The sequence below is a fragment of the Castor canadensis genome, chromosome 7 (assembly GCF_047511655.1).
Source record: "Castor canadensis chromosome 7, mCasCan1.hap1v2, whole genome shotgun sequence".
Lineage (NCBI taxonomy): Eukaryota > Metazoa > Chordata > Mammalia > Rodentia > Castoridae > Castor > Castor canadensis.
Window position 1 is genome coordinate 114,009,534 of NC_133392.1, and position 144,179 is coordinate 114,153,712.

Consider the following 144,179-nt stretch of genomic DNA (forward strand, 5'->3'; position numbering starts at 1 on the left):
GTTCCACTGGTCTTCATGTCTGATTTTGTGCCAGTACCATGCTGTTTTTATTGCTACTGCTTTGTAATATAGCAAACAAATGATCTGGAAGGACATCGTCCTTCTTTCCTGACTCATCCTACCTTCCTCATCCAAGTATGTTCACTACCACTCATGCACACACACACACACACACGTGCACACAAAAGATATATATTCTTGCCAGGATCTGCAATATGGTTTATAGCTTATAACATTAATGGGCCATTCTTTCTATGACAAATATATTCTGTTTCTTTGGGCTTCAGTTTTCTACTCTGTAAAGAAAAAAATTTTAGACAAGGTCTTGCTAAGTTGTTCAGGCTAGCCTCAAACTCTGCACCCTCCTTGCTCACCTTCCTGATCTGTAGAAGAGAGTTTGTGAAACACTGTAAAATTCTCTTTAGCTCTGATGATTCTTCCCCATCCACTCTCTGGTGGTACTTCCGTTGTTTTAATTACATTTGTTAGAGACTAAATTATGTCCTTAAAAATTTATATGTTGAAGGCCTAACCCCAAATACTTTAAAATCTGAGTATATTTGGAGTCAGAACTTAAAAAAAATGATTAAGTTAGCATAAAGACATATGGTAGTCTGTGATCCAATATAACAGGTATTCTTTTAAGAAGAGGGCATTTGAACACAGAGAGACAGCAGGGATGTGAGCCACAGAGAAAAGAGGCAAGGACACAGTGAGAAGGTGATCACTTGCAGGGGAGGACTGAGGAGAAACCAAACAGGCTGACGCCTTGATCTTGGTCTTCTAGCTTCCAGAATTGTGAGGAAAGAAATTTTTGTTGTTTAAGGCACATGTTGTGTCATACATCAATATGACAACCTTCGGAAAATAATATGGTATTTGAAGCAAAGAAGTCAAATACATAAAGTATGTACCTTGTAGCAAGCAATTAGTGTCTTATGACTCCCCAGTCTTAAGGTGCTGCACCTGAAGATGATTGACAAATAAAAGCTCCTCTGCAAACTGTCTATATGCATGCATGAACAACACACTTCTATTTAGATACAATACATACATATATTCATATTTACCTGTGGAAGTATGTGTGTTGTATAGATGTATACAGAGGGGGGGAGAGAGAGAGAGAGAGAGATTTGAGAGTGAGGCAAAGTAGGCTCTTACTAGAGAAAAGGTTAGATCAAAAAGAATTAACCCAGAAGGTAACACCCACGCACAGGAAATCAATGTGAGTCAATGCCCTGTATAGCTATCCTTATCTCAACCAGCAAAAACCCTTGTTCCTTCCTATTATTGCTTATACTCTCTCTACAAAAAAATTAGAAATAAGGGCAAAATAGTTTCTGCTGGGTACTGAGGGGGGGGGAGAGGGAGGGGGCAGAGTGGGTGGTAAGGGAGGGGGTGGGGACAGGGGGGAGAAATGAACCAAGCCTTGTATGCACATATGAATAATAAAAGAAAAATGAAAAAAAAATCTAGACCTTATCACTTATTAGCCAGGTGTTAGAGGCAAAGTAATTCTCTAAGACTCTATGACTTCATTTTATAATAACAAAATAGGAAAATAACTGAATGTGATGGTATAATGAAGTAATACATAAAGTATTAAAGTGGTAATCTTTTTGTCTTTAATCCATACTTATTCCTCAGATGATGGAAGGAATAATTTTCACCACTTTCTACCCATTACATAGACTGCCCCAGGGGAAAAAATGTTAACCAGGAAACCCGGCATTGCTCAGACCATGTTTTGATTAGGAGGAGAATGGTGTAACAATAAGGAAACAACTCTTTCTACATTACGTTCTGTAGTTGCTCTGTGTGTGAGCCAACAAGCCCCGGCTGGGTACACATTTTAATGTCTGCTCTGCACACTTAACCATCTTCCCAGATAACACCTAATCTCAGTTTGAGGGAGGCAGGAAAGATCCCAAATCTATTTTTGTTAGAGTCCTAATCTTTAATATCTGCTGGGCTATGAATAAAGATGACATTTGGACTCCTGATTTGACTCCTTCTGCCAAAATCTCTACCAGTTGAAATCCAATGGGGATTTTAGTCTGCTGATAGCAGGGACCAATTGAGGAGCAAGAACCAGCCTCTCCAGAGAGTACTGAAATGACCTTGACAGAGACTTATTATCCTGAGAACCACACTGGGTTGTGAAGTGGAGCTCATTTTTGGGAGATCCTAAGAGCACTAAGCAAAGGAAGAAGAGAAAACCCCAGTGACAAGTGCTGAACAAAGATGAGGAAAATCCCATTCTGCAGAGGCTGCATGGTCCCCATAGAAACACTGGCTCCCAGGCAGCATAGCAATGTAGAGTCCCATTAGATAAATGATTGTCTCCAGAAACAGCAGCATCCTCAGAGTGAGTATTTGAGATGGGGATGTATCTTGATTACCACAACCAATGAAGCACACTCTTGTAATCTATTTCCCAAGGACAAGAGCTGGTAAGTGTTCTAGAATGTTCTGGACAGTCTGGCACAGTGAAGAATGCCCTGCCCAGAATGTCATACAAATGTCTTGACAATTGAGACAATTATTCATTTCATCCTTCAATCAAGGATTTTCTGAGCTCTTTCATGACAGGACCTGAGTTAGAATTGAAGGGTCTTATATTAAAAATATTTCCCCATAAAAATTTCAAAGCATCCCAATGGGTATTTCATGCATCTCACCAACACATCAGTGCTGTCCTTTTGTGGATTTTACTTTTCCTTCTGCAACTATTGAGGAAGCCACTCCAGGGAAGCATTGTCTTGCCACCGTCTCAAATAAGCGCATTCAGGAAGACGTTGGTTACCAGCCAAGGATACCATGGTCCAAAGTGCTCAGAACATCAAACACTCAAGAGACTGACACAGATCTTTATTCCTTATGATCCTCACAATGATGAGGTCACACCGGGCCATATGCTGAAGTTGAAGGAAATACCCCACTTTCCCTTTATTTGTTTATCTATTTATTTTGCAGTACTGGGGCTTGAAATCAGGACCTACACCACGAGCCACTCCAGCAGCCCTTTTTGCGTTAGTTATTTTCGAGATAGGGCCTCATGAACTATTTGCCCAGGCTGACTTCGATCCTTGATCCTCTTGATCTCTTGATCCTCTTGATCCTCTTGATCCTCTTGATCTCTGCCTCCTAGGATTGCAGGTGTGAGCCACTGGCACCTGGCTCCCACATTCCCTTTAGACTAATATTGCTCACCTACTCACTGACACGTACTGCACATGCTCTAGCGTCTGAGAGTCTCCCCACACTACCTCCTTCTAGCTATGCATAGATGGGGTACATGGGCATGATTCCTAAATTTCATATAAACACTGTAATTTTCACCTTACTTCAGAATCATCCCAAATACCAACACAAAATCACTTTATTCTTCTCCTTCAGCAACGCTTCTCCATCCCTGGGGTGGGGGTGGGGGTGGGAACTCGTGAATCCTCTCCCACCAGTTAATTCATCTGATACATCTAAATACCAGTTTATATTCAAACTGGAACATTCTCTTCCACTATATATGAACTGAACCAACAACACTTTCCATTACATGTTGATAATTGACATAGAAAGTAGATAGATTGGTAGATAGATAGATGATGGATAGATAGATAAAGGAAGAAACAAAGAGGGAGAAGAGAGAAGGAATAGAAAAAAGAGAGAATGTGAGAAAGCAAGAGAACAAGCAAGCAGGAAAGTCACATGTAAAATTGAGTCATAGGATCTCAATTAATTTTAGCTAATACATTTTGCAATGTCTCCATTCTTACTGATATCATTTTAAAATGAAGAAACCAAGGCACAAAGACACAGGGCAGTATAGACCATAGAGTTAGAATCCAACTTCATCTTTTCCTAACTCTAGAATTCAGGTACTTTTGATTAATGCATACTTGTTCTGTAGTCCACTCTGTGGAAAAATAATATATTTTGAGGTAATACCACAATATATCAGACATAGGAGATATATACACATATCAGATATATGTGTATATTCATGTGTGTGCACATTGTGTACATTTGCTTCAGCCTCTAAGCATGGGTTCCTCTCTCATCATGTGTGACAATGAAGCTAGCTGATCACAGTTCAGGCTGCAGCTTGCAGCTGAAGCCAAATGAGATGTCAGCTGTTTGTGGGTAAAGCCTACATCACATGCAATGCACATCAATTTCTGCTGCTCTAGAGATAATTAGAGGCAGATTACAGAAATAAGTAGGTATCTTTCTTTCATTATGTGCTGTGAGTGGATAAACCATAAACAACATTTCCTTCATTTGAAAGTGATAAATGCAACATATGGGAAAGTTCCTGCTAAGAGCATATTAGAGATCTTACATATCTATATTTTGTTTGTAAATATGAACTTACTCTGAATCATAGTGAATTTTCTGCAAGTGTGGGTGTGGATCCTGAGGGCTCATCCTTATCTAGTCCTTTTTTTTTATTCCAGCCACAGGGAACCTAACTTCCAACACCCTTTATTGTTAGGGAATGCTGACCCACTCATTCTGGCCAGCAGACTATAAGCAGACATGTTTTCTATGACAAAGCATTTCCTTCCAGATGGGTAGCATCCTAGAACTTTTTCCTCTTGCCAATATACATCACAGAAACACAAGAAAAGGTGTGGTACAGTCCACATAAGCCAGATCATTGATCTAACACATGGAGAATAATTGCCCAGCAGAATTGCCCAAATCCACAGCAGAATATTGTGTGGATGAAAACCAAGCTTTTGTTTTCTTAAGCCACCGAGATTTAAGCGTTGTCTGCTAGCATAGCATAATTTAGCCTTTCCTACCATTGTGGGGAGGTAAATTCCTTCATACTATAAAATATACAATCAAAAGTAACACATGCTTTTTAATCTGATACAATCTGGCCCAAACTTTCCTTTTCAATTTTGTGTTCTGTCATTCTCCACATGAAACTAGAACCTGTTCCTTGAACAGTTTATCTAGTCATTTCCTGCTATTTTCTGTCTCTACTTGCACAATTTCTTCTGCCTTCATCTCTACCCTTTTCACATCTCAATTATTACCATTTAAAGGTGAACTCACATGCTAACTCCTCAATAAACTCTTCCCTAATCTCACTATTCTGAAATAACTTCTTTTATTTTCAAATTTTTATATGCATTTCTTGTTATCCCTTCTTGCTTTATGTACTATATATCATTTATTTGTGCATATGCTTTAACATTCTTATTGGTTATTTGATAAGGGCACTTAAATCTGTTTCATTATTGTATCCTCAGTAACTCACTATAGTGCCTTAAAATTATATTTAATAAATATTCAATATTGATCTACCAGTGACACAAATATAGTAAGTTTTATCATAAAAATCAATGTAGGCCACTTTTGAAGGTGTTATCAAGAAGCATTCCTTCTCTGGGCCACTTTTTTACTATCTGCTCCAAATAAGGTTATATTTATTAATGGATGGAGTCATTAGGTACTGAAAAGTCCTGTATATACACAAGGTCCCTCAGGCAAGCACTATTGGGATATAGAGCAGGCTTCCTTCTCAGTTCCCTCTACTAAAAACAATGATAAATATGGTGATGAATATCACACACTCAGAAGAGTGTCTGCACTGGTAAGTACATAAAAATACTGTTCTTTAAATAAAAAGAATAGCATAGTTATTGTTCTTACCCTCTCACAGATTAAGGCACTAAAGCAGAAATGCTAAGCCTGCTGCCAAAGGACATGAAGGTAATAAGTGGCAGAGTCAAAATTTGGTTCCTTAATTCTTCCACCTTACAGCTTCTTTGAGGCCTTTAGAGCAATGGGTTCTGTTCCAAAGAATAACCATGATCCACCTGGCTTGTGAAGGAATGGTCAGATCAGATAATTTGTAAGGTTACTGTCAACCTTGATATTCAATGAGTATTCTCCATTCAGGTTGCTGTAACAAAAATCACATAGTCTGGGTGACTTAGAAACAAGAGAAATTTATTTCTCATCATTCTAGAGGCTGGGAAGTCCAAGATCAAAATTCTAGCATAGTCAGAATCCGAGGGCTTGTTTCCTGACATATAGATGATTGGTTTCTTGTGTTCTCACATGGTAGAAAGGGTGAGAGGATGCTCTGAAAACTCTTGTAGAAGGGTATTAATCCCATTCAGGAGAACAGAGTGTTCATGATTTAATCTCCCCCTAAATCCTTCACTTCCTAACCCCAGGACCCCGAGAAATCAGGATTTTGACATATGAACTGGACAGGGAAGGATATATTCCGTCTATAGCTCTGTGATTCTATTTATATATGATAAAAATTAACAAATAATGTTCCTAATAATCCAGCACATAGTAATCTAATGGCAGAGGTGGATGGTGGTCTTAGTGAGGTTTACAACTTCTGCTATGAAGTCATTCTTTGGGACTTTTTTCTTTTTTTATTCATATGTGCATACAAGGCTTGGGTCATTTCACCCCCCTGCCCCCACCCCCTCCCATACCACCCACTCCGTCCCCTCCCTCTCCTCCCCACCCCCTCAATACCCAGCAGAAACTATTTTGCCCTTATCTCTAATTTTGTTAAAGAGAGAGTATAGGCAATAATAGGAAGGAACAGTGTTCCTGGTTGAGATAAGGATAGCTATACAGGGAGTTGACTCACATTAATTTCCTGTGCGTGTGTTACCTTCTAGGTTAATTCTTTTTGATCTAACCTTTTCTCTAGTTCCTGTTCCCCTTTTCCTATTGGCCTCAGTAGCTTTAAGGTATCTGCTTTAGTTTCTCTGCATTAAGGGCAACAAATGCTAGCTAACTTTTTAGGTTTCTTACCTATCCTCACCCCTCCCTTGTGTGCTCTCACTTTTATCATGTGCTCAAAGTCCAATCCCCTTGTTGTGTTTGCCCTTGATCTAATGTCCACATATGAGGGAGAACATATGATTTTTGGTCTTTTGGGCCAGGCTAACCTCACTCAGAATGATGTTCTCCAATTCCATCCATTTACGAGTGAATGATAACATTTCATTCTTCTTCATGGCTGCATAAAATTCCATTGTGTATAGATACCACATTTTCTTAATCCATTCGTCAGTGGTGGGGCATCTTGGCTGTTTCCATAACTTGGCTATTGTGAATAGTGCCGCAATAAACATGGGTGTGCAGGTGCCTCTGGAATAACCTGTGTCACAGTCTTTTGGGTATATCCCCAAGAGTGGTATTGCTGGATCATATGGTAGATCAATGTCTAGCTTTTTAAGTAGCCTCCAAATTTTTTTCCAGAGTGATTGTACTAGTTCACATTCCCACCAACAGTGTAAGAGGGTTCCTTTTTCCCCGCATCCTCACCAACACCTGTTGTTGGTGGTGTTGCTGATGATGGCTATTCTAACAGGGGTGAGGTGGAATCTTAGTGTGGTTTTAATTTGCATTTCCTTTATTGCTAGAGATGGTGAGCATTTTTTCATGTGTTTTCTGGCCATTTGAATTTCTTCTTTTGAGAAAGTTCTGTTTAGTTCACTTGCCCATTTCTTTATTGGCTCATTAGTTTTGGGAGAATTTAGTTTTTTAAGTTCCCTATATATTCTGGTTATCAGTCCTTTGTCTGATGTATAGCTGGCAAATATTTCTCCCACTCTGTGGGTGTTCTCTTCAGTTTAGAGACCATTTCTTTTGATGAATAGAAGCTTTTTAGCTTTATGAGGTCCCATTTATCTATGCTATCTCTTAGTTGCTGTGCTGCTGGGGTTTCGTTGAGAAAGGTCTTACCTATATCTACTAACTCCACAGTATTTCCTACTCTTTCCTGTATCAACTTTAGAGTTTGTGGTCTGATATTAAGATCCTTGATCCATTTTGAGTTAATATTGGTATAGGATGATATAAATGGATCTAGTTTCAGTTTTTTGCAGACTGCTAATCAGTTTTACCAGCAGTATTTGTTGAAGAGGCTGCTATTTTTCCATTGTATATTTTTAGCTCCTTTGTAAAGACAAGTTGGTTATAGTTGTGTGGCTTCATATCTGGGTCCTCTATTCTGTTCCACTGGTCTTCATGTCTGTTTTTGTGCCAGTACCATGCTGTTTTTACTGTTATTGCTTTGTAACATAGTTTGAAGTCAGGTATTGTGATACCTCCTGCATTGTTCTTTTGACTGAGTATTGCCTTGGCTATTCGTGGCCTCTTGTGTTTCCATACAAATTTAATGGTAGATTTTTCAATCTCTTTAATGAATGCCATTGGAATTTTGATGGGAATTGCATTAAACATGTAGATTACTTTGGGGAGTATCGACATTTTTACTATTTTGATTCTACCAATCCATGAGCATGGGTGATCTCTCCACTTTCTATAGTCTTCCTCAATCTCTTTCTTCAGAAGTGTATAGTTTTCCTTGTAGAGGTCGTTCACATCTTTTGTTAGGTTTACATCTAGGTATTTGATTTTTTTTGAGGCTATTGTAAATGGAATTGTTTTCATGCATTCTTTTTAAGTTTGGTCATTGTTAGTGTATAGAAATGCTACTAATTTTTCTAAGTTGATTTTATATCCTGCTACCTTGCTATAGCTATTGATGATGTCTAGAAGCTTCTGAGTAGAGTTTTTTGGGTCTTTAAGGTATAGGATCATGTCATCTGAAAATAGGGATATTTTGACAGTTTCTTTACCTATCCGTATTCCTTTTATTCCTTCTTCTTGCTTAAGTGCTCTGACTAGGAATTCCAGTACTATGTTGAATAGGAGTGGAGATAGTGGGCATCCTTGTCTGGTTCCTGATTTTAGAGGGAATGGTTTCAGTTTTTCTCTGTTAAGTATAATGCTGGCTGTAGGTTTGTCATATATAGCTTTTATAATGTTGAAATAGTTTCCTTCTATTCCTAGTTTTCTTAGAGCTTTTATCATGAAATGATGTTGAATCTTATCAAAGGCTTTTTCTGCATCTATTGAGATGATCAAGTGGTTTTTGTCTGTTCTTCTGTTAATGTGGTTTATTACGTTCATTGATTTTCGAATGTTGAACCACCCCTGCATCCCTGGGATGAAGCCTACTTGGTCGTGGTGAATAATCTTTTAAATGTGTTGTTGAATTTGGTTTGCCATTATTTTGTTGAGGAATTTTGCATCAATGTTCATTAAGGAGATTGGCCTATAGTTCTCCTTTTGGAGGTGTCTTTGCCTGGTTTTGGGATAAGTGTAATACTGGCTTCATAAAATGTGTTTGGCAGTTTTCCTTCCCTTTCTATTTCATGGAACAGTTTAAGGAGAGTTGGTATCAGTTCTTCTTTAAAGCTCTGATAGAATTCAGATGATAATCCATCAGGTCATGGACTATTCTTTTTGGGGAGACTCTTGATTGCTGCTTCAATTTCATTTTGTGTTATAGGTCTATTCAGGTGATTAATTTCCTCTTGGTTCAGTTTTGGATGATCATAAGTATCTAGAAATCTGTCCATTTCTTTAAGATTTTCAAATTTATTTGAATATAGGTTCTCAAAGTAGTCTCTGATGATTTCCTGGACTTCCATGGTGTTTGTTGTTATCTCCCCTTTTGCATTCCTGATTCTACTACTTTGGGTTTTTTCTCTCCTCATTTTAGTCAGGTTTGCCAGTGGTCTGTTGATCTTGTTTATTTTTTCAAAGAACCAACTTTTTGTTTCATTAATTCTTTGTATGGTGTTTTTGGTTTCTATTTCATTGATTTCAGCTCTTATTTTTATTATTTCTCTCCTTCTATTTGTTTTGGGATTTGCTTGTTCTTGTTTTTCTAGGAGTTTGATATGTATCATTAGGTCATTGATTTGGGATCTTTCAGTCTTTTTAATATATGCACTCATGGCTATAAACTTTCCTCTCAGGACTGCCTTAGCTGTGTCCCATAGGTTCTGGTAGGTTGTGTTTTCATTTTCATTTACTTCCATGAACTTTTTAATTTCCTCTTTTATTTCATTGATGATCCATTGTTCATTAAGTAATGAGTTATTTAGTTTCCAGCTGTTTGCATGTTTTTTGTCTTTACTTTTGTTGTTGAGTTCTACTTTTACTGTATTGTGATCAGATAGTATGCATGGTATAATTTGTATTTTCTTATATTTGTTGAGACTTGCTTTGTGCCCTAGGATATGATCTATTTTGGAGAAGGTTCCATGGGCTGCTGAGAAGAATGTACATTTTCTAGAGGTTGGATGAACTGTTCTGTAGACATCAAGTAGGTCCATTTGATCTATTGCATATTTTAGGTATTGGATTTCTTTATTGATTTTTTTGTTTGGATGACCTATCTATTGATGATAATGGGGTGTTAAAGTCTCCCACAACCACTGTGTTGGCATTTATATATGCTTTTAGGTCTTTCAGGGTATTTTTGATGAAATTGGATGCGTTGACATTGGGTGCATACAGGTTCATAGTTATTATTTCCTTTTGGTCTATTTCCCCTTTTGTTAGTATGGAATGTCCTTCTTTATCTCATTTGATCAATGTAGGTTTGAAGTCTACTTTGTCAAGATAAGTATTGCTACTCCTGCCTGTTTTGGGGGGCCATAGGCTTGGTAAATCTTCTTCCAGCCTTTCATCCTAAGCCTATGCTTATTTCTGTCGGTGAGATGGGTCTCCTGTAAGCAACCAATTGTTGGATCTTCCTTTTTAATCCATTTCATCAAGCGGTGCCTTTTGATGGGTGAATTAAGTCCATTAACATTAAGCGTTAGTACTGATAGGTATGTGGTGATTCCTGTCATTTAGTTGTCTTAGTTGTTTGAAGGTTTGATTGTGTGTACCTAAGTTGAGGTTACTCTCTACTGTCTTGCTTTTCCATTTCCTGTGGTTTGGTGCTGCCTGTCTTTTCATGGTTAAGTTGGGTTTCACTTTCCGAGTGCAGAATCCCTTGCAGAATCTTTTGTAGTGGTGGCTTTGTGGTCACATATTGTTTTAGTTTCTGCTTATCATGGAAGACTTTTATTGCTTCATCTATTTTGAATGATCGTTTTGCTGGGTAGAGTATCCTGGGGTTGAAGTTATTTTCATTCAGTGCCCGGAAGATCTCACCCCATGTTCTTCTTGCTTTTAATGTTTCTGTTGAGAAGTCTGCTGTGATTTTGATGGGTTTACCTTTGTATGTTACTTGTTTTTTCTCTCTTACAGCCTTCAATATTCTTTCCTTAGTTTCTGAACTTGTTTTAATGATGATATCCGTGGGGTCGTTCTATTTTGATCTGGTCTGTTTGGTGTCCTGGAGGCCTCTTGCATCCGTATGGGAATATCTTTCTCAGATTTGGGAAATTTTCCGTTATTATTTTGTTGAATATATTGCGCATTCCCTTCACTTGCACCTCTTCTCCTTCTTCAATGCCCATGATTCTCAAGTTTGGTCTTTTGATGGAGTTGGTGAGTTCTTGCATTTTCTTTTCACAGGTCTTGAGTTGTTTAATTAATAGTTCTTCAGTTTTTCCTTTCATTACCATTTCATCTTCAAGTTCTGAGATTCTGTCTTCTGTTTGTTCTATTCTGCTGGATTGGCCTTCTGTTTTGTTTTGCAGTTTTGTTTCATTCCTTTTTCTGAGGTTTTCCATATCCTGGTGGTTTCCTCTTTAATGTTGTCTATTTTTGTCCTGAGGTCATTTATCCATTTATTCATCATGTTCTCTGTTTCACTTTGGTGTTTATAGAGTGCTTCTATGGTTTCCTTTATTTCTTCTTTTGCTTTTTCAAATTCTCTATTTTTGTTGTCTTGGAATTTCTTGAGTGTCCCCCGTACATTTTGGTTGACCCTATCCAGTATTATCTCTATAAAATTCTCACTGAGTACTTGTAGTATATCTTCTTTTAAATTATTCTTGTGGGCTTCATTGGGTCATTTGGCATAGTTTATCTTCATTTTGTTGGAGTCTTGATCTGAGTACCTGTTTTCTTCATTCCCCTCTGGTTTTTGTACTAATTCTTTGCTGTGGGGAAACTGGTTTCCCTGTTTTTTCTGTCTTCCTGTCATTGTCTTTGGTGTTGTTACTGTCCCTGTACTGTGTGCAATTAAGTATTTTCTAGCTTGTAATAACAACAATGGTAATATTTAGAATGGAAGGGTGAGCTGAGATGGAAAGCAAGAAGTTAAAGAAAAGGGGAAAACAGATACACAGACAAGAGGGAGAAAACAGAACAAGGTTTCTGACAAGAAAGTTTCAAAGGTATAAACAGGGAATGTTAGTGTACTAATTGACAGTAAGCTGAACAGACATTAGAGAGACAGAGAGAGGATTGAAAATAAAAAATAAAAAAAAAAGATAAGGATAAAAATAAAAAATAAGTTAATGAAAGAAATATCTATATATAAAAATGATTAAAATGAAATGGAAAATAGAAAGTTTAAAAAAAAAACCAAAAAACCAAAAAAACCTCCAAGTTTAAATGCAATGAAGTTTCAGTCTTAATAATTTGGGTGTCCATCTCAGTCTCCAATCCAGGAGATGGTGCAGCAGATGTTGTTCTGTAGTTGTCTCATCAAAGGGGATGCATAAAGTAGAACAAATCTACACACACACACACACACACACACACACACACACAAAGAACCCCACCATCTGTCCCAAGTTCAAATGCAGTACCGTTTCAGTAAGATTTTCAGCATGAAAGTGTAATTCGGTTGTTCTCTCATCAAAGGTAGGGAGAAAAAGAAAAAAAAGAGTCTGGAGAAAGTTCTGAGAAGGGTATCTGCAGCTGTGGCTTGCCTGCCCCCTGCTGTCAGCCTGCTGTTGCTGGAGGCATTATTTATGCAGATCTCTGGGGTGAGCTTAGCACTCACCTGGTCCCACAGGCTTTGTTTGTTCAGAGTTCTCCTGTGCGGGAGCCTCTGCTACAAGCTTTCCCCTTTCCAAGCTCACTGGGAAAGGTGACACTGCACCTGCATTGTCAGGCCTGCGTGTTTATTTACAGTTCATGTGGGAGGTGGGTCTTCCCCCCTCTCCTGTGCAGCTTTCCTCCCACCACCACTTTCACATGCTTTCCTGCTCCTGATTACTGGGTGGTGCTGCTGCTTGTGCCAGCCGCGATGTTTGTTTACAGTTCACGTGGGAAGTGGGTCTTCCCTCCTCTCCTGTGGAGTTTTCCTCCTTCCGCCACTCTCACAAGTTTTCCCACTCCTGGTTGCTGGGTGCACGCCCCCGCTCCCACCAGAGCCTCTCCGGCCAGGCCCGGCTTATTTATTTACAGTCCCGGGAAGGATTCCCTTCCCCCAATCTTCAGCCCTCAGGGTGCCCCACCCTCTTTCTCATGTGTCTTTATTGTTCTTATTGCTTATTACTCAGTTTCTCTTTTTTCCCCGGCTGGAGGTCAGACTGTCCAGGGGGCTATGCTGCTCTGGCCCAGGCTTGTCTGTGGGAGTACCGCGGTACCACGAAGCTCACCTGGTCCGCGTCTTCCCAAGCCGTCTGGGAGCCAGCAACTGGCAGCCCGGGGGCCCTCCTGGTTTCTCCGTTTAATGTGAAGTGGAGATTCTCTGCGCCGGCTGGAGGTGTGGAGGGGTCAAAGTTATGCCTCTTCTCAGTGATTATGCCTGCAAGGTGTGTCTCCAGTGTCTCTCCAAGATTTCACTATAGGAGGCTCACTTTCTGCTTCCTCCCTCTAGCCGCCATCTTGGAATCCTCTTTGGGACTTTTTATCACGTTTTAGCAGGCCTCTTTTATTATATTATACAGTTTAAAAAGATAATGTGGCAAAGAGGAAATATAATGCTTTACAGTCCAATAAATGTGAATTTGAATCATTACTCCACTATTTATTTTCTGCAACACCTTGGGCAAGTTATTCAACCTCCTACCAAGTTAACCTCTCAGATTTCTATACCTTTTAATCCTTTGGCTAAGGGCACTGGCCAACAATTTTTTCCATGGTTCTGCCAATATCTTTCTTTCTTTCTTTTTTGCTATCTTTCTTCCTTCAATGCAAAAATTACTTGGTTCAGATGCTTCCTGACCTAAACTGAGCACCATAATTTCTTCCCTAACAAATGAAACTAGCAAATTCTAAGTTTTCCTGGTCCCTTGGATGGAAATGATACAAGCTTATGAACTGTGACTGGTGATTTTCTTTTCCATTGTCTGAGGTTCAAAATACACCAATGCTTATCAGAGTGAAAACCTGAGACTGATGCACTGAGAACAGAAACAAGAGTCCAAAAAGAATATTCTTCTTATGATCCCTGTTTCTTCCTGAGACCTGAATTCATTTCTGCACTTATGTTCCATAAGAAGCTCCCTTTACATTAGAGTTGGGTCTCATTAGAGGCATTGTGAAGTAGACAGCTTCACACAGTCAATACAATCTGAGCTCATCTTACAAGTCATAATTAGAACCAGTAGGAATCTTTGTTGTTTTTCAGGCAAAACAGAAAAAAGACTCTGCAAAGGCATGTAGGGGTAAAACCCTGTGGAAGGTTGAGGAACACAGTTGCAGTTAATTAATTAAATAAGAAGAGAAGAAGTGGGAATGACATAGGAAAGTGTACATGCGTCAAACCAAAAGGCCACAATAAAGAATGCTCAGAAGGTGTTCTTATGCTAATAGTAGCAAACTCTTGCATGTACCAAACACCTTTCTGAACATCTGTTAACCCATTTCATTGTGCCATTAAGGTGTGAATTGGTATAATCCAGAAAGAAATGAAATCACGTAAAGGCAAAGTAGCTTGCATAAAGTAACACCATATTAAATGCAAGCTAGGCTTCTGAACCTATTAAAGGTTGAATTGTGGCCAGGTGAGGTGATAATGCCTGCAATCCCAACTACTCAGGAAGTAGAAGTAGGAGGATCACAAGTTGAAGACCAGGTAGAACAAAGTTAGCAAGAACCTACCTCAGAAACAAAATATAAACAGAAGTACTACAGTCATGGTTCAAGTGGTAGAGATCTTGCTCTTAAATCCTCAATAACACACACAGACACACACAGACACACACACACACACACACACACACACACACAAATGGTTGAACTGGGTGCCCCTGAAATTCATATATTGAAGTTCTAATGCTAACCCTCAGTATCTCACAAAGTGAATCTATGTAGAAATAAAATAGAATGATTACAGAGGTAACTAATTAAGATTAGTTCATACTGAAGTAGGTTGGGAAACTAATCCAAAATTACTTATGTCCTTGCATAAAGAAAAAATTGGGGGCTGGGCTGGTTCAAGTGGTAGAGTTCCAGCGTAGCAACTGCAAGGCTCTGAGTTCAAACACTAATACCACCAAAAAACCCAAACAAACAAAAAAGGAAATTTGGACACAGACATATAGAGGAAGAATACCATGTGTACATGAAGTCTATCCAAACCAAGTAATGTCAAATGTGGTCAAAAAACCACCAGAAGCTAGAGAGAGGCATGAAACAGATTCTCCTTCATCACTCCCTGAAGTCACCAACCCTACCAACACCTTGATCTCAGATATCTAGCCCCAGAACTGGGAAAGAATACATTTCTGTTACTAAATCTACCCAATTTATAGCACTTTGTTGCATCAGCCCTTGAAAAATCTTCTTTAGAGTCCAAAGTCAGTCCATCTAATCAGTATACTGCAGTCTTATTTTATTAGAACCATAAGAGCATTTTTAAGGAGGAAAGGAACTTGATCACATTGCATTCTATTTCAGAACCAGCCTGTCCTTGCTTGTCTTTTCACCTGAAGTCCCCCATTAGTCACCAAGATCATTAGCTTGGGATCTGTATGTTTCTTAGAGAAAAATAAAAACCACGTACTGCCCATATTCTTTGCAATTCAGCTCATTTTAATGTCAGTATTGGTCTGTCTCTGTTTGGGCAGAAACTTCACTGCAAAGTGTCTCATTTTTATAGATCTATGATTAAACTATTCAACGGTACAGTTCTTTACTGCCTCCTGTTTACAGACTTGCTCTATTTTTACTTATATGGGCAAAAGCAAAACATCAGAGAACATTTTTTCTCTTCCTTACTATATTTGATGTCAAATGTAAAGTCACGATGTTTTAAGAGGGGGCATTCTTTGGTTCCCTTATTACAGCTATTCATCTTTCTTTGGGGGAAAAGAGAGAGCACTGATTCTATTGAATGGAGATATTTTTGTGGAATCTTTCTCTGGTGACTCGTAATCTAAAGCTGTTGAATCCAAGGAAGGCAGTTTTAACCACAGTATTTAATCTTATGGAGACATTTATTGCATAGATTTTTGTTTTGCCTTGTTTAATATAAACCACCAGAGAGATGTTTCTTGGTTTTGTCATTTCATAAAAGAGTGTGAAATGAAAATCCCAGATAAGAAAAGGCCACTCCTTCTTCAGAATTGTCACAGACTCTGCATTCAGGAAGGGATCCTGGACCTTAAAACACACCAATAAAAATACTAACATTAATAATAATTACAGTAACAATGGTTAACCAATATCCACAGAGGAGCTCTGGAGTAGCGATTATAATGACTACTTCTGGAATTAGACACACCTGGTTTTATTACAGTTCTTACTCTTCCTAGCTGCATTCCCTTGAGTTATCTTCTCTAAGCTCAGGTTCCTCATCTCTAAAATAGAGGATATTAATAGTCCTTATTTCACAAAGTTGCTATGAATTTTACATGGAATACTGAATGAAAAGCTCTTAACACAGTATCTGGCATGCAGTAAAAAGTCACTAAGCTCTAGTTACTATTGTTATAAATAAGAATATAGTTTATTATAAGCTTATTACTTGCCAGGGGTCTCCAAATACATGATCTTTATTTCTGATAACAATTTATGGAGCAATTAATACTTGTTTCCACCATACAGATAAATGAATTACATTACATGTCATTTGGCTAGGAAGTTGTAAAGCAGTGGTTCTCTTAGGTCTAAAAAATATGCCAGATTTTATTTGAATATAATCAAACTGATAGAAGGGCACAAAAGATCCCTCCAATGTCATTGTTTCAAGTTAGTATTTGTAAGAACTATAAAGTCAAGATAAAGTTAAGGATAGTCTTTACTAAAATAACCAATTTAATAAAAATCAATTTACTACTCCCTTCAAGCTTCACACCAGAGTTTTCAGTGAAACTCAAATGCCATCCAATTAACTAACTGTCTATCATATGTAGACTTAAACAACCTGAAGTTTAAGAGTCTCTGTTTTAGTCAGGACTGTTTGGGTAAAGATTAATGAAGCACATCTCAAAATGTCTCAAGCAAAATGAAAATGTATTGCTCTGGTGTCTGAGAATTCTAGAATCCAATTTCAGGTAGAACTGGATCCAGTCTCTTCTCTTTCTTCTTCCTCCAGATAGTTCCATTTTCAGCTCTGTTTCTCTCTATGAGTTGGCTTTCTCCTTTTCTCTGAAAACAGGCAGAATGTGTTGACACAGATATTTGTCAAAAACCTCAATACTTGGTTACCCAACAGGTGGAAGACCTCCTTTTCTTCCAATATCTGCTTTTTGGTCATCAGTAAGTACTATGATTAGCCCACAGAGTATAGTCAGTTCTATGAAGAAGTGGGCTAGAAGGAACATTTGATTGACAGCCCCACAAAGACTTCTTGGAATGGGAAAACAAATCCCCAAAGAAAGAGTTCTATTCACAGAAAGACAAGATTAAAAGTGTACTAAAGTAGATCAAGTTCCAATGAGTGCAATATTCACTAGATTTTTTTAAAGGAAGAACTTGGAAGGTTTAACTTTTGTCTATTTTCATTTACTTATTTAGTCAAATAATTGTAGAGCATCTAAATGTTCTAGATATTTAAGAAACATAGAGAAGAGAAAGAGAGAGAGAAAGAGGGGGTGCACTTGTATAGCATTGCATTAATTTTTTCCTATGGCTGCTATAACAAATTAGCACACACTTTATGGTTTAACAAACCAGATATACACAACCAGTCTCACTGGGATACAATCAAGGGGTCAGCAGGTCTGGTTCCTTCTGGAGACTCTTGAGGGATGTCAGTTTCCTTGCTCGTCTGGCTTCTGGATTTCCTTGGCTCTTGACACCTCCTCAAAACACTAATGTCCCCATCTCAAGACTCTTAATCATATTTGCAAATTTCCTCTTGCTAAAGAAGGTAATATTTACAGGTCCCAGAGATTAGGATGCAGGTATCTTGGGAGATCATTATTCAGACTTCCACATGCATAATCCAGGAAGGTATGACAACCAAAGCAAGTAGGCTTACTGTCAGACAAAGAAAGACATAAGAGATAAACCACAGATTATACATAGGCTAAAGAAGTCACTTTCAGCTTCTAGGATCCAGTTTGTGTCTTGGCAGATAATGATAACAGCAAATATTTATATTCCTTGTGTGTTAGACATTGTTCTCAGTGCTTTGCTTATGTAACTCCATCTTCATAATAAACTATTTTCATTGTATAGAAGAGGAATTTAAGATACAAAGATATGTTAAATGACTTGTCCAATATCACATTGAACTAGCAGAGCTAAGATTTGAACCTAAGGGTCTGAATGCTTTTGATCATTTGAGATGGAATTTAAAGACTGGATAAGCAGGCTGACACAATGAAGAAATAGAAGGCCACTGCAAACAGGGGGAACAGAGAACAAAGGTGCAGAGGCAGGGAAATGAAGTAGAGATTCAGTTGGTGAGTAGGTCAGGTTAAGTGGAGCTTAGCAAGCTTAGAAGCAGTAAGAGATGAAGCTAGAGATTTAGCTTGAAGACAAAGTGTGGAAACTACGGGCATCTTCCAGGGCTCCTGGACTGCAGGAGAGAGGTGGGAGCCTAAATCACAGCATAGCATAGAATGTGCCAGTGTTTTTGGCTCTCTAGAGAGTGGGAAGTTGAGTGGGGACAAGAGAGAGGGGGCATGGATGTTGGCGCTGATACAAACAATAATACTATTTTGAGTCAATTTAAAGCATCTTTATCCACATTGACCAAAGTATTTTAACATGATAAAAAATACCCAGATTTGGAATATGCAGATCTATATCGAAATCTTGGCTTTGTCACTTGCCTCTGTGGGTCTTGGTATTTCTCAACACCCCAACCTTCATTTTCTTGTCCTTTAAAATAGAAATAAAAGTATTTTATTGGTAATTGTTAGCTTATAAGGTAATAGTTATCAAGATCAAATAAGGTTTCAGCAATGTTACTGTGCATTATTATTAAGGTTATATTCTTATTTAATATCACCTTTAGGTCCATGTTGTTATTTTTGCCTCACTTTATAGATGAGGAAACTGAATAGATAGGAATTAGCCAAAGTCATAGAGTAGATTAGAATCTCAAGGGTAAGAATCCCAACTATGGGCAAACTTCAGCAAGCGAAATGAAGGGAATTTAAGGGAACAGGCAGGGCATGTGTTATTCCACAGATGAGCTAGAAGGGCATCTAGAAACATTTCTCGCATTTCTTAAGGATGCACGAAAAGCACAGACTTGAGAACACCCAGCTTTTCATCAGTCCACAGCAGTTCCCCGGGCACCTTGGCAGAGAAGCACTAGCAGTCTGGGAAAGGTGGAGGGAAACCTGGTCCCCGCCTAGCAACACCCTCTGCGCACATAGCGACCAGGGTGGGAGCAGCTGCTACCCTAGAGCCAGGCCCTGTGATTAGCCAGATTCCCGGGCTCCACCCCAACCTGGTCCCCCTGGTCTCAGTGGGTTGGTTTCCTCTGAAGAAGCAGAGATCCTGCACGTCTTCAGTCACCTCAGCGTTAGGGCTGCCTTTCTGTTCTCTCAAACTCCCAGGGAGGTGTCAGTGTTGACACGCCACTGCTGGGTAGACAGGGAATTTAACAATCACAAATTCTGAGTCTTCAAGAGAAGTTTCCAGACAGCTTCAAAGAGGTTGAACCCTTCACAGGCTTTAGCACTGTCCAGACACTAAGTAAAACTGGGGTCTTGGGAAGAACCCTGCTCAACCTATGTGTAAAGATCTCTGCCCCTCACTCTGTGTGACCTTGGTGAGGTAAAACACCCTCTCAATCTGTAAAGTGAGCCTTTGGATTAGAATGATCCCTAAAGCCCTCTCAGATTCTAAAAGACTCTGAAAGGAGCGGTCAGCTGGTGGCCAGTTTTGCAGAACTTCTGTTTTCCTTGACATGACACCTGTTTAAACATCCAGTGTTTATTCTATGCAAGATCTCAATCTCAGATTTATCGGATTGTTGCCGAATCAGATCCCTTTTTCCCATGTGCAGTGCTCCTTCACACCTGTCTCCTTGCTTTCACCCTAAGTGCCTGAGAGCAGAAGTGGAATTATCCTCATTTCGCAAATGGGGAGATGGAGTATCAAAGCTGAATATGGAGTTTTTTCATGTGTCTTACTAAACCCTTGGTTTCCCGTCTGATGTCTTACCTAATGACTTAGTAGATCTGCCTTGCAAACCTCTTAGGTAAGATCTCCAGCTCTGCTAATTGCTGCACAGGTGATACAGAGTAAGTTACATAGTTACATATACCTGCTTCCTCAACTGCAAAGCAAGAATGATAAAAGTCTAAAGAGTACCTTTTGCCTTTATTTGGAGTTTTAAATGAGATAGTATAGGTGTATGGGGTGGCAAAATTTCACCTCCATCCTCTTAAGATCCTAGCTATGCTCTAAAATTAAATTAAGAGTAGAAAAAGTATATACGTTTCTTTAAAACATGTTTCAAATGGGACAGGAAATAAATTGCTACAAAAGCAGTTAGAACCAGTTACTTATATTGCAAACTAAACAAAGACTGGTAAATTGTGATTAAACCATTAAATTAATTAGAGGAGGCTTAAAGGATAAGAGTTACATTAACATATTCCTTCAGTCTCAACTACTCATCCTTGAGGAGAGGATGTAGCATCTTTCACGTAGGAATTTCATCTTCTGCTGTGATCTTTCTATATCTCCTATTTTTCAAGTGCCGTGAACTTCGTCAAAATGCCAGAGTTGTTTATTGGAATTCTTTCATAGGTTAAGCAGTAGGTGCTTGTACTATTATTGTTGTTGTTATCAATGAGGACACTGCAAGTGCCTAATGACAAATCAAGAGGAATGATTTTTTCTTTTTTTAGGTTTTTCTACTCATAAAGATTTGAAGCAATTTTGAGAAGAATCATGTCTTCAGGTTGGAAGATTCCCCACAAGTCAAATGCAGTGCCTGAGATCGCAGAGAAAATCGTTGGAAGTAAACACTTTCGATACCTTGTGGAAGAGCCAAAGATGTAGGTTTCCTATGTGAAAAATATCTGTGTTTCTTGGATGATAATCAAATTGGTTTTTTAAACCCAGAAATTTACATTTTAAAAATGCCATCCGTGGAAAATTAAGTCATTAAGATGTAACAGAAGAAGTAAAACAGCATTGACAACTTCCATGCACACTGTTTTCCTGATATTTTTCATCTTTATAATTCCCCATACTCCTTAATTACTTGGGCTGATTTTCCAGATAAATGGGAAATAGGAGCATTGTGACATTTATAAATATTAATGGAGTACTGCTGCTTCTTTTCATCAGGTTTACAATCTACCACACATAATAATTTGTGGGGGAGCAGGAAAAGGGGGCTGTTAGTCAATTTGTTGTGAATTAAAGGAGTAGGATTAATAATGAATCATACGTTGTAAAGTTTTTCACATATTCTAATTTGTATTTGATACTCCTCTAAGCAGGGGCTTCCTAGAGCTTCCTAGAGCATAGCCAATAAGTCTTTCTTTCTGTCCAAACTCATCACAGCCACAGTCGAGAAAGGACACTCAAATGTCTCTAAAATTCACTGACTACCACAGAGCATATGAATAGCTCTTCCTTTCAGAGTTTTGGTAGTTTACAAAAGAAATGAAAATACCATACCTGCCTTCTTTTAGTATGCATTCTATAAACAGTAGCTAGTAAGTTGCCTTCCCTTCCTTAGATTATTTCCTTAGCTCTCTTCCTCTATTTCAGAAACCCACAGAATGAATAATTAGACAAAAAAGATATGGAATCATTAAACACAGGTGCAGAAAACAGTGGTTCCTAAACCTATCATCAAAATCACCTGAAAAGTCTTCAAAAATAAATATATATGGTCTAATACAAGACCAACTAAACCAGAACCTCTGAATGCAGGTCACCAGGAACACTGTTAAAAAGTGCAATCTTCAGCTGGGTGCCAGTGGCTCACACCTGTAATCCTAGCTACTCAGGAAACAGAAATCAGGAAGATTAGGGTTCAAAGCCAGCCCAGGCAAAAAGTTCCTGAGACCCTATTTTGAAAAAATCCTTCACAAAAAATAGGGCTGGTGGAGTGGCTCAAGGTGTAGGCCCTGAGTTTAAGCCCTAGTACCACAGGAAAAAAAAGTATGGGCTTCAAAAAGGCTTTAGGAACACCCATGGGTTTTACTTCTCTACTATCAGTATTGTCATCCCAGAGAGATTCCAAAGCGAGTGCCATCATCATGACACATGCCATGGCCAAGGAAGTGAGCTTGAGAGCCCACAATTCATGCAGCTGAGATCCCTGCAGAGCTAAGTCATGTAAGTTTAAGTCCTAGTTTTGTTCGTTCTTGGTGTTTTGACATTAGGAAAGTGAGTTACCATCTCTGGCCTTTGATTCTTTGTCTATAAAGGGTGGTTGTGAATATTAAATGATATTAAATGAGAAAAAGTACACAAAGTACCTTCCCAGTGCCTGTGATATCCAATGTGCTTAATATATGGCTCTGCTACTATTATTGAAGCATCATCTTCTATAGTTATAAAATATATAATGAAAAACCAAGTGCTTGCCATTGCTTTTGCCTCAGAAACAGGGTATCTCTGTTTTGTAGATGAGGAAATTAAGACACTATGGTGTGGTGAGTGATCCTTTCAAGATCTCTCACCAATTCCCTGCCACTGTCAAGAAAAGTAAACAGGATTAGTTTAGACTTGGCCTTTTCTCTGTCTACCTGGAAGCGTACATTACTACTCTACTAATTCCTCTCCTTACAAAGGTTGTTTGTTTAGCCTCATTCTATTCAAAACCCCTTCCTTTTCTGGGGTACCAAATGTAATGTTTCTAAAAGGAAAGTAGGGGTCCTTGTCTTTTTAAAATAATGGAAAATTCAAGGTTTAAAAGATAAAAGTCACTTTAACAAGGTCAGCACCTTATTTTTTAAACTACAGGGACTAGGAAATAAAAGAATACATCAAATCACCTAAGTTAATTGTGAAATAAAAGCCACAGTTCCATCCCTCCTACAACACTGTAAAAATGGTATTGTTTTTATATTAAGACAGGTGTTTTTGTTTATGTTTTCTATGAATTTGGTGCTGCTGCTTCTGGGATAACACAGGGCAATTAACATTATTTGCTAAAATAATCTTGTATAGTTCAAAAATAAATGTCAAAAGACTTCTTGTTCCTAAGGTAAGAAACTCACCACTGTTAGCTCATGCATGTCCCCCAGAATGTCCCTTTCAAAGTGAAGTGTTTATATACTTAAACCAGGGCTTGAAAAGGGTGCTGTCTTTGGGCTGAAACAGTAGGAATAATTAGTAAATATCTATATAAGAAGCACAAATTAATACCAAAGGAAGGCAATGCCAATGTCTCCATTATTTAAAGAAAATCACAAATCAATGATGGGTAGAAAAGGGAAAATCTTCCAGTGTAACCACATTTAGCTTAGATTTCCTGTAGGACAAGTGTTGAAGATACAATATTATATCAGACCTGAAGATACAGACCAGTATATTAGCTTTCTAGGGCTACTATAACAAAGTGCCATAGACCAGGTGGCTTAGAACTACAGAAATTATTATCTCACACTTCTGGAACTAGAGGCCCAATGTCAAAGTATGAACAGAACTGTGCTTCCTCTGGGGGTGCCAGGGGAGGATCTTTGTCTCAGTGCTCTCTTCTTCCTTTTTCTGGTAGTTCCTTAGCTTGTAGCCTCATAAATCTAAGCTTAACAATGCTTTCTCCCTGAGTGTGCATCTATGTCTAAATTTTTTCCTTTTTATAAAGACACAGTGAATTGGATCAAGTTCACCCTCACCCACCTCTTCAGTATGATTTCATCTTAACTCATTACATCTGCAATAACCATATTTCCAAATAAGGTCATATTCTGAGATAGAGGTATTAGGACCTCAACATAGAAAACTTGGAGTTGGAGGAGAGACACAATTTGTCCCCTAACAACTGACCTTCCATGTCATAGATGAGATGAATTTTGTGGGCTTTAAGGCAAGTTGCTGAAGTTCCAGGCCAGTTTTTAAGAACTAAGATAGGACTAGAGCTTTCCCTCCCTCTTTCCTAAATTTAAGTAGTATAATTATTGTCAGATAAAAGGAAAATACACCTATTTAGCATATCTACTTTTCACAAAGGAGATCAATTTGTAGGTTTCAAAGAATAAAACAAGTATCCTGTAGATTGTGCAACTATCATTTTCCTACTAGATCAATATAATAGGCTTCCAAACCAGCAACTTGCTCCAATTTTGTTGTTCTTTAATGAACAACAAATGTCTCAAACCTCAATGTATAGTTTATGAACCACCAGCAACAACCTCACCTGTTAGAAGCCCAGCCTCAGTGCCCTCTCCAGATGTAGTGAGCCAGAATTTTCCTTTTAGCTGAATTCCCAGGTTGACCTCTATACACGTTTCCATTTCCAAATCCCTATTCTCAAGTTTGGTCAGCACAATCTTTGTCTAATACAAATCTGATCATGTGCCCCCACCAGCAGCCACAGACTTTCCTTCTACACCTGGGAGCTCCCTTAACATCCTTAGGGATATTTTACTTCATGACAACTTCCTATGCATTTCTCGCTCCCCCATTTAACTGTAAATTCTATGTGAAAAACTATATTCTTAATATAAAGTGCAAAGTCTTGTACAAGTTGAAGCCTATTAAATTAATTAGAGCAAAGTGATTGTCAAAAAAAGTAAAGCTCTAAAAAGACAGTACTTGGTTACTTTAATTAAATCTAAGTGTAAAGTCCCATTCTGTGAAAATACCATGCAGTTGTTACTCTGGAGCACTGATGAGTCATCTTTGATAGTTTGTGAAAAGAAAGATAAACCATGTGACAGGAAACAAATTTTTCCTTTTCCAAAAAGGAGGTAAGAGTGTAGAATGAAACCACAGAACCAGAGGCTTACGGATATTCTCTGGCAAAATTACAGTCAAAGAATTAAACATTGTTATTGTGAAATGAAACATGAAAATGGTGATCACCAAGGCTTAGTATGCATTGAAAAACAGATTATACCAAAATGTCCCATTCCCTTTATTGATGAGATTCCTACAGTCCAAATGAGGGGAATGAAAAGATGTACTTTGATTCCAATGAGTCATTAACACATCTTTTTCACAAAGACCTGAAATGAGGCAGAGAATTATGACTAAGTACTATTAAGGCAGGTAATATCCTTTTTTGGTTCATTATCTTTTAATAATAACACAATTCCACAGACTCGATACATTATAAAGGAAACAGATTTATTTTGGATCGTGGTTCTGAAGTCCAAAGTTGAAAAGACACATCTATTGATGGCCTTCTTGCTGGCAGAGTCCAAAGGTAGCTCAAGGCCCACAGCCTACTTGCTGGCAGGGTAAAGTCAGGGAGTGTGTATATCTCTTCTTGTTTCTCTTCCTCCTTGTTGAAAACTGCCAGGATTCAATGATGGGGCCCCTACTCACCTCCAAAGGCCCCACCCCTAAATATTATAGTCTAGGCAGACTATGTTTTCACCATTTTAACACCTCACAATGAGGATTCAATTCCAACATGAGTTTTACGGGGAGGACAAACTATATCAAAATTATAGTATATCCCAATGTGATGGTGATTGAACAATTGGTATGAATACAACTTACCTGCAGGAAATGGGAAGGTTTTTTTGTGTGGCTCTGTTCTTATTCAGTACTTTTTAATCCACAGTCAAAGGAAGACAGACAAATTATCATGGTAAACATGTAGGTAGAAGGGTGCTGAAAGCCTTCTCAAGAAAATAGGCTAAAACCAACGAGATGAAATCAACAGAGATACATACAAAGTCTGTCTTTCAATAAGTATGTTCATGCTATATGGAATACTTAGGTTTTGCGTGTGTTTGAGCTGACCACATAGTGACAGTATCTAGAGAAAGCAGTGTGGAGATCCTCTATCCTCAGTGGAAGACCGTGCTTCATTCAGATGCCACATCTTATGAGGGACCCTGTCACACTGAAGGTATGGGCATCCGAGAGCATTTGGAAGATCCATTAATTATGGTAGATACATAATAGGTGAAATGTATCCCAGTGGAATATTTAGAACATCTAGGGATTGACTTGTTAAACAAAAAAGGAATGGGTCCATTTCAAGAAACCTCTGTGAGAGGCTGCTAGTGAATAAAGTTGACTTTTATTGTTCTTTTCAATGACAGGAGTCAGTGACCAACACACTTCCTTCATTCCATAAATACATCACTGTGAGTATCATTGTGAGCAGCACATTAGAAACTGGCTGCTAGTTTTATGGGGAAGGATAGTAAATACTTATAATAATTCAAGTAATTAGTATTTATAGTCCAGAAATGCAAAGTCTGACATGACTCTCCTAACATCATATTCATTCCTTTATTAATCCCCCAAAATGACTCATAATAGTAAATTATTTGTGACTTGCTCTTAAATTTTTTAAGTGTTAATGTTAACAGTTTCAGGAATAACTGCATACGTGAGATTCAACATCCTTCCTACAATAATGAGCACTTACTGAGTTCCAAGCCTTGGGGATTTAGCATTATACCTAAAGTTCAAATGTCAGAAGACATACAGCAAACAGATAAACAATGACTATTCAAATGAGGAAAGTGCGTTGAGAAAGAAAAGGATCATAAGTGTAGATTGAGTCACAAAGGGTGTTCTCAGTGACCTCTATGAGTAGGTAACTTTTGAACTGAGGCTATATGGAGACAGTCGTAATTATTCATGAAAATTATCCCAGATTAGCTAGCAGTGAGCTCAATAAAGCTGGCCTAGCCATCATTCCAGTGGACATGGCTGTACTAGCTTCTGACATTCATAAAACTAGTAGTTTCTTCTTTCTTCCTGTTTCAAAGAGGCTGACATTTTCCACAGGCCATTTTCCACAGTTCTTTACATATTATACATCTGGCTTTCCCAGCAACTGCTATAAACAAATAGCACCTAAATTGAGGTCATGAATCCCAAGGAAAATTTTAATATATATGCACAATATTACCTTATGCTTGCTTCATAAAAATGTATGCAATTAGAGATACCAGAAAGGCTCAGATTAGGAGTTATGTTTGTCATGGTAGAAACATTGCATTTTGTTCTATGTAAGATGGGAAACCATTAGAAAATTGACAGCACTAGAAAACATACCATATTTGTACTTTCTAAAGGATGGTTCTAGCTACTGAGTGATGGATGAGCTGGGAGTGACAGAAGTAAAACAGGAAAGAGATTATTTAGAGTGCTGTTAGGGAAATTCAGACAAGATATGGTAACAGTGACCATCTCATATTACTTTGTGACCGACCTTAAATTGTATGAACTTTGTGACTTTAAAATTTAAGCTCAATGCATACTGTATGCATGTTTTGAAATATCACACTATACTCCATTAAAATGTATATTATTACATATTAATTAATAAATAAACTCAAAATCAATCAATAAATAAAAACTGAAGCACCCTACTTATTCATTTTAAAAAAACAACTGAACAAAATATCATCTTTCTTTATTGCTTTTCTCACTGCATCATGTGCATACCTTAATATTCATGAACTCAATATCTCCTTAAAACAATATCAGATATTATTTCCATTGTCACAAGTTCAAAATGATGCCATAGTGTACTAAAATCATACCTTTCGCTGCATTAAATAGCTTCTTTATTAATCTTCTACAGTGTATTTTGTTTGTTTTGTGCTTATTCTTTGCACCACAAGAAGTGCAAAGAAGCACAGATACTGTTGTTCTGGACAAATGCTTATAGCAGAAAACAAAAGCATAAATCTTTAAGAATACATGGTATTATGTGAGTGAAGGCCAAGAATGTTTTAGAAAATAGATCCCTATTGATCCCAAATACTGAGATTGTAAGGTAAAATTTGTCAAAATATAAAATAAAAAATATGAGCTGTCTAATTTGAAAAATTGGCAATAGACCTAACAGGCAATTCACAGAATAAGAAAAAACGAATTATAGCTATGTGGGGAGAATTCAACCTGCATTATTACCAAAGGAATTTATACAGCAATGAAATATTTTTCACAAATCAAATTAGAAATACTTTATTTATTTATTTATTTTGTGGGACTGGAGTTTGAACTCAGGGCTTCACACTTGCAAAGCAGGGTTCTATTGCTTGATCCACGCCTCCAGTCAAATTAGAAATATTTTTAACTGGGAATACTGAGAGTTGGCAAGGCCTTAGAGAAAGAGTACTGTCATGCTATTGGTCTTTAAAAAGTATATTTATCAAAAGCCTTGAAAGCTTATGTGCTTCAGCATGTGCAAGGTCCTGGGTTCAATCCCCAAACTGCAGAAACAAGAAACTGCATACTTTTCACATAAAGTATATATTTATGAATCAATTTTGTAAATTTTGGCCACCTTGTTACTTACTAATCACACTAAAGAGAAATCATCTCCTTGAAAACACAAAGATTAATTAGTATTAAAATCAGCTCTTATGAAGCGCTATATCATGATAACTATTATTTTTCTCATCTCACAGATGAGAACCTGAAAATCAGATGTGAAGTTATTGCCAAAAGTTCCACAACTTAATTATGTCTGGAGGTGGGATTCAAAACCAAGTCTTTTGTACATAAAGTCCCTAATTTTAATCATTATATGTTATCCGGCCTGAAGGTATGCGTAAATTTAGCAAAATCTTGGAAAAGACCCTTCTTTTCCGTTTTCTATGCTGTTTTTTTTTCTCAAAAAGCAAATACAAATTTTCAAAATACAAATTTTCTTGTTCTATTTCAGGAATTCCAGTATGGTAGGTTCAGAGTGATGCACGTAACTATTTTATCATCCAGCACCCTGCATGATTACATCAGGCAGTCTGAGTTTTAAAAGATGGGAGTCACTGCCATTTTCTCCAACAGCATGTCTATCATCTGATCTTGAATATTTTTCCTCCTATTTTCTCTTTCAACTGCTATGTTATATGTCAATTCTTTCCTAGAGTCATTTCTGTCTTCCTTAAACAGATTTGTTTTGAACTTTCCCTATGACTCTATATTTCTCTTCATATAAATTCTATTTTTAAATTATCACACTATAATTTTCTGTTTAAATGTCTGCTTCCCCTCCTAACTATGAGATCTTTATAAACAATACAATCTTAATGCATTGGGTAGACTGGATGCACACCATAGCCTCATTCAAGAAAGTAGCAATAAGCCAGGTGCTGGTGGCTCATATTTGTAATCCTAGCTACTAGGGGGTTAAAATCAGGAGGATCTTTGTTTGAGGCCAGCCGGTCAAATAGTTCCAGAGACTCCCATATCCAAAACAACCAGAGTAAAATGGAACAGAGGCATGGCTCAAGTGGTAGGGTGCTTGCTTTGCAAGCTCAAAGCCCTGAGTTCAAATCCCAATGTCCATAAAAAAGGTAGCAATATATGGATGAAAGATAGACTTATGAAAATGTCTGTTGTATGAACCTATCCATTGCTATAAAATTGCATGTAAATGAAGAAAGAATGCAGGACAGCAGATACATTGAGATATCATTTTTGTAAGTTAAAAGTAACTTATACAGATAGCAATTGCTGACCGAATAATTGCTGAGTGGTTACTAATTTTGTGGCAAAAATCATTAACTTGAGAAACCAGTATTATTCTGTAAAATACTGTAGTACAAATACCATGAAAAGTAAACTTAGATTATTTTCTTAACATCAGAATTTGGCTCAGTGTTATGAAGAAAGAAATGAGTATAACTCATTTGGGAATAATTTTGAGAATGTAATGAATTTCCTATCTCTGGGGAAGTACAAACCAAGACTGAATGGCCACTGAGGTATTCTGGAGAGATGAGGTTAAAAGATGAACTAGAAGCCTTTATAAATTATTTTTCATGAAAATTTGCTTAACATTTTAAAAAAGAAAGCAAATAAAAACTACAATATCTTTTTAATGCTATATGATTTGTAAATTATTGGCGTGAACTTGAAGAGCAAAGTCTTTGGAGCCAAGCAGACCTGGGTACAAGTCCTAGATTTCTACCTATACTAGTAGGGTAGGCAATTTAACCATCCTCTTTGATCATCCATTTTTCTCATCGGTACAATGGTGATAATAATACCTAATGTGTAGATTATAAAGATGACATGAAAGAACTTCTGTGTGGTGATTGACACATATAATCATTTATAATATATTACCTCCTATAATTGTAATGATGAATAAATTAATTATTTGGGCATAAGTTTGAGAACTAAATTTACATATTTTTAAGATCTTTCTGAAAATCAAATATATATTGTAATACACCATATGACTCCATTGCATTAAAAAAAAAAAACCTCACACTTTGTTCCAATAACATTTGATACATATGTTAACACAGACTTCACATTTCAGCTCCCCTGTGGTAAGGTTTTCAGTATATTCTCTTCCTGTTTCCTACTATATTTTCTTGTTTTTTTCTTTTTTAGAACAAAAAGTCTGGCTGTGTTGATGATCTCTTTGACTTCCAGATAAGACATGCTTTCATTTACTATCTGGCACATTCTAGGAATTTATTCCAGAGGGCTTAGGGCCTGTTAGTTGGCATACAGTTGGAAATTGGTGACATTGAGTGGCTGCCAAGGTTGGCAGACCTTTAGGATGGCATCTGTTGACCTTTTGCTGAGCCCTGTGGCTCCTCTATTTGAGATTTCATGTTCTCAGCAGGGGTATAATCTAAATCAAATGTGAGATCTGGTGAGGTGTAGTAACATGGGAGGTCGGGCCAATGGGGATCCCTACATTGCCTTGGGCAGATGATGCTATTACACACCCTTGCAATGCTTCTTTCTAATGTGGTAGAGAGTGGCACTAAAGGGCTGGTTTGTAGCAACAGCCTGGTGTGAGAGGGAACAATTGGACAGTTCCCCTCATTTATTTATCATTCAGGCACACTGTAATCCTCCCCAATTGCTCTCAGTTCCTGGATGACAGGAACCTCTTCCTGGCATCCCTGGGAGCCGCAGCTGAGGTCAGAAGTACATGTGAGGGAGCTAACTGTGTCTTGCTTCCAAGACACTATTGATGGCGTATTTTCCCTTTCTTTTGAAATGGCAAATTTCTATTTTCAGTAATGTAGGTAGCTAGCACACAAGCCTAGAAGAACTGTGAGTTTGTAACAACATAACAACAAATGTGTGTTGACAAATTGTTTGTGAGAACCACAGACACACGCTGTTTCTCAGCTGGAGAGTCATTTTCATGTTAATTTTTATCTTGCTATGTATTTTTTAAAAAACAGCTTTTACTTGAAACAGACTTAACAGGTTATTTTTGTGGCTGTTTTAAAAGACAGGCAGATAACTACGAATTTCTCAGGCAATTCTGTGCTGAGACTGCCCAGAACACTTAACTCTGACCCAGGACCATTTTTGCCTTCAAATCCCACATTTCCTGTTTTGGTTGCCCACTCTACTTTCTGCTCCTCACATAATCCTGAACTTCCATGAACTCTTGCCTGACTATACTGCCAATAAGATCTGAAGATGGGCAATGCACCAGGCCTAGATGAACCACACTGTCGGCCTTCTCTGTGTTCCAGGACCACCACTGGGCACAAAGAGTATCCACCTTCCCAAGTCAAGTCCACAAAAACCTGTGGTCACCAACATAACTAGCCAGCCACTTGTCTTATTTTTCTGACCAGCTCTCTCTTCCACTCTTCTTTTCAACTATTTCAAACCATCTGTTCTTAATTCAGACTTCATACCTCACCACTTTCCCCATGAGACCTAATATGTCACTTTACCTCATTATCAGAGAAAAAGTCCAAGCTGTCAGCAATTTGATTAACTTCTTGCCACTAAACACACAAATTTGCCTACAAACTCACCTAGCTCTCTACTGCCTTTCTTGGAGGTTTCTACCCTGCATCTGCCCTCCTTATGATGACATCACATTTCTCTTTGTCAGGGTTCATTACATTTCAGCAATGACATCTCCCTCTTATCTCCAGCTTTACTGGCTCTTCACCATTGGCATTTTACTGTGTTTGAGTCCCTACAATCTTCAAACATAATAAATAATAATAAAATAATAATAATAAAAGCCCTGTCTGGAACCTAACATTCCATGCCTGTTACCAGTTTCTCTCTCTCACCTCTTCCAGTCAAACTCCTCCACGGAGTTATGTTCCCTGTCTACAGTTTCTTGTCCCCTTCTTTCCTCTGCCCATTTCAGTCTAGTATTCACCTCTGTTATCTCATTGAAACTCCCTTCACTAAGATTCCTGTCAACATCCTTACAACTGAACCAAAAGATAAGTTTTCAGAACTTACCTTTCTCAGCAGAATTTGAAATTGTTTGTTCCCTCTTCCTGGAAATGTTTGTTTTTCTCCTAAGACCCTACTCTCCTAGTTTCTCTCTTTCTTACTAAGAATTTGTTTTTAATCATCTTTTAGGGCTCTTATTCCTTATGTAAATGTAGATTTCCATCAGTGTTCTTTCTTCTTTCTTCTTTTCTTCTCATGCTACCACTACCAATTGGATAACTATGACAGATGCACATATATTCCATGCATAGCCTATAGTTTGGCCTTATTCAGATCAAAAAGCATTAGAGCAACTATTTATGCTCAGATAATTGCCATGTTTTCTGCCGTATCAGTAATAACAGTAAAAACTTACAGAATACCTTTGAAATTAATTCTTTCTAATATAAAATAATATTTTCTCATACAGAAAATTTAGAATAATAATAGGATATAATAGGATATTACATATACCCCAATTTCTACTACTCAGAGGTACTTATTGTTGGCTTCTGCCTTAGTTTTTCTATGCTTCATATGGCCACACATTATATGCATGCATTTTACACAATTGAATGAACCATACTTTCACTTATTTTCATAATCAGACATTTATTTTGTCGTTAAGATTATTCACAACTATTTTAATGGCTCCACACATTCTATGATATGAATATAGAGGAACTATTCAGCACATTGACCCACTATTAAATACTTAAGAGTTTTACAATTTTATCTACTTTTTAAAAAAACAGATAAAATTACCTAACTCCTAAGATGTTTCATAAGGTCAACCACTTTAAAAATTATGTCTGTTTTTTAAGCATTCTCTTTGTGCATTTGAGTTTCTGATTTTCAAATTTTTCTATGCACAAAATGATGCCATGTTATTTGATGTATAAATCTAAAGTTACTAAACAAGGCTTACTTTTTGTTAATTTTTAAATTATTTATATTTTTTAGGTAATTCCTACAGACCTCTAACTTTTCTCTGTTTAATAGTAAACCTAAATGGAAGTTCACTAAGAGAATAAGAAGTCTGTATGTGCAGCAACTGAATAGAGACAGAGTGGAGTTGAACCTGACGAACTGTTTCAACTTTTTTCCCTTTCTAGTTACAAATGCTGAAAATGCCTGTTACACTTATAAGTAAGGAATGTAATAACCTTTAGGGTTCATTTATCACACTGTTGCATACTTATAATAAGTAAGGGTTTTGAACAGATGGATAGATTATCTTTATGAGTATGTAGAAGAGGGCAGAGGAAAGACAAAGCCCGAGAAGATAATGGCATGGGTTCTCTATGGTAAATGATCCAGAGACAAATAACCAATGTTTACTTCTACATTCCATGGTGCTGAGTTACCACTGTTCATGCTACTAGGGTAACACCTTGTGTTTCTCATGCCAAGCTAGTGCATGAAGAGTCTGCCCTGTGAGTAACAAAACACAAAATTGTTTCTTCCCAGCAAGCAAAATGAGAACCTGAAGGCAGAAACTCAAGCAGCACTCCAGAAACCCATGCATGATAATATAAAGCAGATGAACAAGGAGGGACCCACCAGTTCCCGCTGACCCCCCTTGACCAGCAAGCCATTGATAACCCAGATGACATGGAAGAGGGAAACCAGAAACCAGAAAGCCACCAGAAACACCTAACAGGAACATGCAGTTGCAGATCCCTGGATAACAAAGTGAGTAACAGAAACACCCAATATTCTTTTGGTAATTTACTAGGAAAATATTGATAAAAACACAAGTTTGTGCAAACACATACTTGCACAAATGGAACTTAATTTATTTTACATGAAGTAGAAGTTAGAAACAGTTCTTTTTTTTTCAGCATTTTAGTGGATTTTTTTTTCTTTTATTATTTATATGTGCATACAAGGCTTGGGTCATTTCTCCCCCCTACCCACAACCCCTCCCTTACCACCCACTCCGTCCCCTTCCTATTCCCCCCACCCCGTCCCCTCCCTATTCCCCCCACCCCCTCAATACCCAGCAGAAACTATTTTGCCCTTATTTCTAATTTTGTTGTAGAGAGAGTATAAGCAATAATAGGAAGGAACAAGGGTTTTTGCTGGTTGAGATAAGGATAGCTATACAGGGAGTTGACTCACATTAATTTCCTGTGTGTGTGTGTTACCTTCTAGGTTAATAAAGAAATGGGCAAGTGAACTAAACAGAACTTTCTCAAAAGAAGAAATTCAAGTGGCCAAAAAACACATGAAAAAATGCTCACCATCTCTAGCAATAAAGGAAATGCAAATTAAAACCACATTAAGATTCCACCTCACCCCTGTTAGAATAGCCATCATCAGCAACACCACCAACAACAGGTGTTGGCGAGGATGTGGGGAAAAAGGAACCCTCTTACACTGTTGGTGGGAATGTAAACTAGTACAACCACTCTGGAAAAAAATTTGGAGGCTACTTAAAAAGGCAGACATTGATCTACCATTTGATCCAGCAATACCACTCTTGGGGATATACCCAAATGACTGTGACACAGGTTACTCCAGAGGCACCTGCACACCCATGTTTATTTCGGCACTAGTCACTATAGCCAAAATATGGAAACAGCCAAGATGCCCCACCACTGACGAATGGATTAAGAAAATGTGGTATCTATACACAATGGAATTCTATGCAGCCATGAAGAAGAACGAAATGTTATCATTCGCTGATAAATGGATGGAATTTAGAACATCATTCTGAGTGAGGTTAGCTTGGCCCAAAAGACCAAAAACCATATGTTCTCCCTCATGTGTGGACAATAGATCAAGGGCAAACACAACAATGGGATTGGACTTTGAGCACATGATAAAAGCGAGAGCACACAAGGGAGGGGTGAGGATAGGTAAGAAACCTAAAAAATTAGCTAGCATTTGTTGCCCTTAATGAAGAGAAACTAAAGCAGATACCTTAAAAGCAACTGAGGCCAATAGGAAAAGGGGACCAGGAACTAGAGAAACAGTTCTTTTTTTATCTGAAATGAATTTCAAGATCATTTTATACATTTCATCTTTGATGATCACCCCTTAAGTTGGTAATCTTACACTGCCTATGGCTGATTCTGTGATACTCAGTAGTAAATACAGTGATTAATTGTCATTATCCATGCAAAGGTCCAGCTGTTGGAGGATGGTCTGCTTTCATATTATAGAAAGAAATAATTTATTTTCAAAGTCAATGTAATCATGTCTAAATATCAAAAAATTACAGACCTCAAACTGTCTTAATAGAAATATATATCACTATCCTCTGTTAACAATCAAACAAACAATCCATAACAAACTGGCTTGATAATGATGAATCTAAGTGATTAGTAATTTGTAATTAAAAAGCAAGTGTAGCAGCAATTGGAAACTGGATCTGAATCAAGACAAAACTAATGATTCATTGATAACAAAGTACCATTTCCAAAAATTGCTGAAATTGCAATTAAACAGATACATAGAGTAGGAGTTTTGCAATGCTGCCAAGCATTAAGTGACAGCCAGATATTTTAGTAGAATACTGATTAAAGTCTGCAGCAAACTCAAACATAACTATTTTTAGTTTTTAGTTTTAATAGCCCTTTTTAAATCACTGAGATGCTAGCCAGTCTTCAGTGATAGAGAAAATGAATGCTTATGGATTTGTGATCTTTTGTTCATAAGAACCACATAAAGAATTACAAATTTGGAGTGATTGACAGTCCACCAATGGCCTTCAGACTATACTCTGTAAGGTCTAGTTGAACAATGAAGTCCATTTATAAAAGTGACTTGGCTAGTATTCGTTGCATACCCTAGACTGGAATATAGGTACCCTACTCTCTATTTATTATGTCATTTGGCTTTAAATAGATTAGTTCTTGAATTTGGTGCCTGTTTAGAGCAGAAGAGAATGAATTTTCAGAAGTGAAATATTCTATTATGCACTTATAAAGACCTCTGAGTTTCACCCTAATTTCTTGTTAATTTTGTCACTCCCTAAGGATGACTTTGGTAATATTACAGTTAAAAATCACTTTATTACTGAGTTGTAGATTTCAGGTAAATTTTATTATTTGCTCTTTGAAATTAGTACTGTGAGGTAGGTGCCACTGTTACTTGTGTTACCAGGTATAGATGATAAACCTGAAGCTCAGAAATGTTAAAATGATTCTTAAGTGTGCACATAAGATGATGTTTACCTAGAATTTATTTCTTATTATTATCCCTTACTTACATTTTAAATGTATATTTCTAATTATAAAATTATAAGAAAATAAAACTCAACCAAAGAAAACTAATGGTCTTCTTTTTTCCTTCTTTCCTCCATGAATAGATATAGAATGAGAATCGTTACGTATGCATTCTTGTTATCCTATTTGATTCACTTTATGTCAAGAATTCTCCCTTGGACATGAAAAAACTTCATCTTTTGCACATCTTTAATGGCTCTATGAAGAGTCATATTCAGAGATAACAGTTAGCATTTACCATGTGCCAAGCACTAGTCTAAGTTCCTGATATACATTAACTAATTTACTATTCCCAAGCACCTAAAGAGGTAGGAACTTTTTCAGTTCATGGATAGGAATACTGAGAAACAAAGAGATCAGTTGTTTTGCCAAGGTCATAAGGCTGAAAAGTGGCAAAGCCACAACTGAAGCCCAAGTTCTATGTCCTAAATCACAGATCTGCATCTGTTCCTTTGTATTGGATATAACATGGCTCATTTGACAAAATCTTCATAGGCATTTGAGACAATTCTAGTTTTCCTCTTATAAATGGAAATCTGCTTCTTGACACTCCTCTTAATACATCCAGCTGCCCATCCTGCTATAGACTCATCATTAGCATGAGTAGGATACTCACTGAGTGAGCAGTCTTTGGGCTTCCTTAATCTGGGAATCTTTGCTGTTTCTATGATACTAGAGAAAACTGACTTGTTCCTCCTCCCCCAGAACTCAGGGGTTTGTGGGAAGCTCAGCAGGGCTGACACCCAGCCACCAAACACAGGAAGGCCTCGTGGGAGGTGTGGGGACTGACTAATTGGTTTTGTCTGCCAGGCAGGCTTGTAATGCTGGCCTGCCAGATGGCAGCCACAGTTGCCTGGTACAGAGACCCTCATTACCACCTTGACTAAGTGGTAAATGGAATCCTGCTGCAGTTATAGAAGCAAACCAATCAGAACTCCTTCTAGATCTTTATCATTCACACATAGATGAAAATAAGCTTTCCTGCCTGGGACATAACAGGCAATCTGGACAGGCTGAATTTGCTCCAAAAGAGAAGTTGCTGATGAAGATTGAGCTAACATGAGTGAGGAAGGGCAAGTGTGAAATAATAGATTAAGTTCAGAGAATATCATTGGTAAGAGGTAAGTGAAACTGAAAATGTTACAAGAATCCATTGTTTTGTGTACTTGAGAACGATAAAATTTCTTAGAAATCAATAAGTATAAATATAAAGAAAGAGAGGAAAAGGATTTGTCTAAGTTCTCACAAGAAGAGAGCTTGTTTCTTTTGCCCACCAGCCCTAAAATCTTTTCCCTACAAATTCTGCTTCTTATGGCTAATTCCCTGAAAATGTATATTTTGCTTTTTAGAAACATTAGCTCTGCCTTCTCTCAGAAAAAAGTTAAAAGGAATGTGTGGCTAGCAACAAACTCAGTGGCATAATTTCAAAGGTAAAATTAGACTTCTTTTTGCATCTGGCAGCAAGAAAATAAAAGAACAAGTGCTTTCTTTTTTATAAGTATCACTGTTGATTGATAAGATTTACTTTTAAAAGTCCTTTTGCATAGTTTTTTTTTTTTCTCACTGTCCACAGTATCCCTGTGAGGTAAGTAGAAGCACATGATATTATCCTCATTGTATAGATGAATAGACAGATGCCATGGGCCTTCCGACTAGGTTGTATATTCACACCTCAAATTGAACTTGTTCAAAGCAGAATTTTTGGTCCTGCTCTTCTTCTGAGGCCTATATTTCACAGAATGATCTCATTGTTTTTCTAGTTGTACTAGCAAGAAAGCTGGGCATGCTTTCCTGCTCTTTGTCCCTAACTCTGATGCCCATCCAATCACTGAGTCCTTTAAATTATTCCTCCTGTTTCTCAAAATGTCTGCTTTCATTTCTTCTGCTATTACCCTAGTGAGAGGACCATTCGATTTCACCAGATTTAATGATCTTTGAACTGACTTTCCTATATTAACTTCCCTCTCTGTATTAGACAGCTATTGTAATAAATACTTCTGTGTAACAAATCACCCAGCACTCAGTGGTTTACAGCAATATTTTTATATGCTCACACCTATAGATATGAACTAAGAAAGCTTTTACTGATAGAAGTTTGGTTTTGTCAGTACTTCGTTCCAAACTATAGATTTGGTTCAAGTCTGCTCTGGTTTTCATACTCTGAATCCAACTTGGTTCCTCAAGGTATGGTCTTCTGTTGATGGGAATACTTCAAGTTCAGCTACACAAGTAGATTTTAAGTATTGTGTCATGCCCACTATCATCCCACTGGCTACTGCAATCCACCTCTTTTAAGAAGAACTTTGAAACCATTGACCAGGTGTAGCATCTGTTTAAAACAGCTAAAACCCATTGTTAAATCCTCATTTCCCTAGTATAAAATTCAAACTTGTTGACTGACCCTTCCAGCCACTCTGTCATTCTACATTCTTCTCATGCCCACCTTTCACTAAAACTGTAATTCCATTCCACGAATAGAGTTCTGTTCCCATTTACCTCCCATCCTTTCCTCATGCTATTTCTTCTGTGTGAAATTTTCTTCCCTCCATCTTTATTTGATTAACTCGTAAATATATTTAAGGTCTCAGATTAAATATGACTCCACCAAGAAATGTTGTTGTCTGAATCCCAAGAGCAAGCAAAGTGCCTTTCCTAATGTGCTTCTAAATGAATCTGTGCATACATCTGCAGCTGATGTTGTCATGCTATTAAAATACACTATTTCCTTATCTGTCACCTTCCACAAGTCTATAAGCAACCTGAGAGTAAGAATTGTGCCTTGTTGATTTTTATTTCCAAAAATACTTCTGTGTTTTACCCAAAGCCAAAATCTAATTTAATGGTGAAACGTTAGAGGCATTCCTATTAGAATCTAGAAGTCTAGAGTATCCATTAACTCCCAAGGTTTTTTGTAATAGACTGTAGGTATTAGCCAATGCAATAAAACAAGAAAGAAATTATATGTGTAATACTTAGAAAAGAAGAGATGAGACAGATTCATTATCCTCATCTGATAAGACTAGATATCTAAAATCTCAAGATGGTGAATGGAAAAACAACTAAAATGATAAGAGAATTTGGCAAATCAGAAAATTCTTACATCAGTAGCACAGATCAATGGGCTTCAGAGCTCATTAGAAAATGAAGTGGATGAGCAGACACCACTTAAATAGCAAATAAGTGTATAACCAAATTGACTAAATAAATGATCAACTGCCAAGGAATAAACTTAACAAGAAATGTCTAAACATTTATGAGAAAAATGGAAATGCATGCTATATTCTTGAACAGAAGATGTTAACATCATCAAGACATAAATCCTTCCTGAGGGAATTTATAAATTTGATGAGATTCCAACAAAAATAGTATTAGATTTTTGTTTTGCATTGGAACTAGCCAGATTGATTATAAAATTAATCTGATAAAACAAAACAGCAAGAGTAGTCAGGAAACTTGAAAAGAAGAGGAATGGTATGGGTAGTAGGTAATATGCCACTACTGGATGTTAAAATATAAAGTCTCTATATTTAAAATAGAGTTGTTTGCCCAATGAAGAAATGGGCAAATGAATTGAACAGATCTTTTCCAAAGGAAGAAGTATAAATGACCACAACACACATGAAAAAATGCTCAGCATCCCCACCCATAAAGGAAATCCAAATCAAAACCATATTAAGATTCTACCTCACTTCTGTTAGAATAGCTACTATCAAGAACACAAGCCACCAATGTTGATGAGGATGTAGGGAAAAAGGAACCCTCATTGACTATTGGTTGGTATGTAAATTAGTATAACCACTATGGAAAACAGTATGGAGGCTCCTCAAAAAACTAAAAATAGAACTGCCACATGATCCAGCAATACTACTCCTAGGTATATACCTGAACGAATGTAAGTCAGGTTACAATAAAGACATGTGCACTCTCATGCTTGCTGCAGCATTATTCACAATAGCCAATCCATGGAAACAACCAAGATGCTACACAACTGATGAATGTATTAAGAAAATGTTATATTTATGTACAATGGGATTTTATTCAGCCATTAAAAAAATGAAATTTTTCTGCTTGCAGGTATATGGATAGAACTGGCAAACATCATCTGAAGTGAAATTAGCCAGGTTCTGAAAGCCAAAGGCCATATGTTTTCTCTCATATGTGGAATATAGGACCAATACAAATGTAAGCAAAATTTTATATACAAATACATACATAGCATGTATCCAAAGGTTGGACTGGTAGAGGAGACCAAGGGAGGAAATAAGAAGGAAAGAAAACAAATGATAATGGAATACATCACATCTGTATAGGAATAAGATACAACAAAACATACTGAAAATTGTTTAACAACATAGGATGGGGGAAGGGTGAGAAATGCAGTGGAGGGGATTACATTGATTTAAGCATAATGCATGTACAGGTATAATATCAGGGCAAAAATCCCACTGAACAATAAACAGACACTTAAACAACAAAGAACAAGGTTTAAAAACAGGTCATGAGGTGGGGATGGGGTACACTAACAAGAAGGGGAGGATAAAAGAAGGAAGTAAAGAAGGTGAATATGTACCTTCTATATCAGAATGAATATAGAATATTTAAACTTGTTGAAATCACCATAAGAGGGTAGAAAGGAGAAAATTAATGTGTATGCGGGGAGGGATGAACCAATTTGGGATGTAATATATATATATATACGTGGAAATGTCATAATGAAACTTACTGTCTTAAACAAAAAAAGACAGAAATATCTTTTTTTTTCAAAAATGAAGGACAAACAAGTAAAATGGTACTGTCTGGGGATTGGTACCAATTGGACAGGGGAGGATATAAGGAAGGGGTGAAGGACGGTGCATATGATGGAAATACTATGTACTCATGTATGAAAATGAAAAATGAGACCTGCTGACACTGTTCTAAGAAGGGTGGAGGGAAGAATAAAAGATAATGATGAGAGGGCAAATTTGACTAAGATATATTGTAAGCACTTTTGTAAATGTCACAATGTACCCCAGAACAACAATATGAAAATAAAAATTTTAATTAAAAATTAAAAATAAATAACATTTAAAACATAAAAGATTTATTTGGACACATAAATAAATAAAAGACCAATGGAATTGTAAATAAAACTCCAGAAATAGATCAAGTGGTATATTGTAATTTTTTGTGTGATAAAGTCTACATCACAAATGAATATGAAAAAGATAGACTTTTTAATTGATGATACTGGAATTATTCACTAGCCATACAGAAATTTAAAATTGAATCTGTTTCACAAATACCATCGTGCATATAGAATGTATATTAGGATATATTCCAAATGGATCAAACATAAATACACAGTACAAGTAAATACGGGTGATTTCCTCTATCATAGTTAAGAAAGGGGAAGCTTTCTTAACTATGAATCAGAATGCACATATAATAAAAAAAAAGAGTGCCAATGTTCCCATGCGTATGTGGATAGGAAAACTATAAGCAGAGTACACAAAAACCTGACAAACTGGGGGGAGTGGAAATCTGCAAATTTATAATACACAAATATATCCTAAACCTATAGAATCTTCTAAAAATGTAGAAGTAAATGGACAGTGAACAATTAGAAGATGGGCAAATGTGAATAGTTTGCTGAAATATAAATTTAAATGTTTCTTAAACATACAAAAAGATACAGCCTTACTCTTAGTAAAATAATGTAAATTGATTTTAATTCTATCCTGGGACACAATTTCTCATTGGCAAAATTCAGTAAATTGGCAACATATATTGGCAAAATTCAGAAAATTGATGTTAGTTTGTGGGAAGGTTATGGGGTAACAGATACATTGCTACAATGATAGGAGAAATTTAGAATGAACAACCACTTTGCAAGGAAATTTGAAAATAATTCCCAGCACTTCATGCATATTTATTTTTTGACATAAAAATCCCATTTTTAGAAAATCTGTTTTAAAGATAGACTGGAAAATTATTCAAAGATTCATGCAGAATATAGCCATGGAGACATTACTTCTTGCACCCCCACAAAAAACTACAAATGACCTAAATATCCATTGATAAGGAATTAGGGACTGGCTACTAAACCAAGATGCATCATACATGGAGTACTATGAAACTATAAAAAGAAATGAAGAATTTCTCTCTATCTATATATATGAATATTACAAATATATGAGTGTTACTATATATTTGTGATGAATATTACTAAGCACTTCTTTTTGGAATAATCAAGTAATATTAATTGGCTATGAGGAAGGTAGAGAAAAGTCTATAGATTATATTACCAGGTTCTATCTATTTTTTATATCATCTACTTATCTCTTCATTTTGCAAAATGAAGGAATAAAGAGTTTTGAAAAAATGATTAAGTGGACAGATAGAATATGATGTTCCTTAGCAAAAATAGAAACCACACTTTGTGAATACATCTTGTTTTGTATATTTGGCCTGGGAAAGACATAACTGTTTTACATAATTATGAAAAAAATTTAAATGATAAGAAAATCAAAGCTAAGGATAAGAAACAAAATAAAATAAATTGGCTTAGTTGTCTACAGCTGCATAACAAATTGTCCCAAACTTACCACTTCAATCACTATATGTGTATTTTGTCACACTGTTTTTGAGGGGTAAGAATCCATACGCAATTTAGATGAGTGATTCTAGCTCAAATTCACCATAAATTCATTCCAGATGTCTCCTGGGGAGTCAGGCAGTCTCATGAAGTCTTGACCAGAGTAGAAGAGGATCCAACTTCACTCATGTGGCTAAGGACAGAAGCTTCAGTTCCTTGCTTAATGTGGATAGTCATCTCACATTTTCTCCATTTGGGACCTCTTTAGGACTTCTTGTGACCAAATAGAGGGCCTCTGAAAGAATGAGTGGCCCAAAAGAGAAGAAGAGAAAGGAGATGGTATACACAACCAAATCGAAAGCCAAAACATCTTTTATAACCTTACTCTCAGAAGTGACATGTGTTATCACTTCTTCAATGTTCTACTGATCACATAGACTAATTCTAATTAAATGGTAGGGGACGGAGGATATTACTGAGGACATGAATCCAGGAGACAGAGATCACTGGGACTACTGTCTCCACATGAAGCTATCTCTTAATTGGCAGTAAAACCAAACAAACAAGATAGAACTATTGTAAATGACTGTGTGCTCCTAGGGTGATATATATTCTAAGATTTTTTTTTTTTTTTTGCTGTACTGGAGTTTGAACTCAAAGACTTTAACTTGCTAGGCAAGAACTCTGCAACTAGAGTCACATGCCAATACTGCTGACTTTGTTATTTTTCACAGTCTTGCATTTTTGTCCCAGCCAGCCTCAAACCATGATCTTTACAACTACACTTTCACATAGCTGGGATTACAGGATTGTACCTGCATAATTGACTATGGAAAATATTTTTTTCAAAATATTTCAATAGCTATTGTATTGATATTGTTATTCTGTATATGCATATGTTATAAGATAAAATGAGTCACTATCTTGATTTTTTAGAGTTTTTGGTATAGAAATGAAATAAAGATATAATTTTGATAAGTTAGGTAGAACTCCTAAAGTCCTACATTTGCAAATATCAGTATAAACTCTTTAAAAACATGTATTCTGTAGCACTATCTTCTTACAACACTTAGGAATAATTACCAGCCCCATAGCAAAGAGCACCTTAGCACTTACATTGTTTTCAAAAAGATATGAAGGCTGATTCTAGCTTGGCATTTGGATCTTCTTCTACCAAAACAATAACAATAACAAACATCTTTCAAGAGTGATCAAAAAGTCTCAGGATCTAACTTAGAGGCTCCCACTAGTCAAAACTTGTGCAATGTAGATATCAATAAAAATGGTGCTAGCAATAGATTAAAACACATTAATCATATTTGGACCTCCTCATTTGGGTTTAAAAAACCAAACCAAAACAAGACCCTTTGATCATCTCTAAAGAATTCTAAGGAACAAATTCTATTTTAAAAACAGGTAAATAAAGAAATTAAAGTTGTATTCAGTCTACTTTTTCCTGTGAAAAGCTGTTAGCTTAATAGTTGATGAATGGGAGTTTCTCTTTAGAGAAACATTCCTGTTAATACATGGAAGTTAAGGATAAGGTAAGAATTTAATTTGCAAAACCATAATTTAAAAAGTGGATTTAAGCAATAAGCATCAGTGCTTGTGAATATGACAAAAAGAAAGTCAACCATGGAATTTGCTTCTATGGGAAAATATACCACTTTTGAAAAAAATATTGGTTAAAAGAAAATTGAACTTGAATATGATCAAGACTCTAAATCTAACTGCCATTTTATAGTATGTGCATGCTAAATCTTGTTAACAGATTAGGGATTTAAGAAAAAAAATCTGGACGATGTAAAACTTTATTGAGCAGAAAATACAGTTTCTTTAACAAATAAATTGCAAAGAAGAAAAATTGCAAAAAAAGAAAGAAGAATGGGAAAAACTAGAAATATAAACAGATGCAGAAGTATCAGTCAATTACAATATATGGGTATCATCTGGTTTTTGTTTCTAATACACAAATTACAGTATGAGATCTATCAGATAACTGGGTTTGAGCACAGCCTAGATATATGATGACATTAAAGAGTACTGTTCATATCAGAAAGATCATTCACCACGACCAAGTCCGCTACATCCCAGTGATGCAGGGGTAGTTCAACATATGCAAATCTATAAATGTAATACAGCACTTTCACAGAAGCAAAGACAAAAACCACTTGATCATCTCAGTAGATGCAGAAAAAGCCTTCGAAAGATCCAACACTACTTCATGATAAAAGCTCTAAAAACTAGGAATAGAAGGAAAATACCTAAAGATTCTAAAGGCTGTATATGACAAACCTACAGCCAACATCATACTTAATGGTGAAAAACTAAAACCATTTCCTCTAAAATTAGGAATGAGACAAGGGTGCCCACTATCCCCACTCTTATTCAACATAGTCCTGGAATTCCAAGCCAGAGCAATTAGGCAAGAAGAAGAAATAAAAGGAATACAAATAGGCAAAGAAACTGTCAAAATATCCTTATTTGCAGACAATATGATGCTATACTTTAAGGACCCAAAAAACCTACCCAAAAGCTCCTAGACACCATAAACAGCTACAGCAAGGTGGCAGGATACAAAATCAACCTACAAAAATCATTATCATTTCTATACAACAATAACAAACTGAAAAAGAATATATGGAAACAATTCCATTTACAATAGCCTCAAAAAAAAAAAACAAATACCTAGGAGTAAACAAAGGATGTGAATGACCTCTACAAGGAGAACTACAAACCCCTGAAGAAAGAGATTGAGGAAGACTACAGAAGGTGGAGCTATCTCCCATGCTCACAGATTGGTAGAATCAACATAGTAAAAATGGCTATACTATCAAAATCAATCTACATGTTTAATGTAATTCCCATCAAAATCCCAATGATATTCATCACAGAGATTGAAAAATCTACCCTAAAGTTCAAGAAACTGCAAATAGTCAAGGCAATACTCAGCAAAAAGAGCAATGCTGGAGGTATCACAATACCTGACTTCAAACTATATTACAAAGCAATAGGAGTAAAAACAGCATGGTACTGGCACAAGAACAGACATGAAGACCAGTGGAACAGAATAAAGGATCCAGATATGAATCCAAACAGCTATGCCCACCTCATTTTTGACAAAGCACCAAAAATATACAATGAAGAAAAACAGCCTCTTCAACAAATGTTACTGGGAAAAATGGTATCCGTCTGCAAAAAACTGAAACTAGATCCGTGTCTATCACCCTGTACTAGTATCAACTCAAAATGGATCAAGAACCTTAATATCAGACCTGAAACTCTGAAGTTAGTACAAGAAAAAGCAGGGAATACTCTGGAAGTAATAGGTATAGGCAAGGACTTCCTCAAAAGAACTCCAGCAGCTCAGCAACTAAGAGAAAGGGTGGACAAATGGGACTTCTTAAAATTTAAAAGCTTCTGCACAACAAAAGAAAAGGTCTTTAAAATGAAGAGACCACCCACAGAGTGGGAGAAAATATTTGCCAGCTATATATCAGACAAAGGATTGATAACTAGAATATACTGGGAACTTAAAAAAACTAAACTCTTCCAAAATCAATGAACCAATAAAGAAATGGGCAACTGAACTAAACAGAATTTTCTCAAAAGAAGAAATTCAAATGGCAAAAAAACACATGAAAAAATGCTCACCATCTCTAGCCATAAAGGAAATGCAAATCAAAACCACACTAAGATTCTACCTCACTCCTGTTAGAATAGCCATGATCAAAAACACCAACAACAGGTGTTGGCAAGGATGTGGAGAAAAAGAAACCCTTGTACAATGCTGGAATGCAAGCTAGAGCAACCACTCTGGAAAAAAAATATGGAGGCATCTTAAAAATTTAAACATAGATCTGCCATACAATCCAGCAATCCCACTCTTGGGGATATACCCAAAGGAATGCGACACACGTTACTCCAGTGGCATCTGTACACCCATGTTTATTGCAGTGCTATTTACAATAGCCAAGTTATGGAAACAGCCAAGATGCCTCAGTACTGATGAATGGATTAAGAAAATGTGGTATTTATACACAATGGAAGTTTACTCAGCCATGAAGAAGAATGAAATCCCATCATTCACAAGTAAATGGATGGAACTGGAGAACATCATCCTGAGTGAGGTTAACCAGGCTCAGAAGACCAAAAATTGTATGCTCTCCCTCATATGTGTATTTCAGATCTAGGGCAAATACAGCAATGTTGTAGGACTTGGGTCACATGCTAAAGGGAGAGCATATATGAGAGGTATGGGGATAGGTAGGAAACCCAAAATATGACAGTGTTTGATGTCCCCACTCCAGAGGAACTAATACAGAAACCTTAAAGCAACAGAGGTCAGTATGGGAAGGGGATCAGGAACTAGTGAAAAGGTCAGGTAGAGATGAATCAACTTGGGTTGTAACACATTTGTACATGGAAGCAATGCTAGGAATCTCTCTGTATAGCTATCCTTATCTCAACTAGCAAAAACGCGTTGTCTTTCTTATTGCTTATGTCTTCTCTTCAACAAAATTAGAGATAAGGGCAGAGCAGGTTCTGCCTGGAAGCAAGGAGGGGTGGGAGGGAGAGGGATGGGGCAGGGAGCAGAAAGGGGGAATGGCCCAATGTATACACATGTGGATAAATGAATAAAAAATGTTTTTAAAAAAAACTATCAACATCAAAACAGACAAATAGAAAATTGAAAAAAAACAAGAATATTGTTAATAATAATGAATTTTTTTCACTCCCTCTATTACTCCTTTCTTATAATGAATTTTTAAAGTATGATGTTATTGTGGTTTTGTTTAAAAGGAGTCTCTTACCCTTAGGGCAATGGTTCTCAAACCTTAGTGTACATTAGAATTAATGGAGAGTATTGAATCACAGAACTCCAGGCTCCATCCTTAGAGCTTTTATTTGGTTAGTTTGGGTGGATCTTATTTCTCCCAAGTTCTCAAGTGAAGCTGAGACTTCTGGACCAAGGGCTAAATTTTGAGAACTGCTCTATAGATGCATGCTGAAATAATCTGCATGGATTAACTGACTGGCTCCACTTCATCTCTGGTATGTGCATGTATGTGTGTAATTTGGGTATAAATAAAACAATATTTGGTGAGTCTATAGAGTTTCATTATAATACTTTCTCTACCTATGCTTGTGTTTGAAGTTTCCAAAATTAAAAGTTAAAAGATAAAATATAATTTTTATAAATAAAATATTCAAATGATCAATATTAATATCAGTTGTATTAATTTGTTTACAGCAAATATGAAAATCATATATTGTATATCATATCAATTTGGAAATATTACTTTTCAGTTCTATAATTTTTAAGAATTCATATCAAATGTTTTACAGGCTCTGTTCTCATGGTTGTCTTCATTATTATATGAGTCCTCTCAGAGCCATTTACCAACATTGTAGTACACATCAAGACATTGGTCTAAGTAGTTTAAGAAACAAGAATTTCCAAATCTGTATTTGATGCTCTGTCTGGGAATTTTCCCCCAAGCCACAGCTATGCATCACACAATACTAAGAAGATGATGTGCTCACTTGTCTTGGAGGGGAGTGTTCATAACTTCTACAATGTAAGCACTTAAACATTGTTTTACTCCCCGGCAATATTTAAAAGACTTGCTTAGTTTTCCAACACTTATAAGTTCTGGTACCCAAGAAGAGTTTCTTAATGTGTGTTAAGTTGCTATGCTTCATTTGTCCCAATTCTTTTAGACAAACACCACACAATTAGCATTGATCAAAGTCACTTCAGGCTATCCTGTCATCCATCCAAGCAGTACTTTGTGATTCAAGTAAACCAAATGAGACAGACCTGTATATCAGAGATTTGTGAGTGCACAGTAATTCTCAAGGTCAGAAACTTGGTGAATCTTGAACAGAATTTTCCATTTTACCTTTTTTTTTTTTTAACTTTTGGGGACATTCTTTGAATGTCTTTTGAAAAGTTACATCCCAGACTAGGGTAATTTATATCAGTTAAAGGAAGAAATCTGAAGTCCAGCACACAGGGGGGCCTGAATCACTGCACCAGTGGCCCATCACCATTCCATGACACTGTTTCTCTATTCACTCAGCAGATTCAGTGCTGCGTTTAATGCTGGAGAGTCAGCAGAATACAAGACAGAGCCCTGGCCTATACAGAGATCATATCACCGAAGGGAGATATAGAATATAATAAATATAAAGAGTATAGTTTTAGAAGCTATATAAAACATTTAAAATACGTTAGTACCTACTCAGCATGACATTCTGGGGGTGCAATATATTTTCCCTTTTCTTTGGGTAAAGCCACAAAATTTAATCTATGATGTCCAGGCCAAAAGACCTGTGAGGGCAGGAATCACACATGCTTTGTTCACCTGTATCTGTAGTGTTGAAGATAAAGGAACTCAATAAATTTTGATGTTTAAATGAGAGCCACAAAGACCAAAAAACACCTTGACTCCATTGGAGTGATAAAGTACAGACATGTCTCTTTATCTGCTGATTGTTGGTGCCAGGACCCTGAAGGATACCAAAATCCAAGGATACTCAAGTCTTTTACATAAAATGTAAAAAAAAAAATGTAAAAATGTAAAAAAAAAAAGATGTGAGACATCCTCACATCTTCTGATATATTTTAAATCATCTCTACATTACTTGCAATATCTCTTATAATGCAGATGCTATGCAAATAGTGTTGTATTATATTGATTAGCAAATGACAAGAAAGATGTCTGTATTGTTCAGTATTGATACAATCTTTTTTCAAATATTTTCTATCTGATATTTGTTGAATCTGAGGACATGGAAGTTGTGGATACAAGAAGGCCAACTGCACATATATAAATCTGAACATGGAAATATTTTGTTACAAATAATTAACAAGAAACATTATGCTGATAACAATATGACTGAAGCATCTAACCAAATATAGTGAAATTGCTCTGGATTCTAAATGTTACATCTCTCTCATCCTAGGGTAGTAGTAAAAAACATGATTCAAATCTTATCTGCACAATTTACTGGGAAGGTAATTTCAGATAAGACTTATCTATTTATTGCTGTACTAAAAACATTTCTATGGCTCCCCATTGCCCTCAGATAAAGATAGATGCTAACAAGTCTTAAAGATAATTCATGGTCTTCCTCCTGTTTCCCTCTCTAACTTTATATTTTCATTTCTCAAAGGTTTAATTATTCTCTGAAAGCATCCATCTCTCTCACTAACACACATGCATACACCTTTGAAGTTTTTTATATCCAATTCACTTTTCCTGTCATCATCTTTCTTCTCTTCTCCTCCTCCCTGCCTATTTGTTAGGCTATCCACATCTACTTCTCTTTTAAGCCTAGACTATATGTCATTGCTTCTAGACTTGGCTAGGTAGATCCATGGATCATTCCAATAGTGACCCTTCCCACACCATACGGTACAATCATGGCTGCTCACTGTGCTTCTGCTTTCTGCAAGCTCAGAGATCAGGGGTCAAATCTGGTGTTTTCACTCGAGGGGCTGTCACAGAGGCTGGCCCAGATTAAGAAAGCCATAAGTATTTCTTAAATGAATTTATAAAGTTACTTAACTTCTGTCAGCCTCCGCTTTCCAAATGTAAATAGGAGCTTATACAATCTACCTCATAAGGTTGTTGCAAGAATTAACTTGAATGATATATACAAAAGCCCCAATATGTGCATTGTACAGTGTATATGTCACAAAAATAACTATTTAAATGTATATTCTAGAACTCTCTCCCACTCATGCCTGCTCTAGAGAGCTTTTTTTTTTTCTTAAAATGCTTCATCACTATAAAACACTTGTAGGTTGCTTTCCATACTGACAGGTTATTCAACATGAGTATCAGTTTAGTGCATACACCTCAGTTTTCATAGGCCTGATCATGTTTTCTTCCAGTTACTTGATACTATAAATATATAGGGGTCTCAATTTTTACCTAGGATTTTGTTTTAATCAGATATAATAAAACAATGGTCATGATGACAATTGCCTTTGGACAAAGAGCTGTTTACATTTCCTGAGAGGAGACATGCTATCCCACACAGGAACACATGGGGAAGTACCAAGTTCACTTAGAGGCAGAGGAAGGTGGAGGGAAAGCACAGACCACAACTTTTTGCAAGGTTTCTGTAAGACAGGCAAAGCAGTGCAAGGTAAACAGCTTAGCACTGGCTAGTTTGAATAATTCCATCAGATTCTGAGACATAAAGGCTGTTCCTAGTTGTCTGGAACCTAGTCCTGGATGGTTTAAGGCAAGGGAAATATTTGTTTGGTGCATGAAAATTCCATGAAGGAAATGGCTAGGGGTTTGAGCTCAGGATTAACCAGTTTATGTATGAAAGGCATGTTTGGGAGGGAATTAGCTAGCCCTGGGAAAAGCAGCTAGCAAGGCCTTCCAACCTAAGATATGAAACCATCATTAAATAAAGAAAAATTTAAAAAATGATTATTACATTACTATTCTCCTTGACCTTAGTTCCATTATTATTCTAACCACTAATAACATTTTTCTTGGGGTGTAACATTTTTAATCTCCTTCATTCTTGACAAAGCTCAAAACTGAGTTTACTGCCTTTCCTCAGCCTGCTAATTTAAAACAGCCTAGGAATATTCTTATCTCTAATAAGAACCTCACATTTGCCTACAAACACCTTATGTTCTACCTAGTTTTTGTCTTACAGGTACCTTTCTTGCATAGATGACAGTATATAATTATTAACACGTTTAGGAAACATGTTAGTCACATAATGCTGAAATTGGTGTGAGACAAACGTTCGTCATTGGGGATTTAACAACTCACTGACTACATGGGCTGAAATTCATTTAGAACTGGGAGTGTGTTGAAAGAATTGATTGGCTCACTCATAATCTCCTCTTTCTCTTTTCTCCTCCCTCTTGCCTCCTTTGATCTTTGCTTCCATTTGTCTTTGTTTCTTTAAGAGTCTCAGTCAGGCAAATGCCCATTGCTGCTCTGTACCAACTGGAGACTAGTCCCTGTCCTATATTCATGGCCTCCCCAGGAGAAAGCCTAGAGACTGGTCCTTGGAACAGATGGCAAGCAGTGGCTCTAACCAACCTGAGTTGTGTATACTGAGCAGTTGAGATGGTTTCTATTGTGGATGAATGAGCATTATTTGTTGAATGTACATTTTTATGTGGAGCAGATAAGACAGTCTAAAGAAGGACTGGTGGACTCCAGACTCCATTTGTACAGAGAGCTTTACAGGAAGTTTTGAAGCCAAAGTTAGATCCAAAGCCCAAATTCCTGGCCTTCCACACTTCAAGTCCTGCCACTCGTCTCTATATGCCAAATAAAGAGACATGGTGAAAGGTAGACAAAGGAGATTTATTACAAGGCTCTGGACATACATGGGAAGAGGCAGAGAAAGCATCCAGATCATCTTCAATCACCTTCAGAATACAGACATGAGCTTTAGCCTTAAATAAACAAAGAAGTTTCCGCAGTTTTCAGAGAAGGTTCCAAAGAAGTTGTTAACCCTATAATCATTTGAGGGGACCAATGGTTCCCATGAGATGATTACTTCTGCTCCAGAGTGCAGCGTTATCATTATAGGCAATTGTGCTTATCTGGAGAGGTGTTCTGTCCTACAAGGCTCTGCTGTTCTTTAGGGATAGTGTCAGTCCCTTGTCATAAAGATGTCCTTCCTTGATTCCATGGTAACTGCAGGAGAGAGTGACTCAGAGCATAAGACAACTGGTACAAAATGGAGATGGGGATGACAAGCTTTTCTCCTGCTTTTAGTTAATTTATGGGCCCAAGTAAGGAATCAGTGCTTTTCAGCAAAAGTAGTATTATAAGTTCCTCTTACATTTTCTCTAGGCAAATCCTATAGATCTCACCTGAAGTCTTCATCTTCCTTACACCTGCCTTCTTTCCATAGTTTCTCAGAAGGGCCACTGTGCTTCCAGTTAACTCAGTCAGGACCTGGACTTTGTCTTTTCTCCATACCTGTAGTGTAAGAAGTACTTAAACTGCTTTTGCTGAAAAGTACTGACCCCTTAGTTGGGCCCACAAACTGACTAGAGGCAGGAGAAAAACATGGCATCTCTCCTTCATTTTGTACCTGTCTTTGCTCTGGGCTATTCTCTCTACAGTCACTTTGCAGTCACCTTGGAGTTCAGGAAGGACAGAGCTGATGGCATCTTCTTGACAGAGGATTGAGACTACCCCTGACGGTGGAGCCTCCACATGATAGACCACCTGCTAGGTTCAATGACTCCAACCACAACTTCTCTGAAACCCCTCTGAGATAATGACCAACCAGACCACACCTGTGACTGGGACTGTTCAACTATGCATACCTCTCGGGCCCTGACCCCAGTTCTTTGTCTATTTAAACCTATAGCTCATATCTATACTCTGAAGATGGCTGAAAATGGACTGAGTGCTTATTTTGCCTCTTCCCAGTCATGTCTCAGGCTGTGCAATAAATTTCCTATCTCTGCCTTCACCATGCCTCTTCATTTGGCATATATGGGAAAGTGGCTAGACCTGGCATAAGGAAGCCCAGGAGTTTGGGCCTGGGATCCAAAATTCTGGTTTCACCAGTTCTAAACTTCCCCATCCAGTAAGTCTCTAAAATTTGTTGTTCTAAATACTTATAGAATCAGAACTGTTATTGTGTAAAAACCAGATGGTAGACATTAAAGTTACTGTGTGTGTGTGTCCTCTGAAAAGATGTGGTTTCTTTCTTCTCCTGAGACATGGTAAACTATTGAAACCACCCAGAAACGATGGTTGCTTTTAGGTGTTATTACTCTGTCCTGATCTAGGCCAGGCCTGCATGTGCTACCCAATGGCTTCTGCTTCCTTGCTTAGACCATTAGCCATTTTATTTCAGAACCTTGTTCGTTTTCTTTCCTCTGTTGTTGTGTTTGGATATGATCCAGAGGCCAAATGGAATGACCAGAGAAGATTCTTTTCTTCTTTCCCTGATCAGAAGAGAACTCAAGTTATACCCTTTGAGCGCCAGCTTGTTAGACAAGCTTCAAAAAGAAATGAAGACCCTAGATACCCTCCCTTCAGGGTTTCTCCTCCAATCTCAGCTGAGTTTCCTCTTCCTGAGACACCAAGTCCCTCTGCAGTTACTGACAGTCAAGCTCCTTTGCCAGCAGTTTTCTAAGAGGGGCTCTCCTGAAATGATATGGTCCTCTTGGAAATTTAAGTGTGGGTTCCTTCTGTATCTCCTACTTTTACCCACCATAGTAATAGAATGAAAAAGTTAATTGCTTTCTTGAGTATGACCTTTACTTATATTCATATGTGGAATTTCTAGTCAGAATAGACTGAGATAGAAAACACAGTTCGGGCTCTCAGCTCCACTAATTGTGTGTGTGTGTGTGTGTGTGTGTGTGTGTGTGTGTGTGTGTGTTAATGGAGTTTGAACTTGGGGCCTCATGCTTGCTAGGCAGGCACTCTACCCCTAGCCAGCCTGGACTGTGATCCTCCTACTTACATGTCCTTCATAGCTGGAATCACAAGTGTATGCCATCATGACAGCTTTTTTGTTGAGATGGAGTCTTACTAACTTTTTGCCCTAGGTTGGCCTCAAATGGTGATCTCCCTAATCTCCACCTCCTGAGTAGCTGGGATTACAAGCACAAGCGACCATGCCCACCTTCTGTTAAATTTCCTTTTAAAGAGCTTTCCTATCTCAACTTCTTTCATTGTCTGCTTTTAACACTGTGAGGGTAGATAGAGATTCAAGATGATGGGCTGACTTGAGTCTACTCATGAGCTGACTTGGTCTGCAGGCTCCAAGGTAAGAGTGGAAATCATGACCAAGATCTATTACATGTTGTTTCTTAAAGGTGGAAAGTATCTTTGAAATATAACTTACTGCCACTGTTTTACTGTTTGGGAAACTGAGATCTGGTAGCTTTCAAGGAACTGGCTTGGCACCCAAGGAATTAATGACAGACCTGGGACTTGATATACAAGTTCTCCAATGACAAGGTTGGGGTCCTTTGGATACTGTATGTATTTGGGCACTGAGCCAAAATTCATACTGGTTGCTAAATATTGTGTGGTCCAAGTACAATGAAATTTGCAGAGTCACAGGAAAATATCCTAAAATAGGAAAAAGTAGTAGCAATAAGCAAATCAAGAGTATGTATTGGTAACAATACAACAGACAGAGCAGTCCTCAAAAAAGAAGACCTGGGCTCTAATCTAGTTCTATCATCATTAACTCTAACATGGAGCTCACTCAATGATTTTATCTGGAAAACCAGGTCACCAACCTCACAAGTTTCATCTCAGGATTTAGTGATATCAAAAATGTGAACTACTGCCTCATGTCTAGCATTTAGTAGGTATTCAAATAAATGTTAATTCTCTCTCCTCCAACCAGCCATAATAGAATATGTTGTATGTTTATGAAAAGTACTTAGCAATATAATGTTAACATATTATACAACCTACATGAATCTTTAGTTCATTCTAACTTTCTGGCCTGAGACCTAGTTTATATCAGAGATCTTACCTAACTTCCCTCTGTCACTGCCCTGGAGTTGTCTGCCCACCAGATCTCCTGGAATGCCTCCAACCCAGAAATGGAAATGAATGACATTTCTTCAGTCCATTCCTATGTAGAAATGCAATCTTGAGTTATTTTTCACCTAGCCAAATAAATTCTTGTCTCTAGAAAAGCTGAATACATCTAAATATAAGAATATATTATATATAATCAATGTATAGATGTGAGAAGGGCAGAGAGAAAAAGAGAGGCTAGAGGTTAGGTTATGCTATATATCAGATAACCCCAAATTCTCAGTAAACAATTAAAACAATAAAAGTTAATTTAAAAATTTACATTACATTTCCATTATGTCAGTCACAGGCCCATCTCAGCACTATAATCTTAGCTGCAGGATACAGGCTGATGAACACTTTTAGATATCATGGCAGAGGGAAAAAGAAATCTCTGAAGGGTTTCCTGTCAACAGTTTAATCCTCAACCCAAAGTGGCATAGTCACTTCTGTTCATAGCTGATTGGTCAGAACTGGTCATTTGGCCCTAACCCAACTACCAGGCAACCAGGAAGTACAACTTTACCTTTGACCTAGAAGAAATAATAATAAAGAAATTATTAACACTACTAATAATTGTGATTCTATATTTTGAAGTTATTTTTAAAACTTAATGATCAAAATTTTCCAAATATTTCAATTCAGCAGGCTTCTTTCCCTTTGATGCAAATTAAATGAGGATGTTCTATTTTGTATTTAATTTTCAGGTGAATTATGGAAAGCTACTCTGTTTTTTAAAAGGTGCAGCTTCAGATGACTTATAGCAAACCAAAATAGTTGTGTATAGCAACATGATTAAAACTCGAGTCATGGTAATCACAACCACTGATATTTTTTCTCCCCGTATGTAGTCATATTGTTCTTACATGTCTTTGTCAGTTCAGGCTGCTATAATAAATTACCACAGACTGGATTGCTTATAAATAATAGATGTTTATTTCTCATAGCATTAGAGGCTGAAAGTTCAATAATAGGATGCTAGTGTGGTCTGACTGTGGTGAGGTCCCTCTTCTAGGTTGCAGATGCCAGCCCCTCCAGGTATCCTTGCATGATGGCAAAACAGTGAGAGTACTTTCTGGAATCTCCTGATAAGGGCACTAATTCTGTTCATGAGGGCTCTACCATCATTACCTAATCACATCCCCAAAGCCTCACGTCCTAGTACCATCACATTGGGATTAGGGTTTCAACATTTGAACTTTGTAGGGACATAACAATTTAGTCTGTTGCACTAGACTTCCAGAGTTTGCAGGATCTTGATGGCCTTCACTCTAACATCTTACCCAATGCAGAACACTTTGCTCATCACCAACACTTGGCATATGCATTTCTTTCTCTCTCATTCTCTTATAAGCAAACAGCATAGAAACTTATTTATAGCAATTGCATATGTTTCTTAACACCAAGCATGTGTCTTTTTATGAAATTATTGTGTGAAAATGAAAAACCTCATTATAAAATGAGAAATGATTTTGTATGGGTGCAGAACTTATCTATAAAGTGTGATTCCAGAAATAGATGCAGTCAGTGATACCCTGGATTATAGGCACTAGCAAAAAGTTTGAGATACAGAAGTCAATAACCCCTTTACATAATCTCAAGGGGAAAATGACTGAAAATAAAAGTAGAATGTGAGTAAATATCATTACAGATGAAACACAATGAAGTATGATATTCTTCACATTCACCAAGGACAGTGACAAAGTGCAAGTAGCTAGGGGCATAGGCTCCATTGACAGAAAACTGAGTTCAACTTCTGTCTCTGCCACTGAGTAGTTGTGAGACCTTGTCATTCACTTTGTGATTCCATTTTCTAACCATAAAATAGAGATATAAGTAGACTTCACGTCATTGATTTGTAAGTCACCGAGTTAATAAATGCAAAGCTATTAAAAACAAGGCCTGGTACATAGTAAATGCTATAGAAGTGTTTTTATTATTTTTGAACTATCCTTCCAGAATACCTCTTTTTAGTTATAAAGAATATGACAAAGGCTCATAACACTGTAGTTAATTGCTTCACTCTAGGACACTGATAAGAGTTTCTTAAACAAATACCCCCTAACTAGGTGTTAGACTTGACTCGTGTTTATAGGTTGCCCCTTTTGACTGTGATCCTTCATTTGACAGAGATTCATTGAATAGCAACTGATTGCCAGGTCCACTTTAATTGGCAGAGTAAATTCCAAGGTTGGCAAGACCTATTCTCTCACTTGAGGGCTCATAATCCAGAGAAAATGATACTGCTCTAGACAATCCAGTCAAATATACCTCAGGGAGCAACTGTCTTGCTGGGCACCATATGCCCCAGAAAATTTTAATAATCTGCAACAACACTTCATTTAAGACAAATCATAAAAATATGACCATTAGAAGTGATGGACCATGCAGTAGATCATATGATCATTCATTGTACAGATCTTATAAATCCTAGACAGGAATCCTGACCCTTAAACTAGAGCACATCTCATTATTAGATGGTCCCATTGTCCTTCCTCTTCATAAATATTAAGCTTATTTGGCATTTGAGGTTAGGGATAGTGTCTGTTATGGCCAACTTTGTATCTATCTTATTCTTATTTTAGTTCCTGGCATATAAAAGATGATCAATACATATTTTTAAAATACGGTTGGTATCTCGAGTTATTTAAAGAATTTACATCACCTGACTTTTAGGGAAACCTGGATATCTGCCATATTAAAAAAAAAACAGGAAAAGAAAAGCATAAACTGATCATTTTGAGCACATCCGAGAAGGTGCTGCTTTATATAAACCAGACAGTGTGTTTGTAGAAATGCAGGACTGATGGGCTACAGTGAAGCCAGGTTCTTTGTTAATGTGCCACTGAGAAAAATGTCCTCCCCATGCTCTGTCAGAAGAGCCTCTAGTGGGGTTGTTCTGTGATGAGGCAGTAACAGCTTTCATCTCCTAAAACAGACCAGATGCAATATACTCCTGCAACAGGCTTGCCACAAAACCCCACCAGCTGTAGTAAATGAGTTCCATATAACACCTGCCCACTCAGTACTCAGTGTACTGAACCAGGACCAAAACCTGATGAATTCCTACCAACCCCAGGAACTGGTATTGCAAGAAAAGATGGAGGAAAACTTCTGATTCAAATATGGAACAGAGATATCTGATTGGCAGCGTTTGGGTCATGTGTCTTGACATCAAAGAAAGACTAGTAATGCGAATAGCCACACCTCTCTGCTAGTGTGGAACAATCTCAGGAGCTGGGGAACTACCTGAACAAAGGAAGGAGATGCCAAAGCTGCTGATCAAAGCAAAGACATGTGTCCACTATTTTTCTCTGAACTAAATTTTTGGAAAATATTATATATTATTAAGTAGTTGAGAATACAATAATTTGGAGCCAAAGCTCCTGTTAGAGCCACAGAGGAAAAAAAAGATGCAAAGTGATTTTTAGAAAAAGTTATATACATTAGAACTAATCAATTCCAGGTATTGCACAAGATCTCCCAGAAACAGTTATAGGTATCTGGCAGGATCTGCTTGGCTTGGCTTGGCTTTGCTTGGCTTGGCTTGTGGCAAGAAATAGTTTGGAAATTTGATTTGCTATAAATAATTAGCTGATCTTAAGAATAGCAAGATTAATTAGGTAAAATAAACTGCTACAATCACTTTTTTTTTTCCGCCGAGAAAAAAGAGCAAAAAAGATAGATTGAATATTTTAGTCTATGTTGTGGTCAAGTTGGCTAGAGCCTCCTGAGAAGAGACCGTAGGGCTCACTCCAGTGGAAGAGATCTGACTTCATCTATGAGATTTCCACATTCAGAGCCATGAGCATGTTGCCAAGATTTTGAAAGCCTTAGTAAGTGTGTCCTTGGGGTCCCCAGTGGGCTGTGCAGTTGAGAGACACAGCAAGGAAACATGCAGCTGCTGTGAGTGGATTACCTTCTCACAACCTTTTCCTGCCCCTCAATCAGTGCCCAGCAATCTGAAGCAAATAAGAGCCTGCTGGAGAGTTGGAAGATGGCACTGAGGACAGCTATTGGCAGACTCAACAGAGAGAACCTCAACCTGAGTTTTCGAAAAGAAGATCGTTCATTCTCTGGCTGCCTCCCTTACCCAAGGTAACAAAAATTAGATTTCAGATGTTCCGCTTCAAAGGTTCCTTCAGAACACTGAGTGTATAAATAATTAGGCGTACATAATTCTGATCTGTGTTCTGCCTGCGGATTACATTATAAAATTCTTTGTTTTCTATGCTTAAGAGAAAAACAAAATAGAAAAAGGATTATGAAATGTGCAGAATTAGTCCAGGAATTGCTTATATTGGGCTGTGTCTTAATGTTAATAATAGAAAACATGACAATATCCAAATAATATTTCAAAATGGATAGAAAGTATTTTTCAAGGCCAAATTCATTTCTCATATCCTCTCCCAACTTCCAATGAGACCAGCATGTGGTGTCTCAGTCCTCACAAACATCATATTTTAGGGACTGATGTAATTTATTCCTGATAGAAGATAGCATGCTGATTGGGAGTATTAATTAACAGTGCAGATGTGTTTCATGGACGAGGATCCAGAACCATATTAATTCATGGATCTTCTGTAGCCAAACAAACCCCAGTCATGAGGAGAAATAATAATTCCCACTGTTACTATAACTGCATTGATAATTACCTCAACACATCGCACTGTTGAGTTGTTACCATGTGTCAAGCATTGTGTTCAATGCTTTACTTACATGATCCCATTTAATACTGACAAAGTTAATTCCTTACATAATACCACGGAATCTAGTCGGGTATTGTTCTACTGATTTATAAATGAAATAAAACTGAAACTTGGAAAGGCCATTGAATCACCTAAGGGCCACTGGTAGTGAATGGCAGAGCCAGGATTTGATGAACAGAAGACTTCTGGAAAATGAGAGCCAGAATTGGAACTCCATTAAGTAGAAGATATCTAGAAGTTTCCATGATTCCAAAACAAAAGATTTAGATGTTACAGGATTAGAAATGGTTGGAAATTACAGGAGGAAAAAGTCCTATAAGAGGATATAGATCATTCTTTTCATCTAAGTATACAGGGATTAAAATTAAAGAGTCAGAGAGTTTTTGTAAATGGTGATGTCAACTAAAGAAGCAACATGTTATAACACGCTATAGGTGGGCTCTTAATCTGGGACACAACACTCTTTTCAAAGTCCTCATTTATGGTGCAAAACAAAACTTATGCTAGTGTGTGCACATTTGTGTGTGTGCACATGTAAGCATGTTCCAGTAGACAGAGATGGAGTATGCAGGGAAATCTATACATCATAAATGGCCTTCACGATGTTCATGAGAAGATGTTTGTTTAAAATATACTAAGAAACAGAAATTCTCTGTTGGATTAGAAACCACATAGTATCATTCATGAGGCCTGAATGTTCTCAAACAATACTCAGGGAACAGAACATAAACAACTCAAACATTAAAATGCATTTACTTAATCTCTTTGAATCTCAGACTTTTATCTGGAAAAACTGGATTCCAAATAGATAGCTCCTTTGTCTATTGTGATGATTAAACAAGATAAATATATGGAGGTACCTAGCATACTACCTGATGTACAAGGCCCTAAATAAATATTAGTTTCCTTTCCTTCATACATATATGGACATATGGAACACGAGCTATCAGGCAAAACATTGAGGGTACATCTCCTACGGTTGTCCCTGAAAACCTCTTCATGGTTCAGATCCAAGAAAATGAGGCACATTTTCCTTGAAGCTGGTCTGTCTTTTGTAAGCCATCTGGTGTCTCTCATGACATCTGGAACTCAATCAAAGTATAATACAGCCTGGGTTTCCCCAGAATGTAAGGCAAATTGAGGCCCAACAGACATTGGATACAGGAAGCAGCAACAATCATGCTTGACCTTCCTTGTTCCTGGACACAGGACTTTAGAACGGAATGAGAAAAGCCACATCTTAACTAGAGGTGTTTTTCTTTTGGACCAGCAGTTCTTAACTTCCTTATAGTACAGGAGACAGAATCATGGACTTTTCTTGAGTATCCCATAAAAGCTATATACTCTCTCCCCAGTAAAATAAACAAACAAACAAAAAGCACAGCCACCATTTCAAAGGGTTCAAAAACCATCTGTATCTTCCAGGATGAATAAACATCGTCTTCAAAGATAATCTACAGGTCTTGTCACTCAAATTGTTGGAATATTTTTTCTATTTTCATACATATATGAAATATATATATATATATATATATACAATGTAACTGATTATATTCAACCCCACTCTCCCCCTCCTTCCTCCCACTAGTTTTCCTACTCCCATTCTTCCCCCTAAATAGCCCTCCCTTTACAATCATGTCATATTGTTATTTTAGGTTTAGATTCTACATATGAGTTTTTCTTTCTGATATTTGTCTTTCTGAGCTTGACTTTTATCACCTAGCATGATAATATCCAGTTAAATTGAGAGAAGTTTGACCATTCATAAAGAACAGTATTGTAAGTTCAAGGCCAGTCTGGGCTACATAGTGAGATAGTGATACCCTGTCAAGAAGAAGGAGGAGAGGAAGAGGGGAAAGGAGAAAGGAAAAGGAAAGAAAAAAGAACAGGGAACTGTATACAAACAAATCCAGTATCTGTTATCATTGGACTCATCCTGTCACTCTTGCACATCTTTGATACAAGGAAGGTGTTGGCAGGATGGCCAAGGCAAAGTAGATCCACATACATTGATTTACTGTCTTGCTCATTACCCAGGTTAGGTGCAGATTCAATAGGGCTGTAGAACCTAAGTTCCTAAGAATGTAACCTCAGTTTAATCTTTTTACTCATATTTCATATTCTCCACCTTTTGAATTCATCCTTGTCTACCTGGTGAAGCAGGACTGTCAGGCCTTCTTCTACAGCTTGTCAGGCTTTTCATATTTAATTGTTTCTATATCTGATCATTCTGCCCTTAAACAGTGAAATATTTTGCTAATTTTCAGTGATTTTTCTTCCTCCAATGCAATCAATGGCCATGTTTCTGATCAACAGGGTATATATATATATATATATATATATATTAGATTTTATATATATATATATATAAAATCTATTCTTGAGTTTGAAATGCTAGTCACTTGGTATGTTCTAGGTACTGTGATAGGCACATATAGGGCAACAAGTTTTATTGTTTCACTTCCCGTGTTCTTCAGGAGCTCAGGAGAAAATCAACATAGTGTCACCATTATGTGATCAAGGTAGTAATAGCAGTGACTTTGAACACAGAGAAAGAATACAATGTAGCCTAACCTGAAAGCTCTCCAGGGGAGATTGTACAAGTACTATATCTTAGAGGACAAGTAAGTTTAGCAAAGAATGAGGACAATGTTGATGGGGGCAGCAGAAATGATGGGAAAGATTCTCTAGGTAAAGGAAACAGTGTGAATTAGCAGAGGCATACGGAAAGAATGGAGTTCAGGAAATCTCTGTAAGGCCCTGCTCAAGTTCACTTTAGAATGGAAAGTAGGATCTGGTTTATGAGGGGCTTCTAAGCAGTATGAGTTTTATCCTGAAAGTCCAAAGCAATCATTGAATCATGTTAAACAAGTGAATGACATAATTGTATTTGAATCTTTAAAAAGGAACAATCCAATACAATTTGGAGAATTGACTAAATGCAGGCAAACTGGAGGCAGAGACTCTTTTATTTATTTATTTATTTTTATTTTAGATAATTGGGTTTTTAAAATCATTTTTACATTTACTTACATGTTTATACATTGTCTGTGCCACCTCTCCCCACTCCTTCAATCCCCTGCTTCCAGGCAGAACTTGTGCCTCCCTCTTCTCCGATTTTGTTGACGAGAAAACATAAGAGACAATAAGAAAGACATATCATTTTTGCTAGTTTGGAATGAAGATAGCTATGCATAGAAATTCCTAGAGTTGCTACAATGCACTTGTGTATTGCAACTCACATTGACTCATTTCTACCAGATCTCTTCACTACTTCCTGGTCCCCTTCCCATGTGGTCTCTGAAAATTTTATATTACTTTATTCACTCCTCAACAGGGAGCACATCAACCACATTCAAGTTTTAGGCTTCCTTTCCCTATTTCTCCCATGCATGTTCTCCCTTTAGTGTGTGACCCATGTCCAGTAATATTACTGCATTTGTTTTAGGTCTATAATCCGCATATGAGGGAGAACATGTGATTTTTGTCCTGAGCCTGGCTAACTTCGCTTAAGATAATGTTCTCTAGTTACATCCATTTACTTGCAAATGACAAAATTTCATTCTTCTTTGTGGCTGAGTAAAATTCCATTGTATATAAATACCACATTTTCTTGATCCATTCATCAATTGTGGGGCATCTTGGCTATTCCCATAGCTTGGCTATTGTAAATACTGCTGCAATAAACATGGGCATGCAGGTGCTTTTGTAATAACTTGAGTCTCATTCCTTCAGGCATATCCTTATGAGTGGTATTTCTGGATCATATGGCAGATTTATGTTTAGTATTTTAAGGAGCCTCCATATTGTTTCCAAAGTGGTTATACTAGCTTATGTTCCTACCACCAGTATGTGGGTTCCTTTTTCCCCACATCCTCACCAATGTTCACTATTGGTGGTGTTCTTAATGCTAACTATAATAGGAGTGAGGTGGAATCTTAGTGTGGTTTTGATTTGCATTTCCTTTATGGCCAGGGATGGTCAGAATTTCTTCATGTGTTTTTTTAGCCATTTGGACTTCTTCCTCTGAAAAGTTCTGTTTAGTTCAGTTGCCCACTTCTTTATTAGTTCATTAATTTTGGGAGAGCTTATTTTTTGAGCTCCCTATATATTCTGGTTATCAGTCCTTTGATGTATAGCTAACAAATATTTTCTCCCACTCTGTGGGTGGTCTCTTCAGTTTAGAGACCATTTCTTTTGTTGTGCAGAAGCTTTTTAATTTCATTTAGTCCTATTTGGCCATACTTTCTCTTAGTTGCTGGACTGCTGGAGTTCTACTGAGGAAGTCTTTGCCTATACATATTGTTTCCAGGGTATTCCCTGCTCTTTCATGTGCTAACTGCAAGGTTTTGGTCTGATATTAAGGTCTTTAATCCACTTTGAGTTGATACTAGTATAGGGTGACAGGCATGGATCTAGTTTTCAGTTTTCTGCAGGCAGATAGACACTTTTCCCAGCACCATTTGTTGAAGAGGCTGTCTATTCTCCATCGTATGTTTTTGGCACCTTTGTCAAAAATAAGGTGGGTTTAGCTGTGTGGGTTCATATCTGGGTCCTCTATTCTGTTCCACTGGTCTTCATATCTGTTTTTGTGGCAGTACCATGCTGTTTTTATTGCTATGGCTCTAGAATAGTTTGAAGTCAGGTATGGTGATACCTCCAGCATTACTCTTTTTGCTGAGTATTGCCTTGGCTATCCGCAGTCTCTTGTGTTTCCAAATGAACTTTAGGGTAGATTTTTCAATCTCTGTGATGAATGTCATTGGAATTTTAATGGGTATTGCTTTGAACATGTAGATTGCTTTTGATAGTATAGCCATTTTTACTATGTTGATTCTACCAATCCATGAGCATGGGAGATCTTTCCATCTTCTGTAGTCTTCCTCGATCTCTTTCTTCAGTAGTTTGTAGTTCTCTTTGAAGAGGTCATTTCTGTACTTCATTAAGTTTACTCCTAGGTATTTTTTGAGGCTATTATAAATGGAATTGTTTTCCTGTATTCTTTCTCAATTTGTTCATTGTTGGTATATAGAAAGGCTACTGACTTTTGTAAGTTGATTTTGTGTCCTGCTACATTGCTGAAGCTGTTTGTGGTGTCTAGAAGTTTTGGGGAGAAGTTTTGTGGGTCTTTGAGGTATAGGATCATGTCATATGCAAATAGGGATATTTTGACTATTTCTTTACCTATTTGTATTCCTTTTCTTTCTTCTTCTTGACTTATTGCTCTGGCATGGAATTCCAGGAGTATGTTGAGTAGGAGTGGGGATAGTGGGCACCCTTGTCTCATTCCTGAGTTTATGGGGAATGGTTTCAGTTTTTCCCCATTAAGTATGATGTTGGCTATAGGTTTGTCATACACAGCCTTTAAATGTTGAGGTACATTCCTTCTATACCTAGTTTTCTTAGAGCTTTTATCATGAAGTGGCATTGAATCTTATAAAAGGCTTTTCCTGCATCTATCAAGATGATCATGTGGTTTTTGTCTTTGCTTCTATTAATGTGCTGTATTCCACTTATTGATTTGCATATGTTGAACCATCCCTGCATCCCTGGAATGAAGCCAACATGGTCATGGTGAATGATCTTTCTGATACATTGTTGGATTCAGCTTGCCATTATTTTATTGAGGATTTTTGTGTCAATGTTCATTAAGGAGACTGACTTATAGTTCTCCTTTTTGGATGTGTCATTGTCCAGTTTTGGAATGAGTGTAATACTGGCTACATAGAATGAGTTGGGCAGTGTTCCCTTCCCTTTCTATTTCATGGACAAATTTAAGAAGTGTTGGTATTAGTTCTTCTTTGAAGGTCTGGTAGAATTCAGCTGAGAATCTATTAGGTCCTGGACTTTTCTTTTTTGGGAGACTCTTTATTCTGCTTCAGTTATATTACATGATATCAATCTGTTTAGGTGGTTAGTATCATCTTGGCTCAGTTTTGGATAGTCATAAGTATCTAGAAATTTGTCCATTTCTTCAAGATTTTCCAATTTATTGAAATACAGGTTCTCAAAGTAGTCTCTGATGATTCCCTGGATTTCTGTGGTTTTTGTTGTTATCTCCCCTTTTTTGTTTCTGATTTTGGGTCTTTTCCCTCCCCATTTTAGTCAGATTTGCCAGGGGCTTGTCAATCTTGTTTATTTTTTCAAAGAACCAGCTTTTTGTTTTGTTGATTCTTTATATGGTTTTTTTGGTCTTTATTTCATTAATTTTAGCCTTATTTTTTTTTTCATTTTTCTTTTATTATTCATATGTGCATACAAGGCTTGGTTCATTTCTCCCCCCTGCCCCCACCCCCTCCCTTACCACCCACTCCACCCCCTCCCGCTCCCCCCCTCAATACCCAGCAGAAACTATTTTGCCCTTATCTCTAATTTTGTTGTAGAGTGAGTATAAGCAATAATAGGAAGGAACAAGGGGTTTTGCTGGTTGAGATAAGGATAGCTATACAGGGCATTGACTCACATTGATTTCCTGTGCGTGGGTGTTACCTTCTAGGTTAATTCTTTTTGATCTAACCTTTTCTCTAGTTCCTGGTCACCTTTTCCTATTGGCCTCAGTTGCTTTAAGGTATCTGCTTTAGTTTCTCTGCATTAAGGACAACAAATGCTAGCTAGTTTTTTAGGTGTCTTACCTATCCTCACCCCTCCCTTGTGTGCTAAAGTTTTTATCATGTGCTCATAGTCCAATCCCCTTGTTGTGTTTGCCCTTGATCTAATGTCCACATATGAGGGAGAACATACGATTTTTGGTCTTTTGAGCCAGGCTAACCTCACTCAGAATGATGTTCTCCAAGTCCATCCATTTACCAGCGAATGATAACATTTCGTTCTTCTTCATGGCTGCATAAAATTCCATTGTGTATAGATACCACATTTTCTTAATCCATTCGTCAGTGCTGGGGCATCTTGGCTGTTTCCATAACTTGGCTATTGTGAATAGTGCCGCAATAAACATGGATGTGCAGGTGCCTCTGGAGTAACAGTCTTTTGGGTATATCCCCAAGAGTGGTATTGCTGGATCAAATGGTAGATCGATGTCCAGCTTTTTAAGTAGCCTCCAAATTTTTTTCCAGAGTGGTTGTACTAGTTTACATTACCACCAACAGTGTAAGAGGGTTCCTTTTTCCCCACATCCTCACCAACACCTGTTGTTGGTGGTGTTGCTGATGATGGCTATTCTAACAGGGGTGAGGTGGAATCTTAGTGTGGTTTTAATTTGCATTTCCTTTATTGCTAGAGATGGTGAGCATTTTTTCATGTGTTTTATGGCCATTTGAATTTCTTCTTTTGAGAAAGTTCTGTTTAGTTCACATGCCCATTTCTTTATTGGTTCATTAGTTTTGGGAGAATTTAGTTTTTTAAGTTCCCTGTATATTCTGGTTATCAGTCCTTTGTCTGATGTATAATTGGCAAATATTTTCTCCCACTCTGTGGGTGTTCTCTTCAGTTTAGAGACCATTTCTTTTGATGAACAGAAGCTTTTTAGTTTTATGAGGTCCCATTTATCTATGCTATCTCTTAGTTGCTGTGCTGCTGGGGTTTCATTGAGAAAGTTCTTACCTATACCTACTAACTCCAGAGTATTTCCTATTCTTTCTTGTATCAACTTAAGAGTTTGGGGTCTGATATTAAGATCCTTGATCCATTTTGAGTTAATCTTGGTATAGGGTGATATATATGGATCTAGTTTCAGTTTTTTGCAGACTGCTAACCAGTTTTCCCAGCAGTTTTTGTTGAAGAGGCTGCTATTTCTCCATCGTATATTTTTAGCTCCTTTGTCAAAGATAAGTTGCTCATAGTTGTGTGGCTTCATATCTGGATCCTCTATTCTGTTCCACTGGTCTTCATGTCTGTTTTTGTGCCAGTACCATGCTGTTTTTATTGTTACTGCTTTGTAATATAGTTTGAAGTCAGGTATTGTGATACCTCCTGCATTGTTCTTTTGACTGAGTATTGCCTTGGCTATTCGTGGCCTCTTGTGTTTCCATATAAATTTCACAGTAGATTTTTCAATCTCTTTAATGAATGTCATTGGAATTTTGATGGGAATTGCATTAAACATGTAGATTACTTTGGGGAGTATCGACATTTTTACTATGTTGATTCTACCAATCCATGAGCATGGGAGATCTCTCCACTTTCTATAGTCTTCCTCAATCTCTTTCTTCAGAAGTGTATAGTTTTCCTTGTAGAGGTCTTTCACATCTTTTGTTAGGTTTACACCTAGGTATTTGATTTTTTTTTGAGGCTATTGTAAATGGAATTGTTTTCATACATTCTTTTTCCGTTTGCTCATTGTTAGTGTATAGAAATGCTAATGGTTTTTCTATGTTGATTTTATATCCTGCTACTTTGCTATAGCTATTGATGATGTCTAGAAGCTTCTGAGTAGAGTTTTTTGGGTCTTTAAGGTATAGGATCATGTCGTCTGCAAATAGGGATATTTTGACAGTTTCTTTACCTATTTGTATTCCTTTTATTCCTTCTTCTTGCCTAATTGCTCTGGCTAGGGATTCCAGTACTATGTTGAATAGGAGTGGAGATAGTGGGCATCCTTGTCTGGTTCCTGATTTTAGAGGGAATGGTTTCAGTTTTTCTCTGTTAAGTATAATGCTGGCTGTAGGTTTGTCATATATAGCTTTTATAATGTTGAGGAACTTTCCTTCTATTCCTAGTTTTCTTAGAGCTTTTATCATGAAATGATGTTGGATCTTATCAAAGGCTTTTTCTGCATCTATTGAGATGATCAAGTGGTTTTTGTCTTTGCTTCTGTTAATGTGGTTTATTACGTTTATTGATTTTCGTATGTTGAACCACTTTAGTCTTATTTTTATTATTTCTCTTCTTCTGCTTATTTTGGGTTTGGCTTGCTCTTGCTTTTCTAGGAGTTTGAGATGCAGCATAAGTCATTTATTTGAGATCTTCCTGTCCTTTTAATATATGCACTATGGCTATAAACTTTCCTCTTAGGACTGCCTTTGATGTGTCCATAGGTTCTGGTTGGTTGTGTTTTGATTTTCACTAGCTTCCAGGAAGCTTTTTATTTCCTCTCTTATTTCTGCTACTACCCACTGATCTTTGATCAATATGTTATTCAGCTTCCAATTACTTGTATGTTTTCTGCTGTTGTTTTTGTTGTTGAACTCTAGTTTTAGTGCATTGTGATCAAATGGAATGCAGGGGGTTATTTCGATTTTTTTATATTTGCTGAGGCTTGCTTTGTGCCCTAAGATATAATCTATTTTGGAGAAAGTTCCATGGGCTGCTGAGAAGAATGTATATTGTGTTGTTGTTAGATAAAATATTCTGTAGACATCAATTAGGTCCATTTGATTTATGGTATCATTTAGTTCTAGGGTTTCTTTGTTGGGTTTTGTTTGTATGACCTATCATCTATTAGTGATAGAGGGGTATTAAAGTCTCCCACTGCCATTGTGTTGCCGTCTATATGTGCTTTTAAGTCCTTTAGTGTATGTTTGATAAAATTGGGTGCACTGACATTGGGTATATATAGGTTGATAATTGTTATTTCTTTTTGATGTATTACACCTTTTATTAGTATGAAGTGTCCTTCTTTATCTTGTGTGACCAATGTAAGTTTGAAATCTACTTTGTCAGATGTAAGTATTGCTACTCCTACCTGTTTCAGGGGACCTTTCACCATAAGCCAGTGTTTATTGCTGTCAATAAGATGGATCTCTTGTAAACAGCAGATTGTCAGATCTTCATTTTTAATACAGTTTGCCAAATGGTGTCTTTTGGTAGGGGAGTCGAGTCCATTAACATTCAGTGTTAATATTGAAAGGTATGTGGTGATTCCTGCCATTTAGTTGCTTTTGTTGTTAAGGATTTGATTGTGTGCAGTCGAATCAATACTACTCTCTAATTGCTTGTCTTTTCTTCTCCTATGGTTTGATGCTTCCCATCCTCTTGCGAGTTTGTTTGCTTTCATCTTCTGTGTACAGAATTCCTTGTAGAATCTTCTGTAGTGGTGGCTCATATACTGTTTTAGTTTCTGTTTATCATGAAAGATTTTTATTGCTCTGTCAAGTTTGAATGATAGTTTTGCTGGGTAGAGTATTCAAGGGTTGAAATTATTTTCATTCAGTGCCTGAAATACCTCACTCCATGTCCTTCTTCTTCTTAATGTTTCCATTGAGAAATCAGCTGTTATTTTGATGGGTTTACCTTTATATGTTGTTTGATTTTTTTCTCTCTTACCCTCTTCAATATTCTTTCTCTGTTCTCCATGCTTGTCATTTTGATGATAATATGCTGTGGGAAGGTCCTATTTTGGTCAAGTCTGTTTGGTGTCCTGGATTTTTCCTGTACCTGCTGGGCAAAACTTTCTCGAGATTTGGGAAATTTTCTGTTACTATTCTATTGAATATGTTTTGTATCTTTGGTTTGTACCTCTTCTCCTTCTTCAGTGCCCATGATTTCAGGTTTGGTCTTTCTATGGAGTCACTGAGTTCTTGTATATTCCTTTCACAGCTCTTGAGTTGTTTAACTAGGATTTCTTCCATTTTTTCTTTAATTTCTATTTTATCTTTGAGCTCTGAGATTCTGTCTCTCACTTGTTCTAGTTTGCTGGAATGGCCTTCCACTGTGTTTTTTGTTTGACTACAGGGACTTTTTATTTCCAGGATATCTGTTTGATTCTTTCTTCTGAGGTTTTCCAACTCTTTGTTCAACTCTTCTTTTATAAATTGTGTTGTTCTCTTTAATTCATGTGTCTCTCTTTTTATAGTGTCCTTTGTTTCATTTTGGTGTTAGCTGAGGTCCTCTCTGAGTTCCTTTATTTGTTTCTGTGTCATCTCATGTTCTTTATTTTTGGTGTCTTGAAATTCCTGGAGTGCATTTTGTACATTCTGGTTAACCATGTCTAATATCTCCTCCATTAATTTCTCAGCAATTTCTTCCCAGATTTCTTCTTTTAGGGTTTTTTTGTGGGCATTGCTGAGTTCCTTAGTTACATTTATCATTGTTTTGTTGAGATCAGGAACTGGTATCCACTTTCTTCATTTCCCACTGAATTCTGTATTGAATTATTTTTTGAGGAGAGTGGTTTCCATCCCTTCTTCTTCTTGGTGCTCCACTTGGTGCTGTGCCACTATATTTTTGGTAGGCTAGTTGGTGGATTTGATTGCCCAATTTCTTTCCCTGATTTAATTTGTGTGTTTGCTGGCTTGGTTGTTAGCTAGGTTGATGTGCTTCATCTGACCCTGGTTTGTGGGTGTAATTTAGCAATAATAAGTTCACAGGTTCAGTGCCAGACCAGTAGTTAACATATTCTATAGAAAACCCCTTGATTGTAATATCTATAAATGGTCAGGGTTGGGGGGGTAATGGTTATTACTCTAGTTATAGATTATGGAGAATTGGTAAAGGTGGCACTAAAAAAGAGGGGGGTGGGAAAACGAGTGGGGAGGTGGGTTAAAAGTGTGGGGGCTGCTTGGTTTGTGGCCCATATGTGTGTTTGGGTGCATTTCTGTTGTTGTGGAGGGCCTTTGTGTCAGGGATTGCAGGCACTGGGGTTGTGTGCTGTTGGTAGAGTAGGCTAGTCAGCAGGTGGTGAGTGTGCAAGAGGGAGGGGTAGTGTGGTGGCAGGTTTGGGGAGAATAGGGGGAGGTGAGGATGGGAAAGAGTGAAAGAGAAGAGGCAGAAAGAGTAGTTGAGAGGGAAAACAATGGATTGTAGCACAGGAGAAGGAGGGAGAGTGAAGAGAATGGGAACAGGGATAAGAGAATTGTGATGATGGAGTCAATAATACAGGAATAAAAAAAGAAAAAGAAAGAAAGAAACAGAATTAAAAAAAAACAGGTTCAGGAACCTGGTTCAGTAGTTCAGTCTATTAATAAAAGTTCTGGAGTTATTTCTTAGGTGTCCAATCCTGGTATTGGTGTTCAAGTGGAAGCTCTGATGCGGTCTCACCAGGTGACTGGCTTGTGAGTGGTATTTGGACCTTCTGTCCACAAGGTTAGTTGGAATTCCGAGGTGAGGTAAGATTGCCAGCTCATGGAGGGTGATCAGAGCTGTTTTGAGCAGGCGGCAGCTGTGTTGTTCTTCAGCTGCAGCTCCGTTTGGTCAGCTCCTCCCCTAGCAAGGTAGGGCAATTCAGTTTTGAATGCTGCCCTCTGTGCCAGAGCTCTCTGTGATCCACCTTCTGCTCTGCTTTGGGAGGTTAGTTTGTTGCTCTGCTCCCTCTCTTAGGCCTTTATGCCTCTCCCAATCTCTGCTGGGTGCCAGCAGCTCCTCTAGGTGTTGTCAGTCTGCCCAGGGGCCATGCTGGATTATTTTCCAGGGGTGGGCAGATGGGTAGGGGAACCACGCATGATGCATGGTGCTCACCTGTATCTTCTAAAGTTTCACACAGGCAGCTTTGGAGCCAGCTGTTGGGGAGACATGGTGCCATTGTTTTCAGTGGGCACTGTGTAGGGAGGCTTTCCGCGGGGTAGGGGTCCAGGATGTCACAAGATTTGATTATGATTGATGTTCTGTCTTCTGCTTGTTGGGAGAAGAAAGAAAAGAAAAAGGAAAAAGAAAAGAGAAGCAGCCAGGGGCTTTTTTCCTAGGCCCAGAGGCCACACACATCTTGCTGGCTATGTTGGGCAGGATTTTTGCAGGTGTTCCAGAGACTCTTTTAGAAGGCTATTCCAATAAGCCAGAAGTAAGTTATGAAAGTTTAAATTAAGGTATAACAAGAGGGGTGGAGACATTAAGAAGATAGAAAGGTAGATCATGACAATTAATTGAATGTGGGCTCTAAATTAGAAGGAACCAAGAATGTCTCCCATGGTTCTGGCTTTGCCAACTTGTTTTGATGTGATTTTCTGAGACAGAAAACAAAAAGTAGCAATTTGGAGAGGTAGAGATAAGGATTGGTGGGTTCTATTTTGAACATATTGATCTGGGTAGAGAGATTGAAGTTGTATAATGATTTAAACCTCTTCAATATGGAGTGGAAATTGTAGGAGTAGTTAAGATTACACAAGGGTATAATGGAAAGTGAAAAGAGAAGAAGGCTGAGGAAGACGCTCATTGTTAGGGAGTAGGTAGACAAAGAGAAGCCTATGTCAGACCAAAAATAACCAAAGGGGGCCTGGTAGTAGTCAAGGAAGCCAAAGAGGAAAACAGTGTAGAGGAGGAGCATAGCATCATCATCTCAGTCCCATGCAACAAAAGGACTATCTGTAATTAGGAATCAAAGGTATTCTTAAATGGAAACTGTGATAGGGGGTCCTAGTAACTTTGTAGCGAGAGTTAAGTAGCATATGGGGTAAAACATGGAGAAAGAGGAAGCTGTGACAGTGTGTACCAACTTTTGAGCAGAATTTTGAGAAAATGAAAAGCATTTCATATGTAATTTTAAAAATAAGGTAGATATTTTGTTTACTTCTGATTGAACACATCTCCTTACTAAACAGAAAAAAATTAGACATTTTCTTACTAAGGATCATAACTATGAATATTCATGCTTTGAAGGATTTTAATAATAATCCTGCATAACACTGAATCGCTAGACTTTTCTGGGCAATGCTCTGTTGCTCCTCCTCAGCTGTCAGCAGTTACTTCTTAGCAGCTATCAATCAGTGTGCTTCTAATCTGCTATTAATTTTAGCCTACAGCAAAACTCAGTGTTGCTAGAAGGAAATGACCTATTTTTAGAATGACAATATCAATAATATCAATGCTTAAAATACATTGATATGCTCTAATTGTGAGGATGTTTCTGTTCTTATTTATGGGATGAAATGGTATAACATAACCAATTTCTACTTCCTTATTTTTTGCCAACCTCCACCACACACATGCCACTCTTGAGTGGCTTCAGCTCACTCATTCACTCTCTCATTCATCCATATATTCAATTGCTGAAACTTTATTTTTCAAAACTATACTAAGCAATGGTGATAAGAAAATGAGTGAAACACAGTTCCAGCCCTGGGTAAGCCACTGTCTTGTAAGGAAGCTCAGAAAGTAACAGAAAACTACTTCCCAGCCTGAAAGGGACATAAAACAATAATGGAGTGGATAATGTTAAAATTGTCTTTCTAAATAACACCATACTGTTTTTCACCCATTAGTTACACTTGAGTTTCCTCTGCCCAAAATTCTTCCCAATTCCTTCTGCTTCTGGTAAACTATTCATTTTTTTTTCATGTTTTTAAGACAATCTTTTATTTTCCTTTTTTAAGCTATTCTGACTTTATTCCTTTATACCTAAGTAATACACACAAGTTTCAAACACAGATTTGATGTTTTCCTTTTCATAAAGACCAGTGAAATTTGTGTCACTGTTTTATGTTTGTTCTGTGTGCTGTTGGGGGATGAGCCTAGGTCTTTGCCCATGAGCTTCAGCCCATCCCTTGTCGCTGTTTTAAAATGTACATTCTATTATTATTTAGATATGATGAGATCAACAGATTGGGAGACAGTTGCCATTAAAAAGATGGCTTGCTTCTCATGGTTCCTAAGAGGAGAGGGCATGCCACACCAAATGTAGGGCTTCACAGGGAAACACCTGATTTGTCAGGAAGCAGTGGGAGTATAGGAGAAAGGTGGACACAGACTTTCTTATGGTTATCTGCAGAAGGAAAGAGAAAAGCAGGGCATGCAGTCCTAGAATTGGTTACTTTGAACAATTTCAGTGGATTCTGGGACAATATAGGCTATCCCTAGTTGGCTGGTACCTGGTCCTAGGATGACTAGGGGAGAGGAAAAGTGGCCTTGTGAGAACCCAGTGAAGGGCCAATTGGTGTTTAGGCTTTGAATAATTTGGTTTGCATCCAAAAGACTCAATTTCAGCTGAGATTCTACTCTTGCCAGGAATTAGCTAACCCTAAGAAGGGCAAGCTTTCTATGGTTAACAAGGACCCCTGGATGACAAGTATCAGAAAAAAGAAAACAGTTTTTTATCTCTGTGACAAATACCTGTGAAAAACAATTTAAGGATCAATTTTGGCTAATGGTTTCAGAGGTCCATTGTGGCCTGGTCCCATTACTATGGGTCTGTGGTGAGGCAGAAAATCATGGTGGAGAGGGTATAATGGAGAAGAGATGTTCACCTGTCGATGGATGGGAAGCACAGACAAGAGGAGGAAGAACCTGGGGACAAGATATATCCTTCAAGGGCACACCTCCAATGACCTACTTCCTTCACCTCCTAATAATTTCCCATTCAGCTATGAACTCATAAATGAATTAATCCATTGTTGAAATCAGCAGCCTCATGATCTAATCACTTCCTAAAAGCCCTTCAACGTGAAACGCACATGAGCCTCTTTGGAGGACTCTCCATATCCAGACCACAATAATTTAGTAGATACTATTTAGTCCAAATGCTAGATACTTTTTTCTTTCTCCATCATTCCTTCCTGTCTCCCTTCCTTTTCCAACCCTCTCTCCTTCTCCCTCTCTCTCTGTCTCTCCTTTTCCTTGTTGTCTATCTCTCACTCCCTCATCTCTGTATTTCCTCTCTCCCTTCTTCTGTCTCCTTTTCTCCACATTTCCTCTCCCAAACCCCTCCCTTTCTTCTTTTGCTCACTTTAAAAAATATTATTAAAATGCATACTAAGATCCAGGCACCATTCTGTTTATTTCATTGTGTGATCCTTGCAGAATCCTGCAAAGTAGAAAGTACTAGTCTCATTTAGTAAATGAAGTTATTAGATACAGAAAGGTTAAGTAACTTCACATATCACAGACAACATATCTGTTGTTCAAAATAAGCTCTGTTTTATTCCAAATTCTATTTTCTAATCATCATTATAAGTAAACAACATATGCTACCACCTCCTTAAAAGTGCAGTATATTTGAATCTAAGTATCACCCACCCACCATCCTTAGAATTGAATTAGTTTATCAGCTACATTCAGAACATATTAAGTGCTTGGGAAACCACAATGACACTTCATTCATTTGATCGATAACTATTAGTGAGCCTCTGATTTTTATATTAAGTTCTATAATTTATTAGCTATGCAACACTAAGGAAATAGTTAATCTCTCTCTAAGTCTTGGTTTTCTTGCATATAAAATGTATATAGCAACAGTTACCCTGTGAATACAACATATTTGTTTTGTAAATCAAAGTTTATAATACAAAATGCTCTTCAATTTATCTATATAATGAAGTATAGAAAATGCCTAGGCTTTGACCACCTGTACCATGGCTGGCAGAAATGTAAGATCAGCATTTGAAAGCCTAGTGACTTCTGTTTGTTTTCTTTTTTCTTTTTTTGGTAGCACTGGAGTTTGAACTCAGAGCCTCACACTTTACCATTTCAGCTACTCCACCAGCCCACCCAATGACTTCTGAATAATAAACTATACCTCTGTGTCAGTTAAATCAAAGTTTACTATTGATATGCATTCAGCTAGTTAGATTTGACCTAATTCATGCCCTAATGGTAGAATACAGTCCTGGGCATTAATTATTTGTCCAAATTACATAGGTTGCAATTATGGGAAGGAAATTAAAATATTAATTTCATCCTACTAAAGCTTCAAATCCTTTCTTATTTCTAGGTCAGGGCTATATGTGGGAAGCACAGATTATATATAACCTTGAGCCTGCTGGAAACATTGTTTAACCACCAAGATTTGAGTTACCATGGTGAAATAAAGTAAGTTTACTTTTGATATTTATACCTCTTGCAAAAGTTCATATTATAAAGTCCTAACTCCCAATATGGTGATACTAGGGGGGGGCTGAGGCCTTTGGAAGGTAATTAAATTTAAATGGGGTCATGAGAGTAAAACTTCCCATCATGGAATCCATGAGTTTACAAGAAAAAAAAAAAGACACCAGAACTTCCTTTCTCTTCCACATGAAGATACAGGAAGAAGACAGTGACCATCTACAAGACAGGAAGAGGGCCCTTACCAAGAACAAAATCTAATCATATTGGTCCTGGATGTTCCAGCCCAGAACTGTGAAAAACTAATGTCTGTTGTTAAAGACTGTTGCCACTCAACCTATAGTATTTGTGAAATTCCCTCAGTGTTCTATTAGGGTGCCAAACACAGAGATTTGTCTTCAGAGTTCAAGCTTCATATGGGGACAAATCAATTTCAGTCACTTGACAACTGACTTAAGGAATATTTGGTTTTAATGAGGCCAAAGTGCCTTCTTAGTCATACAAAGCAGGAAACTTCTCCTCCTAGCCATTATGAAACATCAAGTACTAGGTTTACCATTGCACCTTAAACAACAAAGAAATAGTATAATATATATGCAGTAATATTTTCAGAGATGGGCCATTAAACAACACAGAACAGTCATTCCTAAGAGAAGAAAAATCAGCTCAGACTATAACACAGGAAGAGAGAAATCTAAACAAAGCCCATAATTCTCCCTGATTTAAAAGGTAAATTTGGGAGGTCAGAAAGACTAAGGATAGAACACATGATACAGCATTAGAGAGAAGAAAAGAGAGACATCCCTAGAGACTTCTCTTTGGACATTTCCAAGATTGCCTTTATGCATGTGAGTAATTTCCTGGGTATCTATCTGAGGAAACTATGCAAGATCAGGGTCAGAAACACTAAAAGAAAGAGGTAGAAAAATTCCTAGATCCCCAATAGTATTGGTAATAGCATTATCTTCCCACCAGGCAGTGGAGAAGATTTCCTAACACATGTAACATTGAGTAGAGTCCTTAGAATTGTATCGTATTATAAAGGGGCCAAATTTCCCAAACTCAAAAAATCTTTAAAGCCCTAACAAAATTTAAAACTGACCAGACTATTTCCAAAAAACTTTGCTAAATTTAAGAACAAACCCCACTCCCATATTTCAAATTTAACAACAAAGAAATCTCAATAATGATGTAAACGTCACAGTTTCTGCCACATACACAAAAATTACCAGGTATGAAAAGAAGACAAGTATGATATATTATTAGGATAAAAGCCAATAAAGTTCCTACCTAGCAAGTGCAAGCACTGAGTTCAAACTCCAGAAACACAAAAATAAATAAATAAAATAAACAACACAAATAATAGAATTAGTAGACAAGGACTTTAAAGAACAATTATAAATAAGCTTCATGTATTCAAGGCTTAAGAAGGCATGATCATAATGAGAGACCTGGAAGAAAGAAAAAAAGACACAAATAGAATTTCTAGATAGGAAAATTAAAATGTTATCTTTCCCAAAAACAGAACTGTCATAATAATGAGAAAGACATTTTAAAAATCATAGGAGAAAAATACTTGACCAGTGATCCTCAAAACTATGAGAGTCATTAAAACTGAGGAAAATCTGAGACACAAAAAATTAAATGCAATGTATTAGCCAGGATGAATTTGGAGCAGAAAAAAATAGTGGGTAAAAACCAAAGTAGTTGGAATAAAGTATGAACTTTAGTTAATCATAATGTAATAATATTGCCCCTAATTGTACCATCACAAGATGTGAATAAAAAGAGAACCTAGGTACAATGTGTGTGGAAATTCTCTATCCTTTTTTTCTCTGTCATTTTTGGTTTGGTAAATCTAAAGTTAATATCAAAAGTCATTTATTTTAAAAATATAATGCCTAAAAGAAAAATGTTCTCAGTAGCAATAGCATCAGATTAGATATATAATTTTAAAATAACTTGAAGACATAGTAATAAACATCTATAATAAAACTCAGTGTGCAAAACTAATTAAGGAAAAGTTAATAAAGTGTTATTGAGTTGTGTGACATCAGCAGCTTACTACCTAGAAACTCAATTCTTAGAAGATAAAGAGAGAAACAGAGGAAAGGAAAAGAATGTTGAGCAGGTAGTAACGGCATTTTTTTCAAATTTGGAGAAAACTATAAAGATGTGGATCCATGAAACTCAACAAATCTTGAAAACAAACAAAAAATAATGAAATAAACCATTCAAAGTTACATTATAATAAAACTGCTTAAACAAGTGGTTTTAGCAAAAGTCCAGCATACAGAGAGAAAAACAAATAACTAATAACAAATACTAAGCAACAAAGATAAGAATTACAACAGACTTCTCACTGGAAACAATGGCAGACAAGATAATGGAGCAACACCTCTAAAATTATTGAAAGAAACTAACAACTAAAATTCTATATCCAGAAAAGTTACCTTTTAACAGCAATGTGAAATAAAGACTTACTCTAATGCACAAGAGATAAGTGAATTCATAACCTGCAGATCAACCTCACAAGAAATATTTTTAAACCTCCCAGCAAAAAAAATGATCATGTTAGATATATACAAAGGAATATAGAGTACTGGAATAGTAAATATGTGAATAAATACATTAATTTCTTATTTTTAAAAAACCTCTTTAAAAGGTAATTAACTATTTAAAGCAAAAATAGGAGATTTATAAGAACAGTAATGTCTGACAATAGCATATGAGACCAGGACAGGGAAATAGAATATTCTGTTAATGTTCTTATACAATAGATGGAGTGGTATTATTGTGTTCTAATTATGAATGTAATCACTTAAAATGTTAATAAATATTAAATAGAAGCATAACCACATTCAGTCTTCAAAAAGACCCCCCACCCAGAAAAAAAGGACAAAAAAACAGATAGTACAGATGCAAAAAAAATTATCAAGATGGTAGATTAAACCCAATCATATCAATAAATACATTAATTATAAATGATCCAAAGGCACAAATTAAAAGACAGAGATTTTCAAATTGTATTTAAAAATAAAGAACCAACTAAATGGTGTCCATAATAACACATTTAAATATAAAAACATAGACAAGCTGAAAGTAAAAGTATTGAAAAAGATATATCATATCATACTAACTTTCTCTAAAAAAAAGCTCTAACAGGGCTGAAGGCATGGCTCAAGTAGAAGAGCCACTGAGCTGATTAATAAGTATAGGCCCTAAATTTGAACCCCAGAACCACCAAAAAAAAAAAGAAAGCTGGAACAGTTATATTTATATTAAACAAAATCGATTCCAAAGCATAAGATAATGCTACAAAGTCAATTCATGAAGAGAACATTACAATCATAAATGTTATAAACACCCATAATAACATAGCTTCAAATTATACAGAACTCAAAAGACAAGTAAGTATATTCACAATTATAGCTGGAGAATTTGATATCATTTTGTCAGTAATTGACAGAAAAGGTAGACAAAAAAAATCAATAATGTTGATTACTTCTACTGTGCTATCAACCAACTTGACTTAAGTGGCCACATAACATCAGAATACAGATTATTTTTAAGTGTACTTGAGTTATTTAGAAGATATAACAAATTCTGATCAATAAAACAAGGCTCATTAAAGGTTTGAAGTCATACAAAGTACAGTTAGAACTCTGTATATACAGATCCAAGCATTCAACCAACCATGGATCAAAAAACTGCATCTGTGCTGAATAAGCATAGTCTTTTTTTCTTATCATCATTCCCTAAACAATAAACAATACAATAACTATTAAATAGCATTGGCATTGCATTAGATATTAAATGTTATCTAGAAATTATTTATAGTATATAGGAGAAAGTGTGCAGATTATATGGAAATACTATACCATTTTATATAAGAAAATTTATTATGTATGGATTTTTATTATATATGTATCCTGGAACAATTCCCGACAGAATACAAGGGATGATTTATGTTCTCTGATCATAGCAGAATTAAATTAGAAATCAAGATTTTTTTAAATCGTGGAAATCTCCAAATATTATGAGACTAAACAAACTTCTAAATAATTCATGATCAAAGAATTCACAAGAAAAATAGAAAATATTTTTGAAATGAAGTAAAATGAAACATGACATACAAGTAATCCTTGGCTTCTTTTCTTACATTTCGCATCCAATTTACCAGTAATCCATTAATAAAATCAACACCACCTTCAGAATATATCCAGAATCTTGTCTTCTTACCACCCCTATTTTCACTTAACTAAACTCCATTCAAGCTACTGTTATCTTTATTCTAGATTAGTACAATAGTTTTCTAATTAAACCCTGCTTCTACCCTTATCCCTAGTTCATCCTCAAATCAGCAGCTATAGTAATCTCTTCAAAACCTGAAACAGTTCACATCATTGTTCAGTTTGTAACACTGCAAGAGCACTTTATTTCACTCTGGTAGAAAGAAAAAGTCCCCTTATAAAGAGTTCTACACAACCTGCCCCCTCTTCATTTTTCTGGCTCCATCTAGAACCTCCTTTGTACATTCTGTTCCCATTACTACTTAATCCTTGTCTTTGTCAAGAAGACCAGGCAAACATCTACCTCAACACCAATCCTCTCAATGGTTCCTCTACTGGAGTGTTATCTCCCCACATATTGTCATGCCAACTTCCTTGCCTTCCTCAAGTTGCTGCTTAAATGTTTCCTTGTCAATGCAGCCTACCAATTGCCCTACTTGGAGGTGTACTACTACCCTGCTCCTCCTTCCCCTTTACCTGCTTTCTTTTTGTTTTTTTCTACACAGTTCTTGACTTCTAGTAAACTACCCAATTTGTTGATTTATTACATTTATTGTCATTACATCTCTCCCTAATACACAGTAGACAATAGTACCATAGTGCAGGTATGATCTTTGTTTTATACACTGAGGTATTCCAAATGTCTAGAGCAGTGCATGCCACAATAAAAATTATTTATGTACTTCAGCAGAATTGAGGAAGGAATAATGCCTCAGTATATGAATTATTCCCAGTCCCTAGATCATGGTCAAATTGAAGGATGTATTTCCTAACCTGCTCCTCAAAATCAAATTTTCCTTGTGTCATATACTCTTATAGCACGAAGTCATTGTATTTCCTAACACTTACCACTACTTATAATTATATATTTATTTGTGTGATTTCTTAATGTCTACATAGTGATTTCTATACCACAAGGAACATAACTTCTTTCCTCACATTATATTCCCAAAATCCATCCCAGTAATTGATATATAGTAGGTACACAGTAAATATTTGATGAACTCATTTATTCATTCTTTTAGCAAACATTTATTGAATGCACACTATATCCCAAGCATTACTCTAGACACTGGAAATACAAATATAAATAAAATAAACTTCCTTCCCTATTAAGTTTATATTCTGGTGGAGAAGAGAATAAAGTTAAGACTATGGCATATTACATAGTAACAAGAACAATAGAGAAAAATAAGGTAAATTAAAGATTATGAGGAACATCATTCAGTGAATAAATGAATAATGAAGATGGGAGTTTGAACCTAGCTAATGAGTTTCCACTGGACCAACTCTGCACATGGGAGTTTTCTAAAACCTTGGAAGTGGTTGGGTGAGAGATGGTTAAGCTGGAAGAGAAAGAAAGTGAACTAGCTTCTGAATAGTAAACCAAGTGACTGAAATTGAGTAAGAATCAAAAAAATGGCTCCAGTCTAAAGGGAGAAAAGGCAAGAATCAAAGTTCACATCATATCTGGTTTATAGCAGAGATTCAATAGATACTTACTGATTAAAAATTATGGTCCAGAACCAATATTTCAGGAATCAGAAATATGAGACCAGGAGAGGATGGGGGAGGGAGAAATGGAGGGGCTTCTCAATATTCTACTGTTTTTGTGAAGATTAGAGAAGCACACAGATTTCTTTATTCACCTGTCTTTGACCTTTCACTATTCAAGGACATCAAAATCATGAGAAACAAGAGATAAACCTGCTTCATCCTTAGACAGTCATTGACTAAAGCCTCTTTTGTTGAATTAAATCCATTCCATTATGGACTTTGTATGCAAACCTATATCCTTAAGGGATTAAAGATGTAATTTAGACACACATTTTAGGAGCTAAATGCACGAATCATTATTTTAGTACATATTGTCCATTAATCTGCTGTTCAATTGGGAGCCCATTTGGAATGTGTCTACTTGCTAATTAGCAGGATTCTGGTGCTGAGCTGCTTCCTGATTAAATGTCCTTTAGAATCAATAAAACATCAGGAGGGATTATAGTGATGTGGGATTAGCCCCATCTAACCAAATAAAATGAGTTGCGTTCCCTTTTTAAACTATCACGTTGTAAGAGCTCATGAGAGGAGCAATTTTGTGAGCCCTGTAACGAAGTTGTTTTGGGTTTTTGGTTTTTTTTTTTTTTAAACATGGAGGTCTTTTGTTTTTGTTTTTGGGGTTTTTAAAAATTTTTTACGTTTTGGCCATTTGCCTTCCAATTAGCAGAGACATTAGTGAATGACCACCAGAGTAAGGTGATTTTTAGAAAGACTTGATTACAATTTCAAATCTCTACCCTGCATCACGCGTATGTAAAATGAATTCAGGTTGTGTTGGATGGAAATTATTATCCCTGTTTTTGGCCAGGAACATGTAAGTCAGAATTCACATTTACTGTTTCTGTGTGACTTTATAATAAATGGTAATGAAGGAGGGCAGAGAGAGAACAGGAGGCAAACTAATACTCAAATTGTATTGGCAAAATTAAATGCTTCAACTCAGTTTAAAACACAGGCACACAAGCCAAATCATGTTGGGGGAGGGGAATAAATACTGAAACCACTATGGAAGCTTGGTGAATAGAGTGGAGCAATTGACACAGCCACAAGTAGGACTTATCATATACATCTGGCCCATTACTGAGAGTGCAATTAGGTTGAAAAGGACTGCTTTTGCTAATCCCAGGAACAACCAGAGGATTTGAGAAGATAAAGGAAACATGAGGTGTCTGATTCAACAATTACTTTTTAAAGGGAATAAGAAAAGCATTAGACAAAGAGCTATTAGAGATGTGGTATAATGTCTTGGCCTTAGAAATCAGACCTGGCTTTTCTCTTCCACATTCTAATAATAATAATAATGCTAATAAAGTTACTAGTATTTATAGCCAACACTTATATAATGCTTACTATATTCTAAGAAATTTTCCAAGTGCTTTATTAGATATTAAGTGTTTTAATCCTTGCAACTGCATCATGAGTAAATACTATTATATTTTTCAAATGAGAAAATTGAGGCACACACAGAGAGGCTAAAACCCATATGTAAGTGATAAATGAATTTATCAAGGCTAATTAAGCCAGTCTTTCTGGCTTCAGACTCTCTTACTCACTACCATATTGACCTTCTCATAAGTGCTACAACACCCAGAGTCTTGTGGGACTATGGCTAGGCACAGAGGTTTTGATCAAACTGCTTAGACCCAGAACTGCCTTCACCTTGGGCTTGCTGTTGAACACAATTTTAGATTTGAGGAGTTGGGTATCTCCTGCCCTTGGCCAACAACTTGATCTTGGACTTCTGGCCCATGATCTGTGCTATGTTATCAAGGTAGCCTGTCTTAGTCTACTGGTGCCTCTACAGCAAATCACCTAAGGTTACCCACACTCTTCCTTAAATGAAAGGGCCTATAAACAGTACACACTTGTTCACAGTTCTGGAGGCTGGAAGTCCCAAGATCAAGGCACTGGCAGATTCATTGGTGAGAAGGTTCTGCTTCTTCACAGATAGATTTTTTTCTCACTGTGACCTAACATGGAAGAAGGGGTTACAAGGAAATGAATTCCATTCATGAGGTCTCTGTTCCCAAGACCTAATCACTTCCCAGAGGCCCCAATTCCTAATACCTATGGGTGATGATATAAATAAATGAATTTGGGGAAGACATAAATATTCAGCCCATAGCATTATCGCAGCAAAATAATATAGTCACTGAAGCCTAATGGTTCTTAAGCTAGCGCACTTTCTAACTGCCTCATCTCTCCAGCATATTTTGTACTTTCCTCAGCTAGAGTTGAAAATTACAAGATTCTAAAGGGAATGGTTGTAAAGATTAAAATTTTCAAATCATGGAGGGAAGTTCTTAAGCTGAATCCTCAGCATTGATTTATGCTGTGTTTCAGCTCAGCATGGTGGGATTTGCAGGAACAAACATGGTAAGAAATAGGAGAGAATTGCGGAGAGAAGGAACAGAATGTGCCAAGGCAAAGAAGCACAAGCCCAGCAAATCTTCCCTAGGCTAGAGCACACATTCAGGGATGAAGAAAGGTAATGAGTCTGGGGAGGTGGGCACCAGCACTCCTTTGGACATAAGCCTGTATGTAGCTTCTAAAGGAACAAGCCACCTAGGGCTAGTTCCACCAGGATTACAAGAGTTTTTCAGAAAATAGCCTACCTTTTAGGTGTTTAGTATGCTTAGGTTTGTTTTGTCTTTGCACATAGGTTGTTTGTAGTTTTGGTTTTTTATTAAAAAAAAGGTCTTTATTTGAAAACCCCTGACTAAAATTCCTATGAACAAAGAAAGAGACAAAAATCACACAAGTAGTAAAAACTGATTAATAGGTACTCCAATGTCAGAATCTAGAAGGAAACTCCACTAACCATAAATTAATGGAACATGGGAAAGTCAATGAATTTCCCTGCCCAAGCTTTGTCTCCTTATCTATAATAAGTGTAAAAGATATTTTGTCCCTTCACCCCTGCTTTCCCTTTGTTTTAGAAAGCATAAACAAGCCTTTTTATGCTTATTATGTATATAATATACATATTTATATACTTTATATATAATACATGTATAATTTATGTTTATGTATATAATATATATATTATTGTTGTACTGGGGATACATTGTGTCATTTACAAAAGTTCTTACCATATACCATAGTTGAATTCACCCCCTCCATCATTCTCTTTTATCCTTCCCCCCCATTCTAAGAATAGTTTCAATAGGTCTCATTTTTCCATTTACATACATGTATCACATATACATAATATTTTCATCATATTCACCCTCCTATACACTTTTCTTATATCATCCCCCACCCACTGGTACCAATCACCCAGACAGCATTAACAAGTCTTAACCAACTAGGAAATTGCACTGATGCTACTTACTATATCAGCCTGTTCCCCACTTTACTTTCCCTCTCTCCCCTGCCCAAGGACTCATGTGTGTGTTCTTATCCATACACCACTTTTCTGTACCTATTAAGACAGCACATCTGTGGGTGAGTGAGGTGGGAAGGGGAAAAATAGGCATCTGTGTTTCCAGCTGGTGAAGGGCCATCCCAGAAAGTTAAGTTTGTGGTAGGTTAGAACAGAGAGGGAGATTCCTGGTAGTTGTATAGACAGAGCAATGTATAGATTATGACATACTACACCAATCTGGGGGGTCTGGAATCCAACAAGTGTGGTATGAATATCCTACCTTCATCCTACAGAGGTACATTAGGTGAATGCCTGAGGCACCAGAATGGATTGGAATTGTCTTCTACCACTTGTCTGCATACCTAAGTGAATAGAGCCAAGGAAATCAAGACAATTCATCTATTGGGTTGTACCAAATGTGAATAGACCCTTATTTGAAGCTGAATAAAGAGAAAACTCCAGCATATAAGACCTACATTTTAAAAATAAGCAAAATATGGAAAGAGAATCATAATCCTGAAGGCTCCAAATGTCAACAAAGCTTGAAAATGATCTATTCTAGAAATTAGAAAAAATAGGAAACCATTGCAGTTCTCTATGGGATATAAGAAGCCATGTCCTTTGTTGAAATGAATTGGAAAGTAATAAGCATGAAATTAGGTAGGCTATAAAAAGAAATTCATAAAATATAAAAATCTAGTAGAAGAAATTAGAAAGAACTTGGGTAAACCTAAGTGGCTTTTAGGGAGACTAAAACTAGGAGAAGGAAGAGATGACTTAGAATCAATAAGCAAAATTAACACTAGAGAAAAATCTAATGTGGAATGTCAAACAATTGGCTTCTGCAAAATCTAAATGTAAGGGATAGAAAAGAAAATGAGAGAGAACAGTAGACAGAGAAGAGTAATAATGGAGACTCAACCTAAAAAGACTTGGTATTATGGGAAAGGAAATTAGAAAAATTGGACATAAAATCAAAACAAAGTCTCAACTACAGTAGTGAATTTTCTGTTGATATAACAAAATGATTGAATCTGGGTACTTTATAAACAAAGAGAATTGTTTAGTTGATAGTATTAGAGGCTGAAAATCCAAAAGCAGGTAGGCCTATCTATTTGGTCTCTTGTGAGGTGTGTCACCACGTGGCAGATGGCATCATGATGGGAGTACTTGTGAGAGGGAGAGGTCACATGGTTAGACAGAAAGCCAGTGAAGGGGCAGTGCTGTCTTGCCCTCTTTACAGCAGCTTACTCCATGGGAATTAACCAGGGTCCTCTGAGAACTACATTAATCCCTTCTTAAGGCAACATCCCCAATTACCTAATAACTTTCCACTAGGCTCCCCCTTGCAAAGATTTCACTGCATCAACATTACTACATAAAGGATTTAAGTCTACAGTATATAAGCCTCTGAATAACCCACTCAAACCATATCCAATCCATAGCACTAACTAAAGAAACTTTTTCAGACTAGTGAAAAAGAGTCCTCTGTATAGTTTAAAAGGAGTCACTATGATTGAGAAATTAAGAAAACATGTATCCATGTCTATCCCAGTGAAAATTTTGTATAATAAAGACAAAGAAAGTCATGGATCCTGGGCAAAACCAAACCAAAACCAAACCAAAGCAAATAAAGGCAAAATTAATTATAAATGAATAAAAATCAGACTGACTTCAGATTTCTGCAATAATAAATGTTAGAATACACTGAAGCAGTGTCTGTGGCGTTTCAAAGGGGAAAAACAGTGACCGAAGTCACCTTGTGTAACATTCATGAGGATTTGGATTCAGACAGTCAGGGTGCAAATCCTGGCTGCCCCACTGATCTTTGTATCTCTGGGTGAGTCATTTACATGTTTCATAAGATGGGTATCTCCATTTAATGAAATAAGGAATTAAAAGTACTTAGAATACTCAATAATGCTACTTTAGCTAAATAAACTCAGTTGAAGTTGGAATTTGAGCCCAAGTTTACTCGAAAATAAAATGGGGCTCAGAAACCTTGTCCTGACCTCTCTGGTTTGACACTGAGGGTTTGGCATCCACTCTTGTTATTAGAATTACACAGTCTCTTATTGCAACTGAAGCCCGTTCTCATGTTTAAGTTATGAGTGGCTCTTTGAAGGTCTAGAGTAATGTAAATATTAGAGAAAAGAAATATTTTTCTAGAAGAATCTTGAGACTTATTGGTTGCATAAGTGCTATATACCACTTAAATCTGACAATACCAAAGTTCAAAATTTAGAAAAACTTCCTTTTTTCTCCTTCCTCTTCTCTCAGGCTATAATCAAGAAGGGAAGCTGGATACCAGTGTCTCCCTATCTTGAAAAAACCTTCACAAAAAAAGGGTTGGTGGAGTAGCTCAAGGAATAAGCCCTGAGTTCAACCTCAGTACCGGAAACAAACAAACAAACAAAAAGAATAAGTAAGTTTCTGGTGCCATTTTATCCTGGGGCCTTATCTCATATTTTATACCTGAAAACCCTTACCTGATAACTCCTGACAGTTGTGAAAACTAAATGGTATGCAGTGGGTAAATAGTAATGAATCTAGGTTTTTAGTTGTTATGTTTTGGTTGTTATCAAAGGGTCAGAAGATGCTCTAGGCATGAACCTGGCCTTCCTAAGCGGATCTGAAAAGAAATTATAAAATGTCTAGAAGATAGGAAATGCTTCTTTTGAAGCTTATTTCCTGATTTGAGCTACTATCAGACCTTCATGTGATTATTAACATTTCCCAAGAGTACCATGTAGTATATCTTCTCCAACTTTCTCCTTCCTCCCTAGACCTTCAGCATCTGATCCAGGTACCAGCTTGTCTGACTTACAGTTCCACACACCATGCCTTAGCTGTTCCTTACATGAAGCTCTGGAGGCCACATTTTCAAAATTCCATGTATGTATATTGAAAAGAACATCATATGACATCATAGACAGGAAAAGTTTTGTGAGATATAAGTAAAACAAACATTTATTTAAAAGATAATTTGTATTTAAGGAGAATAAAATCACATGACATTAGAACTCCTTGAGAAAACATAGGACATATTTTACAACTTACCCTTTATTTTTGTTAGACTTCTTCTGATGAGAAGACAGAGAAAAAAGTTCTTGTCACTTGCAGCTGGTTGCTAGCAACAGAAACTTTCTTTTGCTAGCACAAGCAAAAAATAAATATTTTAAAGGATATGAAATAACTAACAATATTGCTAAAAATAAAACTTTAGAAAGGACAAGAACCAAAAATTAATGACAGCGATTGAGAGAGGAGAAAGGAAGTGACAGAGGAAGCAATAATTGAGATTAATTAGATAAGGCTGATCACAATGTTGACTACAGCAGGGTATCGGACTTTGACTATAATCCTATCCATACTGTATCCAAAAGGAAACTGAGCTGTTATTACCCCAGAGAAGAGCATCTTTATATGTAAATGAAACTGAAAAATGGATCAAACATAAGTGATTTTCACTATCGAAATTTTGCTGATGTATTTTAAGCCTTAAAAAATGTGTACCTGATTGTCATTTGCAGATATATTGCTCAAGGCAATTTCTACTTGAGCAATGCACTAAATATAATCTACTTATATTTAGCACCCTTATCAATCCCCTTTTATGTTCTTTTCTGTGTTGAAATTCTTCCCATACTTGTGAAGGCTAGATTTCTAAAACCACCTTGAAACAAAGATTCCAGAATTGATTTAATTTATATTAGTGAGATGAAACTGCAGGACATGTGAGAGGAAAAAATGGGAGCAATAGGGCAGTGGTGCAAAGACCACCACCTAGAGTAGTGATAACTCCAGAAACTGGTGAGTATTAATCTTTCTGGTGGCCAGAATGCACATGGCATTACATATTCACCAAATTCACGGGTAGGGGTGACCAAGACATCAGCCAAGTTTTCCTACAGTTCCCTCATCTCTTACCATGGCTGCACTGATCCTAAGCTAGCAGAAGGACACACAGCATACTAGCCATACAGTAGTATTTTTTGTGGTGCTGGGGGTAGAACTCAAGGTCTTACGCATATGAGGCAAAGCGCTCTACCACTGGGCAACATGCCCAGCCCTAATTTTTTGATGCAAGGTCTAACTATGTAGCCAAGACTGGCCTGAAATGCATGATCTTCCTGCCTCTGCCTTCCAAATCCTGGTATTATAGGCATGTGTCACCAACCCAACTCTTGCAATAATTGTGAGGATACCTAACTTACTGTACCAAAGTACTTTCTGATAGAAGTAGTTTCTGTTTCCTGCATTGAACCCTGAATAATACAGGTATCTAAAAGCTCTTTCAAAATCACTACCACCAGTAATAACTTAGAGCTTCACTGCACATTCTTTTAGGGCAATAATAGTCATCAGCAGGATTATGTTTCCTTTTCTTACATAGGTGGCAAAATTTTCTTGAGTTGCTGAGCAGACCATCTTCTGATTTGTTGTCTGTTTTGCCTACAGGTAAGTTCCATTATTGTTGCTCCTGAGAGACCTCCCATTTCCCAGCACTCTTAACTATGCTGCTTAAGCACTAGTGGTTTATTTGGTGGGTTTCATCTCATTCCTCCCAGAAATGTAAATGGCTCACCAGCAAAGAAAAAGTAGGAATGAGAATTGTTCTATAGCTGTCCTTTAAGGCCAGCTGGATCATAAAAGGCATAGCATAACTTTCTGAGTTTTTTTCATCATGAAGCAGTTTCCAGTGGTAGCATTTTAAGATGAATGTAGCACACTTACAGAATAAGTTGGCATTATTTGTTAGAATTTCAGTTGCTCAGTCACTTTGACCCAGGAATCCTGCAGTTAGTGATTATTCAACTCCTACGTCACCAAAAACAGTCTCCAACATGTATACATATTTTTAATGTAGCTTTTTTTTTGTAGTACTGTGGCTTGAACTCAGGGCCTACACCTTGAGCCATTCCACCGGTCCTTTTTGTAATGAGTTTTCTCGAGATAGGGTTTCACGTACTATTTGCCAAGGCTGCTTCAAACTGCAATTCTCCTGGTTTCTATCTCCTGAGTAGCTAGGATTACAGGTGTGAGCCACCAGCACCTAACAAGTATAGTATTTTGTAAATGCTTTTAAAAAATGGAAATAATCAAAAGATCCTTCAGGGATCATTTAATTGAATTTCAGTACAACCAATTGAGAAAACTATGTAGTTGTAAAATGACATGACTGGGCTAGTACAGGAAAATTTCCAAGAAATATTATTAAATGAAATCATAAAGAGGGCTTAGGCAAAAATATTTAGCAATTAATAAGTTTTAAATATGACAGGTGAAAATTTTTCATTGATATTAATCTGCAGTTGTAGTTTCTCTATTTACTACATCCCAAAACCACTTTGAATCAAAATACAAGGTATCAAGCAAGTACATGTGTGTGTGCGAGCATGGGAACATGCATGCATGTTGGAGGATGGCTACATCAGTCTATATCCTTGTGGAAAAATAGAAACCTTACTAGGTATTTCAAACTTGGAATTCACTACAGGGGATTGGATATACAAGAATCAGAAGAATGAAAAAGTAAAAAGGGAATGGTGAATGTATTCATTTTCCAAGACTACTGTAACAATTTACTACAATCCTGATGACTTAAAACAGCAGAAATTTCTTCTTTCACAGTTTCAGAAGCTAGAAGTAAATCAAAGTGTCATTTGGGCCATGTTCCATCTGAAGGCTCTAGAAAAGAGTCTCTTCTCACCTCCTCCAGTTTCAAGTAGCCCCAGGGCTCTTTGGCTTAATACTGTCTAACTCCATTTTCTGCCAAGTCTTCTCATAGCCTCCTTTGGTGTTTCCTCTGTATCTCTGTATCCAAATATCCCTCTTCTTTCTCTTATGAAGATACTAGTCACTGGATTCTGAGCTCACACTAATCTAGAATGTTTTCATCTTGATTACATCTGTAAAGACTGTTTCCAAGTAAGGGGCAGATTCATAATTACTAATGAATAGGACTTGAATATATTACTTGGCAGTTGGGGGGTGGGGGAAGGGGAGAAATGATTCAATCTACTGCAATGAGGAGATGCAGACCTTAGTAACTCCAGGAAGCAGCAGCCATCCTTAGGGTTGATGATCGCGTACTAAATAGAGGCATGCTACATCAGAATCTGGGCATAGGTCTAGGATTTGGAAGAAATGGCCAAGTAGCTAGAGAAAGGATTTTGGAGGAAATGCCACACGCTGGTTCTCAGAGTGCCACATGGTTTGGAAGGTGTCTGTACTTCGGTCTCACAGAGCACCATGGAGCCGTGCTGAGACCAGTGCAGGGCATCATGTGGATATTCATCTAATCTCTGAGGAGTCATACATGGCTAGTGTTGAGAATGATAAAAAAAAATTGTAGCACTAACTCTCAATGCTGGAAAGATACTTGCTGTGTCCTCACATTGTCTTTCCTCTGTGTGTGTACATCCCTGATATTTCTCTGAGTCCAAATTTTCTCATAAAGATACCAGTCAGAGTGGATTGGGAAGTACCCTAACAACCTCATTTTAATAATCACTTCTTTAAAGGCCCTATCTCCAAACACACCACATTCCAAAGTACTGGGCATTAGGAGTTCAATAAATTAATGAATGTCAGTGAAACACAATTCAGCCCATATAGGACATAATAGAAAAATCTGTAAAATAAAGGTTGAAGTCTCATTTTTTTGTTCTTTTTGTGGTACTGGGGTTTGAATTCAGGGTCTCACACTTGATTTGCACACACTCTACCATTTAAGCCACCCTGTCAGCCCTTTTGTATGTTGGGTATTTTTGAAATAGGGTCTTACTTCTTGCCCAAGCTGGCCTCAAACTTTGATCCTCCTGATTTCTGCTGAGTAGCTAGGATTACAGATTTGAGCCACCAGTACCTGGATGAAGTCTCACTTTTACAAATAAATAACTCCCTTACATTGGATCACTTATTTTGCTTCACTCTGACTTATTTTTCTCATTTATAAGATGGGGAAAAGAGAGAAAAGAAAGAAGGAAGGAAGGAAATGATAATCTGTCCTATTGATCTTATATGGCGAGACTTGAGTCTGACAAACAAAACACTAATGTTTTTAGTCAATACATCACTCTCCAGAGCACAGGGTTACTGAGGTTGTACTGCAGTTGTGACATTGTGTGATAGCCAACTGTTCACTGAGAAATTTAATGTCTTGATCTCTTCCTACTTCTATAGCCCTGAATCTATGATGATTAAGTGTTCTTAATCACTAAGCTATAATAACTTGATTAAAGTTATTTATCTTATATAGACTGCCTTTCATAGTGAATTTTATCTCATTTACAATCATAAACATCCTCTGAATTTGTTCTTCAATGTATATATGGTTTTCACACAAATACTTAATATCTATGACTTGCACTAATGACCAGACTAGACTAAATTGCAACTGACCAAACCTCTTGGCAAGACCAAAACTAGCAGACTAGATAAAATACAAAAGAATATTTCTGTGAAGGCTGTTATGTGGAAGTCAAAATAAACTACCAACCAGTAGGAGGAAAAAAGCTCTCTGTTGAAGAAGACAATGGACAATGTCATACAAAATCTCTACATTTTTATATGAAATATCCAGCTTCTATGAAAAATTACCAGGAATGATGCAAACAGGGCATGGATTTTGAAATAACTATAGTTAAAACATTCAAGAAAATGAATAACAACATAGCAAATTTTAAAAAAGAATACAAACCTATAAAAGGAATCAAATGGAATATATAGACTAAAAATACAACAACTAAATTTAAAAACCTAATAGATGGGTTTACCAGAAGATTGGATATAGCTAATAAGAGAGTTAGTGAACTGGAATATAGTTCAACAGGAAATATCAAGATTGAAACATAAATGGGAAATAAGGATACAATACAACAACAACAAAAAAGTATATAAGAGATACATAAGAAATGGTGACAATATCCAACATAAATGTTACTGAACTCACATAGAGGTAATTTCCAAAAGTGATGAAAGACTTTAAGCCACAAATCCAAGAAATGCTATGAACTCCTATAAAGTCCATTACAAAAAGGCCCCTTCAAACGTGGTGTGGTCTAAGGTATAAAGTAATATTTCACAAAATAAAGTATGACTCCAAATTTGATTCTTCTCATTATGGAAAGTGCGAGTGAGAGGAAGAAAAAAAGAGAAGCAATAATCCAAAGGCAGAACACCAGCATGGCTGATGGTGGAGGAAAACTGGGAGGGAATGAAGAGAAGAATCAAGTGTTCATTGATCACCTCAAATATTTCTTAAACACATATCACTATAGAAAACACAAAAAAATGGTAGAGTTGGTCTTCCTTTTATAAGGAAAAAAATCCATCCATACTCATTACTTGCAAGAACTACTTATATTGAAGGGACAGAAAAGCTAACTCAATTGGCTTAGATAAATAAATTTTGGTTTATGTAGCTGAAAAGTCCAGCACAGCAAGTGCTGCAGGCATGGTCCGATCTAGGCATTCAAATGTCATAATCAAGGATGTGCTTTCTTTCTGGCTCTCTGTTCTGCTTTACCTAGTGTTGGCATCATCTTCAGGCTTTACATGGTACTAACCTGACTGCTGTAGATACTCCTTCTATAATAGCAAAATAGCTAAGGTGGCTATGGCATCACATCTTCAGAGCACTCTTACGTGTCAGACCAAGCTTGGAGCTGAAATTGGAGGTCAATCATCCCAATACAGTGTATTGGAATGGACAAGCAGTGGTCCCTACAAAGCAAAATAGCAATCATGAGATGAGATGGTGAAGGGGAGAATTACCACAGAAGCAATGAGTGCTAGGAAGCAAGTGAAGAAACAAACAAAAAACATTACTCCCTTGGCATGACCAGGAGACCTTTAAGCTGTATCAACACTTAATCTGTGTACTATTCCTTTTCCTTCTGCCTCAGTTACTCTCTCCTCAGCTATTGTGAGGCACTCCTGCCTCACAGCATTTTGCCTTCATTGTAACTATTTTCTCAAATGCTCTTTCCCTAGATAACTTCATAGCTTGCACCCTTATTTCTCCTCTGCTTGGGGTTCTGTTTAACTGTCACTTCTTTTCATAGGCTGTGAGTGAATTCCTGTCTAAGTTAGCAACCCTAGTAATTTCCACCCCTATAATTGGCCCTAACTGTGTCTAGAGAGCTTACCAGGACCTGGCACTATGTTACATGTCTGTTTGTCAGCTCTCACCTCTAGAATGCACACTCCATGAGAAGAAAGAGTCTGTCTTGTTCACTGTGCTGGTTCACTGTGCCTAGGACAATGGCTAGCATCTAGTAAGCACTTACCAAACGTGTTCTGAAGGAATGAATGAGTTAGAAACATAAACCTATACCTACCTCTGTTGTCCTAAACAGGCAACGAATTTTCCATTGTCTTCATCTGTCAAATGGGGATAATTTTCACCCCATGATGTTATTCTTTAGATTGTGTGGGAAACATCTGCCACTTATATCTAACATATATTAGTTTCCATCTCACAAAAGCTTCATTTAGAAGGGTTGATGAGGCCAAAATCCTCTATTTCAACCAGCTGTCTTCTACTCGGATTTCATTTTAGAGTCACCTGGGGAATGTTTTTAAAAGTACTATCTGGATTCTCCATGCCTAAGATTGCGATGTAACTGATCTGCTGTGATGCCTGAGCAGCAGTTGTTTTTAAAGTTCCCTGGGTGGATCCAAAAAGCAGCCAGCACCAGAGACCACTGATTTCATGTCATTAGTGGGGGCAGACAGAAGACTTAGCTATATAACTCTCAGAATCCACTGGAAGTCCTGTAAAACCTGGTCCTTCTCACACCTGGAAATCTCTAAAGCCAGCTTGGTTTATTTCCTCCAGTACAAATCTTCAACTGGCAGACTAGACAGATGGTTATTATTTATCCTTCCTTCTGTGTTAGAAAGAAGAAGGAAAAAAAAGAACCTAAAATCTTTCAAACGATGTTTACATATGCAAACCATTACCTTTATATATGCTATTATCTATTAGACAGGAGAAGTAGAAGCTTAAAAGAAATCAAGTAAACTAGTATATATTTTCTCCTACTAGAAATTTGAAAAGTACATAAAGTAGAGAAGAACATGGACAGGAAAGTGCATGTCTAGGTCCTAAATACTATTCTAAATACTATTCTAAAAAGGATAATGCTTTGATTGGTGCCCAGAAACATCCCTGGCATATGGTAATTAATATTAGGTCTTCTTCTCTGGGGTAACAAGCTTTCCTTAAAGTTATATAATAACACAACAATAATACCTTGCATTGAGCATCTTCTCTATGTTAAGTACTTTATAGAGGTGATTTTTATCTAACAATACTACTGAAAATTGCTGTAATTTCACAAATGGAAGAATTGATATGAAAGCTTACAGTTGGTAAGAATCAAGGTTGGTGAGCAGGTCTGTCTCACATCGAAGTTGATATTCTTGCCTTTATTCCATGTACAACTTCTAGAATCCCTTTAACTGTCTGCCCCTACAATTCAGAGTACTTTGAACCTTTTTCCCTCAGTAATAAATAGAAACCTTTTCTTTCACATATTGGATGAAATGAGCAAGGGACAGTGATTCTAGGTGATGATGAGCTCCCTTGACAAATTTTCAACAGATCACATATGGTCTGGAAGGTGATCCCCTTACTGACTGCCATCATGATTAGTATCTATTAAGGTTTTCTCTATACATCTGGGTTAGATATGGGAGGGTAAAGAAATGCAGAGAAAAATTCTCCTCTCCAAGGATTAGAAAAGGACTTGAAGAAACATGTTAGTTCATGTTCCAAACTACAAATAAGGGTCCATGGCTATTCACTTTTTCAAGGAGCACGCATTGAGTACTAATTCTAATGCTAGGTATTGGAGAAGAACTATGAAATTACATTGACTTCTCCATCAAGAAATTCAAGAAGAAGGTTCATAACAATGCATAGGTACAATGCTAAAAGTCTAACAAAAAGGCTTTCAAATCTGATATGGAAATTTATTTATGAAAACACCCTTACCAAGGCAGCACTATTATTGAGCATTTGCTATGGTCCAGGTACTTGTTTTACACTTTCTAGTCCATTTAATCCTAACAGTAACCTGTAGGTTCATTATCCTCATTTTACACAAGAAATTGAGGCACAGAAAGGTTGAGTAATTTGCCCAACAACATACAGCTAATAAGGAATGTAGCCAGGCCTGAAACCCAAAGATATGGGCCTTAGATCCTATATTATCAACCACTATGTTAAAGCTTATTGATTGGATCATTTTTTGTCTGAAATTGTGAGACCCAATTCAGAAATAATACATATTTTTAATGACATAGTTGAATTATACACTGAATATTGAAGCTGAAGCCCCAAGAAATTTGAACAGTGTAGACAATAAAAGGGATTTGCACATAAATAAGTCACCAAATCAGCTGAAAGAGCTGAGTGATGAATGAATGATATACACAGACCTCTGAGGACTGCAATAGAAGGTATTTTTTCTGAACCTGAAGGAATTCTGGTTTATCCATAAAGGCTTCAGCATAGTGCCTGGACAATAGAATGCCCTGGATTGGGGGGTACTGGTCACACCTCTTCCCATACAGACCTCTGGCTAGTTAAAGAAGCAGAGGAGGAAAGGCTGTGCCTGATTCTCAGGTATTCACCTGGCAGAAAGAGTTAGGGAAGTGCTTTTAGAGGTAAGGTCACAGGAAGAGGCCCTTTGTACTTCCTAAGTTACACAAGCCTTTCTGGTTCTGTGGCCTCTACTGATCTGGAACTCACTGCTCCATGGACACCACCACCACCTCCATGCCCTTTGCTTGGCTGACTCCTACTCATCCCTCAGGACATCAGTTTGTATCACTTTCTGATAGAAGCTTTTCCTGACCCCCCACCACCCCTGCACCTAATCCAAATAAGTTTAAATGCTTTCCTATTCCCTCATGTTTATCTATTGTAGCATTTATGGTAGCTTATAGTTAAATAATCATTTTGAGAAATTACTTAATATCTCCTTCTGTGGTCTGACTGGTCTGAGATCCACAAGGGTGGGAACCAGGTCTTTTATTCATCAATGTGTTCCTATCACCTAACACAATATCCCTATCACCGCACAGTAGAGTCTCAATATTTTCATTGCCTTGCATATATGTGTGTGCTACATGAAGAGACAAAAGACAAAATTAAATCTTTCCATTTTTTTTCTTGTTGTTTAGGAAAGAATGAAAAGAAAGCCCTTCTCATAGGGAAGATGGGATCTCTGCAATTTCTCAAAGCAAAACTGAACATATGGTATGCACCTGGGCATAAAGAGCGTGGGGTCTTTAGCTTTCTCTTCTCTGTTGCTAGGTGGGGTCTCCCCTGTGGGTTTTTAATTTCTACCTAAACCCTTCATATCAGACTGTCTTTAAGACTTGTGTTGGGTAGAGAAGAGAGGCAGAAGAAATCCTGACATATGGAGTAGCTCCTACCCTAGGTGGCAGAAACCATCACTTAGTGATGGGCCTGCCACATGTCCCAAGAAATTGTTCTTGTGTAGCATGTATACATGTGTCCTTTCAAAGCTTGTGACCAATCCACCCAGTGTCATCAGAATAAAGGGTGGTCATGAGACCTATTTTAACATCTTAAGTCCAGCTTCCAGAAACTGAGAGTGACCTTTTCCCCAGCCATCACATTTTAAAATATGATTTGAAAAAAAAAAAGAAAGAAAGAAAAATCTGGCCAGAAATTTTAAAATCCATTTTGATATTTCCAGCATTTAGCCAGGGGATGTTGTAGAATTGAAAAACAGCCTGAGTTTTTCTATTGTTGTTTTTTAAATGCCCGGATTAGAACATAATTTATCTTAAATGACGGGAGGCCTCTTCATACACTTCACACGTTGAAATAGTTTAGAAAACAGTATCCATTTTGGCAAGCTTCTTGCTATGCAAGAAACAACAGCAAATGCTTTTCTCCTTGAGTGTTAAGTCTGTTGTGAATAAGATTATAAAAAATATATTTTGCTCTTTTATTTTGCCACTTGTTTGAAGATTTTATTGCCTCTCAGCAATAATTGATTCTTCTCACATTCCTGTATAAAAGGCATTCATTGTCCCACTTTTTTTTAAAGGAGAATTGAAGCAGAGGGTTGAAAAAGCAAATTTTCTATTGTCCCAGAGAAAAATCATTCATTCATTCACTTATGCATTCATCAAGCATGTCTTAAGAACCTACTATATGCCTGCCACTAAGTAGATGTTGAGGATAGATACACCAGTACCTCTCATATGCCAAACCTCTAGATCTCTGTTGAAGGAGATACTCAGACAAATAGCATATCCATTGATGAGTGCCTTGATGGGCAAAAGGGCTACAAAGAATTGCTTCTTGCCCAGCTGGGACTTTCAGGGAAGTATCACTAGCATTAGAATATGGGATGGGTCTTAAAGAATGAGTATGAACCCAACCATTCAAGGCATAGGTGTGGTAAGGATGGCTTTTATAATAGAAGGAATAGCATTATAAAACAATAAAGGCATAAAACACCCTCACTTTTTCTTGGTATTATGTGGCTGGAGAAAAAGATGTATATGTAGGACTGAGAAGAGATAGGCTGGAGAAACAAGCAAGAAGAACATAAAAGTTCTTTTGTGCCAACCAAGGAATATGGACTTCTCCTGACAGTGGTAATAAAACAACATAGGGCATGTCAGTTATTTATTGGATCCTTATTTAGATCCATAGGAATCTCTGCTTTCCCCTGTCTCTAGTGGTCACACAGAGTGCTGAACCATCTGAAGAAATACAAAGCTATTTAGAATCAGCTTCTCAGATCCATGGTCAAAACTGCATGCAAATGGGTGTTAACCTGGGCAGGGTATCTAAAGCTTTCATCAGAGTTCTAAACTGGCTCAAATCACCAAGAAATTATAAGAATCACTAATATGAAAAGTTTTGCTTTTCCCAACATTAATTTTATCAGTGCAGAATTCTCTTATCATAATCCCTGAAAATGTACCAGTTGCTTGCCATTCACAAGGGTACAATTTTGTGTAGCATTCTATTATTTCCAACTAAGAATTTTTCACATTTCCCTGTAGCAGCTTAAACCACATTTTTTGTTAATCAATTCCGAACTTGGTTTCTTTTTCCAGTTACTGTTCTTTATTTGCTGGGCAAGTGCTCTCCCATTTGAGCCATACCTCCAACCCTTTGTTCTCTAGTTATTTTTTCAGATAGGGTTCTGTGTCTTGCCTGGGCTGGCCACAGACTACAATTCTCCTACCTACAATTCTGCCTCTCAAGTAACTGAAACCACAGGCATGTAACACTACTGCCTAGCTTATGGGTTGAGATGGAGTGTCACTAACTTTTTGTTCAGATGGCTTCAGTGATCTGTCTCCTGATTAAGTGGAATTACAGATGTGAGCCACTGCACCTGGCACTACAATTACTATTCTTTAGGAATATGGGATTTTCCCAGCTTATATCTGAGAAGTTTGGAACAAAGGAACAAAATTGAAAAAAATTCAGACAATTGAAAGTGAGTTCAGTGCAGATTATATACAAAAGCCAGAGTATAATTTTATGATAAATTAGGAATATTTAGGTTGCAGTGAACAGAACCAAGTCTACTTACTTAATTAACTGGAAGGATAGAGAAGCTTACTATGTTAACTACAGACAGAAATGCAGCAATGAACTAAAATCAGGTACTCAGACACCACCAAGACTTCCTATCTTTTCTCTCAGCTGCCAGCTTCATATTTTTGAATTCTCAATCTCTCTCTCTGTCTGTCTGTCTCTCTCTCTCTCTCTCTCTCTCTCTCTCTCTCTCTCTCTCTCTCACTGGCTCTCTTGTTCTCTCACTGGCTCTCTTGCTCTCTGACCAACTTGTTCTCATTTCTTATGCACAGGTAGAAAACCTGCTAGATTTTCAGTGTCTCACACAGGATGATCTCTGTTTCTCCCTCTCTGCCTTTCTCTCACACAAATAGCTCTAGAATTCCTGACCATTAAGTTTATCTGCCCCTTTGGCATTAGAGGCCCCATCATGAATTATGCAATAGAATACAGCTGTTTTCCCTACCACCCTGTGGACCTCTAGGTGGAGTATTACCTGGAAATGCAGAGCAGGGCAGACCAGGAAAGTGGCAAGATGTCTTACATGGCACGGCTGGGATAATTTGTCTATTTTATCTTAAAAACACTTTTATTTTGCAGTAGGTTTCAGGTTAGGATACCTACATGAACTACTTAGGCATCACCTCTGTGCCTTGAGTATATATAGTCTGGGTCTACCCTAGTATCTATTCAATCTTAGTAAATCACTTGCACTTTCTGGACCGTGACTTCCTTTGTTAAATGAACATTCCAGGCAGAATAGACATGCTTAAGCATACTTCAAAATGGAACCGCAAGCCTAAGATATTATCACCATGGTTTTCATTACTCTTTTATCACATTTATGGTCCAGAAGTTTTCCTACAGAAAAGGTATAACTTTTGTAAAAAGCCCATCTCCTGTAGATCCCATTAGTACAAGCAGAGTAGGACATCAGGAAAAGTCTCAGGTACTTACAAAATACTTTGCTTTATGCAAGTCAGAAATGAAAATTGTATAAAAGTAATGATTTCACCCTTCTCTTTAAAAATCTTAACATGTTTGCATCCAACAAAAACTTGGCAGATATGGTCCTATAGTACTGAGGATTTGAAACTTATCCTTGCTTCCCAACGCCAGACCTTGCAATAAATCTTCTTAGTTGTGTGGCCTCATCTTTGGCCAAGAGTCTGGAGAAGCTCTGGGTGGTGAATATGCTGCCAGTAAGATGCTTATGTTATTTTGGTAGAATACTCCAGAAGAGGAACAGCAGCCAGAAAACCCTCCTGCTGAGGCTTCAGCCCCACCAGATCATCTGAGTTCTTTGAAGATCAGGCCAGTCTCCTAACCTTTCATGAGCCCAGCCATAAAGAACAAGCATGAAGAATATGCGATGTGGATACACAGGTTCAGAAAGCTGGAAAATGCCCTCTACCTGTGTGATCCCAATAACACAGGTGAAGTATGAATTTCAAACCCATTATGCCTGTTTGTGTTCTTGTCTAAATATGAACACTTTTGTTCTTTCATTTCTTAGGCAAATAATACAATTTGTATATAAACCATGTGCTCAGCACAATCAGGAAATACAAAGATGACTCAGACAAGAATCCCCTGTTAGGTTGCTGAAATCTCTTCCCATCACTGATCCTTCCTCTACTCTACCAAAATATAACTCAGGATCCACTCTTGTAATTTCCTAAATTAATATATTTCAGGAGCTTCCTACTGCTTTCAGGATGAACTCCAGACTCTTTAGCAAAGCAAAATCTAGTTTCTGTCCACCTGACCAGTGTCTTCTCCTAGACAGCTCCCACCCAGTCATTATGAGTCACTTGTTTTTTCTCAAACATGCCTTGCTTTCCCATGTGTCTGTGCCTTTCCTAATCCTAAGCCTTCAGTCTGAGATGTCTCCTTCTCCTCTACCTTCATTCACTGCCACCACTCTCTCTTGTTCACCTGGCTAATTAATGCCTGAATATTTTTCATGTTGGAATTCAAGCACTCCTCTGAGAGTCTACAGACAGATCTAGATCAGCCTTCAACTGGCCTCTCAGTGTTCTTAAACATCCATTATCATATTTGATGTGCTGTATATTTTTATTTGCAGGCTTATTGCTATCTCACCAATGGACTCTATTTCTTTTTTATCCCTGGCACCTGCAAAGTTCTGTTCAACAGGTGTTTTTGAAAGGGAGTCAATGAATAAACGTATGTGCATAAATAAATCTAAGAGGGAAGGTGCTAAGTGCCATTAGAGTGGGCTGTGTGAGCATTCAGAGAAAGGAGAATCCCTTCTTGGGATCAGAGAAGGTTCTGTTAATACTAAATTGATCATTAAAGATTAAGTGCAGTTTGGAAACAAGTGAATTAGAGAGCTTCTTCTGGCAGAGGTACAAGATTGGCCAAGCAGAATGCTATGGCTGAAGCACATTGTAAGGAGTTCAGTTAGCTTAGAATATAAGGGACTATAAAGATGAGTACTAAATGATAAAAATAGAAATATAGAAAGGGGGGGGCACAAATTGAAGGATTTAAATGCCAGAACAGGGAATTGCAAATTATGAGTTAATTCAGTGATTACCACTGGGAGTTCCTAAGCAGAGGAATGGTTTGATGAAAGTACGTTTCAGAAAGATCCTTGATGTGTGTGTACAGAATGAAGGGGAAAGTAAAAGAAAGGAAATTATTACACTGTACAAACAAGAGATATTAACATCTAGAATTAGGCCAAAAACCCTTAGAGTAGGCAAGACAGTAGATGTAAATGGTCGTACTTAATTGCACACTGTGCTTTCAGAAGAGTTGATCTGCATATTAGTATTCTTCAGAAGCAACCATATGATAATAACAAGTCTTCATTTGCTTTGTGAATTTTTGTTATTCTCTTTGTTTTCCTTTTGCTTTTACTTTGTTTTGGGTTTTCAAAGCAATTTAATTCTAGACTACATGAAGAATAATTACCACATAATTCTCAAAGATTTTTAATAATTATAACAAAGAAAGAAAAAAACCTGAAAATTTAAATGTGAGATACATCTAGCCAAATTAGAAAACTACTTATAAAACATCAGTTTTGAGCTCAGCATTGTGTTAGAGGCCAGAACAAGAAGAAAACAAGAAAGTATGAGGCATGGTCTAAAAGAAAAACAGTAGGTACTAAGTTACAGTTAGATAGGAGGAAAAAATTTTAGTGTGAAATTACATAGTGGGATAACTATGTAATAATAATATGTACTATATATTTCAAAAAAGTTAGAAGGATTCTGAATGTTTTTGCTACAAAGAAATGATAAATGTTTGAAGAAATAGGTTTGTTTACCTTAATAAATTATATAATATACACATTTATTAAAATACCACATGAACCTCAAAATATGTACAATTTTTATATGTCAATCAAAAAATTTTAGAGTCAAAAGGCAAATGAAAGGAAGCTCACCATTTAATAGAGCTGGGGCACCAGAGAGGGCTCTGGGAGACAGAGCTGGATCTGAGACATGAAGCAAGAAAGAATCTGGGGAGTTGGACAAGCTATTCTTCTACAAAGCTTAGTGTCAGGAGTGAGCATAATGGGGCACACAGTGAGCAAAACAGTCTTGAAGGCTCAGGTTATATTATATAGTAAAATTGAGACCTTACTGTGAATCCTAAGAACGAGGATGGCACATCCTCCTCTACCCAGGATACCTAAAAGGTCACCCAGAGAAGGACATAATGAAAGCTGAGATGGAGTACTTAGAGAAGATTCTAGAAGAAGGGGGATTAAAAAGTCACCAAAGTAACCCTAAGTCTAGGCATTCAGACAAGATTAAGAGAGATGGGATTACAAACAAAAACAAAACAATTTAAAAGAAAAACAAAAAACTAAGTAGACAGAAAACATATTTCTAAAGAAACAAATGCCATGTCATCATGATGGATCATGGATCATAAAATCATAAACTTAGTTGCTAAGAGACTCTCCTAAGATTGGAACCTTTCTCATAGGAACAAAACAGTTCCGAGGAAAAATGGAGTTTTGTTGACTTTGGAGGCAGATTCCAACAGATTTGAAATGCCTTTCTCATGGCCTCTTCACTATTTATGCCTGTTTTTTCTGTTTCTATGAAATTCGTTAGTTCCTCAGTAGCCAAGGAATATGTCAGCCAAATCTGGAAACATCTACAACTGTCTTTAATGAGGAAAGAGGATTAACTGAGGTCATGTGGTTAGTTTATTAGCCACAGTATTTTGCAGACCACGAAGGCCCCCCTTTTAGATGGGAGCAGATGACACCTACTTTGCCCACAGATGAATCACTGTTCTTTATTATGTGCAAGGAAATATGTAGGCCAGGGTGTTCTTCATCCAGGATGAGAGCAGACCATCCATCATCAAATCAGTGTTTCTGGGAACCTACCGAAGTCATTCTCTAATGGGGGTTGTCAAGAAAATAGCCTGGAGGAGAAAGAATAAGGAATGACTAAGAATAACTAACTGGTCATGTTTGCTAAAGAAAGAAGGGTGGTTGGGATAAATGCCTGAGAAAATGGTGCACTTGGAATTTGCCCAGCGAACCAAAGGCTAGAAAGAAAGGATTTTAAAGTTCAAGGAGGCAGAATTCCTTAAAGTACACTCTCTTTGTGGGCTCATACTTCACATGCACTTCATCACTGAATTCTCACATCAACACTTGCTGAAGGGATTAGTACCCTTTATTTACAGAGGAGGAACTCAAGCTCAAAGAAATAATATAGTAGCCAGTAGGAAGTGGAGTCATAACTCAAATTCAGCTCTATTTGAACTCCCACTATAGCCAGATCTCATGACATACTAGAAACAGCATGAGGTTTCATTTATTTTTTATCAGAAGATTTAGAGTCAAGTCCAGACTCCACCAATTTGGAGCTCTGAATGCTATTCATTTAAATACTCTGAGTTTCATCTATAAATTAGGACTGATAATAATAAAACATACCTCCCAGAGTCAAAAAAGGATCAAATGAGATGAAATATTTGAAAGCTCCTTGTAAATTATAAAATGAAGTGGATGTTAATGTGATTCTTTCTATTAATTCTTTCATTTTGATTGTAGCTGGAAGTGGATAGGCTTTTCAACACTAAGATGGATTGTGAGTGGTATTTTATTCAGCTGTTCTGGTCTATCCTTTCATGGCATAAGTAAATTGGATAAATACAAATTCCAATGAGTAGACTTTTGTTTGACACTAAGAACCTCTACTAATGGCAAAGCTTTGAAGATAGAAACTATCACCATGTTTCCTAGATGAAAATTTTAACATTACTTTTCATTTTTAATTAAAATACAAGGTAACAATTTTTCCTATCAAAGTATATTTTATGTACTCTATATAATATTGATATAAATATTATATCTTATAGTAATTGACATTAATTCTTACTAGTCTTGGACACTGTACTAAGCAGTTATCATTTTATTGATTTTCACAAAACAATTATTCCTATTCTAAAAGTTGAGGAAACTTAGGCTCAAAAAGTTGAAGGAATTTCACCCAAGGTCTTACAGTTAGAAACTTACTACAAAACCCATGACTTACATTTTCAGAGACAGGGAATAGACAAATGTCTAGAGGGAGCACACTTGGGAGCAGCAACCCAATGCAGAGAATTTCAAAGCTGCATTTATCCTTTGCAAATACTGGAGTTTATTTGGAGGAAAGGATGGAATCTTACTAGAGAAAGAGACAAGAAATGAATCAGAATAACAAGATAGTAACTGTAATGAATAGAATGGAACAGAACAGAATGGAACTGAATGGAGTGGCATAGAATGGAATAAGATAGGAGTTACATTGTCACAATTCAAAGAACATATTTCAGAAACAAAATGACCTACATTTAGAGCAATCTTCCCTCTCGTTCCATAATCTAGTGTATGGTGAGCAACTTTGGGCAAATGGCTTAGAAACTCTGGACCTCAGTTTCTCCCTTGTGAAGTGGGCTGTTATGAAGATTAAATGAATTAATATGATAAAGTGTTGGGAGCAATGCTTGGGACATAGTAAATTTTATACATAAATATCAGTCACTGTTATTATTACTGTTGCATTCTAGTTAATTTTCTGCATGAGGTAGCTTCCCAATGGTCCAGGGAGCTTCCATAAGCCACAGATCACTTCTCTAAATCTTCTTTGTTCCTAAGTGTTGTATCTGACACCTCTAGGCTCACAATTCAGGCTTATGAATGACTTAGTGATCTTTACTGAGAGAGTGATCTACACTTAAACTCCTCCCATTAACTATCGAACCTACCTAACCTTAATATGGAAAGCATACTTCATTGGCACTGGCAAATCAACATATGGGTATCAGGAGTGCACCCTGGGATGATATGCATCCCTTATTCTATTACACAGTTGCACATTCTGAGCCTCGAAAAGTTAGACAATTACCTGTGATCACACTGCAAACAGAAGAGAGTCACAGTGAATCCATGTTCAGAAATGCATTTGAAGTGAGCTGTTTAAACTGTACATGTTTGGGAACACTTTTGGACACTTTGATCAGATAAACAGAAACCAGAATGTTTAGGAAACCTTTTAATGAGTACCCCACCTCTTTCAAAATTTGGCTTTAAAAATTGTGTATGACTACAAAGAACAAGCTCAAATTACTTTAGAACTTAGCTGTGGACTTTATTTGACACTCCTTTCTCTCTCTCCCACAGTTATTCTCAAATTCCTCCTGAAATCTATGATGCATATCCAGGACTGTAAATATTTTTTACATGTAGTGATTTTAAGATGCTCAAAGTTTCCAGATATTCATGACTAGTATCCACCTAGAAATCATTCACATTAATATACATTTTTCTCTGTTTTCCCCTTTCTTTTTAAAACATCTACCCAATCCAATCACAGGGGTTCTGGAGAAGGAATGGACCAGATGCCTCATTCACAACTACAATCTCATTTACAACCTGTCCCTCAGTCCTCAGAAAATCGATCAGGCCTTGAGAAGATTCTATTTGAGAGAAAATGTGCTCTTGGAGCCACCCTGCGATACTTAAAGGAGCTCTGATAACAAGCCAATATTGTGAGAACAGATGTCACTGTTATCTCCCTTTTTACCCAGACCTGTGTTGCTTCTCAGCCTGAGCATAGTGGTGGAGGCCAATGCAGCCACTCTAGATAATTTTAATTTGGATTGGTTTATGGCTATGATGCTTGCTCATGAGCAGTTCAAAATGATCAGAGAAAAACTGATTTTCTTTTCTGATATTGCAAAAACCCAATTACTTAAAGTGCTCTTCTATTATAGTAAAGTTTATTATTAATATAATTATGTTTGATATTTCTTTCTCTACTACTAATAAACTATCTTGCAATCCCCATGATTCCATGTAGTAAAAACAAAACAAAAAAAATGCTAGATGTCAGCTCCCAAAAGTGTCTGGTACATAGTAGATCCAAATGCATCATTTTTGTGTGTTTAAGTAAGCACTTACTCTAATCACTATTCTAGGAAAGGTTTCCACATTATAAGAAATTGAGTATTAATGAAATTATTAACATTATCTAAATATGAAGCAGAAGAATAATTCCAACTGAGAATTTCTGAAGAAGCCCAGTTTCTTCCCCAGCACAACTAGGCACTGTTTTGTGACACTGTCTCCAGAGTTATGTCCCAGACTCCTAGAGAGAAGTTTTGAGGAAAGACTCATGGGATAAAGAACTCTGAGAATAAATAACATGATCTGCTCTCTCTCTCAGGGCAGGAAAATCAAGTGAAACTTTACAAAAATTCCCATAGTTCTCCTGTCCTCATTGTCCTCCCCAGCTCTGCCCCTCCCACACAGCACAGGTTTATAAACAAATCACAGGCACACAGGTAGCCCTGGGCTCTTTGAAGGAAGCCCAGCCTGAGGCCTCAGAGATTAAGTCTCCATTAGCATCACTAATGCTGAGGAACTGATACTGTTCTTCAAACTGGTATGAACCACAGTATGAATATGTCAGGTCAAGTGGAGAACCAAACAGGAGCCTTCTGAGCATCTTATTTTGTCCATTTTATATAAAGTAGGGTTGGTGTCTCACGAAATCTCACAAACAAACCTTCAAGAACAAAACTATTTGAATCCACTAAAATAAATGCTTTAGTTCTTAAAATCCTTGAGTTGTTCATAAAAGGGCCTCCTAAGACAGAGTGCCCATTTTCTTATCCTTCTTGGGAAGTCATGCAATAGGGGAGATACTAGGCTCGATTCCAAATACAACTGGGAAAGATGGGAATGTGTATCCAAATATCAGCCAGGCAGGAAGGTGGGTGGATGGAAAAATCACTAACAAGAAGCATCAGAGGTGTGTGGGGAGGGGGGGAATTTTGACTAAAGCCATTTGAAGGAGGTCAGGATGATCAGATATCACCTGCGAATAGTAGAATGATCAAAGTTTGATCAAGAAGAGAATTTTAGTCAGTGTGTTTTCATTTGCAAGACTTGCATATTGATGAAGTAAATACTCATTTCTCTGAGTAAACATTAAAGGAACAATACTTAACTTAAGTCATGGGGGAAAGCTTAGCTATTAAGGTGGTGATGTGACAGTAGAGGTTAAGTGAGGCCAGGCTATGAAGCAAACCAATGGTCACAAATAGGAACATACTATGAAGTCATTATGCTTCAGAATACCATTGTGATCTCTCTGCTAGGACTTTGTGCTATGTTGTTATTTTCTCAGATAAGTGGCATTTTGTCTTAACCTGTGGCTGTATCATAGTGAGCTTCTAATAAATGCTAGATAATAAAGCCTGGTATTTGTGGTCTTGACCAGCCTCCTCCTACAGAACTTTCCTAAATGGGTATCTTGCGCAGTGGGGCTTGCTTAGAGTCAACTGTGTATGCCCAGCTCTCTAAGATCCTCAGGCTTTAAAGATGGAGAGAGCACAGAAAAATGACAGAAGCAGGATCTCTCCAGTGGGCAGACTCTCCCACCTATGTGTCACTGAGTAATTCACTACCTCCCCAGGGAGCACCATTCGTATTAAATGAGACAATGCATGCAATTGCCTAGCACTATACCTGGTACATTGCTGCCAAGGGGAAACTAGTGTATTTTATCCTTATACAGTATTTCACTTTACCCCATTCGATGGTTAAATTACTAAGTGTGTTTTCCAGATACAGACATCCTCCAAATGAACAGATGGCTCAGAGCTAGTGGTCATGGAGAGCAGAGATTGTCTTCTACTTTCCCATTCGTCAGTTTCCCACTTGCACTTGTTCCTCTTAGTAAACAAACTAGGTTGTTACAAGGCTTAAGGTAATATATGTATTTGCATATAAACTAATAGCTAGTGAGTGACTGAGTCACAATTAGAACCCAGTTGTGTATAACTCCAATTCTAACAACAGGCAAGTCAAAATTAAAGCAAACAACCTGCAGAATTCTCTTCAATGTGTATGGTCTGTCTCTCCAGCAAGTCTGGTGGTAAATCCAAGCCAGGATCAAAATCTTCCTCATTTTTGTCTCCAGCACAAAGCCCAGATTTTTCAAGTGAACACCCAAAAAATGCCTGTTGGATGGAGCCCCCTACAAACATTTTGAAAATTCAGCTGCTTTCTGCCCTCTTCATGTTCTATCTCCACCATCTCTTGGGGGCTGGAATAAAGAATGTTTTGAGGCCGCCTTGGTGTGATATGTTCATACAACCAGAAGCACAACGGAAGGGATGGCACAGTCCAAAGAGTTTGCTAAGTGCTTGCTGACTCTTCAGAGGAATTTCCCAAGATCATTAAGAGAAACAATAACAAGGGGGTTTGATATTCTAATTGGGATCAGAAATTGGACAGCGTTGGAGCTGGCCAGAGAACTGTGAAGCTCTGAAAACAAATGCACTCCTTTCTTCTATCCCTCTCTTCTCTCTCCCTCTTGTAAGAGCCTTTCAGCTACAGTTCCAAGGCTCCTTAGCAACAAAGGCGGGGTTCCTAGAGCCTGGGTGCCTCAGGAATGCCAGCCGTTCCCCTCATTAGCATTGAGGGGCCCTCATCTGCCTGCACAGTTGGCTACGGACTGTGCAAAAGGCAAAGTGGCTTGGGGGAGGCCCAGCATTTAGTGTGGTTTGTTGGGAAGTGGGAAGTCTCCACAAAAGTTTCCAAACAAAAGGCATCAATATTATCTGAGAATCCATCAGGCTGCCTGGGGCACAATATGGCTCTGGGTTGGCCACCTGCTCTCTCCCCAGGTTCTATGTGAAGGCTTGGGGCCTCCCCAGATACATCTCGGAATTGAATGCCACAACATGGGAGGGCTTCCCTCCTCCCCTCACTCCTGTCCTGTCTCTCTTCAGACTCAGTTTTTCCAGGTTGGACAATGGGTGGACTCCAACTAGCAGTGGGGATGCCCATAGGAGAGGAGTTGACAAAGGGTAAATGGTCAGATGGTAGGACAATCATGAACAGATGGCGCTGCTGGGAATGGATTCCAGACAAATTCACAAGCAGATTGAGCTCTGACAAAGGCCGAGTGAGACTTCTCTGGTAAAGAGCAATTGGCATTTGGTAACAAGCCCTTGCTCAAAACACACACACAATCTTCTACACTTACATGAGGGAGATATGGTCCCGGTTCTGCCTCAACAGAATTCCACAAAAACTGGTTGATGGGCCAGCCCCTGGAAGATTACAACCAGCAGAGCAGTTTCCCATAGAAACCACCCGAGAAAAAGCAGTTTCCTTCAGCTTCCCTGTGCTTGGACTCCTTCAGGGATGAGGATCTCACTACTTGCATTCTTGTTCTCTTGGACAAATCTAATTTGTTCTACTAAAATCAGCATCCACCCTCCCTGTGGCCAAACAGAGTGTAAAGTTTGTTGATGACTACAACAGTGACTGTACTAACCTCTGTGTCTGGCCTTTCTGGGCATGAAGGATAATTTTAAAAAGAGGAGGAGGAGTAAAAAGGGGAGGGAAGTTTAAGGGGACACATATATAAGCTAATGTATTAGTTTGCTAGGGCTTCTGTAACCAGTTACTACACACTGGGTAATTTAAACAATTGTCTCAAAATCAAGGTGTTGTCAGGGCTAGTTCCTTCTGAGGAGGTACAAGGGAGAATCTGCACCACATCATTTCCCTAGTTTCATGTGGTTTGCTGGGTCATGATCTTGGCCTCTGCTTCCATCTTCACATTTATTTTCCTTGTATCTCTGTATCCAAATTTCCCGTCTTTCTAAGAACACTGTCATTTGAATTAGGGTCCAACATGAGAACTTCATGTTAACTTGATCACCTCTGTTAAAGATTCTAATTCTAAATAAGGTTACATTCTCAGGTACCATAGGCTTAGATTCCAACAGATCTTTTGGACAGGCACACAGTCCAATTGATGGCAGCAAACAGATAAATAATTGTATGGCTATGACAAGTGTCTTCTTAGATTTACCCTGGGAGACTATGGGAGTTTCCTGGGGGAGAAGGTACTTGTGCTTAGGTGGGATATTGGTTGGACTTTGTCAGGTAAGTGAAAGGAGATGATCTTTCCAAGAAATGGAAGAGCATATACAAGCCATATTTATGTCTTTTCTACCTGACAGTTTTCCAGGATTTGACTTCATACCTTCACAAGACTAAAAATATAAATCTCTTTCATGACGAATTACTGCAAACAACTGATAGTGAGACTTACCTGAAATAGATGGACAATTCAACAGGACTTTCTAGTGCCCTATCTCCAAAATATGAGAATTCTAGATTCCCCTATATACAATATTACATTACTTTTCAAAATAACTATTATTCAAAGTTTGCTTCCTCTCCCTAGGATATGGCACTTTCCCATTTCATTGATGCCAAAGTTAGCCAGTGACTGAAGAGAACTGCCAACCCTGCCCCATTGAACTCAATCACATACTTTTAGCAGTAAAGTTGGTACAAATAACATGTTACTCTTAAAGTAGCTGTAAAGGATATCATGTAGTTTTTCTATGTTTTCTTCATCCTAGTACACTAGGACCCAAGTAATTACAACGTGAATCAGAGTAGAAGTAACATATACATTAACAAAAACAAACCTTTGAACATAAACAAAATACAAACCATTAAGAATGCAAGATTGCTACATGGAAAAACTCAGTTAAATGTATGGACACATGTTGGTAAGTAAGAGAAAAGGGGCGTAATCCTCCTTCAAGAACCCTGTAAACTCTGTAGTTTAAAATTGCATATCCATACTCTTCTGGGTTTCTCTTAACTCAGTCATGGAGTCTTTAGTTCTTCAGCAAAATTAGCAGAGAAAATTAGTTTTCTATCAAATTGTGTAGATAATTTCCCAGTCCTCCTTGCACCTAGACATGGCTTTTTCACTAGTTCATACCAGCAAATTGAAGTAATATATGTAACTTCTTGGAGAGATATTTTAAGAAGCAGCTGGCCTTTCTCTGTTTCTCAGTCCTTCTACCATGTTCTTAAGAGTCAAAACTATGCTACAGTACCTATTTTCAGATACTCACAGGTATTTCTCAGAGTGTGTTTCATGGAGCAGTAATGTTCAAGTAGATCTGGGAAACACCATAGGCTATATTCCTTTCTCTTTGATGAGTTTCAATGTTCAAGGCACATTATGTATTTTGTGGTTTTGTGCCTTTGCACATATAATTTTCTCTTCTTGCAATATCTTTTTCTTATTTTTAATTATTGGATTCCTATTTATTCTGCAAATTCTAAATTATATGTCCCTTACTATGCAAAACTTTCCATAACCCAAACCCTGATCTCTACCCTCTACTTTCAACTTTCCCTATGTAAACCTCTGAAGAAACATCCCATTCCAATTAAGCCATCTTAACTGCTCCCATCAGGACTACTTTACTTTTTACCAGCCTTGACAAAGCATGCCTTTGAAAGAACAGAAAGGCAGGTAGGAAAGCTATTCTGCACTTCAGGGATCCAGAAATGGGAGAGGAATATCAGAAGTTATAGAGAGAGGGATTTTGATTCAATTTACAAAAGACATACTAAAAATCAGAACTGATCATCAATGAAAGTGACTACATTTTAAGGTTGGTAGCTCCTGATCTTCAGGAGTACTCAAGATGGATGAAAAACTGCTATGAGGGAAAAGATAGTGGCATCTTCAAAGTATTAGATATTATGAATATCATAATACAACTAAGAATATGAGAGGTTGCCAGGTTTCGGCAACCTTAACCCAGTCAGAAAGAGGGAGAGAAGATATCACTACCCATAGACTCTAGACTGGATTTGTTTTCTCTCCTCTTTTGCAACCATTGTCACTCTTGTAAACATATCAACAGCTTCTCCAGTTGACTTAACATCCAGAATGCCCTTTCAAACTAGGATCCTGCCATATTTCACCCAAACCCAGAAGAAAGTTCAGTGCACAGTGGGAGTTTTCAAAGCGTGAGATCCTACACTATGCCTTTAGAAGGAACAATTGGGGGTCCCTAATCCGCAAATCTCTTGGAGGGACTGATTTCTAACCATGTCAACTTTAATAGCCTATGCATTATCTAGAACATGTTTTCAAGTGTGCCCTCTGTCCTCAGAACATCTACAAATGGCCATAAGTAGGATGGAACATAAAAAGAATGGTGACCATTTGCAAATGAGGATGCTGAGGCTAACAGAAGTTTTGTGACTTTGCTAAAAATTGAGGAGGAGTTAGAGACAGAGCTGAGTTCTGCACTTCTGCACACTTCTTGGTGCTCACTCCTTGCTAGGCTTGGCAGTCCTACTGCATCCTGCTTTGTTATTCAGCTTTCAGGAGCAGGTCTGCCCATTCCAAGAGTCAGACAATCAGGGTGCAAGGAACTTTGGTTCTACACAGCATTTAGATTTGGGGATTTGTTTCCTGCTATTTCAAGCCGGGGTTCACTGAACCTAAGGAAAAGGGAAGGGTACTCTCAATATTGAGCACATATTATGGGCCAGATTCTGTGATTACACCTAATGCTAATGTTAGCCCATAGAGGTGAGAATTAGATCTGTTTCCTGAATGGAGGGATGTGGCTCAGCAAAAGAGTAGAATAGCCATGACATAAACAGATATCCTACCAGCTCCAAGGCCTGTGATAACCCCTACCCTGCAGTGGAATGAAAGAACAGTAATGGCCTGAATACAGATTCCTTCTGAGGCTTCTACTTGGGTCTCTTGTATCAGGGGATGGAAAGCAGGAGCTTAGGCTGTATAATTCACCTTTTAAATTTAGAATGTATTTGTTAAATAGTTTGAATGGATTTCTAAAGTTATATTCAGATTTTCTGGTAATGCTCTTTCTCAAACATCACTAACTAGCTTTGATTTTCTTTCAATACTTCTAGAATTAGTATGTTGGTAACTTCTCTCCATGGTACCTAGCAAGCTAGAAAATAAATGTTCACTTCCATCTATCTTCTCCTGGCTCAGACTTCCTCACTCTGAGAATGCCACTCAACCAACACTATGCTTCCCCTTGATCCTTTCTGGGATCCCAATGAGGAATTACTGCAATAGCTTGGTTGTTTGTTGATCTGAGGCCATCACAAATACTGCAGACAAACCACAAAGATGCTTAAGAAGGAAGCATTTGTCACTCTTTTCCATCTATCCATCCATTCATTCATTTATTAATTTAACAAAAGCAGTCACTCACTCTGCTTGGTGCTGGGCCAAGTAAGGCAGAGTTCACAGTTGTTAGTGAAGGTGGACAATGAAGCTGTTGAGTCCATCGGTGCATCAATGCTATATGAAAACTAGAATGTTCCACTACAACGGAGAATCACATGGCTTAGCCCAGGGATAGAAGTGTGGCCATTGTCATAGAAGGCTTCCTAGAGTAAGGCTGGCCAACTCTTGGCAAAGGAAAATCAACTGGCCAGAATGGGTGTGGATGGATTATTTGGGTGGCAGGGATGAATTTTCTAGGTAGGCCAAGCAAGATGAGCAATGCTCCTACAACATGAGTTCACTGTATTCTGGGAATTATGAGCTATGATTTCATAAGTGCATTATGTTCCAGGAGAAAGGGAAGGAGGCAAAGCAAGAAGACGCAGACTCAAACCCTGAGGCCCACTGATACACCTTCCTCAGACTCCACACAGAGGACACAGAGGTGTGATGTAGACAGACGAGTGTTTTGATTGCTCAGGGGCCCTTTGGGGGAACAGGTCAGAGACTCAAGAACAGAACCAAGAAAATATCATATTTAATCCTACTTGTGTGAGATGGGGGAGTCACTTAATGTCATTGGATATCATTTTCTTCATCTGGGAAGAAGTCTAAAGCACCTACTTCACAGGATTATCATATGCATTGGATATAAGATATGGAAAGCACCACATACTAAACAGGTCTCATAATGGCAGCTGTGTATTTTGTAAATGTCCATGTTCTATAACAACCAGATCACAAAGACAAAGGACTTCATAATGAGAGCTGTCTTTCTTAGAAGGGTATGAAGGGATAATGCCATAAGTAGAATAGCTTCGAGGGAGCCATTGACACACACAAGAAAATAATTTATGTGTTTGGACCATTTTTTTAAAGTGCCGTTATTATTCCTCCCTCCCTGCCTCACAATGACACTGGTAGTCGCAGTGCACTAGTTAATTTCATGGCCCTGTTTTGAATCCTACCATACTTCATCCTCCTAATTCAAAATATTCATTACAAGTGGTTCCAACTTCACAAGTAAATAATTCCTGTTGGAAAATGGAGTTTTTCCATCTGCCCAGCCCATTTTCCATCTGTTCCTACAAGCTCATGGCAGGACTGAGCTGGGTTGTGAGGCCTGTTGATGAGTCCTGATTTAAGGAGGAATTACTTTCTCCCAGATGAATTGTGCATTAGTGATAAAGACTTGTTTCCACTGTTATTAGTTGCTATGTTATAAGATAGTTGTAGAGACCTGGAAGTGGGAAGAAAAGTATGTACTGGATAGAAGGAAGGAGAGAAGAGCCACTGATGTAGCTCCCACCCTGAGCCTGACAGGTTTCTAGGCACTATCCACACCACAAATGTACTGATGTATAGTGACAACAACCCATCAGGTTCATGTGGCAATGTCCACCTAACAGATGAGAGAACTTAGGATCAGCTGGGCTTAAACTCTTGCCTAAGATCATATTCTTTGTAAGTAGGGAAGCTCAGACTTTTCCACAACGCCAAAGATTTGAAAGAACATTGTACTTCTTGAATGGGAAATACACTGGCCAAATAATTGTTTTGTTTCATTCTCTAACCATGTCATATTAGGATGGAAGATTATCCCAAGGGCAATTCCTTGCAAAGTCCTTCTGACATGGAGTTAGAAGTGAGCCACTTCTTCAGAAGATCAGAATACAGCAGAGTCCTAACCTAGAAAGAACAGAGGACTAAGTTGAGAAACTTAGACTCAGAGTTTGTATCCCCAACTTACTATCTTAATGAAAAGGATGAATCACATAGCTTTCTAAGACTTGATTTCCTCAACTAGAAGGTGATAGTTTTTGTAATGTTGCTGACAGAAGAACATCTCCCAAGGTCTGGAAAAGCACATCTATAAGAATCATGAAAGAATTTAGAGTAGAGTGCAGTTTGTCTGTTATAAAGTTCTGTGCAAATATAAGAAGACATTTTAATTTCTACGCCTGCCTGCAACAAGATAAGGAGCTAATGTCAGAATATAAGTCTCCACAATGTTTCCTTCATTGAAAAAGTGTGGCTACAAAAATTACCTTTTTAACTAAATGGTGTGCTTAGTGATAACGCTGATTTACTTCAACATAGATGGAGTGGAATAGCCTATGGACGCATGCCAGCTGTGACCCATGTGCCGAATCTTGCTACTGACACAACCTTGAAGGAAATAGATAGTATGAGCCTCAAAGGCAGAATGCCTGGAGCGCAGCCTCAGCTAACGCTTTATGAGGTTCTTGTGACCTTGATCAAATTACTATCTCAATTTCCTTCTTTATAAGATGGGGTAAACAATGTCAAATTCATAGAGTGGTTGTAAGCATGATATGAGAATGCATGTGAACGCTTATGACAAGGCCCAGAACATAATCGCCATTAAAAATGTTATTTGTTATCATTATCATCCTCAACAGCCCAAAGCATCTGTCCTTCAGGTACACCACAGTGCGGGCATCCCAACCATTACAGGATTCATCTTATTGACACAGTTCCTGGAGAATGTGCCATTGGCATCTAGCAAGTACAGACCAGGGATGCATGCAAGTATCCCACATGGACAGGATAGCCTCCCACAGCAAGGCCATCCAACCCCAGATACCTGGAGTGCTGAGACTGGGGACTGTGCTTCAGAGCCACTCCTCTGGGCTGAGTGAAATCCTTGACCATCAGATAAAGATTTAATAATAGATATCAGCCTAATGTAAACTTGTGACTTCACAGAATGTCAATCTTAACTGATATCTATGAGATTACATGGTCTATATATCTGTTGTACTGAAAGTAAACCTCAGAGGAACAGGATTTGCTTTCCTTTCAAAAATGAAAAGTATCTGTTTCTTCAGTCCTTCAATCTTGCCTCCTAAAAGCACACTTTCCAAGATTGAATAGACCCAAGGTCAAGGTCACCAGGCTACCAAGTGAGAGAACTACAATTATACCTCATGGTTCTGGATCCAGCAGCTGAGGATCAAGAAGAGGAGAGGTCACTGTGGCCCAGGGCATGTGTAGTGCAGAGATCAAGGAGTGATGAAGATATATCTGGACCACTTACCTCAGAGTCTGGCACAGAGGAGGAAGGAGGGGTATAGCAAAGAGTATAGTAGTAAAAAGCACTGGCCTCAAAGGCAGAAGGCTTGGGACTGAGTCCTGCCTTCCCATACCTTCTATGTTATGATAACCATATAGAGCACAGAACCCTAAAATGTTAAATGTTAGCATTGACATGTCTTTAGGATATTTCAGGCCCAAAGTTAGTAGGTTCCTATTCTCATTATTCTCATTATTTTCTCTCTCTCTCTCTCTCTCCTCTTTCCATTCTCTCTCTCCCCCATTCCCCCATACAAATAAAGTAATGGTAATAAAATAAAATATACAAACCTCACAGAACTGTTTGTAAAATTAAATGGTACCAAAAGTGCAAACACAAGCTGTCACTCATGTTTAATAGTGCAGATTTTGAAATCAAACAATTTGGGTTAAACTCCTAGTTGTCAATTACTAGCTGTGTGCCCTGGGAGAAGTATTTAATCTCGCTATGCCTGTTTCCTCATCTCCAGAATTGGACTAGTAATGTTATTTCATACTACCATATTGAGAATTTAAGAAATGAATACATTAATATACTTAAATGCATATAAAATAGTGTCTGGCTTGTAGCAAGTCTTAGGCAGAATGCCATTCTTTGCCCTCTGGTTCTTCCTAGTGAAGTCAAAGAGGTAACCAAATGCATTTTTTCTAAGTAAATCATAGAACTCCATGACAGCCAAGAAGAAGAGGCCAAGGTTTTCTTCTCAATTGTTATGGTAGCCTTCCTGCCAATCTTTCATTTAATCATTAGGAGGCAACAGCTCCATCTGCTGGCCAGAACTAAAACAGCAATATCGTCCCCTCTGATGACTTCATTAATATTCTGTCCTTCCCGCCCTGCCAATCTTGCTTCCAGAAAATGTGCTTTCTAGACTGATGAAATTGCTTCTATGTACTAATATTATCAGTGAGCCGTGCTCCTAAGCAGCTGACTCACAACTTTCGTTTCAATCAAAAGGAAAGACTCTTCTAGGCTCTAGTTAGAATTTGAATAGCTGCCTTTTCCCAGTCCCCATTGGGAAGCAGTGCTCTGGAGCTTCAGTAACTGGAAGGGTAATCATCCCACCTGATCAGAATCAGAGAAATTAGAGCATTATAACTGGTGGATGTTCCTATCCACCAGTCATTTTCTAATGTGGTCGTTTTCAAAGCAAATGAGGTTGTCTTGCTAAACAGATGGAAAAAAAAAGTTAAAGGGAAATGGGACAGGGCTGGGCATGGTGGTGCATACATTGGGAAGATTGTGGTTTGAGGCCAGAATGGGCAATAAGTTAGCAAGACTCTATCTCAACCAACAAACTGGGTGTGGTGCTGTATGTCTCTAATCCCAGCTACACAGGAGGCCTAGGTAGGAGGATCAAGGTCACAGGTAGACCCCTGGCAAAATCATGAGACCCTATCTGAAAAATAACTAAAGCAAAAAAGGGCTGGGGTGTGGTTCAAGTGGTACAACACGTGCCTAGCAAGTGTGAGGCCCTGAGTTCACACCCAGTACAAAAAAAAGAAAGAAGGAAAAAAGGAAAGAAAGAGAGAGAGAGAGAGAGAGAGAGAGAGAAGAAAGAAAAGAGGGAGAAAGGGAAGAAGGGGGGAAGGAAGGAAGAGAGAGGGAGGGAAGAAAGAGAAATGGAAAAAGGGACATAGAGAAAGTGGAAAAAAAGAAAACCTACTATTCCAGACATTTTATAATTATTATCTCTTTCCACTCTCACGACAGCCTTGTGAGCTAAAAGTTACCAAGCCCTGCCAATCTTACAGACAGAGGCACTGAGGCTCTGAGCGTTTTGAGAATGTGGATCCAAAGCCCAGGCTCTCCACTACACCACACTCGCTCCCAGAGATTCAAACTCTGTCTGGGGAAACTGTGGCCTGAGATTGGATAGACAACACCAGAAGTGATCAGAAAGGAGGCACCAGGAGAAAAGGAGCCCCCTATCCTGATTACAGAGAGATTCTAGAAGGCTGAGGGAGGTCCCTCCTTTAAGCCTTCTCAGAAGAGATTATCAGTCCCAGGAAGGACGCTAGATCACTGGAGGCTCTTAGAACATTAACAGACTTCAAAGCAGTGTAGTCTACAAGAAAATTCTACCAAACATTTAAGGAAGAAATAATATCGATTATGCACAAAATCTTCCATAATATAGAAGAGGAAGTAACACAGATAACTTATTATTACCTGGAAGGTACCAAAACCAAGACATTACAAAGAAATCTACAGGGTCTGACCCATATGTCCTACTCCAAACATACACACACACACACACACACACACACACACACACACCCTTTTCTACCTCTTCCTTTTCTTGGTTTAGAATTCCTGGATAGGGTTATATAAACTCACTTGTGTCTCTGAGGCAATAATCTACTGCAAATTCACCAGTCTGAGCATCTTCAAAGTGAAGTGGAAATTGGACCCACCTCTTGTCCATGTATTTCTTCTTATAGGTTGGTTTGAATTATTTTTCAGCTTTGTTGTTTAAAAGGTATTGAAACATTTAATACTCCCCATTATTTCATTTCAAATTTACAGACAAACTGGAGCTCAGTAAGGTAGAGTGAGTTTCTGCCACTCACCCTGTTGTACATGACAAAATCCGTGAACTTGGACTATGCTGCAGAGTGTACACAGGTATGATGGCACCCAGCCCCAAAGAGGGCAGTCTCACTGGCTATGTAGGGCACGTGTGAAATAATAAGTGGACAATAACAGCTATTTAATAAGACCTTCCTGTGATCCATGCACTGCACTATATATTCTCTCTTCAGTATCTATATTAGTCAGACTTTTCATTGCTGTGACAAAAACCTGAGAGAAACAGTCTAAGAAAGGACACGGTTATTTTTACTAACAGTTTCAGAGGTTTCAATCCATCATGGATAGCCTGAGCTAGTGAACTTCCTCCTTCTCCCTCATTCATTCCATTCAGTCCCCCACTCTATGGGATGGTGCCAGCCACATTCAGGCGGGTCTTCCCCTCTTAGTTAATCTCATGGAAACATCCTCACTGTTACAGCCAGAAGTGTGCTTTACTAATCCCCATGTGCTTCTCTATCCGATCAAGTTCAAGATTAAGCGTCACAGCATCTCATTTGATCCAGTCACCCTCATGGAGTAGGTTGATTATCCCTGTTTTACTAAATGAATCTGGGGGCAGTCATTTAACATGGTCAAAGAGATACATAACCAGTGGTAGACTCAGGACTTGAACTTAGCCCTGAGGCCAAACTCTGGGCTCATAATCACTGTATCTTGCTTCATCTCACAAAATCAAGGATCCTGGAAGAGATAAAAATGGTATGTTGGAGAGGGAAGTGGGTGGTGGGAGTGAGGGTGTTAGGGCAGTGGAACATGGTCAAGAAGTGATTGCATCTACTTGGGGATATATATGGGACAAGACTGTGTGGCAGTGGAGAGGCATCTTGATCTACAGACAGGATTTGAAAGGATGTTGATGAGTGAGGGAAGGATGGATTTCCAAATGGAGCCTGGGGTAAGGAAGGGTGCTTTGTAATAATCCTATTCGGAAGGAGATGTTGCCACTTGGTGTGAGAACCAGTTATTAGGTTGCAAGAAGTGTGATACTGATGGTAAAGAAGGAAAGCTTGGTTTCTTGTAATTTTCCCTATAAATTAAAGTCATGATTTTTTTCTTACAAATACCATGGTCCCTGTATGCAACAAACGCCCATCCTATTGGGAAGACAAACAATTAAGCGAGCGATTACAGCGCAGCCGTAAGTTCTATGAAAAGACTAGGAGGCACAGAGTGGTCCTGCCAACTCAGACATAATGGAGGCACGCTGGAGAATGATGCCCACGCTGAGAACTGGGGAACATTGGGTACTGCCCACGAGACAAAGAATAGGGTTCTGGACAGTGGGAACAGCTTGTGCCAAGACCCAGGCGGGAGACAGACCATACATAGCTTGTCTGAGAGGCTGCAGGTGTGGCGGAAGAGGAGAGAGCAGGTGGGAATTGATAGCATGGGAGGCCAGGGGGCCTACACGGGGTCAGCTCCTGATGAGGCTGTGTGCATGTTAAAGAGAGGATGTGATAAGGTGCCCTGGCCCTGCGCGGGCACGGGCTGGCTTCCCATTGCAGTCAGCAAATCAATTACGCCCTCCACCGACTTTCGCCTTGTGTATTTAGAATGCATGGAGTTTGCCTGCCAAACATCTGCTCTCGCTATTAAGCATGCCATGGTAACCATTGCACTCCCGTGCGTCAGCGCCACCAGGGTTGGTAATAATCACAAGTGTCAGAAACGAGAAAGAATGGGGAAGGAAAGCTGTGCAACATCCAGCGGCAAGAGGATTGGGCTGGCAGCTCCACTCTGGGGCCCCGCCAGCTGCACCTTCTGCTGCCCTGCTGGGGGCAGGGGAATTGATGTGGCTCTGGCCTCCTCTTGCCCCTTCTGTTGATCCCTCTCCCTGTATTATTCATTCGCTGTTTCCACCGACGTTGGAAAATGCGCGTGCCTTGCCAGAACAACATATGTGCCCCTGCGTCACTGTGTGTGTGATAGATAAACCCGCCAACAGCTCGCCAGACCCAGGGGCCCTCTGGGTGAAGACCTCGCGTTGACACAGGCAGGCAGCACAGCGTCCTGGCAGGGGAGACGCTCTGAAGACGTGGACCTGGCTTAGGATCTCAGCGTGGCAACTTTATAGCCTTGAGACGCTGGGCAAATCTCTTAGGTTGTCTGAGCCCTCCTTGCCTGGTTTGTTAAATGAGGGTAAGGACGCTCATCTAGAGTTGCATGGGGACTTGGAGATAATGGATGGGACATAGCACAAAGCCTCTCACATAATAGGCTTTCAAGGTTAGCTATTTTGATTTTTTAATTGAGCTCTCCAAAAATTGCTAGGCATTGTGCCAGGCTCTTTAGTCAGATTACTGAATCTCCGCAACAACTCTGAAAAGTAGGCATCCTTGTGCCCATTTAGCAGATAAGAGGACTGAGGCTAGAAGTAAAGTGACTCATCACAGTCCTTGAATAGTAATGGCAGGCAGGCCAGAGGGCCAGCTCAGGGCTTTGGCCTCAACCCAGCTCTTACTGCTTAAGTCATACGGCCTTCCACTCCTGCAGAATTCTTCACACTGAGCAGAAAGCTCTCTATTTGGTAAATATTATTTAGAGATCCCAGTTCTGCTAGAGCCACATAAAATGAACCCACTTCCTCTTCCAAACAAAAGCCCTTCAGAAAGGCAGTCAGCTCCTACAGCCCCAATCTTCTTTCCTCTGGGTCCCTGGGCTTGTTCTCTCTGTCTGCTGTGTATACCCCTCCACACACCCCACGCCCCACCCCCCCACCTCCGCAGGTGCCTCTCTCAGAGGTGGGCCGGGAACCCGTGCTGCGGGATGCCTGCACGAGGTTTAGTCTCCCTTCCAGCCCTTGGAATCACTGCACCCTAGGCGCACACAGAGTGCGGGAACTCGGAGCTGGCAGGACTGGCGTGGTCATCAGGAACACGCCCCCTCCGATCGCCTTTCCGCGTCTCCCTGGATCGCTTCTCCAAGCCCAGAGCTCGGTAACGTGGGTTCTTGCGCCCTCTCGTGGACATGGAAGGAAATCTGCGGGAAATGAGCAGAGGATCAGGTGAACAGGAAGAAAGGGCTAAAGAGGCTGATGGTCTCTATTAATAGAGCAAAATAGCAGCAGCTGCCGCTTGTTTGTGTCTCTCACCAGGTTGGTGTGAGATAAGTGATTACCCTGCAGGAATAATCAGAGTGGGCGAGCCTGACTCCCCTGACCACTATTTCTGATGTCAATCAGAAAATAGGCAGGTGTGCCACCCTGTCTCTGCTGCCCTGCCTTTTTCAAATTCCCATTCAACCGCCCCCTCCCCTGTCCCCAGTGTTCTTCTAACTGTGCTAAGGACATATGGGAGAAGGCGTGTGTGAACACCCGGGTCCCTCCCAATTCTGCCCCATAGGATACGGAACGTGAGGGCTCTGAGATCTGCAAAAGCCCAGGAAGGATGCACCAGCAGAGTATGGGAGATAGCAAAGAGCAAACTGAGGTCAGAGAGCTACATGAATGGCACTCATAATTGCTGACATGCCCTCTGCTGGCCCCATTCTACTGCTGTATGCAAATATTATCTGTGAGCACTTTTTTTTTTGCTATCAAAATCTCACCGGGGGTCATTGTGCAAGATGCAGTGAGAGTCTCTCCCTTCAGTTCTAATATTCATGAACTCTAATACAATATTGCCATCAGATCAAGTTCAACCATCTAACAGACACTTGAGAGACTGGGCTACAGGACTGCTAAACTTTTATAGTGAACTAAGGCTTGGAAGCAAGGGGGTGGGGGTGAGAGGGAGGGGGTAGGGGGAAGGGGGGGAGGGGGAAGTAATGACCCAATCATTGTATGCACATATGAATAAAGGGAAAACAAAAGAAATAGAACAAAAATGAAAATCAAATATTTGTTGAGTACCTCAACATATATGGTATTGACACCATGATTTCCTTACTTCATGGTAATAGGTCAGTCTTCAGCAAAGTCAAGAATGAACCAAAACATGGAGTTTGTTTTTATTGCCTTCACTTAGTATCCTTACAACCAAGAAAGCTTATGTGTCAGAATCAGACCCAGAAATAAGAAATTTCAATTGTCTTATTCCTTACACAGAATTATAGAACAACTGTTTTCCCTGATTAAATGTCTTCAGTGCTTCAAAACTTTATGAACATGTCCCAAACCACTAAGTTATGGTCTAGGTTGGAGCAAGTGAGTGCTGCACACACCCACCACAAAGATAATGCAAAAATCGCTGTTGTAGTAACTTTTGAGCTCCAGTCTTCCTGCTCAGGCCCTTCACACTTGTCTGCCACTTCTGAGGCTCCATTTTCTGACTCACAGACTCATGTTGTCACTGTCTTGGAACAACAGGCAGTGGATGACTGAAACAAAGTTGTCCCTGCTCTGCTGAGACTCCCCATGGAGAAGTCCTCTGGAGTGACAGGCATCAACAAGCTGCCCTAGTTCAGGCTGTACCCCTCCCATCTGTCCTCCCTGGAATGCCGGGCTCTCCAGGCACCCCCACAGCTAGCCTCTGGAAGGATCCATTCACTTGTGTGTGTGTGTGGAGGGGGATAGGACTGAGAGGAGAAAGGGGGGATGAAGTAGGATAAGAGACAAGAGATGGAGGAGAATAACAAGGAAGAGGAAAAAGGGAATAATCCTATAAAATAGTTCAAAACATTTTCATCTGATTCTCCTCAAATAATTCCATCTTGTGTTTAATAGCTTTGGCTATCTTTTTTGAACAAACATTTTTGGAAGAGGAAAGGGGGTCGGACACCATGAACTTTTTATTTAGAATGCTTTTGGTTTCAAATAAGCTATTTCTGATTCATCTGTTTCCTTTGATGTTATCATGTACAGATGGAGATCCCAGTGCAGTATGACCTGAATCATTTTCAGTTCACATTTCACTTGTTTAGGTGAGAAGAGGAAATCATTCTTGCAACAGAAGATTTGTGATACCACAACTGTTGGAAATTCCTGGGAATTTGAGACACCCATGTCAGACCAGGCTGGTAAATTGTGGAGAAGTCTGAAATTTTTATAGACACTGAAAAAGTTGTCTTTGTTCTTGACTTCAAGACACAAATTATTAAATTTCAGATTTAAAAAAAAGCAATGTCATTTTTTTCCATTTCTATTAGGAAGACCAATATTCAAAATAGCATAATCCTTCCATGTCCATACCCAGTGTGGCCCCTTTCTGCTCATGGGAAAGGAGCATGAGATGAGCTTTGCCCATGACTTAGACACAGGAGACAGAGGCTATGCTGAGTGTGTTTTCCACCTCACTCAAAATTACAACCCAGAAAGCCTAGCCTTGCTCACAGATACACACACAAAGCCAGAACCTTCTGCAGAAGGCAGATAACAAGGCAGGTGCAGGCAAGCAGAGACTGCCTCTGCGTGGAAAGGAAACACCAGGCAATCGAACACCTTGATAACGGTGGAATCCCCATGACTGCTGCTTGTGGCAGGCCATGTTAATGCAGCTTAAGGGTTATTTTCTCCTTTAAAGAATAGGTGGACTTTAAAACCCCATCTTCTTCCAGCCATGCTTTGCCAAGCTCCGTTAAACACCGACTCATTGAAAAGGAACGGCCTCTTTCCAAAAGGGAAATTTGATGTTTATTTGTGTAAACCTCCTTTAAGAGGTTTGCATAAACCCCTGGTGATTACATGGCCTGGAGATTTGTTCCTGGCTTTGTGGATCCTCCAGCAAGAGCGTTCTTTCGTGGTTATCTCAGCTCATTCTTAAAACTCATGTAAGCTTTTGTATCTGGAGTTCTCAGCCTAAATCATAAACTGCATTTGCTCAAAGGCTGGGTGGCTCAGAGATGGAGGCCAAGATCATATTTCAAGCACAGGGGGAAAAAAAAAGGAAAGCTTGGATATATGCTATAAAATGATTGGTGTGGGGAACAATTTTGCCCAAAAAGCTCATATTTCCTTAATCTAAATAGCTTGTGTTTTTCAACCACCCACCCCCACCACTCTCTGAGACATAAAAGCTGTGACTTCATAATGAATAAACAACCCAGAAGATAATACAATCAATAAAAGTTGTTTGCTTTGGTCATAGGATGGAAATGTATGCTGCTTACTTTTTGCCCTCTATCATGAAGTCAGACATATTAGTTGGTTCGTAAGTATAAGAAGGACTTAAATGCCTTTTGCTGAAAAGTACTGACTTCTGACTTAGGCCTACAAATTAACTGAAAACAGGAGAAAAACTTGGCATCCTTGCCACCATTTTGTATCTGTGTCCTTTGCTTTAAGCCATTCTCTCCTGCAGCTACCTCGGAATCTGTCAATAAACTAGGAGGGATGGAAAAAACTTCCCCCAAGAAAAGAAGCAGCAGAGACCCACAGGACAGACCACCTGCCAGGCAACAATAACTTGTTTGTCTTGACCCATGATGACAGCAATAATTTCTCCAGAACACTTCCCAAAAACAAGGACAGAAATAATGATCAACCAGACCATCCCCGTTTTATAATTATGCATATTTCTCTCTCCCGGTCTCCAATTCTTTATCTAATTAAACCTAAAACTTATGTCTGTACCCTAAAGATGGCTGTAGATGGGCTGAACTGCTTACTTTAGCCGGGCTGTCTGTGCTGTTTAATACATCTTTCTCTTACCTTCACTGTATCTCTTTATTTGGCGTATTGGGGTAAATAGCCAGACCTGACATGTGGAACCCAATCAGTTTCAGCCTGGGTCCTAGAACTTGCAATATTATAAGGAGAATCACAGATAACCTTTATCTTCTTCCGTTACTTTTCAGCTTTTTGCAAAGATATTTCTACTAAGAACCTCCAGCTGATTTTTGTTTGTTTGTTTTTTTAATCAGCCCCACCTGCATTTTTGCTATTAAAACCTCCTTAGTCCTCACTAGCAGCCACCTTGCAGTTTTGTTACATTTGCACTTAATGCATTAGACACAATTACTTGATGAGGGATGAGAGGATGTCCCTCAGCCTCCCAGTTTCCACTCAAAAATCACAGGAACTTGAGATCCACAATGAGAAAAATTGCAAGGAGTCTCACAAAAAGGAGAGTCTCACAAGAAGGTGGATGGTTTGGCAAGGACTCATTTTAGAATAACAAGATAATATAGGAAGAAATGGGAATAAAAAGGGAGAGAAAAACACCTCCTGCTTGAAATGCAGGAGTGGAAGATGAGCTAAAACATGTCAGCCTTTGTGTGGGTTTTATATGCTCTGAGCTGAGGAAATACATGTGATCAGAGTGTCTAGCACCCTTTAATCATTAGAGACAGTGGTGTGGGTGGCCAAGATAGGTGCCTTTTATTATTCATAAACATGGAGATGTGATGTGATCTGGCCCTCCTCAAGAACCATAGATGAGCCCAGGACTTCCATTGGACCACCACCATGCTCTGTCTCTACCCATTCAAGATGCTTTGTAGCTTTTTTTTTTTCCTTGATGGTACTAGGGTTTGAACTCAAGGCCTTGCATTTGCTAGGAAAGCTCTCTGCCACTTACACCATGCCACTAGCCCTTTTTTCTTTAGCTGTTTTTGGAATAGGGTCTTGAGTTTATGGCTGGGCCAGCCTACACCACTGTCCTACTTCTTACACCTCCTGTGAAGCTAGAATGACAGGTGTGATGGTGTGCCACCATGCCCAACTTTTATTGGTTGATAAGGGGTGTCCAGAATATTTTTCCCAGGTTGGCCTCAAACCAAGATTCTCCTTTCTCTGCCTCCTGAGCAACTTTGCTTAGCAACTTGTTAACATCTCAAAGGAGAAGACAGATGCAGAGAGCCCTTTTATGTCTCCCTATTCTTGTAACTTAACATCTAAAAGTAGTTGAAAGAAGGGGAGCTTGTTGCTCTGGTTTTTTTCAGTTTACTTTCTGGTTCTAATTTGTAAGTTTGGCTCTTTTAATAATTATTGTTTTTAATTTCCCTGATACCTCATCTCTCTATCCAGTCCCACCTGCATTTTTTTTCTAGTAAAACCTACCTTATCCTTACTAGTAACCACTGTGCCATCTTGTTACATTTGCACTTAATGCATTAGATATTTCACTTTAGGCAAAAGCAGGGCAATAAAGCAGAAAGAACTTCAGCTTTAGAGTTAGACAAGTCTGTGTTGTTTCCTAATTCTGCTGTTTACCAACTGCATGTTCTACCCGATCTTTAGTTTCCACCTCTGTAAACCAGGAATGGTGGGAATGAGACGTATCTACAGCACAGGGTTAATATGATGATCCAATTAAATGACATAACAAATATTTTTAAGGTCCCTAGAACAGAGCAAGCCTTTCATAAATATCCCCATGAAGGATATAGGTAATGAATGCCCAGGAAGGCCTTTGGAAGGAAGTAAAGTTGAGGATGGAGAGAAATACTGTAATGAAAGACTGAGTCAACATCATAGGAAAACTGGGCTGGTTTTACATAACTACCAGGCTAAGAATCAAGCTTAATCAGTACTACTTCTATCTGCCACCATCTCCTAGGCCAAATAATGACAGGACAAGAAATATCCATGATCTATGTTAGACAGCAGCATCAGATCTTGACCATCACAACCCTTCCAAAATAAATTAATTCTGCCTCACACCAAACATATGGGAATTTATTCATGATTTCACAATTTACTCACCTAACATGAAATTAGAGTGTCTAAGAACATGAAAATTCACATCTACCCTAGAAACAACACAACACCACGCTCACCACAGCTCACTGATGGGATTCTACTGAGCTGCTGATCCCAGATCATGCACACAGCAAACCTGGGAAAGGGATATTTGGGAAAGTTCATGTTGTCAACTATACAGAAGCCAAACTGTCCGTGGGTGATCACTCATCATATCTCTTATGTTCTGTGTCTTTTTTTTTTTTTTGCAGAAACATAATAGATGTCTTCTTGTGTTAGCGGTATGTAATTGGAGTAGTCCAGTGCTCAACCTTCTTGATAGGCATGACTGATGGGGATTTGCAAAGGAAACCCTAAAATGGAAAATTCTTCATTGGGTGAGTATGTGCGGAAAGCCCTGTTCTCTCTCTCTCTCTCTCCCTGCTTACTTACATGCTGCAAGCTAAACTTTTCTAGACCTAGGCTTTTAGCTCCACATTCTTGTGAAACTTTTATCACAAAGATAAATTAGGAGAAAGTCTGGTATGAACTGATTAGAAGACCTGATATGGTCAGATCTTTCTCAAGAGTAACCTTGTTCTGGAATGCATATGCATCATTTATGACCCACTGAAACTGGTTGCAAGTAAAGACAGAAAGCTAATCAGGTTAAGGTGGACTTCTTTGACTGAAGGTTGCCTTTTGCTCATTACCATGTCATTATAAACTCATTGTACATTTAAATTTTTTCTGCTGTGGCTAAGTGGTCCTGGGTAATTGCATGAGCCATTACCCATGGTATTTGGGAAGGACTTGATGCTCCAAACCCTTTAAACTTCAATAAAAGCTTGGCCATTTTCAAGAGGGATTTGAGCACATATAGGAGCAATGGCCTGAGGAGCAGAGCCCATTGACAGAAGGAAAGCTCCAGAATCACTAAAATTAAAGGTCATAGAATCTAAACTGAGTAAGAGGAGCATGTAAGGTAGGTGAATGTGTTAAGTGGCATATAAGGTTAAGAGGATAGAGACGAGAAATTTGAAGGAAACATCAGAAACACTGGAAAGACAGAGGAATATGATACTGGAAATTCAGGTATGCTTGTATGGGAAAGTGTAGCCAAAGTGAGTAGGAAATCATTAAAGTGAAGGAGATAAAGGAACTAAGTGACCAAAGTGTTAGATTGAGAATTGATGGACCTTGTAATATAGAAATCATTGATAATGATGACAGGAGTGAATCTGGAAAGAAAGAGAACAAACTGCATTCCAGGTTCATCAATGAACAAGAGTGACAGTCAACTAGTTTGACAGTGAATCATTGCCATACTAGTGGGTAGAGAGGAGGCAAGTGCTTCAAAAGAATGGTGATGTTGTGGAAAACAGAGAGCAAGAGGCATGAGGAGCCCCAAGACAGTTGCCACCTTAAGTTCTGGTGCTACAAGAAGGGGAAAAACAGCTGACAGGACTGAAGCCAGATGACTACTGGGGAAGCACTGTCCATAGGAGAGGCCAGTTTCAGTTAGAGCAAGAAAGTGGAAGGATTATTCAGACAAGAGATTGAGAACATGGAGGGTTTTGTTGATGATGTATTGTGAAGTCCGCAGGCACAGTGGAGAAGTTGGAGCATTGAGTGGAGGTAGAAAGTTTATCAGATTATGGATATACAGAAAAGGATAGGAACACAAGTGATTTAGGAAGATCCTGGCAGCATTCAATGTAGGAGGGGAAAAGGGAAGTGGTCTTGATAGTCTGTTAGGAGAAACTGTATGATCAGTTCTACTCACCCTCATTTATACACGTGCTATTTTGGCAATATTTAGTAGCACAGAGAAATATTCAGAGTTAGAAGGATCTTATTTTCTTATCAGAAACACTGAGTCCTTCTCATCACCTTAAATCCTGCTGTGCAATGTGCTAAGACAATATTCATGGTTTTCTACCTTCTGAAAGACTGATGGTATTGTTATATTTGATTCTTTGCATATTACTTATGGAGTAAATATCAATCATTTGTTTACCCAGGAGTCCTAAAATTTTAAGATATCATGGGATCATGTGTGTGTTTTTCCATCCCTTGCATTGAATATTCAGTCAGCCTTTTCAGAATAGAAACAAATGTCTTATAGTCCAGAAAGAGTTTTAGTGTGTTTGTGTGTGTGTGTGTGTGTGTGTATGAGAGAGAGAGAGAGAGAGAGACAGAGACAGAGACAGAGAGAGACAGAGAGACAGAGACAGAGACAGAGACAAAGACAGAATCTTTCTCATAATGACATTTTTCTTACTCGTCCAACTGGCTAAGAAGAATGCATGTGAAAATTGATTGGAAGATTTGTGTGTATGGGTAACTGAAGTTTTCACTCTAGACTTTTACTGAATCCTCCTGGTGTTGTCAAGATCAAAGTCTTTCTAGTTCAATTTCTCCCAGAGCATATGTCTCACTTCTTGCCAGAATAAAGAAGTGGTAATTACCTGGTTACAAAAACTCTATTACAATACGGAAATAGAAAGAATGCAAAATACTTTTTGGATCTTTGCCTCACCCCACCTTCCTTGGCACCTGATCATCCAATTTCTAACTCTTTCCAAGGTTCTATAGAGGGAATGGAATTTCTTTTTGCTACCATTCCCCTTCTGTAAGCCCTCTCCCTTCTGTTAAGACCTCTATCTCTTTCCCTTCCATGAACCAGTTATTCTCATGTACAAGCTTCAGATGTTATAAATGCTACTTCATGTATCAGTTGCACATTTTTCCTGCCAGTTACCAGATTACAGAGAAGAGGGCAGACACTCCACCTCTTACTTGGAGAATTAGATAATTCACAGCATTCCTTGAACTGCTACATTCCGTTTAGAATTATTTTTCCTTCCACATTTCTTTTCAAGAAGAAGAGGTTAAATCAGCTGTCATATAGATGATAAATATAAGCTTCCAGCATTTGAACCAGCAGGTCAAGTAGTTAAAATTGGAGTTAATTAGACTTTAGAAAAGTTATACACTGCATCACACCAATGCAAAGAAATGCCTGTTGTGCCTTGCAGTTTGCTTCATCTATTAAAATTAGCTTGGGTAGAAAGACAAAAGCATGGTCAGAAGCTTGAATATTTAAAAATCAGCCCTCTGCTCTCTCTAAAGTACTACATTCATTTGTGTAAACTGGGATGTAAAATCTGATGGAAAACACTCATTAGTTTACTGCATTCTGGAGCACACAATAATTTCAAATTCAGATGGGACATTCAGCATGAACTTCTCACGGTCTCCAACACAATAGCTCAGCAGAAATTTGCAGTTTTTCCTTTTTTCTTCTCCTTTGTGCATTTTATTTGATGATAATTTCAAATTTAAAGCAAAGGTGTAAGAATAAAGATTAATACATACAACATGTTTATACTCTTTACTTGTGTTCACTTACCACTAACATTTTGAATAATTTGCTATTTGTTTTATCATTTGCTCTCTCTTCTTTTCTTCTTCTTTTTCCGCCTCTTTCTGTCCTTATATATGTGGTGATAGATAGTACATTTACATATAAATATCTCAATATATGCATAATCATATGTATATATGCATGACATTTTTCAAATCACATGTGAACATAGATGCATGAGGTCATGGTGCATGCAACCTTATCCTCTACTGTTCAGAAAACACACACACTCGATGGCCTTTGTAGCACTTTTTTCCATGTGAAATCTCTTCAGTTTCATTTAATCTGAAACATTTTCCCAAACTTTCTTTTTTTTTTAGTAATTAGCATGTTGAAGAATACAGTCAACAGTCTCCTTTCTTTTAATAGAACATTTCTCATTTTGAGTTTATCTGATTTTTCCTCAGGTATAGATTAAGTTTACATGCTGTAATCCAGAATACTACATAGGTAATATTGTACCATGGTCTGGATATCAAAATCAGAAGCCTAGTATGTGCCCCATTTTGATGATGTCTACTTTTATTAACTAGTCAAAGTGTTGCCCAATTTTCACTGTGCTGTTGTTATTTCATTCCTTCGGAAGTAAAAACCAATCCGTGAAGAGGCACTTTAAGATCATGAAATTATCCTGCTCTTCATCCATTCATGATTCTTGCCTGAGTAAGTCTTATTATGATGATCTTATAAAATGACAAATTTTCAGGTCCAACCCTCTCTAACATACACCATTTTGTACTTAGCACTCTACTGTAAGCAAGGGCCCTTTCTTATCCATATATGTATATATGTATTCAATATATATAAATATAATCTGATATATATTAACTTAGATATATAAATACTAAGCACATATATGTATACCAAGTACACATATACACAAACATGCATATACTTGTATATATGTATGCACACACACTATAGCACACATACCCTATATTAGCATATGTGTATTTAATGTTGTATATGTGTTAATTAGAAATTATGAGGTCAAACTCATAACCTGTAACTCTAACACATCTCCACAGGATTCTTTCAGGCCCTCCTTCACTCCATATTCCCATGTCTCTTCTTTTGCAGTGAGAATCTTGGTTCTGCAAAACAGCAGCATGCTTACTCATAAGCTTGGTCCTTTAAAATAGTTCAAGAATTACTTTGCCCGTTTCTCTGTAAAAACCAAACTTGCCAAACTCTTGATAAGAATTTGTTTTACTCTTTCTCCTGACCCACTCCACCCCACAAGGCTGAGGATATATAATTAAATATGTTCTCACCTCACTTAGATGAGTTATTTCCCCCTTCCCCATGGTTTTTTATTCATTTGAAATAAAGTGAGTTTTGTTGTTTGATCATTCTCTTTTATGTCTTGTCAACTACTTTTTGCCATTGTCACCTCTTTCTTTCATGTTCATTTTTATAACTTTGCTCTCATATTAGTGGAATTTCAGAAGGATATTTACATAGATGATAGATAAGTAGATAGATATTAATATTAATTAAACCAAAATGATTTCTAAACATGTTAATGAAATTAAATGTGTATTTGACAGACTAGGCTTCATTATTCCACGGTAACAAATGATCCCAAAATTTCAGTACTTACATAATGTTTTTGTTATTCATTGTATATTGCTGTGTGGATCAGTTGGGTCATCACAGTCACTCAGAGACCAGGTTGATGGAGGAGCCAATAGCACAAATGCTTCCACAGATAACAAGGTGGTGGGAAAGGGCATGTAATAAGTAAGATTCTGACTCTCAAAGCTTTTACTCAAGAGTGACATCTCACTTCTCACATTTTACTAGCTATGTCTAATTTATAAGTAGAATGGGGAATATAATTGTGTTGCATGAGCAGAGGAAGATAGCTAGAACGTTTATGGACAGAACTATTGACTATAGCAATATTCTTGTCCCAAGACCTCCAATGCTTTCCTGACACTACTGAAATAAGTTCTGCAGACCTTATTATGGCCTAAAGATCTTGGCACAAGATGATCCTAATTTTCCAGGCTCAATTCCTACCACTCTCTACCTTGGTCTATACTCTGACCACATTAGCCTCTGTGGTGTTTTTCAAACTTACCAAATGTTTACTACATCAGAAACATTTTGTGATGTTTTCTATATCTGCAATACCTTCTCCAAGACATTCATATGGTCAACTGCCTCAGTTTACTTAAGTGTCTATCTAGATGCTATTTCCTCAAAGAGGCTGTCATAGCTAACATACCCTCCCCCCGACACTGCTGTTCTCTTTCTATACGCTTACTCTACTCAATTATCTTTCATAGCAATTATCACTGCTTGAAAAATATCACATATTCATTTGTTACTTTTGTTTTTTTTTCCCTCCAGAATGAAGGCAGTCTGTTCTTATTGTGTATAATACATTGCTGGAGACCCAGGACCTAGAACAGAGTTGGAGCTCAAGAAATACTTGTTGAGTTCATGATTGTAGCTTCCTACACTTGCCACCAGACCATAAGGTCCCTTTGGAGAGGGTCAGTGCTTAATGAGTGTCCACCCAGAGAACCTGCCTGAGAACCACTGTCACAGTGGTTTGGCCTTTTTCACCTTTGACCTGTTATATCACTTACACTCTCACACCAGGAAGTGCAGCTGCCCAGCCCAGAGGAGAACTTTTCTGGACCTCCCCAGGTTTTCCTCTAACTCTGTGCTCCTACTTAGTACTCTCACTCTTCAGACTGTACAAGCTTTAGTCTCACCTCTTCCATTTGCTGAAAATGCTTTACTTACTGTCTACCTGAACCTTTTTCTCTAAAGCTAAAGGGAGCCATCACTTTTATGCAATGCCATATTCTATACATATATTAAGGCATCCCATTGTGCCTTATAAATGTATGTAATTATTATTTGTCAATAAAAATAATAATACACATTATTAAATAAAACAAATAAGCATTTTTAAACAGGAGGGAGGAACCAAGTCTTGTCCACTACTATATCATAAGTGCCTCTGTGCATTAGATAAAGGCTGGTGCCACACATAACATCAACAAATTTGTTGGATGGATGAAAACATGAATAAATGGTGGATGCCAGTTTGTATTAACTGTACATTGATTAACAACATATATTCCTAACATATCATGCATGATACCAAGAACTCAGGAAATAACTAATCTCTATTCTAATGTTGTTCCTCAATGCCACTGTCATTGCCTGAGTAGGAAGGAGTCCTCCTAAGTCCTCCTAATACCCTCTCAGCTGTCCTCACTGCCTCCAACACCAATTAGATGATGCCTGATAACTTCACCTGGCATTCTGCATGTCGGCATCTGGATTCTGCACCCCTAACAAGTCCCATGCCTCCTCTTGAATCTGCCATTGCTAAGCACCAGCTGATGACTGCCCAGACAGTAGCCATCTGCTGGTTATTAAGGAAAGCTAAATAAGCAAGGAGCTCCAGGGAAGTTTAGCAGAAAAGAACACCATATGTATTGAGAATTGGCTACCCGTTGGCTCCTCTGACACAGGGTTCATTATGGCCATGTTAGGCATGGTTCCCCCAGGATTACTCAGTTTCTTGGCTCATGAGAAGCCCTTCTGAGAAAGCCTGCTTTCGTGCTCCTCCCTGGTACAAAGGCAGCCTCACAGAACTTCATTACATTATTCTGTCAGTCAATCAGTGAGCCACAGTCTCATTAGGGATCAGGGTGGTCCTGGTTCAGGGTATCAATTCAGTTCAAGCTGTATAATATTTATTGAACTTTGTATTGGGCAGTCAATGGGGAGCAAAACAGACACTATCCCTCTCTTTATGGTGATTATAATGGAGTGGTCAAAGCCCTGATTTGGACAGCAGAGAAAGAAGGCAGAGGAGGAGATTTAATGCAAAGTGTTTCTCAGAGGGTAATAAGGATCAAAACCAAAAATGTCAAACTGAACACTTAAAAGGTAAGCCAAGCTATGATACTAAGTTGGCGGGAAGGAAGTTAGTTGAACAAGGAATGGGGAAAGAACAAGATCAGGAGAAAAGCCAGGAGAACCCTTTGTGACTAAGAGACACGAGGTGTTTCTTGTAATAACCATGTATTTCCTGATGCATGAAGAGGTCAGAATGGTTTTGTCAGAAATAAAGTGGGTTTAATCATGAGTGCATTCCTTTAGTATTTGTTGATTAAATACTATTTTTATGATATATGACTCAAGAGATGGAAACATAAAGAAGACCCGAGCTCAGTTGTAAGGTTCCTGCAGGCTTACATGAAAGATAAGAGCATATTTACTCACTAAAATAATAAGACACTCAAAGAAGATTCTGTTTTAGTTATCTTCTTTTGCTTTATTTTCTTAAGGTTAAGGACCTTAAGAGAAATGCAATTGGGTTGGAAAACTATTTATTTAAATTTTGGAAGGTAACATTTTTTCTGGGCCTAGAAAGCCATGTAGGAATTAGACACACAAACACATAGTAGTAAGGAAAAGATTAGAGATAAATAAAAATAAAGTGGTAAAGCAGCAGGGTGTAGTGGTAAAGAATATACACGTGGTATCTGAACTGATCAGGGTCAAATGCTGAGCAAATTACTTAACCTTTCCATGCCTCAGTTTCCTTAGCTGGTGTGGAGATTGTTTTCAAAAGCAGCTCCAGGATGTGAGGGCGATCTGGCTGCGACATCTGTCTCCCCATTGATCGCCAGGGTTGATTCGGCTGATCTGGCTGGCTAGGCGAGTGTCCCCTTCCTCCCTCACCGCTCCATGTGAGTCCCTCCCAAAGCTGCACGCTCGGTCGAAGAGGACTACCATCCCTGATAGAGGAGGACCGTTTCGGTCAAAGGTATACCAGTAGCTGCGCTCCCCTGCTAGAACCTCCAACCAAGCTCTCAAAAGCAGCTCCACAGTGAACATGGGGGGAATACTCATTATAAAGTTAGTTTTACAGTCCCCCCTTCAAGAAGAAGAATATAGCTCCCCTCCCCTCATTCAGGCTGGTCACTTCCTTTGAGTAACAGAATGAAATCAAAATTATGCTGTGCCAGTCCAGGCTTAGGTCTTAGGAATCTTTTCAGCTTCTGCTTTCACCTTTAGGAAGCCAGCTATCATGGAAAGAAACACATGCTAGACTCCTGAATGGTAGAGGACTATTCAGAACAGAGAGGCCATTGGAAGAGAATTGAGGAGCTGCAGCAGACAGTTAATCAATGCCTCAGAAATAGAAGGAGACCCTCGTGGGTCTTCCCATCTGAGGTGAATGACAGCAGCAGTACCACACAGACCTGAGATGAACATTTTTGCTGAGCTCTGTCCAAAGTTCTGATCCACAGAATTGGGAGCAGTGAAATGGCTGTTATTCTAAACTATTAAGTTTAGATGCCTATTGTAGCTGGTAAGCAATTACCTAATTCATTTTATAAACCTCACAACCACAAGAAGTGGCAGAGTTCAGTTAACATAATGGACAAAACTTCCATGTATTCCAGGTGTAAGGGCCATATATATCCATTGGAAAGGCTGGGGGAACAAATGTCAGGGAAGCCACTGCTGACTACTCAGACATGGGAATGGGTATGATTTCTGAACAGGAATCTCCTTGCATAAAGGAGAATAATCAAGGACTCTTACTTGTGGCAGCAAAGCAAATGGTCTTGAGAACTTTCAGAAGAACCTCTGAGAATTCCATATCTTCCCTTCCTTAGGGCTGCATCTGACTCAAGGAAAGCAGCTTGTCCTCCTTTTCCACTTCAAAAATATCCTGCCAGTAATGCTAATAACCCAAAACCATATGGGAAGGGGATTCTGGATAATGGAACCATTAGCTTTTTAGAGTTCCTAGATGGAGTGCTCATAATACTGAGTTGACAAGGACTATTTTGTTAGAGAATCTAAATCTTCTATCTAGATCTTTATATTGTACTGTGCCCCTTCCTCATCCCTGGAAGTCTAGTCAGGTCAGATGATAGAGAATTAAGAAGAATTTAGTAAGAGAGAGTAACGGAAGGGGTTGAACTGACCAAAGTAAAGTATACTCACAGCAGGAATACATCGAGAAACCCCTTTAAACATTGACTTTGGAATTAATAATGAAAGACAGGATTGTAAAATAGGTATAATGTGTATGGGGGGTACCTGTGGAAGGGAGAGGTTGAATGGAGGAGATGAAGGTGAGGGAATATGGTTAATGGGCTTCATATACATATACAAAATAGAACAATGAGCCCTCTTGCAATTGCTTTAAGTGGGGAGGGAGAGGGTTGGTGGGAAAGGTGATGGGGGAGATCTAACCAATGTACAATGTGAGACTATTTGGAATTGTCACAATGAATCCCCCTGTATAATGACTATACTCTAATAAAATGGGGAAAAAAAGACCCCCCCCCCACCAAGAAAAAAGATGAAGAGGAATTTAGTGCTGGCATGGTGGCTTACATCTGTAATGTCAGCTATTTGGGATGAGGAGACAGGAATATTGTAGTTCAAGGACAGCCTGGGAAAAAAGCATGACCCTATGTTCCCAGCTTCTCAGGAGGTAGAGGTAGTAGGACTGGAGCCTGAGGCCAGACCATGCAAAGTTAGCATGAGTCCCTATCTGAAAAACAAAATAAAAAAATTAAAAGAAATAAAGAATGGCTGAAGTGGTAGATCTCTTGCCTAACATGAGGTCCTGAGTTTAATCCCCAATACTACAAAAAAAGAATATTGTTTAAAAGAATCTTTTAAAAAGTAATATTTTTAAAATTAAAAAATATGTCTGAGAGATGTAAAGCCAAAACAAATGCTCCCACATTAACTCATGCTCTTGATTATAGGGACACAAATGTCACACAGAAGTTTTAGGTGGGTTTTCTTATGGAGATTTCTTCTAGTAGGAAGGAATGAAAAGGGCATTCTGAACCACAGATCATACAGGCAAAAGCCCAAAGTGATAAGTGAGCTTACCTACTGTGTGCAGGAAACAGAGAGATGCCCTTAGATGAAGTTAAAGTAGGAAGGTAAGCTGAGGCCAAATCACAAATGGCTAGGAGTGCTGTGCTTTCTAAGAAATTCACACCTTATCCTGAAGACATTGTAGATAATGTACTTTCTTTCAATAAACACATTGACATGGGCAGAGTCTTGTCTATGTCCTTAGATGGAGGTCATAGTTTCTTGGAAAGAAATAAGAATACAGTACAGCCTAGTTCTCCCAGCAACTAAGGGAGTTGGCTGGCTTCTCTAGTTGCACATTCTGACCACAAGGGGGCAGTCACAAGCCATCGCAGCTCAGAAGCTCTCTAGATTAGTTTAGAATTTCAACCAGATTTCAGTTGAGCTCCCCTATCATTTCATTCTTGGGAGCTGTTTTGTGTTGATTGTCTTTGGAAGAATGAACTTTTTCAGGGAATAATACCACTTTAAGAGTTTTCACTAAATAGTACTTGAGGTTCCTCAGGTCACATTCTAACCTGATCTTTTAAACTATACGATGAGGTTGCCCGGGACTTGGCAGAGCAACCACTGATGACCTTGTAAATACCATTTGATTTACAAAATTCAGCACACAATGTACCCTGGCCCCATGCCCTCCATTTTATAGATTAGAAAAACATGCCCCAAACAAGGGCCTGGCCAGAGAAACGCAGTACACTTGAAAAACAAAAGTAGCCAGAAACAACATAGTGGTCAGGAGGCTGACTGCCTGGGTCCAAATCCTGTCTTCACCGTTTAGTGGATGGATAATTTGTGGCAAACCCCTTCACTCCTGTGCCTCAGTTTTCCTGTCTTACCTTCCTCAAACTAAACTAGTTTCTAAGAATGCTTTTAAAATGCTTTGAAGATTGCCACAATTAATAAGAAACACATGCATTGCATATTATCATTACAATTTCAAATGTTATATTGTCATATTTAGAAATTATATTGATGTGATTATAAATATAAAGGTTATTTTGTAATGTGTAAGTTATTCTATTTTTGCTTTATGAAATCTAATCTTTTCACCATCTTTTAAAATATTCAATATTCTTACCTTAATGTCTCTTTCAAACTGCATTTTTTAGTTTTGGTATTTTGTAGAATGAGAATTTTTCTTCTTTTTTAATCTGCTAACTCAGTCAACAAAATAATTATTGAGGCTTTGCTATGTGCCAATCATTGGCAATACAGCAGTGAGCCAAAAAGATCCAAAAGTGACCTCATGGAGCTCACATCTGAATGGGGAGCAAAAGGAGGAAGAATGAATGATCAGGAAAATGTGATGTGCTGAGTGGGAATTTGTACTACAGAGAAAAACTGAAGCAGGAGAGTGAGGATAGGGTGTTTAGAAAATTGCATGGTTTAGGATCATGTCTTTAGCAAGCAGCAATTTGTGCATTGAAAAATGAGCATGCACACGCATCTAAAGCAACAACTGAATTGCTACTTCCACTTCAGCTCCCGTTCCTTCAGCCCACCTCAGTCAAGCTTCCTTTTGGGCCACTCAACTGGGATGCTCTTTGGTCATCCATGACTTCCACTCTGACAACTCCAGTTGGCGTCACTTTTCTGCTCTTACCTTACTTTACCTCCACAAATATACACTGCCACTCCATCCTACTTGAAAATCTTATCTCTTGTGTCTATTTTGATACCAGACTCTTTTATTTTCTATTCCTTAAAAAAGAGAAAGGCTTAAGATCTCTTTTGCAATACCTTTGTCTCATCCTAGTCTTCCCTTGCTGACCCAGTCATAAAATTTACTTGCCAGGACTCGCCAAAACTGTCTGCTGTTTCTTTGGTAAACTTCAATTTTGGAACATACTTTCCAGTATCACTGGTCTCAGTTGGTCCACCTCTTGGTGGGAATCAGAATAGACCACCAAGAATAGTTGTCATATCGTGTGGAATTTATTTGATGCAAACAAGGAGACCACAGATATCACTTCTGAAGCTGTGACTCCCTAAAATTGGGACAAGATGAACAGGCAGGGAATACCTGTTCGGGATGGGAGGTTACCATCACATGCACGGGCAGGGCAACCCTGTGCAGGTGTAGTCTGACAACATGCTCCTTCACACTTCTCCTGCTCTAGAAATGAAGCTTTAGCCCATCACTGGGTGGTGATTTTGGTATTATAAGAAGTAAAGTTTAACTGTTGGTCACTGGTCCATGCTCCATAAGGTTGCTTCAGGAGCATTATTTCTGAAAAACAACTTTAAGGAGATTTATTAGAAAAACAACTCTATTTGGGAGCTTAGGAAATACATCCCATTCAATACAGTCTGCATTCTGCCATCCCAGGCTACCGAGTGAGAGAGACAACCTGTACCTTGCTTTTCAACATTACCCTTCTCCTAACACCAGACTTGTGTGCCTTTAAGCTGCCAACTTGGAAGAACTCTTGCTAACACCAATATAGTTCCAATCACACATTCCTCTCCCTCCATATCCATTTCCTCATGAGCAATCCAAGTGACAACACAGCATGTGAAGCCCCAGAGACGGGATCCGGCTGCACTTTCAGACCCTCCCTTCTGTTAGCAGTTATGAAAGACTTCCTCCCGTTCCTCCATTTGTCTGGTCTTTATTTCAAGACTCTTGTGGGCTTCTTTTCTTTTCAAATTCTAACTTTAGCATATCCAAGACTCTCTGGGATGCCTTTCCTCCTCTATTTGTCCTCTTCCTAGGTGACACCATTCATTCCTGTGGCATCAAGATACTCCTTCCCAAAATACAAAGCTCAAATATTCAGCTATCTACATGATATGTCCTCTTGGATATCAAAGTTAACACGGAGGAAAGAGATTTATTTCCCACTAAAACATGCTCTCCTTTCGTTTGTTCCCATCTCAACAAATAGCATCATCACCTGAAATTGAAACATTACCCAAATTATGCTTAATTGTTCAAAATTGGTTGGTCCAGTGTCTTCTTCTGAAATATGGGAATAATAATAATAATGCCCCCTTCAGAGTGTGGCCATTGAGACTGGGTTACCATGTGCCCAGCACATAGAGCCCCTCAAAATGTACACTCATTGCCTTCATCTTTGATTACTCTTTTCTCATAGCCAGCTTTTCTTTACCTCTCTACCTTGAGTCACATGTCCTAAAGTCATGTGCTTCCCTTCGTATCTGCCATCACCAGTCTAAGCTGTTGTCATCCCTCAGTCTGTTCACTATGAGACCCTTATAACCAGTCTCCCTTACCTCTACTTTACACTTAAAATCCACATTCTTTATGGAAGACGCAGTAAGTTTGAAGAGAAAACAAAACTTATATTGTCATTTTTATTATAAAATTTCAACAGCTTCCCATAAAAGTTAGAATGAAACAGGATTGATAGAAATGCTGCATGGTCTCACTCACACATGGATTCTAAAAAAAATGGACCATATAAACGTTGAAAGTAGAATGGTGGTTTCCAGAGGCTGGAGAGAGTAGAGTGGAGGGAGGGTTGGAGAAAGATTGATCAATAGGTTCGAAGCTATACTTCAATAAAGACCTTCTGATGTGATATTACACAGTAGATTGACTATAGAAAGCAAAAATGCACTACACATTTCAAAAAGGTAGAAGAAAGGATTTTGGTTTCTTCTACCACAAAGAATGATAAATGTGTGAGGATATTATCTGTCCATCTACCTACTTATCTATGCTTACTTTAGTTTGAACATAACACAATGCATACATGTATTGAAATACCATGATACCCCACAAATTCATACAATTTCTGTGTGTCAATTAAATACGAACACAAATTCCTTACTGTAGCTTACAAATTCATTGGTCTACTAATCTCTACTCTTAGACTTTCAGAAATTACCTTCATTCTCCCTCTCCTTCACCCACTGTTATAGTTTGTGCCTTAAATATCCCCCTAAAGTTCATGAGAGCTCTGACATCATGAGTGGATTAATACATTTATGATTCTTAGCTTAATGGGTTTTGAAGGAGGGGTTTATTATAAAAGTGATCTCTCTTTCTATGTGTCTGTCTGTCTTTCTCTCTTTCCCAACCACCATGAGAGTTTGCTCCTCAATG

At 38.1% G+C, this 144,179-nt stretch overlaps 1 protein-coding gene across 1 annotated transcript; it reads left to right on the forward strand.

Moving 5' to 3' along the window:
- Nucleotides 1-21,012: 21,012 nt before the first annotated feature.
- Nucleotides 21,013-110,692, forward strand: C7H1orf87 (chromosome 7 C1orf87 homolog). The gene is given in 15 exon segments (XM_074079599.1): nucleotides 21,013-21,119; nucleotides 33,862-33,955; nucleotides 33,958-34,086; nucleotides 52,154-52,293; nucleotides 54,112-54,375; nucleotides 56,473-56,529; nucleotides 58,793-58,851; nucleotides 59,678-59,864; nucleotides 65,616-65,621; nucleotides 77,012-77,104; nucleotides 90,732-90,796; nucleotides 98,537-98,640; nucleotides 102,157-102,364; nucleotides 107,792-107,923; nucleotides 107,926-110,692. Coding segments are annotated over 15 exon segments (1,671 nt in total). The 3' UTR covers nucleotides 107,952-110,692.
- Nucleotides 110,693-144,179: the final 33,487 nt, after the last annotated feature.